The 144,179-nt window shown below is 41.8% G+C and overlaps 2 protein-coding genes and 1 long non-coding RNA gene across 5 annotated transcripts in view; 1 reads left to right on the top strand and 2 right to left on the bottom strand.

Moving 5' to 3' along the window:
* Positions 1 to 45,763, bottom strand: part of LOC110503971 (roundabout homolog 2) — a 59,622-nt gene extending 13,859 nt beyond the window's left edge. For both annotated transcript variants that reach the window (XM_021582664.2, XM_036961462.1), the window contains exons 1-11: positions 45,264 to 45,763; positions 24,016 to 24,342; positions 15,675 to 15,832; positions 15,155 to 15,275; positions 14,899 to 15,037; positions 11,195 to 11,322; positions 9,203 to 9,327; positions 7,891 to 8,062; positions 7,458 to 7,663; positions 5,895 to 5,976; positions 5,459 to 5,633 (exon numbers count right to left, since the gene is read on the bottom strand). In XM_021582664.2, coding sequence (XP_021438339.2) covers positions 5,459 to 5,633; positions 5,895 to 5,976; positions 7,458 to 7,663; positions 7,891 to 8,062; positions 9,203 to 9,327; positions 11,195 to 11,322; positions 14,899 to 15,037; positions 15,155 to 15,275; positions 15,675 to 15,832; positions 24,016 to 24,342; positions 45,264 to 45,342 — 1,712 coding nt within the window. In that variant the 5' untranslated portion in view covers positions 45,343 to 45,763. The remainder of the gene's footprint in view (positions 1 to 5,458; positions 5,634 to 5,894; positions 5,977 to 7,457; positions 7,664 to 7,890; positions 8,063 to 9,202; positions 9,328 to 11,194; positions 11,323 to 14,898; positions 15,038 to 15,154; positions 15,276 to 15,674; positions 15,833 to 24,015; positions 24,343 to 45,263) is intronic.
* Positions 45,764 to 71,002: 25,239 nt separating this feature from the next.
* On the top strand, positions 71,003 to 139,886 carry LOC110503970 (endothelial cell-selective adhesion molecule). Of its 2 annotated transcripts, none has more exons than XM_021582660.2 (7): positions 71,003 to 71,488; positions 128,226 to 128,371; positions 131,279 to 131,480; positions 131,846 to 132,001; positions 138,020 to 138,142; positions 138,239 to 138,368; positions 138,537 to 139,886. In XM_021582660.2, the coding sequence occupies exons 1-7, from the start codon at positions 71,434 to 71,436 to the stop codon at positions 139,414 to 139,416; spliced, it is 1,692 nt and encodes a 563-aa protein (XP_021438335.2). In that variant the 5' UTR covers positions 71,003 to 71,433; the 3' UTR covers positions 139,417 to 139,886. The 2 variants fall into 2 exon arrangements, with proteins under 2 accessions (XP_021438335.2, XP_021438336.2); XM_021582661.2 differs by lacking the exon at positions 71,003 to 71,488 and adding an exon at positions 122,014 to 126,418.
* A 1,390-nt stretch (positions 139,887 to 141,276) lies between these two features.
* The window catches only part of LOC110503364, an 8,611-nt gene continuing 5,708 nt past the window's right edge, over positions 141,277 to 144,179 (bottom strand). The window contains exons 5-6 of the long non-coding RNA XR_005039424.1: positions 142,621 to 142,723; positions 141,277 to 142,465 (exon numbers count right to left, since the gene is read on the bottom strand). This is a non-coding gene — a long non-coding RNA (uncharacterized LOC110503364). The remainder of the gene's footprint in view (positions 142,466 to 142,620; positions 142,724 to 144,179) is intronic.

Here is a 144,179-nt window from a genome sequence, read left to right as displayed (position 1 = left end):
TGTCAATTACGCACCGGGTGGCAAGTGCATATCACCCAGAGTCTCAGGGTGCGCTTGAAAGATGGCATCAGACACTGAAGTCTATGCTAAGTAAATATTGTTTGGAATCTGAGAAAGATTGGGATGAGGGTTTTCCTCTAGTTTTGTTTGCTGCTCGTGAAACTGTACAGGAGTCCCTAGGGTTCAGCCCGGCTGAACTAGAGTTTGGTCACACAGTGAGAAGACCAATGAAAGCCTTTAAAGAACAGCTCTTGTCCCAAGAGTTGTGTACAGGAGATGATGTGTTGGACTATGTTAGTTGCTTTTGTGAGCGACGACACCAAGCCTGTGCTCTCGCAAAGGAAGCTCTGTCTTCCTCACAGAGGAGCATGAAAAGACACTATAATAAACAGGCTGTTTCTCGTCCACTACAGTCAGGTGACCAAGTACTGGTGTACTCAAGTACTGGCTTTCTCTGGTCCTTATTTCATTGAAAATAAATGAAGTGAAACTGATTATGTGCTTCAAACACCTGATAGAAAACGCCAATCTCGTGTCTGCCACATTAACATGTTGAAGATATACCACACCCGACCCATCACCCAGGTAGATAGTTCAAAAACAGCGGCAGGCACTACTGTCTCCTCTGCTTCTACTGCTATGATAGTGGACTGTCATATTGATGATGTTGATGGATTGGAGCTGCGCAATACTCAGCAGCAGTGCGTTAGATTGCCCAACTCAGAAATGCTGCTGTCTATCCAATCAGGTCTGGTTCATTTAACGGACGGACAGGCCGACGATATTGTGAGGCTACTACACAGTTTTCCATGTCTCTTTAATGACGTTCCTACTCGCACAAACGTGTTGGAACATGACATCAATGTTGGAAATGCTGCCCCTATCAAGCAACACCCATATTGTATCAATGCTTCTAAGAGGAAGAAATGAGGGATGAAGTGAAATATTTGTTGGAGAATGACCTGGCTATGCCAAGTTCCAGCCCTTGGAGTTATCCTTGCATTCTGGTTCCTAAACCTGATGGTACGTCCAGGTTATGTACAGATTATCGAAAGGTAAATTCTGTCACAATGCCAGATTCGTACCTTTTACCCAGACTGGACGACTGTATCGACACTATTGGTGCTGCTAATTATGTAACTAAGTTGGACCTCAAAAGGTTACTGGCAGGTTCCGTTAACCTCACGTGCTTCTGAGATTTCTGCCTTTGTGACCCCAGACAACTTCCTACAGTACTCAGTCATGGCTTTTGGGATGCGGAATGCACCAGCCACTTTCCAACGACAGGTTAACTCTGTATTAGCTGGTGTTCCCAATTGTAGTGCATATCTTGATGATCTAGTGATTTATTCGTCTGAGTGGTCAGATCATGTTGACTCTCTAAGGGTAGTATGTGAACATTTGGCAGCTGCTTCTCTAACCCTGAACTTGGCAAAGTGCGAGTTTGGGAAGGCTACTGCTCAGTCTGGCAAGATAATTTATTGTAAGATAGCTTTTGATCCTGCGAAAGCACTCTTATGCAATACCCCTGTTGTTGCTGCTCCAAATTTTGAACAACCGTTAACTTGAGGTAGATGCTAGTTCCAGAGGTGCTGGTGCTGTTCTACTGCAGTAGGACAAGAGTGGAGTGGATCATCCTATTTGTTATTTTTCACAAAAGTTTAACAAATGTCAGGCAAACTGTGCAACTATTGAACAAGAGGCTCTTGCTTTGTTGTTATGTCTGCAATACTTTGAGGTGTATATTGGTTCCAGTGCCCTACCAGTAATCGTATATACTGACCATAACCCGTTAGTGTTTCTCCACCGGATGTACAACCACAACCAGCGCCTTATGCTTTGGGCGCTGATTGTACAAAATTATAAATTTGGAGATCCGCCACAAAAAGGGTTGTGAAAATGTGTTGGCAGATGCTTTGTCTCGTGTATAAATATGATGATTTTTGGTATGTGTTGTAAATGTTGTGGTCGCAATCCCCATGGGTTGCTCTTTTAAGGGTGGGGGTGTTACGGATACAGGTATTCTGTGTGTGTATCCTGTGTGTGTGTGTGTGTATTTCTTTTCTCTCCTTCTCCCCTTCTCACAGGTGGAAATCATCATTCCCCAATCAGTCGCTAATCAGAAGACACACCTCCTCCTGTTTCCATTACCCAATCACATCCCCTTTCCCTTGGTTTAAAAACCCATTCAGTTGTTTCCTCTGAAGCTCAATCTCGCTGTCATACAATCTCTCGGTAGTTCTCGTTTGTTTTAGCACCTCCAGATCACTTTGTCCCCACCTGTGAGTATTGTTTGTGTTATGGTGTTTGATGGTGGAAAAAGGGGGAACCAAGACAAGTTGCCCATGGGCATACACTACCCGTAGGACTACTTTGTCTAAGAACACTAGGTAGAACTGGGCGGACCCCCCCCCACTGTATTTTTGGTTAGTTAGTTAGCTGTATAGTAGTAGGCAAGTCTAGCTTAGGGGTGTTTTTGGATATTTGTTTCTTTCCTTGGGTCCAGCTCAGCCCCTTTTCCTGCCCCCCCTTTACCGTGTGTTTTCAAATAAACCCTGAGTGTTTGACGGTAATTAAGTTGTCTGTGGTTTTTCGTTCTCACTTTTACTTTGTCACTATTATAATTTGCATGAGTTATGTTACGGGTCTCGTTACCATCCCCCCTAGACTGCCGGGCCAAAAAGGGATTCGTAACAGATGTCAACCGTCTTTTGAAACTTGAATGAGGATTCTACTATAAAGGAGGGGCTCATGAGACCTCTGAGTCAGTGGTCTGGCAGAGAGCCTTGGTCTCATGACGAGCGCTCCCGACAGTTACCTCGTGTTCCAGTGCTTTTTCTGAAGACAAAGGAATTCTCCGGTTGGAACATTATTGATGCTTTATGTTAACATCCGAACGATTGATTCCATACATGTTTCTAAAGGAGTAACTTTTCGAGTTTTTGTCTGGATGAAATGCATGAAGATGGACATAAATTATGGAACTTTATGGAACAAATCCGTCATTTATTGTCGAACTGGGATTCCTGGGAGTTCCTTTTGATGAAGATCAAAGGTAAGTGAATATTTATGGTGTTGCTTCTAACTTTGTTTTTTCCAAAATGGCGGACATTCCTCTGGCTCTTTTGGGCTCTGAGTGCCTTTCCCAGATTATGCTTTTTCCGTTAAGTTTCTTTGAAACCTGACACAGCGGTTGCATTAAGGAGAAGTCTATCTTTAATTCTGTGAATAACACTAGTATCTTTCATCAATGTTTATTATGAGTATTTCTGCAAAATCACCGGATGTTTTGGAATCAAAATATTACTGCACGTAACGCGCCAATGTAAACTGAGATTTTTGGACATAAATATGCACATTATCGAACAAAACATACATGTATTGTGTAATATGATGTCCTATGAGTGTCATTTGATGAAGATCAAAGATTAGTGATTCATTTAATCTATTCTTCTTTTTGTGACTCCTATCTTTGGCTGGAAAAATTGCTTTTTTTTCAACTTGGCGGTGATCTAACAATCATATGTTGTGCTTTAGCTGTAAAGCATTTCTGAAATCGGACACGATGGGTAGATTAACAAGATGTTTCTTTCATTTGCTGTATTGGACTTGTTAATGTGTGAAAGTTACATATTTCCAAAAAAATATTTTATTTTAATATTTTTTTATTTTGCGCGCTGCCTTTTCAACGGAATGTTGTCGAGTAGAAAGGTTAATGCAACCGCTGTGTCAGATTTAAAAAAAACATTACGGAGAAAGTAAACCATGCAATAACGGCGCTAAGAAAATTTTAAAAAATGATCCACCATGGAGTCATCAGAAATCACATTATAAATATTCCCTTACCTTTGACCTTCATCAGAATGCACTCCCAGGAATCCTAGTTCCACAAATGTTTGATTTCTTCGATAATGTCCATTATTTATGTCCAATTAGATACTTTTGTTAGGGCGTTTAGTACACAAATCGAAACGCTCATGCAGGTCCAGCCGAACGTTGGACGAACTTCAAAAAGTTAAATTACAGGTCGTAGAAATATTTAAAACTAATTACAGAATCAATCTTTAGGATGTTTTTATCAAATCTTCAATAACGTTCCAACCTGAGAATTCCATTGTCTGTAGAAAAGCCATGGAACGCAGGTCGCTATCATGTGAAATGCGTGTGACCAGGCCCTGGCTCTCTGCCTGACAACCGACTCAAAGAGCTCCCATCTGGCCCCACATCACAGTAGAAGCCTCATTCAAGTTTCTAAAGACACTTGACATCTAGTGGAAGCCTTAGGAAGTGCAACAACCAATATCCCACTGTGTATTCAACAGGAGATGGGTTGAAAATCGACCAACCTCAGATTTCCCACTTCCTATTTGGATTTCTTCTCAGGTTTTTGCCTGCCATATTAGTTCTGTTATACTCATAGACATCATTCAAACAGTTTTTAGAAACTTCAGAGTGTTTTCTATCCAATAATAATATGCCTATATTAGCAACTGGGACTGAGGAGCAGGCCGTTTACTCTGGGCACCTTTCATCCAAGCTACTCAATACTGCCCCTGCAGCCATAAGAAGTTAACTACAGTAGGTGTCAGATAAGGGGCGGCAGGTAAGGAGCGGCAGGCGTTGGACTAGTAACCGAAAGTTTGCAAGATCGAACCCCCGAGCTGACAAGGTAAATAAAACTGTCGTTCTGCAGTTAACCCACTGTTCCTGTCATTGAATATAAGAATTTGTTCATAGTTAAATAAAGGTAAAAATAAGACCTGAGTAACAATCTGCCCTCTGCTATCCTCCAACCATCCCTCTTCTTCCATTAAGCCCTGTTCTCTAGCCCTAGGAGGGTTAGTGGAGGAATAATAGGAGACGTCCCCATCCAGCAGCTAGCTCTATTTAAAGACTGTGCTCTGTTAGCTACTTTCCTCAAACTTCATCTAACAGCTACCCATGGGAATGTCTTGTCTCAAACTGTGCTGTCAGTCTCAGTGCCAGGCAGCTTATTGGCCTGTATGTGTGTCTGGCTCTGCCTGCCCAGAGCCTCTGCCCTCTCTGCCTCTGTGATAAGAGCTCTCTGGCTAGTCTCTCCTTCCATAGCCCCAGGTCAGTGCCGTCCAGGACCACAGGGAAAATGATGCTTTTTTCTTCATGCAACTGATTCTATGTTCTCTGCTCCAGAATGCTTTATGATTTGATTTCCTCTGCCATGGCTCGTTTTCCTTTCACGTCATTATTTCCTGCCACTGTTGCACATGTATGTTAAACCAAATGGAGAATCCCTGTATGTGAATACAAATCAAGGACACAACTGATATAGCAACAGACCTAGAAATACACCAGTACCCAGCATTGAAATAGAAATCCCCTATTTATATATTACCCTGCAGAGCCATGTATTAAGAGAGGTTGGACAATGCGGTTTCTAAATATGGTCTCTGGTACCCAGTCTTTGCATGTCATACTGTACCTGAAGGCCTCGATGATGTAGGAGGTGACAGCGGCCCCACCCTCGTGGGGGTTGGACTGCCAGGTGAGGGTGACTGTATTCCTGGTCACATCCGTCACCACAGGCTTCTGGGGCGGCCCTGGCAGCTGGATGGACTCTGACACTCGGGGAACTGATGACCCAGGGGCTCCGTCCTCTGGGACACAAACAGGGATACGCCATTAGATAACATGAGACAGTGGTGGTGTGTGATAATGGTAACTTGGTGTACCGGGATATAGTCTGAGTTTGACTGTTTATTTTTCAATTCTATTTATCTACACACAGTAGTGATGAATACTGTAGCTAAAGCAGGAAAGTAGGTTTCCATAAAGTATAATGTACATTTACTGTATCATTTGAAACCAATGGGGTTTGTATGGTTTTGTGAGGCGCCAAGGTGAGTGTGTGTGTTTACCTCTTATGGTGAGTGTCCCGCTCCAGCTCGACTCGCCCGTGGCGCTGGACACCACACAAGTGTACATTCCCGAATCCTTATCCTAGCAACAGAAAGTTGCATTTTAGCTCCCTTTCATGAGGAGAGGGGACCCAAAACATTGGAACCACAGTGCTTTAGATACTTTCTGTGTTTGTTAATCCGAGTGGAGCAAATCTCAGCGGATCTCATCTTTTTACTTATTAATTGCTTCCTTGTTCACTGCTCTGCCGCTGTCCTGAGACTCACTTTTAGAAGTGTAAAGTTAAAATATTTTATGAAATGCCACTTTGCCACAAAGCAGACATCACTCAGCCACAGTAGTAGAAGGAGTCATACGTGCTGAACACTCCTGAGAGAACAGCAGTCGAAATGTGATTCATCTCCCCATGTGCATGGTCAACCTCACAGGTGTCTAACTCATTCCACGGAGGGCCGATTGTCTACCGGTTTTCGCTCCTCACTTGTACTTGATTAATGAATGAAGCTCACTTATTAGTAAGTCACTCCACTTACCTGACTGTCTAGGTCTGAATTGAAAGGAAAAACCAAAAACCAGCTGACACTAGGCCCTCCATGGAATGAGTTTGACACCCCTGGTCTACCTGCTCTCCCTTTCCACAGTACTGTATTATATACATTATATATATATATATATATATATGCAGTGAACAAAGAAGCAATATGTTCTCCACTGTCCTAATGGTGTTACTAACACTGGGCTGGCAGAGTGCCAGTCTACTGTAACCAACAAATTCATGTTAGATCATTCACCACAGCATCGACCTCTGGTTTATGGATTGGTAGTATGTGGACAGATGAACTCTTTGTGAGTTTAACCACTGCTGAAATATTGAAGACTAGGAGGGGGCATCGCTAGGCTAAATATTTTTAGCCCCTCTTTCTCCCGCAACATCTCGTCCTCTCCATTCCCCTCCCTCCCTCTCTCTCTCCATGCCAAGCTAATGCATCTCTTCTGTTCCATTGAGCGCAGTGACATGGCAGATTTCCCCTGCCTCAATGATGCATTGGACCTTGTGTTAATGCTCCAAGTTTGCTGAGCACCACTGCTGAGAGAGAGAGTTGTGCCAGAGATGTAATTAAAGGCTTTGAAATCGTTAATCATGCGTGACCACAGTCAATTAGCACAAACCAGGCTGCTCTCCCCGCTCTGCACGCTCACCTCCAGGTGAGGCCACAGCACAAAAGGGCCATGGACTGCTCTTTCATCAAAGCAGAACACATTTACAAACAAGCCCCTTCATTAACATTACAATTACACACTGCATAGGCAGGTAATCGCGCCAGAGAGGTCGGTTTGAAATTCAGTTTCACCTTGATTTCAGAGTGGTACAGAGTGGCACTTATAATGGAGGAGAACATAAAAACATTTGTTGGTTGCCCTCTGGTTTTGGAAAAAGTACAAATGTAACAATGATGGATGGCAGGCATTTCTGTACAGCCGTGCGATACTAATTTATTAATGAGGATCAAAAGACAACCAGATCACAGCCACATTTTTATTCCATGACATCATACACGTACCTCAACATTAGTGATCTGCAGTGTCCCGTTCTCCATCAGGGTCATGCGGGGGTCATCCCCCACAATCCTCTCCCCGTCCTTTTCCCACATGATCCTTAGTGAGGGTCCACCAATCGCATGACACTGCAACTGGGCAATGGACCCCAGACCCAACGTCTGATTGGCTGGGCCTTGACGGATGATTGGTGGAACACGGTCTGAAGGACCTATGGGTGAGAGGGAAGAACAGACAGGATATTATGTCAGTGGGTCCTGTCACACACACTAATGTCCACTTTATTTGACAGTGTTTATGTAGAGCTGTCAAAGGCTATCTTCCCATCCATATACAGGTATGTGTGTTGTAATATCAATATATTTTTGCTGGGCTCTTCTCCCAGTACCATATGCCCTTCCTCATCCCAAAGTAACCCCCTCCATCCCTCAAACTCACCCCCTTCCACCTCCAGCAGGGCTTTGGTCAGGACACTTCCTGCTACACTGATGGCCTGGCAGATATAATACCCAGAATCCTCCAGGTGCACGTCGGTGATGGACAGCTCACCACTCATGGAAACAGAGTAGCGACCGGACTGGGAGAGGGGCTGGCCAGGAAACAACAGCATCTACACACACACACACACAGAGAGAAACTTCATCTTAGCTAGTGATGAATCAGAGAGATGGTGTATCCAGTCATTATATGGCCATCACTTTTCCAACACAATACAGAATAGCAGGAGAACTACAGACTTTTGGTTTGGTCTGTTGGCTTGATGTGAGCTGACAGATGCTTTACACACGGCCAGAGTGATGAGAGGGGGAGATGGGCATGAATAGGGGGAAGGGACAGCCTTCCATTTCATTCCTCTAAGAGGCTTAGACTGAGTGAGAGGACCAGGGCTATAAGGTCACAAGATAATCCCAAAAGTACAGCAAACCGCTTCACAAACAGGGGACCAGGCACATCAACTATCAAATAGACTGGAACACATTTAAACTTATTCAGAGAACCTCATACCAACTTCCCCCTGCCTGGCGGATCTGAGTGTTAACTCCTCTATGTTCTCTACTAGAACCATCTAGACTAAGTGATCTTGATTGTTCCCCCGCTGTTATCAGAATGTTATCATTAGGTATTTATAGTAAGTAATAATGATAGAAGGTTTTAAACAGTGTTTCTGTGCCTATTTCCCAAGGAGGCAGCTCCTCTCCCAGATGATGTAGCTCATCTGAGTCACTCCCCTCATCTACCCTTCCTCCCCCTCTCTTCATCTGTCTGCAGGTAACAGTGACTTCCTCGCCAACGCATTTCCTGTGATTCCTTCCAACACCTATTGGTTGTCGCCTCTCACAGCCAAATACAAACGAGCTCCCTCCCTCATTTCACCTCGGCCAACGTCTCTTTAAGAGCACGGGCAATCAAAAAAAATGTGTGAAAAGCATTGTTAAATCGAACAATTCCCCGGCTTGTTTCAAGCTGAGAGAAATCAAATGAGTCCCCACCAAACCAACATGGTGAGAAAACTATTTGTATGCTGCTGATTAAAATAAGGCTAAAACAAATCAAAACCCTACTTAAATGTGACATAACATCATTACTTTGTTGATCAGTTTAAAGTGCCATTTATCTATGACAACGTATGTTGTAGTTTCTACAGTACATAGTTGGAATTTTATTAGTCATTTTTAAAAATGTTTTATTTAGGAAGTAGTCTTTCTTGACCACTCACTTCCTGTTCGTCAGGAAGTGCCATCATTTTTACCTGGCTTCCTTCTTTCTTCCAGAAGATGGCAGGTGAGGGGTTTCCTCTGGTGCCACAGCGGAAGGTGACACTGCACCCCTGAGCGGAGATCTGGTCCTGGGGTTTAATGGTGATCTGTGGGGGCACTGGAGAGTAGAGCAGAGACACTCGGTTAGAAGATTCAGATTTTAGGCTTTAAATTATAGCGTTTAAATTCACAGTTTTCTCCTGCCTCCCCTGCATAATCAATACCTACTATGTGATTCCAGAACAGTATTTATTCAACATTTAGCATATAGAACTACACTTTTTACTCCATGATTTGACTGCTGTCTTTAACTCTCTTAACTCTCTTTAACCCTCTGCCAGTTGATATGGTTTCCCTTTCTGATGAATCTGCCTTCTCATTTTCACATTATCGAGTGAAGACATTGATGCCTATCTTTTATACTGAGACGAGTCATAATCTAATTCCAATCTTAAACTATTGTGATGGTATTTGTGGGTTTACTTTGGAGTGATATCAGTGGAAATGAACTGGTAGTCAGGTTGTGTGTTGTGGCCACAGCTTGCTTCTGATCCCACCACATCCTGTCTTCCTATAGACTTCGACTGCACAATGACAGCATTGACTCCAATTCCATAGATTCTGAGCTCTCCTGCTGTTTGCTCTCCTCAGCAGGCTTCTTCCCTGTCTTCATACACACAACACACACACACACGGGATCAGGCTAAATCCTCAAGGGAACTGAGTCATCTGTGTCGTGCCTTGATTTTCACTCTGAGGGAGAACACAGCAGATCTTCCCACATCAGAGATGGAGCACGCACACACAGCCACAGAGAGAGACTGACTTCACTACACTAACATCACTAACCAGCCAGCAGGGGGGATGTAACTATGACAGGGAACCGTGTAGAGAAACCATGTTACTAAACAGTAATGTGGTTTAAGTTCACTTCAAATAGAGTCATGATCAGAGTGAACCTGTATTGGCAGTTCTGTTACCTTTTAATATTTAGATTTTTTTTTTTTTACAATATAAATGAATAGTGGTATTTTTCCATTGGAATAATTTCGCATTCAGCAATCATGGGTTTCTGTGGTAACAAACGAAGTGAATGTCTGAACTTTGTGACCTCATATCTCAACACACTTCTTTAACAAGAGTACAGCAGATGTGTTTGTTTGATACCAATCCTTAATCTGGTACACATTAGGTCACTGTGTCAGAGTACAAGCTTACTTACTGCACTGCCTGAGTGCTGCAACAGGCCAGTAGACTAGAATCCTGACCATGCATTAAGTCATGTTTACAGGCTCTTTTAAACCATTAGGTGCTGATGATACTGAATGCATTAAATATTATAACCCCTCTAGCTTTTAAAATGTATTTGAAAAAATCTACAAACAAAGTCAGAATGGTGTGGGGGAAATACAACGGAATGAGATGGCTGACTACAGTAAAATGAAAACATGACATCTACTACATAGTCAATGAAACACGGAACAGAAGGAAGGGAAGGCATTGTTTGAAGAGGTAGGGTTTAGATTTCATCAGGACTGACAAAAGCAATGGAGGATGAAGTCAACCCTGCTGCCCACTCAGCCAACACACACACACACACACACACACACACACACACACACACACACACACACACACACACACACACACACACACACACACTTCTTATTAATAGTGGTTCTGCTTTTTGGCAGTGTGTTAAAGTACACCATCTCCCAAACAGCTGTCAGAGGGAGTAATCCATACGGTTTAGCATAAGCTTCTGTCAGTGGAGTTGAAGAGAAGAAAGCCCACCACAAATACATTGATATGCCAACACGTATTCCAACACACACGGATGGATGGGCAGAGCTTTGACAACTCTAAATGACCACTGTCAAATGAAGTGGACATAACAGTGTGTGACCGTACTGTACAGTATGAGAAGGGTGAGAACACATATCAGTGTGTGTGATTGAGTGAGAGAGAGAATCTTTGTTTCTTACCATGGACCTCTAGCGTGGCTGAAGCCTCTGTCTTGCCCACGCTGTTCTCAGACATACAGGTGTAAGTTCCCCCGTCCTCCCCTCTCACCTTAGTCAGACGTAGGCTGTTGTCACTGTGGATCTCAAACCTGGAACAGAGACACACAGAGTATTTTCACAAATCTAACCATCGAGACAGAAAGACCAGGCCCATGTCAGAATACCCATACTTCCGTTCCAAATAGTATGAATTTTAAATATGCGAAAATAGAACGTTTTATACTATGTGAAATTTCGAGACTCAAGTAAGCTTTAGAATGCCAGGACGTTATACTCATTTTGGGTTTTCCTCTAGTAGAATTCAATGCACACTTTTAAAGAAGAGAATCGTCATTCCAGACTCACGTGTGATAATCAGTTAATAATGAGATAAGGAACGCACTGTACTCAAATGAATGAATGGAGGGACTCATCGCAATTGTGCATTAGACGACACATTCTCAGTAGGATGAGCCCAGTAAGATGATATTTGTTGCTTACTGCATTTGTTTTGTATGTTCTAAATGGTATGTAGTACGATTAGTACACAGTATGTAGTTTTAGTAAGTAGTAGGCAAGACAGATTTTGGAGACGGACCAGGTGTGAGAAGCACTGCCTTGAACTATGTAAAAGTGACCTTGAATGTACCTGACCCTCTGACCCATCAAAATGTAACTGTATGAAGTAATCTAAAACTGTAGATAAAAAAAACAATTAAATACAGAAAGGATGAGTCAACCCTATAACTTAATAGATCTGCAGAGAGAGATTTACAAGTCAACTGTGTTAGGGTCAAATGGCCAATCAGAATGGGCAGAGTGAGTCAACTCCGCCACCATGAGACCACCTTAGAGTAATTAAAGTATTTTTATTTTCTTACCCACCCACCGCCCCTCCCCATAGTTACAGCATAATCATAATAATATAAATATGTATATTTTGTCCCCCAGATGATCTTTCAACTGCATAGTCAAGTCGTAGCGTCCCATGTTAACTAATGAATCCTCACTGGCCTTCAATTCATGCATTTGTATTGGCTGAGGGAAGGGAAGGCATGAATAAATGAGTAATTACTGTAGCTGTGCTTTCTTGGTCACATACTTTAATCCCATATGTATCCCTGGTGAATGAGCTTCCCTAATTCTGTCAGTCTGTCTGTACCTCCAGCACTGCATCAATCAATATGTCATATACTTTAAACCCATATGCATCCCCAGGGCCATGCACAGACCTTTCAGAGGACATGTGCTCAAAATGACCCACCACTTAAAAAAACAATTCATATCTTGAAATTATACCGAATGCCTCTGTAGCAAAAAAATAAGCATAGCCCTATTTATTTCTGCAACACACTTGCTCATCACAAATTGTATGCAAGCTAGTTACAGTGCTTTCTAAACACATGATTTACATTGTCCCTCTCCAAAATCCACCAAGGAATGTGCTTTGTCGACACAGACTGTCTTCCCGCCGAAACTCGATTTGATTTTGATTTGATTTCTCTAACACGTCCTAAAAGTGAATACTGGAACATATTTCTAATGTAAGAATGTGGGGAATGGTCAGTGGTGATCTAAAGAATAATCATGTCATATGGGTTGTTATTTTGTAATGCTGTTAAAAAGGTTTTAAAGGAAATACTGTAACTTGAAAAGTATACACATTACAGGTATGAAGTCTCCATCCTTAACGTTGTATATGAAATATGGAAAATGATTTTTTTGTCAAGATAGGAATGTGATTTTAGGAGCCATAGGATAATCTATCTCCTATAAACTGTGCATGGTAGGTAGCTACGCCCAAAGAGAGGTCAAAGAGCGTGTCAGCCTGACGGGGCCAGAGTGCATAAAATAATTGGTGGAGAAAATAATTGGTGGAGAAATTAACATTAGACCAGAAATGCGTGGAGCGGTAGCTACACATTTGAATTGGTTGGAACCTTGAACCTCAGCACGAGGTGGAGAAAATAAACTCACCTCCCAGACCAGAGAGGCGTGTAGAGCTGCAGCTCACGTCCAGAGTGGTTTGAACCTTGAATATCAACATGGCGAAGTGGCGAGAAGCTCACCTTCCAGACAATCACTGGTACGGCTAATTAGCTGTTCAACGTCAAATATCTAGAAAAGTGAATTTAAGTGGGACCACCCTACTACTCTTCTCAAATCACCATATTCTACTACTCTCATCACCAATGGGAACCGTCGACACGGCTGGCTAGCCACCTTCCAAGGAGCATCTTCCAGAGTGAACAACAGTAGAAGATGGGAAAGGGAAGACCCCTTTCGGACAATCAGAACCATACAAGCGTGCCGCTGAAAGGCCAGTGAATACATTCATGATTTCTTACTTCAAACGGGTAGAGGTTTGTGTGCAAAGTATATGAGTACTGTGAGAAATATTTCAAAAATGTATCAACGATAAGTGTCTCTTTCTTTTTTTCTCCCTCTCTCTCTCTCTCTCCTTGTTGTTGTGTAAAAAGCCACCATATTGTGTCAGTCCGCTAGGGACCTTTTCCTCATGCATTAAGTGGGTATGTTTATTCTGTGTTATTATTTAGTTAGCTAGTAAATAAATAATTAAACCAATTTGTATAGTAAGTAAGGCTGGGGTTTTTGCAGATGCATGAGGTTACGACTGTTCAGAATGATGATATGATAAGAGGTTATGATTTAATACGTTGACTGTTTTATGGATGTGATAGGTAAAGACCTTTAGAGTTAATTCGTGAGATGGTAACTCTTTAAACAACCACTCACATGATGCCCCAAACTCCTAATGAGTGCATTGTTACATGATTCATTTAAATCAGGTAACAATTAAACATAGTTAGTTGATTCGATAAATAACAGTCATCAGATTAATGAAGGTAAAGTCACGACAGCATCGAAAAAGAGGATGGGCTATCAATTGATCATTGATATTGATGATTGATGGAAATCTGCTAGTGACCTAGAGCGATTTCTTTTACTGATTATGATTTATATTCAAAGCTCATATCAAATAATAACAATAACTTAATTATATAATATTAATAATATTCTAACTCATGATATATGGCTGGCTGTCAGTTGCTTGTGTTGATATTTTAGTATGTGGTGGTTAGCTAGAGTCTGGACTTCCTGTGTTGCTGCTGCCCTGACATACATGTGCAACTCCCGACTGAAGAACAGGTGGAGTTGGGTCAGAGGGTCGTTGATGCAGCCTCTCATCTCTACATCTTTCTGCCTCTCTCTGCTATGTGTATCAGCCAACCAGAGCGAATATTATTGATGGAGGCTAAATCAAGTGTTATCAAGTGTTATCAAGTGTTAATCAAATGTTGAAATTTAAACTAGGGGGGTGGCAAACTTGATGACGCCACAACGGATTGTGGGTAGTGGGCTCCGAACAACAATGACACAATATTTATACAACAAATTCATTTTGCGGAAGATTATACCACCACCAAAAAGGGCACTTCGGAGACTGGAAGAGGAAAAGGGCATGAGCTCTGCACAGGTATCTGTATCTGTGCACATGCCTGTGCATTCCTGGTGAATGGGCTTTCCTCATTCTGTCAGTCTGTACCTCTAGCACTCCATCAATCAATGTGTCACTGAGTGTTTTGTCTATCTCTTCAGATGTCAATCAATCAATCAGTTTATTTTCTATTAGTGAGTGGACCTGTCCGTCAATGTGTCCTCACCTCCCGCGGGGGAGCTCCCCCTCCTCTCGACGCCAGCGTATTGTGGGGGCGGGGTCTCCATGTACCTCACACAGGAAATCAACAGTTTCTTCCTCCATCACCACCTGGTTCACCGGCCTCCGTATCAGCACAGGACGCTCTACATAGAGAGACCCAGAGTTACACACATGAAGACAGCGTAATGCGCACACACACATACAAACAAGCACACGCACACATGCACACGCACACACACACACAGGTGTGAGAGACTCACCATACACCACCAATTCAGCAGGGTCACTGTCCCTCTCTCCCACCATGTTGGTGCCCACACACACATACATGCCAGCATCACTCTTCCTGGTGTAGGAGATCATCAGCTTGCCCCCACGCATCTGAAAAACAAGACAGTGATGACAGGTCATCATATCACTCCATGTATTAGCCTTTGGGCTTTTCAGAGAGGAGGCAGTACTTCCACCATCTGACATCAGCACTTCAAATGGATGTATAATTTATGATTCCACCTTCATCAGCATGTATCATTAAGGATTCCACCATCATCAGCATGCATCATTAATTACATTAATGGCCTTTGAGACAGTTTGGGTTGACTTGGGACTTAACTGCACTGAGCTCAGTGAGGTTTGGTTGGAACTTTAGTGGGTTGGAACTCTAGTGTATGCAAACTCTAAAGGGTTTTACTTCTAACTCTAATGAGCTTGATGCTGAAACTATGGGTCATAGTTCAGGGGTCATACAGTGCCGTGAAAAACTGTATAGGTGAGACTCACAGAGATGCGGTCATCCTTGCTGCTGACGCGGGCATTGTTCCTCTTCCAGGAGACGGTGGGCTCAGGGTGACCGCGGGGGGGAACACACTCCAGGACCGCTGGCTCACCGGCTGCCACCACCACATCACTGGGGGCCTGCCGGAAGTCATCCCTCAGGACTGGGAAGAGGAGAGCATAGACATGGTTTAGTCTATCTATTCATATTACTGTACATTTATTTGACCTGGTAGGTAAACACATTTGGAAAAATACACAGTCAAACTATATAGCAGATTGTTTTTATCTATTAATTTAGTACCTTTATACGTCCATTAAAATAACATCAAATTGATCAGAAACACAGTGTAGAAATTGTTAATATTGTAAATGACTATTGTAGCTGGAAACGGCTGATTTTTAATGGAATATCTACATAGGCGTGCAGGGGCCCATTATCAGCAACCAATCACTCCTGTGTTCCAATGGCACGTTGTGTTAGCTAATCCAAGTTTATCACTTTAAAAGGCTAATTGATCATTAGAAAACACTTTTGAAATTATGTTAGCACAGCTGAAAACTGTTGTTCTGATTAAAGAAGCCAGTTTGCGCTGTTCTGTGAAGTAGTACACAGTGTTGTATGAGATCTTCAGTTTCATGGCAATTTCTCAAATGGAATAGCCTTAATATTTCAGAACAAGAATAGACTGATGAGTTTCAGAAGAAAGTTATTAGTTTCTGGCCATTTTGAGCCTGTAATCAAACCCACAAATGTTGATGCTCCAGATACACAACAAGTCTAAAGAAGGCCAGTTGTATTGCTTCTTTAATCAGAACAACAGCTTTCAGCTGTGCTAACATAATTTCAAAAGGGTTTTCTAATAATTAGCCTTTTAAAATTATAAACTTGGATTAGCTAACACAACGTGCCATTGGAAGACAGGAGGGATGGTTGCTGATAATGTGCCTCTGCACGCCTATGTAGATATTCCATTGAAAATCAGCCGTTTCCAGCTACAATAGTCATTTACAATATTAACAATGTCTACACTGTATTTCTGATCAATTTGATGTTATTTTAAATGGACAAAAAATGTGCTTTTCTTTCAAAAACAAGGACATTTCTAAGTGACCCTAAACTTTTGAATGGTAGTGTATGTTATTGAGAATATGTTGTCTTTCAAATGCAAACTATATGAGATATCAGTACACATCCTTCTCCGATGCGGTATTCTGTCAATGTCATCACAAGAGTAATCTCAAATATTGTCCTTGTAATCAATTTGAGCATATTTTATATGTAGAGTTTCTGTTTGAAGGTTAGACGAGAGGAAAACAAGCTGATTGGGTGAAAGCAGTACATTGTGTTTTGTGCTTGTACATGACTGTTCAAATCCCTGGCAACTTCCTTGTTGTGCAGTGTTTTGATGTTTCCTGTGCCGCATCCTAGTCTGCAGTCTCTACTGTCAGAGTGGATGAATAATGCACATCTCTCAGTCCAACACAGAGTAAACAAATACAAACACATTAATAATTTAACCTGTCAGAGGGAAAAATGGCATCACACATTAATGCAATGCTTCTGCCTCACACTGGAAACTATGCTAACTCACATCTCCGCACTACAAATCTGACAGTGACAACGACGACAGAACTAAAAAAGGGGACATGATCTTTATGTCACTGTCACACAGTGAGTTTAGCAGCCTTTTCTCTGCAAAGGAAGTCCGGATGAGAGGGTTGACTTGGCAGCAACCTTTGTCATTAAATCCCAGCAATGATTGACAGAGGAAAGAAACTGTATGTGCAGCACTACTATTTCAGTGTTGAAAATGCACACACACAATCTGAGGGTCTGCAGGTGACCCTCCCTATGTACCCTTTCCTCCTTGACCAACACACACTACTCCAGAATAACATATCTTCTTATACCTTTATAAATATCTTAGGTTGGCATTTTACAAAGTAAACAATCAGACCAAGACCATCTACCTGCCTGTCAAACTATCCATCTGTTAGCACAGTAATGCATCAACACCCAATCAAATAAATTAGGACTGCAAATATGCTGCGAATTAGTCCAATCTCAAACATCAGTTAATCTATACTAAACACATTAGTGAACTCATCACCTGTCTGTCAACTGGACGTCTCTCCAGCTAAACCACACTACCCCCATCACTTATCCCCTGACATGTGTTTGACAGATCCCTCATCAACACAGCAGCTACCTGTGTCTTTTAAAATGGCATTTATATTCACAACTACAGTGACTGACTGACTACCATCTCATTTAGTTTATCACAGCCATCTAGAGCATAGAGACTTTCTCTCCTCTATCTTGAGTTGTAAAGGCTGCAATTATCTTGGGAAACGTGTTGCTATGAATATTCCAATCTCTGAGAAGCAGACAAATGGTGGCTGAGCCGTCGCTGAGCCGGCTGCGTTTCAGATCCGCTGTCATGATTGAAGTGGTCATCTGTCGATCTGTCTGCTCAACCTCCCCCCTCTCGCCAGCCCCCCAATATGAGACAATCTGTCTCACACTCTCTGGCTGCCTGAAGTCGCTGCCTGTTCAAATGCAGCAGCATCTCTACTTTTGATCATTTGGAGGCATTTTTTCTGTATTATAATGAAGCACATTTAATTCCTCAGCTGAGACTGGACTTTGTCATTGACGTGACATTTAAACTTAGAAAAGTCGATTTCTGTCATTTGTTTCAAAAGTAAAGGCTTGTTCAGAACATTAAAAAGCTTGTCAGAATTCCTCATCACATCCAACTGGAGTTTTTTCTGTCTCAGATTGTAATATATCCACCTCATCTGAATCTAAGATACACAAGGCCTATCAGCTCATCCAAATAGTAGCAGTTGCACCCCTAAAGTCTGGGGTGAGTTAAGTACATAGGCAGGGGGGCAGTTTAAGGGAACATTTACAGGCACGCGCTGCCTGAACATCTGTCCCTTCAGGGGTATAACGGAACCCCCTGAGCTCCCGTCCCACCCGCCCCCAAAATCCATCAAAAGGAGACGCCAACACAATTAAAGAACCCCCTTTAGACAATTGATGGATGAGCTATTACCTGACAAAGCACACACCCTTCCCCTCCCAAAAGTCTGTTCAGTAGTCCCCACTCAGCTGGCTGCTTGTTTGAAAAGCTTCAGAGAGCTGAGGGCTAATTGAAAGTGGTGAATTATTTTTAGAGATCCGTCTGTAAAGGGCCGGTGTGGAGACGAGACAAGGAGCACAGACACCGTCACTACCCAGCCATGTCGAGGGAACTGAAGAGAAGACATGGTTATAGAGCCAATGAGCTAATCCACACACACAAATACTTCTCCACTCTCATCCACACATTCAACCACAGAAGTCCCAGAATGTGGGCCATTTGAGGGCTTGAAACAAGTGTCAGAGAGCGGAAAGTAGCCTCAGATAATTTCCCCCCAACTCTGTGCAGTGCGAGCAGCCAAGAGCATCTCTTTGAAGCTGTTGGAAGTTAATACGATCCCTCCTGCACCCAGGCTTTAAAGGCTGACATGCTAAAAGTCGTTTCACAGAATTCACACACTGTTATATTTTTATGAAATGATGATGGCACCACAGGAACCTCTGATATTCTCACACAGACAGATGGCCAGGGGACTTCCTGAAGTAACGTCCAAAGCACAGTCTTTGTACCAGACGTGACTCACACTGTGATTCCCAATGGTGGTGAGTAAGTACCAGGACATCCTGAATCTGAACTATCCCAACCTCACCTTACTGTGACAGGAGTGGAGAAGAGGGCACTTAAGGTCCTGGCCTGGGGATAAATAAAGCCCATATTCATCTAACTCCTGCTATTTCTTTAGCTCAGCTTAAACAATGTTGTTAAATGATTATGCTCTATGGTTACTACCATAATAATTGTTACATTTACATTTTAAACATTTAGCAGACACTTATCCAGAGCAAACTACATTGAGTGCATACATTTTCATACTTTACTGTTACTGCTACTATTCTGGGACAGTGCCATTTATTTTCATAATTGTAATGCTTCAGGGATATACAGATTAAGAGATTAAGAATATCCTCAGAATATAGCACTGTATTTTTAAGTGACATTAATCTCAATATTTAGCATTTAGCAAGAGTGCAGCTTTAGTGCAGTCGTAGTGGCCATCTGTTAATGTTTTGAAGTGGGGAGATGGGAGAGTAGTCATGGCAATAGGCTGCTTTGCATCGTGTGGCCCTTGTCAGTCAGTTCACTAGACTAAACATCAGTCAGTGATCAGATTCACTGAACATTCTCTTTTTTTTTCTTTTTTTTTCTCCCCAATTTCGTGGTGTCCAGTTGTTGTAGTAGCTACTGTCTTGTCTCATTGCTACAACTCCCGTATGGGCTCGGGAGAGACGAAGGTTGAAAGTCATGCGTCCTCCGATACACAACCCAATCTAGCCGCACTGCTTCTTAACACAGCGCGCATCCAACCCGGAAGCCAGCCGCACCAATGTGCCAGAGGAAACACAGTGGCAACCTTGGCTAGCGCGCACTGCGCCCGGCCCGCTACAGGAGTCGCTGGTGCGCGATGAGACAAGGACATCCCTACCGACCAAGCCCTCCCTAACCCGGACGACGCTAGGCCAATTGTGCGTCGCCCCATGGACCTCCCGGTCGCGGCCGGTTACGACAGAGCCTGGGCGCGAACCCAGAGTTTCTGATGGCACAGCTGGCGCTGCAGTACAGCGCCCTTAACCACTGCGCCACCCGGGAGGCCCCACTGAACATTCTCAAGGCAGGATGGAGTAGGGTTGACAGGATTGGGTGAGGAGTGTAGGGAGAAGGTGAGGATGGAGGGGGCACTCTAAAGGTGACGTGGGGGACAGGGTTGAGAGGTTGGGCCGAGTTGTTGGAGGGACAGGTTGACTTCAATTGGGATGAATCTTGCCCTTGAGACAGAACTGAGAGATATCCGCTAGATGAGCCAGCTGCAAAGTCAAAATTTTTGTTCTTAATTTATTAGAGTTAGGAATTAGATGTGGTGTGGTTAAGGTTAAAATATGATTTTATGACTTTGTGGCTGTGCCAGCTACTGACCACTCTGCAGAACAAGATTTATGACGAAAAACCACTAACCAGAGGACATAGTGACAAGCTGTGTACAGCAGCGCAAGTGGGTGGGGTTATATCCTTCCTGTTTGGCCCTGTCCGGGGGTGTCCTCGGATGGGTTCACAGTGTCTCCTGACCCCTCCTGTCTCAGCCTCCAGTATTTATGCTGCAGTAGTTTATGTGTCGGGAGGCTAGGGTCAGTTTGTTATATCTGGAGTACTTCTCCTGTCCTATTCGGTGTCCTGTGTGAATTTAAGTATGCTCTCTCTAATTCTCTCTTTCTCTCTTTCTTTCTCTCTCTCTCGGAGGACCTGAGCCCTAGGACCATGCCTCAGGACTACCTGACATGATGACTCCTTGCTGTCCCCAGTCCACCTGGCCGTGCTGCTGCTCCAGTTTCAACTGTTCTGCCTTATTATTATTGGACCATGCTGGTCATTTATGAACATTTGAACATCTTGGCCATGTTCTGTTATATCTCCACCCGGCACAGCCAGAAGAGGACTGGCCACCCCACGTAGCCTGGTTCCTCTCTAGGTTTCTTCCTAGGTTTTGGCCTTTCTAGGAAGTTTTTCCTACCCACCGTGCTTCTACACCTGCATTGCTTGCCGTTTGGGGTTTTAGGCTGGGTTTCTGTACAGCACTTTGAGATATCAGCTGATGTACGAAGGGCTATATAAATACATTTGATTTGATTTGATTTGAGCTCCCGCTCAGCCCAGTCAGAGCTCTTCTCTGTCCTGGCACCCTCCACCCCTTTCCTACTAGCACTGACTTTGCTAATAACATATTTATTGAGGGAAAATGTATTTGCTACGATTGTGATATGTAGTCGTCTTACCTAGCCCTCTTGAGATAAACACACAAATTGTAAGTCGCTCTGGATAAGAGCGTCTGCTAATTTACTAAAATGTCAATGTAGATGGAGATGTGTATGGGATGGGAGCATGGCAGGAAAGTGAAAGTGTTCTAGCTGAGAGCAGGTCCTAGAGTAAAGTGACCTGATGGTCAGTCAGTCATTGTTCTTTTGTGTCAGTACAGTAGGAGTACACCCATTAGAGGTGGTCTAATCCTATCTCTCTGCTACTGCCGTGTCATGGCTAATAGAGCCAGTGGGCGCCTGTCGAGAGGAGGGATTGATTTAATCCAGCCATTGTCTGTGTTTACTGAGGATAAAGAGGGACTCAGGCAGTGCCAGGTCTCCTGAGCCTGTTGTGTTTCAATGGTTGGACTAGTGGTCAACTCATGCCTACAAATTCACCCTTAGGCACTTGTTAAAGCCAACTTGATTATTCAAAATCTCTAATCCTTTATGTAAATGATTATGACAAGAAAAAATTAGTAACGTATTGTAGTAACAATAAAGAGAGTTTAAATGAACAATTTGGCCACTGCGATATCTGTCCATACAGAAAACATCTCTCCTGTATTTCTTCTTCAGGGTTTAAAGAAGAGACCAGTGGCAGAGTTGTAGTGTAGAAGAGGCCAAGAAACAAGCGGCAGTCCAAAATGTCAGTCCTTCATAATCCTCCCATCAGGAGAAAGAGAGACATCTGGCCCTAAAGCCTTTCAAGCAAGTTAAATTTTTTATTTGTCCTACTTTATTTTAATCCAGCTCAAAGAACGCGGCTGTTTGCTCCCTCAGACAGACATTCACATTCATGGCTTTGAAATAGATACCGCTTTCCTCTTCTTCTTACATAAAGGCTAACCGACAGAGCAGAACACTGCTATTTCTGGGAGGAATATGTGAATGGATTCATCCACAATATCTCATTATCTAGGCGCTTCAACAGCCCTGCTATTCAGCTGGTCGCTTACTGCTTATTCATGCCAACAACAAGAACACAGCCAGCAATAATTGACTGTTTAGTATTTCCATACCCGACATGAAAGTTATTCTGAGGAAGTCAAATTAAGCAACAGTGTCTAGTTATACTGAAGCCTGAGTTGTGGACCCCGAAGGCGAAAAACATTTAAGCATGAAATACATGTCACTTCCAATACATTTGTGCAGTGAAGGGACTGATTGTGTGGAAGGAATGAACTGTGTAGAAATCTAAATTCGACAACCCTGTTGAGGTAATACTCTACTGTAGCCAATCCCCATGACAGTCAGGGCAGGGTGGGGTGTCATGGTTCAGAGGTCAGTTCTAGGCATGCCTACATGCCACAGCAATTCAATGTATCTTTCCTCTGAGCTACTCCCAAGCCAGGAGTTGCATTGATCTCAGTGTGATTTCACTATCGTTACCATGGTAGCAATTCAGTACTAATAAATCATAATCAACTTATTCACCAGCTACCCAGAGGCACCAGACCTAGGACAATAGTCATTACTGCAGTTAGTCACCGTTAGAGTGCTTGCATCTAGGTGATGCATAGCCTTACTGGTAGGACTGTCATCTCCGACTACATCTCCACTGGCTGAGGAGAATTCATCATCAAAAACAGCAATATAACTGTGGTGCTTAAATGTTTTCCTCTGGAAGCTGTTCTGCTCTAATATTTTTCGTTTTTCTCTAATATTTCATGTTCTGCCGCTTATGAGTGTGGATATATCACTCAGTGTGGAAGCTGAACTAAAGCTTGCCCTATTTTTGAACATGAGCTGTGGAAGTCAGTGAGCCATGAGCAGTTAGAGGCTGAGGCTGAGGAGGCCTGGCTGGCTCTGTGCTCTGGTGGAAGATAAGATGCAGGCAAATTGCTGTTTTGTGTTTTTAAACGAGGAGACATTCCCTCATCTGTTACGCTCCTTTTCCTAATCAGCACACTCCGCTAATCCATTTCCTAACGGCAGAAAGGACCTGCATCCAGCCCAGGGTCACGCCACACTGCCACAATTACAAGGAGAAAGAGAGAAAGTGGCAAGTGATGCAGTTGTCACTAGTTACCACAGATACAAAGTCATAATTTGTTATATTTAAAAAATAAAATAATAATAATGTTATTTTTGGTCTTATTTTATGGTTAAGCAAAAGGTTACAGTGTGGTTAAGGTTAGGGTTAAAATCAGATAAAAAAATAGATAAATTGTAGAAATAGGCAGGGTTTATGACTGTGACAACTAGTGATGACCACGTGAGCCTAAGGGCCACAATAATAGACAAGTCTCTCCAAATGGTCATATTTTCAGAAGTTCAAGATAGCAGATGAAAGCCTGTCCTCTTCACCTGTTGTGCTTTGAGAGAGACAAAGAGACAGAGAGAGAGACATAGAGAGAGACAGGTCATGGGGTGACATTGACAGCAAGTAAAATGACAAAGACTTACTGGCTACTTCCAGTGAAGCGTTTCGACTGACAGCCTCTCCAAGGTAGTTACGTGCCACACAGGTGTAGACGCCCTCATCTGGTTTGGAGCGTCGTCCGTGGACGATACGCAGGAAGAAGAGGGAGCCGCTGGGAAGGAGCATTCGGTGAGATCGAGGGTCATCCCGGTCCGTTTCCACCCGCTCCCCGTCCTTGTACCACTCCACAGTGGGGTTAGGCCGCCCCTCTGCCTTGCAGTTGAGGGTTGCGGGTTCCCCCTTGGACACGATCAAGTCAGAGGGGTCTTCCAAGATCCGAGGTGAGCTGTCCTCAAAACGTGCACGGGACCCTGTAAGGTGAAAGAAGTTTACTATCCATGCAGCTGTCTATCATACTGAACCGCAAACCTGCAATCTCTGAAAGAAAACATCACAACACAATGTAATCCCATTGAGAAAAAAGGCAGTAGAAAAGCTCTGTGGCAGGCTAACCCAAATCCATCTCCACTGACATGGACGTATAGATGCATGAAGTCTGAGGGAGAGACAGATGGGTTGGACAATAATAGAGAAATGTCTGTCACTCACCACTGAGATCTGATGCACCATGATAGTAAAGCTGACAACAAGGATCAGAACTTTGGTACTGAAGAGCTCATGTTGTTGTTGTTGTTGTTTCTTCCCACTCGGTAGAGATAAATCACATCTTTATTTTACCTTCTGGGCCTGTTATTCTAGTGTTTAACAAAACACCTTATCAGACATTCCCTTGAGCATAGGTAAGTAAGTATCCTGCTTGTATACTCTTCACACTGTAATGACTTCTAGCCTTTTAACCAACTTTGTTCGTCCATTGAAATGTCATTTGTCAGTAATGGTTGGTAGCCTGCTGAAGAAGACAGGTTTTATTCTGATGGGGTATTTTCAAAGGAGGAAGAAGCCACAGGAGATGGTAATGGCCAATCTCAATGTCAGTCAGGATTTCAGCATAGAAGACATGAAGGCCAGTGACATGCTAACTAAAACAAGACGGAAAGAGAAAGCCAATAGAGAGTGAAGTGGGTAGAATATCAGAGAGAAAGAGAGGGAGAATGAGAGAGGAGAGAGAAAAAGCTCTCCTATAGCCCTCCCTCTTGGGATCCATTACTGTTACCCTCTTCTGTATGGGAAAAGAGTACTTCTCCAAGCCAAGGGCTTTAGCTAAGCTTTTAGAGTAGATGGCTCAAACAATGTGTACTACAGTTTTGGGTCTGGAATATGTATAATTCAAATTAAGAAAAAAAGCCAATGTGCAGTGAATGACCAGATGTATTTTTTACAATCAAAAGTCATTCTCTATGGATCTCCTTTGTTTAATTCTATTCTTATGTTTTTCTGTCCATCTGTTGTATTTTGCTTACTTGTTTGCCTGTTCTTTTTAAACTACTTCAACCGAATAGCCCAGGAAATGCAACAGTTAAGATTTTCTGAATTTGAATGTTCACCATGCCATTGAATATCGTGTTAGAGTTATTTTTACTGCCGTCAGTCTATAAATCTCCATTGAAGTGAAAATCTTAAATTACCAGAAGTGTATGGTGGGGAGGAGCATACAGCAACCAATTCACATACAATGTGCTCCAAAAGTATTGGGACAGTACATTTTTTGTTGTTATTTTGGCTCAGTACTCCAGCACTTTGGATTTTAAATGATACACTGACGAGGAGGTTAAAGTGCAGACTGTCAGCTTTAATTTGAGGGTATTTTTATCCATATGAGGTGAACCATTAACAAATTACATATATTTTTTAAATAGTCCCCCCATTTTAAGGGACCAAAAGTATTGGAAAAGAATTAACTTCATATGTGTATTAAACTAGTCGAAAAGTTACGCATTTGGTCCCATATTCACAGCATGCAATACCTACATCAAGTTTATGACTCTACACATTTGTTGGATGCATTTGCCATTCGTATTGGTTGTGTTTTAGATTATTTTGTTCCCAATAAAAAAGATAGCACGAACTGCAAAAGTGTTGCTAATGCTCTCCACTTTCTGGAGGACTGAGTTTTGAAATCATTGGAATGCCAGTGGAAGCAGAGTATGATAGCTAAGGAAATTGAGAAAATTCAGGCATTTGGTTGCAACTATGCGGAGGGAGTCAAAAAGAGAATACAAAGAAGGCTGTTGTATAAAACACCTGCCTCCGGATTACATTTTCAAACCAAGGGCAACAATGGCATCTGTAACAGAGAGGGAGAAGCGTTCAACCATGTAAGACAGTCTAGCTAGCTACATTTTCAGATATGATACGTTTCTAATTTTGTGATGAAGTCATTTTCAGTTAAAGTGTATTGTTAGCTAGCTAGCTAACATTAACTGGCTGACTCGCTAGCTAACATTCCGTGTATGATCTGTGTAGTAATATTGGTATCTCAGAGCCATTTGCATTGCTAGTTTTAGCCTAATGTTATCTGACTAACCTACATTGAAAGTAGTTGGTAAGCTTTAGCTAACTATAGAGTCATGTAGGGTAGTAATGTTATGAGTTGGAATTATGGTTCATTGTTTAGCTAGCTAGATGCCTAAACAAAAAAAGACTCTACCATCCAAGTAACCATTTCACGGTACCGTTTACACCTTCTGTATTGGTGCATGTGACGAATACACATTTATTTGATTAGATATAGTGTGCGTTTACCAGAGACGGTAATGTGAAGAACATATATACCATTAATTTCTATTAGGAACAAAATAATCTGAAACATAACGAAAACAAACAGCAAAAGAATCCAACACATTTGTAGAGTCACAAGCTTAATTCTTTTAACTAGGGGGCAGTATTTTAATTTTTGGAAAAATAACGTTCCCAGAGTAAACGGGCTATTTTGTCAGGACAAGATGCTAGAATATGCATATAATTGACAGCTTAGGATAGAAAACACTCAAAAGTTTCCAAAACTGTAAAAATATTGTCTGTGAGTATAACAGAACTGATATTGCAGGTGAAAGCCTGAGAAAAATCCAATCCGGAAGTGACTCATGTTTTGAAAGCTCTGCGTTTCGATGCGTCCCTATTGAGCAGTGAATGGGCTATCAACCAGATTCCCTTTTCTATGGCTTCCCTAATGTGTCCAGTGTCACAATACATAGTTTCAGGCTTTTATTTTGAAAAATGAGCCTGAAAGTCAAAATTGCGTCAGTGGTCAGCTGAAGTCTCTCAGAGTGTTTTGTGCGTAAAACAGAGAGGTAGCCATTTTTCCTCCCGGTCCTAGTGAAAAGCCAACTGTCCCGGTTGATATATTATCGAATAGATATTTGAAAAACACCTTGAGGATTGATTATAAACAACGTTTGCCATGTTTCTGTCGATATTATGGAGCTAATTTGGAATATTTTTCGGCGTTGTAGTGACCGCATTTTTCAGTCGATTTCTCAGCCAAATGTGAAGAACAAACGGAGCTATTTCGCCTACAAAAATAATATTTTTGGAAAAAAGGAACATTTGCTATCTAACTGGGAGTCTCGTGAGTGAAAACATCCGAAGCTCATCAAAGGTAAACGATTTAATTTGATTGCTTTTCTGATTTTCGTGACCAGGTTGCCTGCTGCTAGCTAGTCATAATGCTATGCTAGGCTATCGATAAATTTACACAAATGCTTGTCTTGCTTTGGCTGTAAAGCTTATTTTCAAAATCTGAGATGACAGGGTGATTAACAAGGCTAAGCTGTGTTTCAATATATAATATTTATGTCCGTTGCGTTATGCTAATTAGTGTCAGTTGATGATTACGCTCCCGGACCCGGGATGGGTAGTATCAAGAAATAAGTGCTGTTGTAATAAATATATAAGACACATTTTTCATTCACAAAACCAACTTACACCGAGAGGAAAGTTTTTCTGGAACATGCTTATTCCTGACATTGTTTTGAAAAATGCATGGTTAAGACCTTACAAATACTGTATACCAAACAAAGTTAAGGAAGTGCACTTCAGCATTTTGCATAAGATATATCCATGTAATTCTATGATGTTCAAATTTGTGGCTATTGATGATATCTGCATTTTCTGTGAAAAAGAAGGTGAGAATCTGTCTCACTTGTTCTTTGAATGTAAATTTGTGTCCGAATTTTGGGAAAACCTTGCAAAGTACTTATTTACCATTATGAACACTGCCTATAATTTTAACATAAAATATATAATATGCTACTGTTGCAATGATAACAAAACCACTGAAATTATTTTTTTTAATTCTATACCAAAATGACACATTTTTCTGATTGAATTTAATTATCTTATTAAAACACTAACCTTAGTGATAACATCTTCATGAATCATTATAATAAGATATTTTCAGAGTGAATATAATTGCACTTAAATTGTTTCTTTTTTGTATTTTATTGATATTTGTTGTATGTTTGAGCATTGTTAATACCTGTGTTTGGTTTGCTAGACATGTTTGATGTAGCAATGTAAGTAGATTTTTGTATTATGAATAATAAAAAATAATAAAAAAATAAATACAAAATAAGTGCATTTTTTATTTTTTTTATTTAATTTCTACCTTCATTTAAAAACAGGGAGTCACCATTGAAACCAGAGAGTCTCTTTCGCAAGGGAGACCTGTACATACAATTAATAGAACAATCAAATCAAAATCAGATTAACAAAACTAAAATACAGCACAACAATCAAGAAAAACAGGCACATTCCTCAGACAATAGTTTCACAATCAATATTTTAAATTGCCCAAGCGGCATCAGAGCGTCCAATTGCAGTGTATTTTACAGTTGGTTCCAGCAATGAGATGCATTAAAACTAAAAGCGGATTTACCTACAGTAATTCGGTGGAGACACGAGGAACCTCAAGAGTTAACCAACCCTGTGAACGGGTTTGATAGCTAATGTTTTTTTTATATACTTTAACAACGAAGTCAGGTAAGTTGGAAGCGTGTGTAATAATGAAGTGCTCTACTGGACTTCAATGATGCCCGGGCCAACCTCATTGCATGCTAGGAAAATGGGACCAAATAGTAAAAACTTTTGACTATTTTATTACACAAATAAGTGAATTTGTCCCAATACTTTTGGTACCTTAAAATGGGGGGGGACTATGTAAAGAAAGTGCTATAATTTCTAAACGGTTAACCCGATACGGATGTCATTACACTCAAATTAAAGCCGACAGTCTACACTTAAACCTCAATCATTTTATAATTTCACTTTTGGAGCTCACTGTACATGCTGGCTTCTACACTATAGTCGTTACATCTGAAAAGTGTGTATAAATCCAAGCTTTTAGCTGTAACCAGATTTGTTTTTTTATGACCTCATTTGATGCACATCAGAAACACTGACCAACATGCCATGAATCTGAGGAAAACACCCAAACAACAATCCCACCACGGTAGCTGTACCAGCTAAAACCCACCGGTTACACACGAGGGCAGCTAATACTAATGCAGGATGCGGATGAATGCTTGAATAGCGCCACATAAAATCAGTTCTTTGCCTGATTCTGTATTTTCTTTCTCCAAAATTCCATTTTGTTATTCCAGGTTTCCATTTTGTTTCTCCTATCAAATTCACATGATATTTTATTTTCTTTTTATAGAAGAACAACAATATTGCATGTTCTAAGTCCACAACAATGTTTAAACCACACAAGGAGACCATTTTTTAAAGTCTGACAAATGTTACCCTTAAATGCAAGTGTGCACCAGAAAGAAACCTGTGTTTGGTTAATAGGTGTTGCTGTAGCGCTCATGTGAATGCAGAGTTTGCAAAACAAATGGCCACTGGATTGACACAAATAGTCATGATATCATTCTGCCTGGTAGGCATAGGCTACTTTGTAGTTAACATTTAAGTGAGAAGATTTTTGGGAAAGCCTTTCCATCTCTAACAGAAGAAGGTTATCATTAGCATCATCGCTAAAGGCTATACAAAGTGTAGACATATGCACGCACAACACACAAACAGACAGGGGCATTCCTGTGCCGTTTCAGAAAGTTGCAGGAAAATATGAATCACTGATGCATTTTGTTCATGTCTTATGATTCACTTCATTTCACTGCATTTCCTAATAAGTTCAATAAAACATTTTAATATTGTTTAATTCCGTTTTAATGTCTGGATTCCATCTGCAACTAAAAATGTATAGGGCCCTAATATCCGAGGAGTTGTAGCACGTTTAATGCTCATTGAATTTCTCAATTCAATATTATCCCTAACAATTCCACAAATTTAAATACTATTCCCTCGGGCTGAACATTTCACTGTTCAGACAGCCAAGCAAAAATGATTTAAAACAAATCCTATCGTACATTTTTGATACTAAGTTCTTTAATTTCTGGGAAATAACTGGGAAATGCATAAATATTCAAATCCAATACAATTCCAAATATTAAAAGGTTTTCACAATTCCAATTCAAACAGTCTAATTCAAATTCAATCATTTGAATTCAACGTCAATTCAGGAATTCCAATTTTTAAATAAATTGGAATTGACCCCAACCCTGGTACTTACATCATAGCAGAAGCAACAGGCCAGGCCATAAAGCTTTTGTGTTTTACAATTTTGTTGTGGAAAAGCACACAACTCAGGCATAGCTGAAAGGCTATGTGACAAACAGAAGCAGCAAACTGCTGTGACAAGTGTACTGTATAATCAGTGCAAACTCTGTGGCACCAAGGGCACCTGTGAAGCTTCTTTGATGAATGAATCAGGCTTGAGGTTTGATTTACACTGAACAAAATTATAAACTCAACATGTAAAGTGTTGGTACCATGTTTCATAAGCTGAAATAAAACATCCCAGATAGTTTCCATTCTCACAAAAAGCTCACTTCTCTCAAATTTTGTACAAATTTGTTTACATCCCTGGTAGTGAGACTTTTTCCTTTGCTAAAATAATCCATACACCTGACAGGGGTGGCATATCAACAAGCGGATTAAACGGCACGGTCATTACATAGGTGCACCTTGTGCTGGGGGACAATAAACAGACACTCTAAAATGTGCAGTTCTGTCACACAGCACAATGCCACAGATGTCTCAAGTTGAGGGAGCATGCAATTGGCGTGCTGATTGCAGGAATGTCCACCAGAGCTGTTGCTAGAGAATGGAATGTTCATTTATCTACCATAAGCCGCCGCTGTCATTTTAGAGAATTTGGCAGTACATCCAACCGGCCTCACAACTGCAGACCACATGTAAGCACGCCAGCCCAGGACCTTCACATCCGGCCTCATCACCTGCAGGATCGTCTGAGACCAGCCACCCGGAATTTCTGCACACACTGTCAGAAACCGTCTCAGAGAGGCTCATCTGCATGCTTGACCTGACTGCAGTTCGGAATCCGTAATGGAGGAATCCCTGCCTTTCTTTAAGGTATCTGTGACCAACAGATGCAACTGTACAGGGCAGATGGCAGACAGCGTTGTGTGGACGAGCGGTTTGTTGATGTCAACGTGTGAACAGTGCCAGTATGGTGGTGGTGGGGTTATGGTATGGGCAGACATAAGCTATGGACAATGAACACAATTGCATTTTATCGATGGCAGTTTGAATACACAGAAATACCATGAAGAGATCCAGAGGCTCATTGTCTTGCAATTCATCTGCCGCCATCACCTCATGTTTCAGCATAATGCACGGCCCCATGTCACAAGGTCCTGTACACAATTACTGGAAGCTGAAAACACTCATTGAGCATGTTTGGGATGCTCTGGATCGACGTGTACGACAGCGTGTTCCAGTTCCCGACAATATCCAGCAACTTCGCACAGCCATTGAAGAGGAGTGGGACAACATTCCTCAGGTCACAATCAACAGCCTGATCAACTCTATGCAAAAGAGATGTGTCGTGCTGCATGAGGCAAATGGTGGTCACACCAAATACTGACTGGTTTTCTGATCCACACCCCTACCTTTTTTAAAGGTATTTGTGACCAATAGATGCAAATCTGTATTCCCAGTCATATGAAATCCATAGATTAGGGGTTCATTTATTTATTTAAAATTGACGGATTTCCTTATAATGAACTGTAACTCAGTAAAATCCTTGAAAATGTTGCATGTTGCATTTATATTTTTGTTCGGAAGAAGATTGTGGGGCGGAAGTTGAGTGCACCTTTTAAAGACAAAATCAGAGGCAATCAACCAAGCTTGCTGTTTGTTACGAAGAGAAAAACATGTCCCTGAGAATAACGGAGGCTTCTAAAGCAGTAAAACATTTGATTCTCCTTTGTTTCATTTTCATCTTATGTTTTTCTTGTCCATCTTATTTTTTGTTTACTGGTTTGCCTGTTGTTTTTAAACTGCTTCAACCGAATAGCCAGCCCCACAATGCAACAGTTAAGACTTTCTGAATCCAAATCTGAATGTTGTGTTATTTTTTACTGCGGTCCGTCTATAATCTCCTGTGGAATGAAAACCTTCATGACCAGAAGTGTATGGTGGGGAGGAGCATACCGCAACCTATTGACATACATGCTTGCTGCTACACTATAGTAGTTACATCTGAGGCGTGTGGACGAATCCAAGCTTTTAGCTGTAAGCAGATTTGTTTTTATTTATGACAGGCAATTCCAAGGTAAAGGAATTACGCTGAAACTCAGATTTGTTACTTTTAAAATGTATACCAAACAAAAATTGATTGAGAAGTTGAACAAACCATATGGTTTGCTGTTTGTGCTGTCATTCTGTTACCAAACTTTGCATCTGCACTGTTCTTCAAGTAAATGTGTTTTTGTCACATTTTTGGTGGAAGTCCTTGTGTATAGGATTATGTTGTTTGGCATACATTTTAAAGTGAGAAGAAAAAAAATTGGAATCTCAGCATAATTCTGTTACTGTGGAATTACTCTGAACTCAGAAACACTGACCAACATGCCATGAACCTGAGGAAAACACCCAAACAACAATCCCACCACGGTAGCTGTACCAGCTAAAACCCACAGGTTACACACGAGGGCAGCTAATACTAATGCAGGATGCGGATGAGTGTTTGTAATATCAGATGAGCTGTAGCACCTTCAATCTCTCTCATTGCTTTCATAATGACAAAAAGCAAGGCAACAGAAAAAAACGAACATTTGAAAATATTATTGCACAGTTTAAACTATTCCCCTCTCGACTCTCGAATCTCTCTGCAGCCTTCACCATGACACATTCCATCGCTCTTTCCCTTTTTCAACTCTAATACAATTCCAGCTGAGTTGTTGTTATGACCAGTCTCATCTCCCCTATGGTTCACAGATGCTGGGACTTGATCTGCATATTTGGCTGAGTTCCCCCACAAGAAGTTAAATCAGACAATAGAGGAGAGTCTCTGCTGCTTTCCCATAATGCCATTCTCTGGGATTACTGAGAGCTAATGGGTACTTACATCATAGCAGGAGCAACAGGCCAGGCCATAAAGCTTATGTGTTTTATAATTTTGTTGGGGAATAGCAGACAGCACAGCCATAGTTGAAAGGCAAACACCTTGATCTGGCTGTGTGACAACCAAAAGCAGCACAATCCTGTGACAAAATCAAACTCCTGTGACAAGTGTATGATCCATGCAAACTCTGTGGCACCAAGGGCATCACAACACCTGTTCTCTCAGAAGATGCTTTGACGTACACTGAACAAAAATATAAAATGCAACATGTAAAGTGCCGGTCCCGTGTTTCATGAGCTGAAATAAAAGATCCCAGAAATGTTCCATACATCACCTTTGGAAATATAATCCATCCACCTGACAGGTGTGGCATATCAAGAAGCTAATTAAACAGCATGATCAGGTGCACCTTGTGCTGGGGACAATAAAAGGCCATTAAAATGTGTAGTTGTGTCACACAACACAATGCCACAGATGTCTCAAGTTGAGGGAGCGTGCAATTGGCATGCTGACTGCAGGAATGTCCACCAGAGCTGTTGACAGAGAACTGAATTTATCTACCATAAGCCGCCTCCAACGTCATTTAAGAGAATTTGGCAGTACGTCCAACCGGCCTCACAACCGCAGACCACGTGTAACCACGCCAGCACAGGACCTCCACATCTGGCTACTTCACCTGCGGGATAGTTTGAGACCAGCCACCAGGACTGCTGATGAAACTGTGGGCTTTGCACAACCAAAGAATTTCTGCACAAACTGTCAGAAACCGTCAGAAGCTCATCTGCGTAACTGTCGTCATCACCAGGGTCTTGACCTGACTGCAGTTCGGCGTCGTAACCGACTTCAGTGGGCAAATGCTCACCTTCCATGGCCACCGGCATGCTGTAGAAGTGTGCTCTTCACGGATGAATACCGGTTTCAACGGTACTGAGCAGATGGCAGACCGCATATATGGCGTCGTGTGGGCAAGCGGTTTGCTGATCTCAACGTTGTGAACAGAGTGCCCCATGGTGGCAGTGGGGTTATGGTATCAGCAGGCATAAGCTACAGACAATGAACACAATTGTATTTTATCGATGGCAATTTGAATGCACAGAGATACCGTGATGAGATCTCGAGGCCCATTGCCATGCAATTCATCTGCTGCCATCACTTCATGTTTCAGCATGATAATGCGAAGCCCCATGCTGCAAGAATCTGTCCACAATTCCTGGAAGCTGAAAATGTCCCAGTTCTTCCATGGCCTGCTTACTCACCAGACATGTCATCCATTGAGCAAGTTTGGGAAGCTCTAAATTGACAGCGTGTTCCAGTTCCTGCCAATATCCAGCAGCTTCCCACAGGAGTGGGATAACATTCCTCAGGCCACAATTAACAGCATGATCAAATCTAAGGAAATTTGTTGCATTGCATGAGGCAAATGGTGGTCACACCAAATACTGACTGATTTTCTGAACCTTTTTTTAAGGTATCTGTGACCAACAGATGCATATCTGTATTCCCAGTCATGTGAAATCGATAATTTAGGGCCTAATGAATTTATTTCAATTGACTCATTTCCTTATATGAACTGTAACTCAGTAACATTTTTTAAATTGTTGCATGTTGCGTTTATATTTCTTTTCAGTGTATAATCAGAATATCAACAGTACATATAAAAAGCATGAATGTATAACATACGATCATAGATACAATTAGGCTACATCATATAGGCCTACAAAACATAATATAATTTACAATGTATAGCAAAATTCACAGGAATGGCTTCAGATCAAACTCTACGTTGAGACCGAAGGGATCGATGGTCTTTAAATTAAAGATCCAGGTCGGCCTCTCATTTTAACAATAGATTGTAAAAGGCCCCCCTTCTCCTAGGGAGTGTGATGTGTTCTATGCCGATATAACGAAGGGACAAAATCGGGTGGTTTGCTTCCAAAAAGTGGGCAGCAACTGAGTACGTCGAGTTTTTGCACCTAATGGTGCTACGATGCTCAGAGATTCTTACTTTTAGTTCACATGATTTTTACCAGAAGGACAAATAAGATAAATAACTGCCTTAGTGGAGCATGTAATAACACCTTTGATTGGGATCTGTTTCCCTGTTTGGGAGTGTTTGAAGGATCTACATTTGTAAGTGCCATTTCATTGAACACTTGAGATGTTGTGCGGACGTATTTTGGTGTGGTAAATCAGAGTTTATCAATTGATCTCTGAGATTTCTGCCCCGCGAGAATAAAACCAAGGGAGGTTTCGAAAACACATTACCGATATGGTCATCAGATCTTATCATGTGTCAATGTTTGTGAACGATTTCCTTAATTTGTTCAGAGCACTTAGTGTGTAGTGAGAACGCAAGAATGGTTATTTTTGCAAAACTGTCCTTGAAAGAGATCTTGTCTCGATTTGTTTTGGATTTCCTCAATGGCAGTATTGATCTGACCATTTCTGTACCCCCTTTCATAGAAATGTCTTTGCATCGCAACCATGTTACTGTCGAAGTGTGATTATTTTTTGCTAATTCTTTTGATTCGACAGAACTGGCTGTAGGGCAAACTGTTTTTCAAGGGATGAGGGCGACAGCTATCAGCCTTCAACAAACTGATACAGCCTGTGGGTTTCTTGTAAAAATCTGTGTATAGAACATTAACCTCACAAATAATCAAAAGATCAAGGAAACTGATTTGATGTGTTAGATTGTAAAGTAAATCGCAGGTTGTCAGAACCAGCGTTCAGAAAAGCATGGAATGCCTAAATCTGTTCTGCATCACACCTCCATAGAACTAAAATATCATCAATGTACAGTGTCCAAATCATTTCTGAGAGGATTGAGAATTGACTGTTTCTCCATGTAACGCACATACATATTTGCATAGTTAGGAGCCATCGGGGATCCCATAGCAGTACCCTTCATCTGGATAAAGAAATCCTTTTGAAACATGACATAGTTGTATGAGTACTATTTCAGTCAATGTTATAAAGTATTTCCATTTTTTTATTGAACCCTTATTTTACCAGGTAAGTTGACTGAGAACACATTATCATTCACAGCAACAACCTGGGGAATTGTTACAGGGGAGAGGAGGGGGATGAATGAGCCAATTGGAAGCTGGGGATGATTAGGTGGCCATGATGGTATGAGGGCCAGATTGGGAATTTAGCCAGGACACCAGGGTTAACACCCCTACTCTTACGATAAGTGCCATGGGATCTTTCAGTGAAGACAGGGAGTCATGCACTGGAGGGTAGTTAATTTGGGTCACGTTGTAAGGCTGCTTTGATGTGTAATCAGGCTATGTTTGGTTTATGACAAGAAGATTGTGGGTGGCAGTTGAGTGCACCTTTCAAAGAGAGAAACATGAGCAACCAACCATGTTTGTGACAGAGAAAAACACGTATTTGACGATATTGGAGGCTTTTATAAAGCGGTACAAACATTCAGCTAATACTCATGGCCCATTTGGCCTGGATAGCATTCAACCACATGAAATAAATAGCATGGTGGGTCCTCAGAGGGTTAAATGTGCATATGGAATTCTTAAAAATGCTTTGGTGTGACTTGATTTGCCCCAAATTATAATTCTAGGTCAATCCTTGTTTCCAAATGAACTAACAAAATAAAACACACTAAGGGTGAACAGCTAAGGGAAGGGCATGTTCCTGAATCCAAATGTCCACATAAATGAATAAACACAGAACAGAGCTAAATCTTAAATCTGTGCTATGTCACAAAATGCTCCCATCTGTGTTGATCCAATAAGTAGTTATATAAGGTTTGTGTCATTATTGTAATACTACACACTGGAGAAATAATGTACATACACCCACTTCACAATCAGACTATTCCTTCACTCAACACACGCCACACAGAAGAAGCTTCCAGCGCTATCAAATGCCAGAGCAGGAGTCTGGATTGTCCATAAGACTGAATTGTGGGCAACCTTGAAGTGTCTTCCAGAGGGAGGGGCCTATTGAATGAGAGGCTGTTGGCCTCAAACAAGGTGATCACTCTCTACCAGCCTATCAAGGATATCTCCACGCAGCAGTGAAGGTTGTGTACAGAGTAACAGAGAATCTGTCTGGAGCACTGTAAAGTTTCCTGTTTCTCTGGTAGGAAAGAAACGTAAAGCAAATAGCTAGCTCCTGTTATGGCCATACCTCATGAGATAGATGTTGTGCAGATTTCCAGAATGAAGCTGACATTCTCTCCCCTCGTTAGGTTAATAAAGCACTAACCTTGATGTAGTAACACAACTACAATACCATTTACATCTACAACTCGCATACTGTGAGACGGAGTCCAAAGAGCTAATCATTTTATAGATAATGTTTAACTCATTACGCAAGGATGATGAGTCTAAATAACATCCATCATCATACACTGTAGATTTATTAAGATAGTAAAAGCTATTCATGGAGAACATGAAACATCCACAGCAGAGCAAGCAACCAAGCCCTGTCAGAGAGTGACAGCAAAATAGGCCAAGCACTATCTGATAGACAAGCTATTGAATTGGCCCTAATTGCAACTTCAGACACCCACCCACATATTGGCTCATGGCTTCTCATACACTTCTGTCTTACTAAGCAGGCAGAGTTAGCAGGAGAATAGCTTAGGGGAAGATCAAGCCCCATCTTTACAGCCCTGTTGATCAAGGCTATATTTGGCCTATGGCTGCTAGCTATGACATTACGTAATTGGGCTTCTTTCATTAATTAATATTTACAAATATTAAGCATGCGTCAGTGTCTTTCTTCCCCAAGGGCAAAAGTGTACCCCCGTCATGCTAACATGGTGTGAAAACAACAAAACCAGAGGGAGAACTACGTCCTGCTTCACTTCAAATCCTGTTGTTGTCCAGGGTAAGAGTACCCCTCTAGGTCGGCGCTGGGAACACAACACTCCTCAAAACAGAGATGCTACACCCCAGACCCTGTTTCCTATATTTTTCGCAGTATACAAAAATCAGGAGAGACAGAGTGTACCTGTTGGGTAATAATGTAGCTGGCAAACAAGGATACATTTGGCCACCACCACACAAATTTGTAGGGGCTGCTTACCTTGGGGGCTGGTTGCTATCCACTGAGATTTATTCATTAAGATTTCACTTCTTGTATCATTTACATAATGCAATGGACCCAAAAGCCCTTGAGAAGCATTCGAGAGTCATAAGGAAAAAAGTTTGGTTACTCTTGGCACGATGTCAAATGGTCTTTGAAGGGCAGACTCAAGTAATGTTCTCAGTCTTAAACTTGTAGTGTTCCATTGACTCGTATGTTACAGTGCATTCGGAAAGTATTCAGACGCTCTTGACTTTGTCCACATTTTGCTACTTTACAGCCTAATTCTAAATGTCTTTTTTTTGTATCCATCTACACACAACACCCCATAATGACAAAGCAAAAATCAGGTTTTTAGAAATTTTGCAAATGTATTACAAATAAAAAAAACTTTAATATTATATTTACATAAGTATTTAGACCCTTTACTCAGTACTTTGCTGAAGCACCGTAGGCAGTGATTACAGCCTCGTTTCTTCTTGTGTTTGACGCTACAAGCTTGGCACACCTGTATTTGGGGAGTTTATCCCGTTACTCTCTGCAGATCCTTTAAAGTTCTGTCAGGTTGGATGGGGAATGTCACTGCACAGCTATTTTCAGGTCTCTCCAGAGATGTTCGATCAGGTTCAAGTCTGGGCTCTGGCTGGGCCACTCAAGGACATTTAGAAACTTGTCCCGAAGCCACTCCTGCGTTGTCTTGGCTGTGTGCTTCGCCTCAGTCTGAGTTCCTGAACGCTCTGGAGCAAGTTTTCATCAAGGATCTCTCTGTACTTTGCTCCCTTCACCCATCGCTCGAGCCTGACTAGTGTCCCAGTCCCTGCCGCTGAAAAACATCCCCACAGCATGATGCTGCCACCACCATGCTTCACTGTAGGGATGGTGCCAGGATGCACCTGAGTCTAATAGCAAAGGGTCTGATTACTTATGTAAATAAGGGATTTCTGTTTTATTTTTTAAAATAAATGTGCAAAAAAATATATAAACTTATCTTTGCTTTGTCATGGGGGGGTGGGGGGGGGGTGTATTTAATCAATTTTAGAACAAGGTTGTAATGTAACAAAATGTGGAAAAAGTCAAGTGGTCTGTGTGTGTGCTACAGTCTCATATAGTTCCCATCTAAGATAGGGCAACTGCCAGGCAGTTGCCCTTACTGCCCATGACTCATCTCAGTGATGTCATCAGCATGTCCCAGAAGCAGAACATTATTCAGTGATATGACTCAAGCCAGGCTGTGTACTACAGTAGTAGGCTGTGAGCAGACACTGTTCTTGTGGTTTCATCATCCAGACCAGAGACCATTTTCATTAAGTGCAGCTCTGAGAGGCTTTGGGTGAACCTGCAGCCATGATGTTTCACTAGCTAAGTAACCAGGCGGAGGAGGATTTGGACAGATATCTCTGTTGGCTATTTCATTAACTGTCGCCTTCAGAAAGGTGTTTAGCATTGGATTAGTATAACTCCAAGCACAACAAGTGCTCTGAATTTATTCAACTTAACTTCATTGAAATAGCAGTGATTTGTCGATACATGGAGTAAAACAATTTAATTCCAACCTGAATCAGATTGATCAGTCTGTGCGTGTGAAACACTCTGGTGAGGCAAGTTAAGTGCTGAGACTGCAATCAATATGTTAAGTTGTTAGCTCTGGCAACTCTGTCTTGCTCAATCTGCCTTCAATCGAATGCAATTTGTGGAGGATCCCTCTTTTTCACGCAATCAAACAGAGACTTAGGAGGACACATGCAACACTCAAGTTCAAAAACAATTTAGGAAAGTATTGGCGTGTTGATGGACACCAGAGAGAGAATGGAGACCATGCATTAACAGCCCTGTTCTCACAATAAAGTAAGGTAGTACTGTTTTCAGAGACTGACTCTAAAAGTGGAGACCAAAGTCAACCAAGACCACTGCTGCTAACATGATGATGCATCATTGTCTTACATGCACCCCTGTAGTACACAAGTGTCTATCATTTGTGTCTTTAAAGTAAAAGCTTGTTTAAAAAAAACATGACTGTGGTTTCAATTGTACCCGAGTAGTTCATGTTTTTGACATCAATCATCCTGTCTCAGGGTCATTATTTTCCAATATTATAGTACTTATCCTTTCATCATAGGACTGCCAGTCTCTCAAAGGATCATAGGAATTCGTGAGGTCATACAGTAGCCTATGACATAGATGCTCACAGTGACTCAGGCAGCTGCATTGATGTCCTATGAGGCTGATGTGAGTCCCTGTCAGTGTCAACACAATACTTCTGGTGGAAACATGCATAATAAAACTCAAGATGTGTGAAGCCTCTCACTCAATACACTTCATACCATATGGCACCAGTGTGATCTGACAGCGACTTAAAAAGAGTTTGTTGGGAGGGGTGTCTGGGGGATAGAATGTCAATTACACACAGGCACGCACAAATGCATGAAAGCATGCACACACACACACGCCTATTGCATCACATTTGATTAAAGAAAGAATTGTAAGTGATTTTTCATGAGTCACAAAACTTTGGGATTTTTAAATGAAAATAAATAAATATAGTGTTCAAAAAGTATTGAGGAAACAAATATTGTAAACAAAAATGAATCAAAAGTATTGAAAGCCTAAAACAAACTACAATACCGGTCAAAAGTTTTAGAACACCTACTCATTCAAGGATTTTTCTTACATTTTAATATTTTATACATTGTAGAATAATAGTGAAGACATCAAAACTATGAAATAACACATATGGAAACATGTAGTAACCAAAAAAGTGTTAAACAAATCAAAATATATTTTACATTTGAGATTCTTCAAATAGTCACCCTTTACCTTGATGACAGCTTTGCACACTCTTTGCACACGCATTCTATCAACCAGCTTCACCTTGAATGCTTTTCCAACAGTCTTGAAGGAGTTCCCACATATGCTGAGCACTTGTTGGCTGCTTTTCCTTAAGTCTGCGGTCCGACTCATCCCAAACTATCTTGATTTGGTTGAGGTCAGGGGATTATGGATGAAAGGTCATCTGATGCAGCACTCCATCACTCTCCTTCTTGGTCAAATAGCCCTTACACAGCACAGCCTGGAGGTGTGTTGAGTCATTGTCATGTTGAAAAACAAATGATAGTCCCACTAAGCCCAAACCAGATGGGATGGCGTATCGCTGCAGAACGCTGTGGTAGCCATGCTAGTTAAGTGTGCCTTGAATTCTAAATAAATCAGACAAAGTCACCAGCAAAGCACCCCCACACCATAACACCTCCTCCTCCATGCTTTACAGTGGGAAATACACATGTGGAGATAATCTGTTCACCCACATTGTGTCTCTCAAAGACAAGGCGGTTGGAACCAAAAATCTCAAATTTGGACTCTAGACCAGGGCTATCCTCTAGAATAGGGCTATCTTCTGTATACCGCCCTACCTTGTAACAACACTGAAATGCATTAAGGAGGAAATATATTCCACAAATGAACTTTTAAGAAGGCACACCTGCTAATTGAAATGCATTCCAGGTGACTACCTCATGAAGCTGGTTGAGAGAATGCCAAGAGTGTGCAAAGCTGTCATCAAGGCAAAGGGATAATTCACTTGTAAAATTGATCACCATGTATTTCACTGTAACATGCCAATTATTTAGCTAACGTTTCTGCTCACAGGAAGCACGTCGAGACAGTATGAATGACCAGTGCACTGGTGATGCATCGAGGTGCTTCCCACTGGGCAGCTGTATGGTCTTCTTCTATGAGGTTTAACGGCGGTTGGCATCCAATTTGTTACATTACCGCCACCTACTAGACTGGAGTACAACTCCCTTATACTTTGCTTGAAAAATAAAAACATTTACTAAATTAATACCCTACCATCTAACACTACACTCACTAATTTCAAAATTATATAAAATAAAATGAACACCACCCTACTCCACTTTTTAAATGTATTTATTCCTACCTCATGCCATCACCACTTAACACACCCTGTAACTCTTCTGATGTCAAGTCTCGCACACCTAAATACCTCTCTGCAGCTGCCATCTCAACCTCAATTTTCTGCGACTTCCGTTCCATCCCTGCAGTACAGTTGATAACCATTGCTATAAATCCAATCTTAATTAAACATATATCACTTTTTGGCCTATCCCCCTGTACTGGTATATCACTACTACTCTCACCACTCCTCCCCTTAACCCATCTTCACTGCCTCTGTATATGACAACTTCTGCACTACTCAAACACTGGAAACCTAAACCTGCCTCTCTCGCACGGGACATTTCTGATCCCCAGCTCCATGGGCACCCCTACAATTAACACATTCCATTACTTTCCCCAATACTACACATTCTTTTGTCTCATGCCCTTCTGCACACTTCTCACACCTTGGACCCGCCCTCCTACACTCTGCTCAGCTGTATGGTCACATGTCACCTGCAGTAGCTATGGCCAATTTGTTCCATCCCACTTGATTTTATTTTGAGCAGGATGGCAGCCTACATGAGAAATAGCTTGTAATATTAGTAGTGACCATCTGGATGCTACAGTGATACATAGAGTCTAGTGCTCAATGGGGGGGGGGGGGGGGTATTGGAGCAACTGGGAACACACAAAAAACTAGGTAAAATCAAGACATCAGTGATCTTCAGGTTGGAAAGTCAGAGTTTACAACCTCGAATTCTGAGTTGAAAACATTATTTATTTTTATTCCCAGTTGTCTTAAACACGACATATGCTCTGCAAGCCGACAGTACGACACCTGGGCAGTGTCTTTCACTCCCGCTTGCGGAGCACTACTGTTCCGCAGTACTGCAAGTGATGTAGCTTGGTAGAGGATGACAGCGTTGATGATGCGTTCTGTGGGAGTGGTTGCTGAACTCTCACTCCAAAATGTATTGACCAACAGTAACCAATTTAGTTCGCTCCCTTCTAAACCCAACAGAGAAATTAAAAAATTAAAGCGCTGGGGAAAGAAATATTGTAACCTTAGAAATGTGATTTGAAGAGCTTGAGAAATGCAAGCATGGGTGAGGAAAAGTTGCAAACAAAGCAGAGAAGATTGCTTGTAGGTAACCAGGTTTCCATCCAACCTTTTTATGTGAGTAAAGTACATGTCGGACCAAAATAATTACTACAAGCCTGAGTGGGCTACCGGGTGGCACAGCGGTCTAAGGCACTGCATCTAAGTGCTAGAGGCGTCACTACAGACCCTGGTTTGATTCCAGGCTGTATCACAACCGGCCGTGATTGAGAGTCCCATAGGGCGGCGCACAATTGGCCCAGTGTCGTTAGGGTTTGGCCGGGGTAGGACGTCATTCTAAATAAGAATTTGTTCTTAACTGACTTGCCTGGTTAAAAAAAATTAAATACCGCATTTACTTTGATGCAGCCTCCGCAGAAGTCAGAGCATTCATACTTCTTGTACTTTGCTGAGCTGTTGTCAAGGAAGTGAGTTTGTGTTATACAGGACCTCCCGTCCCCACCTACCGTCACCCAATCATGTCAATGTGTAGCTAGCTATACGTTGTTACAAAATTTGGATAGAAATGGCGATGCGGAACGGAGCTCAATTTGGTCGCCACAAGCCTTCGGAGGATGCATATTACAAGAGCAAGGATAAATTAGCTTTAAAGCGCATGTGCCAAAACCTGATGGAGACCCATCTAACTTATTTGTTATTCTGTACATGGGAATTTAACGGCAAAATGTATTTTTATGTGCACTACGTCATCACACACAGCCTTTTATCTGCAACAAGTCAATTTGATGGAAACATCTCTGCTGGGAAAATGTGCCATTGTTTTTATGCATATTTTAAAATATTCACATGAACATCTGTCTCCAATTGAATGGAAACCTAGCTAGTGCCATGAACATATTCAATTGCAAAGAAAAATAATTTTTCTGTTTCCTTTTTTATCATTGATATAATTTATTTTTGGCTTGCAATAACTTTAGATTAGTTTTAGTTTACAACTTTAACATTTTGTCTAATTACTGTTTTCCTCTCAATATGTTTAGGACTTTACAATATATTGAATGTTCCATTTAAAAATTAAAAAGTATTTTGACTCATGAAAAATAACTCACAATAATGTTTTAAAATCAAATGTGATTCCATACACTCCACACTACAGAGCTATGTTTTGGATAAAAGCAGTGTAATACAGTGATTTGCATAACCTTGTGATGCATATCCTTGTGATATAGCCTTTTAAAATGATAAATATAATGTAAAACAAAAATAAAGACAAATCAACAGCTTGCATTACTTTTCATTGAATATTAATCCCAATCAAAACATTGTTCCTTAGCCTAGCCTACAGGTAACTGCCAAAATAAAGGAAACATCAACATAGTGTCTTAATAGGGTGCTGGGACATCACAAGCCGCCAGAACAATGCGCCTTGGCATAGATTCTACAAGTGTCTAGAACTCTATTGGAAGGATGCAAAAACATTCAGCCACAATAAATTCCATAATTTGGTGTTTTGTTGATGATGTTGGAAAACACTGCCTCAAGGGCCACTCCAGAATCTTCCATAAGTGTTCAATTGGGTTGAGATCTGGTCACACACACACTAAACCCCCCTATGCTCCTTTGAGAACCTGTTTCAGATCTCTTCTAGCCATGGTAGACAAAATAATGGGCAACTGGCATTTTAATACACGACCCTAAGCATGCTGGGATGTTAATTGCTTAATTAACTCAAGAACCAAACCTGTGTGGAAGCACCTACTTTCAATGTATCTTGTAAACCTAGTTTACGCAAGTGTTTCCTTTATTTTGGCAGTTACATGTACTTGATGCATCGGCTACACGTAAAAGTTGAAAAGATGGAATAGTTCATATTGTAGTTTCTCTCTTACCCAAGGCGGTACAGATGATTGATACCGCCAATAGCAAGACATGCGTGGTATGTGTCTCCATATTCTTGTAGTTGGTCATTTTTGCCTTGTGACAGGTCGGTCTATGTCCAAACTGGTTTTCAACCCTCAGTCACATTCAGTATCCAAATGTATCAAAGGTAAACAATTACAGTGCTTACTACAAGCTCAGCTGATGTTTTTTCTAACGGTTAAAATGTCCACACAGAACTTATTTGAAAACAGCTCTCCGGACCCCGTGGCAATTTTGCCCGAAGAAATACATCGCCGCATCACTTCGCCCCGCACATTATGCACGCAAAATCATAATAAAATCATATTGTAGCGAAACGTCCTCAGCAAAACAAGAAATCGATACGTAAATATATTGTTCTATAAAATATAAACAAGACAGCTTCGTCGGAGAAGTTGCGCTCCCGCTCGAATCTCTGTATGTGTGCCTGGAATAACAGACCACCACTTTACGAATGGCACATGCTGAATCAACTGCGTACACAGCTCTCAGCTACAAATGCGAGGATGTATTCTTAAAGAGACAGGAGCGACATCTGTGCAGGCTCTGACCTTGCCACTTCAAATCCCTCTGCTGCGCTACGCATGGCTAGATGACCGTGAGATGATTCACAACCTAAAGGTCTGTGTTTCGGCCATGTCAATCTTTACAGTAATTGCAGGTGTCAGTTTCCCCAACTCATATGGGCCTAACATCGTATGGCAAAGCAATTATAGGTAATTCAATAAACATAATCCTAGCCTGTCAATTGGCTGAAATGATTAATGTAATGTGTTGCCTTTAAGTAGGCTAACACAAATTGATGAAAACTACATCACAGAGGGCATATGTTGTTATTGACCAACAGAACTGTAATCAAGGGGATAATGATGAGGATTATTATGGTTGTGACTTTAATAATTTACTAAGTTATCTCTGCTTCTCCTCCTGTTGAAGAAAATTCTAATCATAATGATGATGATAAAGGATAATGATATTCTGCTGCTGCTACAGTACTGCTGATGATGATGAAGATAGCCTTCCACTGTGATCCACAGTCCAGAGCAGCTCAGCCCTTTAACCCTGTCTGCCACCGAGCCTCCACAGACCCCAGATTCCATAGTGATTTATTAAACAGATGCCGGTTCACACCCACTCCTCCTCTCTCTCATTGATCTGCAATCTGCCTCTCACACAGCCTCTGGTGCCTGTACTCTCTGGGGAGAAGGACACCCTGCTCCCCAGGGCAGGCTCCATTTCTCTGCCTCCACCCCAGCCTCTGTGTGCCCCTGCCCCCTGCCCTCTCAATGCATTGTCTCCATGTCTCTTACTGAGAGCCCAACATGATGGAGAGTGCTCATGGACTACCAGGCGCCTACTCTCCCTTTGTCCCCCTGAATTGGGCTGGAAATTGGGCAACAGAAGTGGTCCAGACACCTGTCCCGGCCACAACAGCATTAACCCCCAGCTCCAATGGAAGCGTGGACCTTATCAAAGTCTACAAAGCTAAACAGAGCAAATGGAAACATCTCATCAGGAATCTTAGTGGCATCATTGGGTGTCAGTCAATATTTAAACAACAACAAATGGCAATAGTGGACACTGTCTCTTCAGGTGTTGGAGGTTATCCATGCACTCATGCCCAATTCTTAGGGATTTCACTCATGATGCAGTCAAAATAAACACATTACTTTTTGTGCCTTTGTATATAATGTATATCATGTATATAAATGTTTATATTTATGTATTTTTACCTGAGAGCAGTTGTTGTTTTCATGAAATTCAGCCATGTGCATTTAGGTAAGGACATTGATGTATTTTCGATTTATGATAAAATAATGTTGTTAATTGTAATATCCAATGGTCCCAAGCTATGTTTAAAGTCAATTGATCCCTCTGCATGGGGTGGAGTATGTGGATGGTGGGGAAAGTGTGGCGGGGTACAGATGGTGGGACATGCTAGTGAGTTTGACTCCGGTAAAGAATGTGAGATTCAGCTGTCCACCCTGAGCCCTGATCTCACGTCTCTCAGATCATCGTCTGGCTCCATACCATAACCTGGAAACCCAATCCAGAGACAAGACTCTACAGACAACTACATTTTCCCTTTTACACAAACTCTTCAGTATATCCCCCCAAAAAAGATGGCCGCCTCGCTTCAAGTCCTTACGAAACTATGCAGTAATTCGCTTTTTAATGTATTATTTCTTACATTGTTAGCCCAGAAAATCTCAAGTGTTATTACATACAGCCAGGAAGAACTATTTGATATAAGAGCTACATCAACTTAAGAACATTACGACCAGGAATACGACTTTCCCGAAGCGGATCCTTTGTTCGGACCTCCACCCTGGACTTTGGATCTTATCCCAGAGGCCGACCCAAAACAACGTTGTCGCCACAGGAGAGGCAGACAGAGCGGCCTCCTGGTCCGACTTAGAAGGCGAGCACACCATCCACCGCTTCTTAGTATATTAGTCGCTATTGTCCAGTCTCTAGACAACACGGTGGACGAAATTAGGGCACAAGTTGCCTTCCAGAGAAACATCAGAGATTGTAATATTCTCTGTTTCACGGAAACATGGCTCACTCGGGATATGTTGTCAGAGTCGGTACATACACCGGATTTCTTCATGTGTCGCACCAACAGAAATAAACATCTCTCTGGTAAGAAGAAGGGCGGGGGTGTATGCCTCATGATTAACGACTCATGGTGTAATCATAACAACTTACAGGAACTCAAGTCCTTTCGTTCACCTGACCTAGAATTCCTTACAATCAAATGCTGACCTCATTCCTTACAATCAAATGCTGACCTCATTACCTCCCAAGAGAATTCTCTTTGATTATAGTCACAGCCGTGCATATCCCCCCCAAGCAGATCCCTCGACGGCCCTGAAAGAACTTCACTGGACTCTATGTAAACTGAAAACCATATATCCTGAGGCTGCATTTATTGTAGCTGGAGATTTTAACAAAGCTAATTTGAGAACAAGGCTACCTAAATTCTACAAGCACATTGATTGTAGTACCCACTCAAACAAAGAACTAGACCACTGCTACTCTAACTTCCGTGATGCATACAAGGCCCTCCCCCGCCCTCCCTTCGGAAAATCTGACCATGCCTCTATCTTATTGCTCCTCTCCTATAGGCAGAAATTAAAACAGGAAGCGCCAGTGCTTAGGTCTATCCAATGCTGGTCTGACCAATCAGATACCACGCTTCAAGATTGCTTTGATCACATGGACTGGGATATGTTCCGGGTAGCCTCAGACAACAACATTGACGTATGCGCTGACTAGGTGAGTGAGTTTTTTAGGAAGTGCATTGGAGATGTTGGACCCACTGTGACCATTAAAACCTTCCCTAACCAGAAACCGTAGATTGATTGTTTAGCAAAACTGAAACTGAAAACACGAACCACCGCATTTAATCATGGCAAGGCGACTGGAAACATGACCGAATCCAAAAAGTGTAGTTATTCCCTCCGCAAGGCAATCAAACAAGCAAGCGTCAGTATAGAGACAAAGTAGAGTCGCAATTGAACGACTCAAACATGAGACGTATGTGGCAGGTTCTTCAGACAATCACAGATTACAAAAAGAAAACCAGCCCCGTTGCGGACATCGATGTCTTGCTCCCAGACAAATTAAACAACTTCTTTGCTTCTTTCCGCCCTGTGCAACTGGGTCTGAACTTTCTGACGGGCCGCCCCCAGGTGGTGAAGGTAGGAAACAACATCTCCACCCCGCTGATCCTCAACACTGGGGCTCCACAAAGGTGCTTTCTCAGCCGTCTCCTGTACTCCCTGTTCACCCATGACTGCGTGGCCATGCACGCCTCCAACTCAATCATCAAGTTTGCAGACGACACTACAGTGGTAGGCTTGATTAACAACAACGGCCTACATGGAAGAGGTGAGGGCCCTTGGAGTGTGGTGTCAGGAAAATAATCTCCTACTCAAAGTCAACAAAACAAAGGAGATGATTGTGGACTTCAGGAAACAGCAGAGGGAGCACCCCCTATCCACATCGACGGGAGAGTAGTGGAGAAGGTAGAAAGTTTTATGCTCTTCGGCGTACACATCACTGACAAACTAAAAGGGTCCACCCACACAGACTGCGTGGTGAAGAAGGTATAACAGCGCCTCTTCAACCTCAAGAGGCTGAAGAAATTTGGCTTGTCATCTAAAACACTCACAAACTTTTACAGATGCACAATTGAGAGCATCCTGTCGGGCTGTATCACTGCCTGGTACAGCAACTGCCCTGCCTTCAACCGCAAGGCTCTCCAGAGGGTAGTATGGTTTGCACAACATATCACTGGGGGCAAATTACCTGCCCTCCAGGACACCTACAGCACCCGATGTCACATGAAGGGCAAAAAGATCATCAAGGACAACAACCAGCCGAGCCACTGCCTGTTCACCCCGCTATCATCCAGAAGGCAAGGTCAGTATAGGTGCATCAAAGCTGGGACCGAGAGACTGAAAAACAGCTTCTATCTCAAGGCCATCAGACTGTTCAACAGCCATCAATAACATAGAGAGGCACGGCCATCGCACATCCATATATTTATATTCTTATTCCATCCCCTTACATTGTGTGTATAAGGTAGTCGTTGTGAATTTGTTAGATTACTTGTTAGATATTACTGCACTGTCGGAACTAGAAGCACAAGCATTTCGCTACACTCGCATTAACATCTGCTAACCATGTGTATGTGACCAATACAATTTGATTTGATCCAGAAATGTACAACTCTAATGATAAATTAAACACTACTCTCAACCGCACTACAACTCTAAATGTGGGCCTCTGATCATTGTTGGTTGTTCCCTGTACAGTGTAGAAAGCTCCTTTAGGGATCCTAGTTTCTCTCTACCTGCCTCTCCTGGGCTCACCTCGTCACATACAGTACCTCCCTGTTTTTCTCCTCTCCCACAGAGAGGGTCCTTAGCTGTCAACCTCTGTGGTAACTGATCAGCCAGTCTCATTAGTCATTGGTGTAGACCCTTTGTCTTCCCCTGCCTGCCTGCCTGCCTGGCTGTGTGAGGGACCTTCAGTCAGCCTGGAGGACTCAGGCTACATCCCAAATGGCACCCTATGCTCTTTGTAGTGTCCTACTTTTGACCAGGACCCATGGGTCACTGATCAAATGTAGTGCGCTACTGTATATAGGTAACAGGGTGACATTTGGGACACAGCCTCAGCCTGGGGTTTATTTATAGACCTGGTGTCACTGCCATGCAGGGCCCTACGGCAGGCCATTTACATCCAATACAGTACAGTGCTAAGGTAAGCAACTAACAATACAGCTGCATTTGGCGGCCAGCCCATCTTTTCTCATTTCAGGCCTTTCAATATTGACAACATGAACGTACACCCTCTTATCATGCCCTCAAACATCAGTAGCAAATTGTAGGTGAGTTGTACGTGTATTGAGCCACCCCGGAGGGAATGAGGTGGTTTGTATTACTAATTATTCTTTCTCATCAGTCTACCTGACCAGGAGTGCTGACTGCTATTGGATCTCCTCCACTAAGTGTTCATGAGCCAAGGAAAACACTTACTTGCTCTTTCTCTGGCACAACTGACTGCAAGTCTTTCTCTGCTATATAGAGTGCCTTAAGAAAGTATTCACAACCCTTGACTTCCTCCACAAGTGGGATTGAAATGGATTTAATTTATGTTTTCTGTCAATGAACTACACAAAATACCCTAATGTCAATTTTTTTAATATATTAATGGAAAATAAAACACTATCTTTAATAAGTATTCAGCCCCCTGAATCAATACATGTTATAATCACTTTTGGCAGCGATTACAGCTGTGAGTCTCCAAGTGCTTTGCACACCTAGATTGTACAATATTTGCCCATTATTCTTAAAAAAAATATTCAAGCTGTCAAGTTGGTCGTTGATCATTGCTAGACAGCCATTTTCAAGTCTTGCCATAGATTTTCAAGCCAATTTAAATCAAAACTGTAACTATGCCACTCAGGAACATTCAATGCCGTCTTGGTAAGCAACTCCAGTGTATATTTGGCCTTGTGTTTTCGGTAATTGTCCTGCTGAAAGGTGAAAGAAGTTTTACTCTAGGATTTTTCTTGAGCTTAACTCTATTCCATTTCTTTTATCCTAAAAACTCCATAGTTCCTGCTAATGACAAGCATACCCATAACGTGATGCAGCCACCACCATGCTTGAAAATATGAAGAGCGGTACTCAGTCATGTGTTGTGTTAGATTTTCCTCATGCAAATGTGTATTCAGGACAAAAAGTTTATTTGCCAAATTTTTGGCAGTATTACTTTGCCTTATTGCAAAGAGTATGCATGTTTTGGAATATGTCTATTCTATACAAGCTTTCTTATTTTAAATCTGTCATGTATGTTAGCATTGTGGAGTAAATACAATGTTGTTGATCCATCTTCAGTTATCTCCTGTCGAAGCCATTAAACTCTGTAACTGTTTTAATATCACAATTGGCCTCATGGTCAGTCGTGGAAAAAGTACCCAATTGCCATACTTGAGTAAAAGTAAAGATATCTTAATGGAAAACGACTCAAATAAAAGTGAAAGTCACCCAGTAAAATACTACTTGAGTAAAAGTCTAAAAAGTAAAATAAATGTAATTACTAAAATATAGAAAATCAAAAGTAAATGTCAAAACTATCAAAACTATCAAAAGTAAATGTATCAACACTTTCTAATTTATTTTATTAAGCAAACCATATGGTACCATTTTCTTGTCTTTTTATTTATTTAGGACAGCCAGGGGCATGCTCCAACACTCACACTGTTTAGTGAGTCCACCAGATCAGAGGCAGTAGGGATGATCTCTTGATAAGCGTTCAAAATGCAACGAGTACTTTTGGGTGTCAGGGAAAATGTATGGAGTAAAAAGTACACTATTTTCTTTAGTAATGTAGTGAAGTAAAAGGAAAAGTTGTCAAAAATATAAATCATAAAGTACAGATGCCCCCCAAAAACGACTTAAGTAGTACTTTCAAGTATTTTTACTTAAGTACTTTACACCACTGCTCATGGTGAAATCCCTGAGCGGTTTCCTTCCTCTCCAGCAAATGAGTTAGGAAGGGCGTCTGTATCTTTGTAGTGATTGGGTGTATTGATACAAGTGAAATTATTAACACCACCATACTCAAAGGGATATTCAATATCTGTTTTAAAAAATGTTTTTTTTACACTTCCACCAATTTCTGCCCTTCTTCGCGAACCATTGGAAAACCCTCTGGTCTTTGTGGTTAAATCTGTGCTTGAAATTCACTGCTTGACTGAGGGACGTTACAGATAATTGTATGTGTGGGGTACAGAGATTGGATAGTCATTTAAAAGGCATGTTAAACCCTTATCGCACACAGAGTCCATGCAACTTATTATGTGACTTGTTAAGTACATTTTTACTCCTGAACTTATTTATCTTTGCTATTGCAAAGGGGTTGAATACTTAGTGACTCAAGACATTTCAGCTTTTCATTTTTAATACATTTGTAAACATTTCTAGAAACATAAATCCACTTTGACATTATGGGTATTGTTTGTAGATCAGTGACACAAAATCTCAATTTAATACATTTTAAATTCAGGCTGTAACACAACAAAATGTGAAAAAGTCAAGGGGTGTGAATACTTTCTGAAGGCACTGTAGTTGTTCCAGCTTTGGGAGTCTAAGTCTAAGTCTCGCTTGTATTAAAGATGCACTTTCAAACTTTTGTATAATTTCAGCCACTAGTTTTGAAAGTGGTGTTCAGGAGCCAAAACGGGTCCCCATATTTGTGTACTACGTCATCAAATTGTGTACTACATCATCTAATTGTGTACTACATCATCCATTTTGTGTGATATGTTTTACAATATGTATGATGTGTGATTTTTGCAATTAATGTGATATGTTACGAATCCAACTTGTGCAATATGATACGAATTTGTTGTGCTTAAGATCCCGGAGTGTATTTTTAAGCAAGTGCATACACTCAGGTGTGATTGAATTGCAGCCTCAAACATGAGGGCTGTACTTGATTTTGCAGCCACAGTGCTGCAGGCAAGGCAGCTGAGGTTGTATAAGATTTATTTTTTTTTGTCACATACACCACTTAGGTGCAGTGAAATGTGTAGTACAGTGCCTCTGGAGCTAATTATGGTTAAGTGCCTTGCTCAAGGGCACATTAACAGATTTTTCACCTTGTTGGCTTGGGTGTTCAAACCAGTGACCTTTCGGTTACTGGCCCAATGCTCTAACCGCTAGACTGCCTGCTGCCCCTAGAGAGAGAGATTGGATACATGGGGTTATAGTCGGTTATAGTCATTGTCATCATGTCCTTTCACACTGCTCAGATAGATGGATATATGTGCAACACGTCATACCATACAATGCCATATGGTGCTAGTCAGGCCCAAACATATTACAACAGTTTAGAAAGATGTAGAACAGGATAGGGAGCAGGAGGGAGGGAGAAGGAGGCAGGACACAGAGAGTAGTGGAGGGGGAATAAATCACTAGGATAACTCTCAAAGGATTTCTCTCACGAAGTATATATGGCTCATAGTGCCATCTACTGGCCACTCTGCCCACAGGCAGTCCTCTCATGGTAAATTCAACACATTGCCTTGTCATGAAATGTGAATAAGTTTCATATTATATTGAATGGTCCTAAAACAGTGTATATGGTAGCTTAATAAATGTACTTTATATTGCAGTTTCCCTTATCACTGTGTAATTATAATTACATTAACAAGTTTTGTAATTACCCATTGTTGCGCTGTACTTCCATTGTATTTAGGGTTAGGTTTAGGGCTAAGGTTATGGCTAGGATAATGGTTGTGGTTGATGCTAGGGTTATGGTTGAACCAGGATGTGGACATAAAGCTAGGGTTAGGGTTAGGGTTGTGGTTGAAGCTAAGGGGTTAGGGTTGAACCAGGATGTGGACATGAAGTCAGGGTTAGGGATGTTGTAACAATGGGTAACCCCACTAGTAATTGTCTAACCAGAACAGAGAGAGTTATTTTTTCAGTGCTTTTTTATGAGCCATCAGCGAGATCAACTCACCTGCATTATTCCAGTCTACCACTAGAGATCACAATAACACAATGTTTGGGAACCTTTCCACTAAGGGTTATCATCACCAGATAGATCAATGTTATAAAGGCTTGGTATAATGTTTCCATTGTATGAATAAAAAATATATATTATGTCATACATAAGTGGCAAAACAAAAACTGTAAACAGTCATGGACCTCAGTGCTGCATGCAACAAATATCTCAGACTTTAGAGGCCTGAGATGCACAGGAGGTTGGGGGCACCTCAATTGGAGAGGACGGGCTCATGGTAATAGCTGGAGCGAAATAGTTGGCATGGTATCCAATGTATCAAACGGTTTCCATGTGTTTCATGCCATTCCATGTTCTAGCCATTATTATGAGTCGTCCTACCCTCAGCAGCCTCCACTGCTGAGATGATAGGATTATTTAAAATAATATACACTACTGGTCAAAAGTTTTAGAAATTCAAGTTTTTTTAATTTTTTTTACTATTATCTACATTGTAGAATAATAGTGAATACATCAAAACTATGAAATAACACACATGGAATCATCTAGTAAGCAAAAAAGTGTTATAGGAATCTAAATATATTTGAGATTTTAGATTTTTAAATAGCCACCCTTTGCCTTGATGACAGCTTTGCACACTCTTGGCATTCTCTCAACTATCTTCGTGAGGTAGTCACCTGGAATGCACTTCAATTAACAGGTGTGCCTTCTTAAAAGTGAATTTATGGAATTTCTTTCCTTAATGCGTTTGAGCCAATCAGTTGTGTTGTGACAAGGTAGGGGTGGTATACAGAAGACAGCCCTATTTGGTAAAAGACCAAGTCCGTATTATGGCAAGAACAGCTCAAATAAGCAAAGAGAAACAACAGTCCATCATTACTTTAAGACATGACAGTCAGTCAACATGGAACATTTCAAGAACTTTGAATGTTTCTTCAAGTGCAGTCGCAAAAACCATCAAGAGCTATGATGAAACTGGCTCTCATGAGGATCGCCATAGGAATGGAAGACCCAGAATTACCTCTGCTGCAGAGGATACGTTCATTAGAGTTACCAGCCTCAGAAATTGCAGCCCAAATAAATGCTTCACAGAGTTCAAGTAACAGACACATCTCAACATCAACCGTTTAGAGGAGACTGTGTGAATTAGGCCTTCATGGTCGAATTACTGCAAGGAAACCACTACTAAAGGACACCAATAATAAGAAGAGACTTGCTTGGACCAAGAAACACGATCAATGGACATTAGACTGGTGGAAATCTGTCCTTTGGTCTGGAGTCCAGATAATATAATGAATATAATGAATAATTACAATTTAGCAGATTAACACTGGAGTGATAAATGATCAGATGGTCATGTGCAGGAAGATATACTGGTGTGCAAAAGAGTAGAAAAGTAAATAAATATAAACAGTATGGGGATGAGGTAGGTAAATTGGGTGGGCTATTTACTGATAGACTATGTACAGCTGCAGCGATCGGTTAGCTGGTCAGATAGCAGATGTTTAAAGTTGGGAGATAAAAGTCTCCAACTTCAGCGATTTTTGCAATTCGTTCCAGTCACAGGCAGCAGAGAACGGGAAGGAAAGGCGGCCAAATGAGGTGTTGGCTTTAGGGATGATCAGTGAGATACACCTTCTGGAGCGCGTGCTACGGGTGGGTGTTGCCATCGTGACCAGTGAACTGAGATAAGGCGGAGCTTTACCTAGCATGGACTTGTAGATGACCTGGAGCCAGTGGGTCTTGCGACGAATATGTAGCGAGGACCAGCCGACTAGAGCATACAGGTCGCAGGGGTGGGTGGTATAGGGTGCTTTAGTAACAAAACGGATGGCACTGTGATAGACGGCATCCAGTTTGCTGAGTAGAGTATTGGAAGCTATTTTGTAGATGACATTGCCGAAGTCGAGGATCGGTAGGATAGTCAGTTTTACTAGGGTAAGTTTGGCGGTGTGAGTGAAGGAGGCTTTGTTGCGGAATAGAAAGCCGACTCTAGATTTGATTTTAGATTGGAGATGTTTGATATGAGTCTGGAAGGAGAGTTTACAGTCTAGCCAGACACCTAGGTACCGTAATTCCCGGACTATAAGCCGCTACTTTTTTCCCACGCTTTGAACCTGGCGGTTTATACAATGACGCGGCTAATTTATGGATTTTTCCCGCTTTCACAAGATTCATGCCGCCAAAAAACTGAGCACCGTCACATAATGTGTAAATCGAGCGCGCTCAAACTTCCCATCATTCTGATTACAGTAGTCATTTTGTCACCCTCATCATGGCAAAGACACGGAGAAATGCATATGATGCAGCTTTCAAGTTGAAGGCGATCGATCTGGCTGTTGGAAAAGGAAATAGAGCTGCTGCACGGGAGCTTGGCCTTAATGAGTCGATGATAAGACGTTGGAAACAGCAGCGTGAGGAACTGATGTGTTCAGTGGGAGGCTTGGATGACAAGTGGGGAGAAATCCTTCACTAAAACGGGCCACATGCGAAGAGCAACTTATGGTCAAGTCTGCCAGTGGGTCCTGACAGCGTGGAGCATTGTCAAAAAATCCACTATCATCAACGGGTTTCGAAAGGCTGGACTGCTGCATGTTGAAGAGGGCAGCATGAGCTCAGCGGGGAATTTGCCTCAGGATGAAAGTGACGAGAGTGACAATGAAAACGATCCAACATTGGATGAAGCAATTCTGAGGCTAACTCCGACACCGAAGGAGATGACTTCAGTGGTTTCAGTGCACAGGAGGAGGAAGATAGTGACCAATGACTTTCTTGGTAGGCTACTGTTTACTGCTATTTTTTTAAAATTTTTGTTACAAGCCGTGTTTAGTTAAAGCCTATTTATTTTTGTTACAAGCCGTGTTTAGTTTAAAAGCCTATTTATTTTTGTTACAAGCCGTGTTTAGTTTAAAAGCCTATTTATTTTGTTACAAGCCGTGTTTCGTTTAAAAGCCTATTTATTGTTGTTACAAGCCGTGTTTAGTTAAAGCCTATTTATTTTTGTTACAAGCCGTGTTTCGTTTAAAGGCTGTGTAAAGTTAATTTGTTTCAATGTACCGATAGGCACCTGCGGCTTATAGACATGTGCGGCTTATTTATGTACAAAATACATATTTGTTTTTAAATTCAGTGGGTGCGGCTTATATTCAGGTGCGCTTAATAGTCCAGAAATTACGGTACTTCTAGATGTCCACATATTCTAGGTCGGAACCATCCAGGGTGGTGATGCTAGTCGGGCATGTGGGTGCAGGCAGCAAACGGTTGAAAAGCATGCATTTGGTTTTACTAGCGTTTAAGAGCAGTTGGAGGCCACGGAAGGAGTGTTGTATGGCATTGAAGCTCGTTTGGAGGTTAGATAGCACAGTGTCCAAGGAAGGGCCAGAAGTATACAGAATGGTGTCGTCTGTGTAGAGGTGAATCAGGGAATCGCCCGCAGCAAGAGCAACATCATTGATATATACAGACAAAAGAGTTTAACCCTGTGGCACCCCCATGGAGACCTTGGCCAGGTCGATGAAGACGGCTTCACAGTACTGTCTTTTATCGATGGCGGTTATGATATCGTTTAGTACCTTGAGCGTGGCTGAGGTGCACCCGTGACCGGCTCGGAAACCAGATTGCACACCGGAGAAGGTACGGTGGGATTCGAGATGGTCAGTGATCTGTTTGTTGACCAGGCTTTCGAAGACCTTCGATAGGCAGGGCAGGATGGATATAGGTCTGTAACAGTTTGGGTCCAGGGTGTCTCCCCCTTTGAAGAGGGGGATGACTGCGGCAGCTTTCCAATCCCTGGGGATCTCAGACGATATGAAAGAGAGGTTGAACAGGCTGGTAATATGGGTTGCGACAATAGCGGCGGATAATTTCAGAAATAGAGGGTCATACAATACAACTTATTTTATGAAAGACAGAAATCCATTTAGTTTTTCTCTCTATCATCTCCCTCCCCTTGAGAATAAGTGCATTAACTTTCCAACCCAGTCCCATCCTAACTGACCTGTTGCTCACTCGAGATCAAGAGACCTTGTCGGTTACAGTAATTCAACACACTGAATCTGACTAGAATACTGGAGAGGTAAATGTTTGCTCTGCTTCTTCCATGCACTCTTTATCTGTCTTTAAAGCAGACCATATTGGATTATAGTAGTATTATTCCGATTGGAGACAGTAATCAAGACCGACTTACATTTCAAGGTAGGCTACTGTGCATTCAATGCACACCATTTTTTAAATAATTGACAACATTCAATACCACTCTTAGAAATAGATGCCACTGTTTTGAGTTTTGTTAGCTGTTAACACATTATATTTGTCAGCCATGATCATGGAACCTGTTTAACCTGTTTTAATACCTTGTAAAGTTAGATAAAAAAAAAGATTATACGTTGAGAACCTCACCATTGAAGATTGTAGCATTTTCCAGATTCAGAGAGGATATGTTCAGGGACAAGACTGATGTCTCAGATGTAGGTCGGGACATATTAGTATAGTTGCTGTAGTTGCTGCTCTAAGGGTCAGCATAGAAGTTAATCTGCAGCAGAGTCCGGGATAAAATGGAGAAGCATTTTTTTGAGTGGAAAAGTGACAGTCCAGCTGTCCTCTCCGATATCCTTCTTGTCCTGATCCTTTAGGCTGTGTTCTGCATATCAAAGTTTCCTATGAATTTAAAAGTGAACTCCAAAATGACAAAGAAACATCAAAACGTCTTCTAAAAGCACTATGCCTTCCAAATTCCTATGTAAAAAAATAAATGTTCTGGTCTTGTTCCTTCTCTCTCCTTCTTTCTGTCTTAATTAACCCTTTTCTGATACTTTGTCTCATGCCCTCTTCTTGTCATCTATTTCCAATTCTCTCTCTCTGTTTCACTTGCTCCACCCCTTCCTCCTCAGTCATTTTGGAATTGTGATCGGGGTCCCTCGAGTCTATGGAGTGAGAGGGCATGTGTCGTCAGAGATAAATGCATAAACAGTTGAATTGTAACTATCCCTAGGATTGAGTGGGAAAGTAAAAAACACACAGTATTTAAGTATTTAGGCATACAGCATGTATTTACATACCACATATACCCTCCAAATTTCAAAATTTCTCTGTAGAACTAGTAGTCCAGCAGGGGCAATAATTAGTCATAGTACACCCCACCATTCTGTTGAAAGCGCCCTTTACTGCCACCCATGTCATTCCACCAGCAACTGGGGCACCAAGGTCCAGTGGGGGTAATTTCACTGACGCAATCTCACTTCTGCCCAGTTGTCAACTTAATCTATAGGCTGGCATTGACAAATAGTTGTATTAATGAATAGCGCCAGGCTAAACAATATTGATAAAATGTTTTGTTTTTTTAAGAAAAAAAGAAAAAAAAGACACATCAAGATTAAGGAACATTATGCCAATTCCACAATGGAACTCAAACTAATTAACACAAGTATTTGAAGGAGAAGGTCAATCTTGGGTTCTTCTCATTCTAACCAACCCTGCCTTATAGTATGAATTGACCCATCTGGCCAAGTATGGAGCTCCGTTACTGATGAGCAGCTGAAACAAAGACAATAGGCCAGGTGATGAGGTACTGATTACACACTGAATAATGGAATCTCTCCTGCTCCCATTGAAGCCAGGGGCAGAGGAATAATTACCAAAATACAGATTGCCCCTGGATGTTAGCTATATCTTGTGTTTTTAACTAGGCAAGTCAGTTAAGAACAAATTCTTATTTACAAGGACAACCTAGGAACAGTGGGTTAACTGCCTTGTTCAGTGGCAGAACAACAGATTTTTACCTTGTCAGCTCAGGGATTCGATCCACCAACCTTTCGGTTACTGGTCCAACACTCTAACCACTAGGCTATCTCCCACCACTTATTGATTTGGTTTGGTAAATGCAACATACAGATCCAGTGCCTGATTGGTTATAGACCATAAAGGAATTTTTGAGCTCAGTGACACAAATCAAATACATTTTCATTTGTCACATGTGCCGAATACAACAGTGAAATGCTTATTTACAAGCCCTTAACCAACAATGCAGTTTTAAGAAAAATACCTATAAAAAATAAGATATAAAAGTAACAAATAAATTAAACAGCATCAGTAAGATAACAATAGCGAGGCTATATACAGGGGGTACCAGTACAGAGTCAATGTGTGGGGGCACCGGTTAGTCGAGGTAATTGAGGTAATATGTACATTAAAATGACTATGCATAGATAATAACAGAGAGTAGCAGCAGCGTAAAAGAGAGGACGCAAATAGTCTGGGTAGCCATTTGATTTGATGTTCAGGAGTCTTATGGCTTGGGGGTAGAAGCTGTTTAGAAGCCTCTTGGACCTAAACTTGGCGTGTGGTAGCAGAGAGAACAGTCTATGACTAGCGTGGCTGAAGTCTTTGACATTTTTTAGGGCCTTCCTCTGACACTGCCTGGTATAGAGGTCTTGGATGGCAGGAAGCTTAGCCCCAGTGATGTACTGGGCTGTTCGCACCACCCTCTGTAGTGCCTTGCGGTCGGAGGGATGTAAGTGGACGACTCCCTATTAGATGTCATCCTCTCCTGTATGGAGTGTTTCTAAACATCTAAACTACATACAGTGCATTCGGAAAGAATTGAGACCCCTTGACTTTTTCCACATTTTGTTACGTTACAGCCTTATTCTAAAATGGATAAAACACATTTTTTCCCTCATCAATCTACTCACAATACCCCAAATTGACAAAGCAAAAACAGGTTTTTAGGTGTGGCGTATCAAGAAGTCAATTAAACAGCATGGTCATTACACAAGTGCACCTTCTGCTGCAAACAATAAAAGGCCACTCTAACATGTGCAGTTTTGTCACACAACGATATGCCACATATGTCTCAAGTTTTGAGGGAGTGTGCCATTGGCATGCTGACTGTAGGAATGTCCAGCAGAGATTTTGCCAGAGAATTTAATGTTGTTTTATCTACCATAAGCTGCCTCCAATGTCATTTTAGAGAATTTGGCAGTATGTCTTACCGGCCTCACAACCGCCGAAAATGGGTAACCACGCCAGCCCAGGACCTCCACATCTGGCTTCTTCACCTGCGGGACCGTCTGAGACCAGCCACCTGGACAGCTGATGAAACTGTGGGTTTGCACAACTGAAGAATTTCTGCACAAACTGTCAGAAACAGTCTCAGGGAAGCTCATCTGCGTGCTCGTCATCCTCACCAGGGTCTTGACCTGACTGCAGTTCGACATTGTAACCAACTTTAGTGGGCAAATGCTCACCTTCGATGGCCACTGACATGCTAGAGAAGTGTGCTCTTCATGGATGAAAACCGGTTTCAACAGGGGCGATGGCAGACCGTGTGTATGGCGTCATGTGGGCAAGCGGTTTGCTGATCTCAACATTATGAACAGAGTGCCACATGGTGGCGGTGGGGTTATGGTATGAGCAGGCATAAGCTACGGACAATGAACACAATTGTATTTTATCGATGGTAATTTGAATGCACAGAGATACCGTGATGAGATCTTGAGGCCGATTGTCGTGCCATTCATCCGCTGCCATCACATGTTTCAGCATGACAATGCACAGCCCTATGTCGCAAGGATCTGTACACAATTCTGTACACAATTCCAGTTCTTCCATGGCCTGCTTATTCACCAGACATGTCACCCATTGAGCATGTTTGGGATGCTCTAGATCGACGTGTACGACACGGCGTTCCAGTTCCCGTCAATATCCAGCAACTTCTCACAGCCATTGAAGAGGAGTGAGACAACATTCCACAGGCCACAATCAACAGCTTGATCAACTCTATGCGAAGGAGATGTATCGCGCTGCATGAGGCAAATGGTGGTCACACCAGATACTGACTGATTTTCTGATCCACATCCCTACATTTTTTAAGGTACAGTATCTGTGACCAACAGATGCATATCTGTATTCCAAGTCATGTGAAATCCATAGCTAAGGCCTAATGAATTTATTTCAAACAACTGATTTCCTTATATGAACTATAACTCAGTTAAAATCTTTGCAATTCTTGCATGTAGCGTTTTTATATTTTTTCAGTGTAGCACAGCAACTGGACACACACACACACACACACACACACACACACACACACACACATGAACACACACACGGATGAGCATGCACGCATGCACACACGCCTAAACTAAAACAGAATAGTTGTGCTTTATACAGTCCACACTAATTAGGGTCCCACAGGAAACACTGACCAAAACTGAGGTTCCAACCCTGTCACAATTGGCTTGTTCGGCATTGCAGCTGACAGTGCCAACTGACTAATCTACAAATCCCTTTCCATCATAAATAACTACCCACAAGTAAAAACACAACCTTATGGAATAATTATTGGATAGCTTTTCTGAATTCCTTCGATAAATTGGCCCACATGGAAAAATAAAGGCATAGAACCCGTAAATGACTTGGTAATAGGAAATACATTTATTTCCTTGACAGAGATAAAAAGTAATTTTGTACTGATCAATGTACATAGTTTCAAATACATGCAACTTAAAAGTTACATATCACACAATTTTGATTTGAAATCTTTTGGATTTGAGTCAGAAAAGGATGCTCATATGATAGGGAAGATCTGCAAAACCTTGTAGAAAGCATATCCAAGTGAAAATCTCTTAGAAAATATTATAAACTATTGGAACCAATACTTAACTCATAATTGATATTGGCATAAGATGGAGGGAAAGTTGGAGCATTACTAATACATTTACAGTTAACTAAAATGTACGCTCATTCCAGTATAAACTAGAATTAATTATACAAGATACGCAATTCACAAGTTCTACAGCACGGCAGAGTCATGTCTCAAGTGTAAAACTTAAAATGACTCAATAATCCATTCTTTCGGGGAATGCTATAAAGTTTGGTAGTTGTGGGCAAAGCTATAAAAGTTGTCAGAAGTACTACAATGTAAAAGTACTTTTAATCAATCTCTCTGCATATTTCAAAACATGACATATTGGGGTGTAGTGAGATACCCAATGGGCGGAACTATTCTTTACTCATTTTGAAAAAGCGTATACTAAAAATGTGGAAGTCAATCAAGCCGCCATCATTGACACAATGGAAAAATCAAATTATGTATTATTTAAATATTGAAATAGGATGGGCAACCAAGAAAAACAAATTGGTACAATTTAATATCAATTGGAAAACAATAATGCAGGCAATAGTGATGGATGTGTGAGCATGCGGGTCTGGGCAGATGATGTTACGCTCGTCGTTGTTAGGATGGTCGGACCAAGATGCAGCGTGGATGCAGCGTCATTTTTATTAGTGATAACCAGAAACAAAACAAGAAAGCGTAACCAATGAAACATACAGCCTAGTAGGGCTAAACAGGACAGTACCAAAAACAAGATCCCACAAACTACAGGTGGAAAAAAGGCTGCCTAAGTATGATCCCCAATCAGAGAAAATGATAGACAGCTGCCTCTGATTGGGAACCATACCCAGCCAACAAAGAAATATAAAACATAGATTGCCCACCCTAGTCACACCCTGACCTAACCAAATAGAGAATTAAAAGGATCTCTAAGGTCAAGGCGTGACAGAGGAGATGTAGTCATTGTTTTTATTTGTCCTTAAGTTGTTGTTCGTATGTATACAGTACATTTGTTTTTGTTTTTGGAATGTAAAAAAAAGAAAAGGAAAAATAACTACTCAGTCACAACGTACCCATGATACTCTACAGTTTGATCCTCTCGAACACGACCATTATCTCTCCTCTGGTGATTGCTCACAAACAGGGAGGCTACAGTCGTCAAGAACAGTAGTACTGTATATGTACAAGTGGGGGAGATATTGTATACATTTAAAGCACAGGGGAACAAGTGGATTGATGACAGAGAGATAGTCAGAGATGTGAACATTGCGTTTTTCCCCTCTGTCCGACCTGTTGGAATGAGGGCGGGCAAAAGTGATGGTGGAAGGGAGAACAAAGATGCACATATTTAGAAGGCTGTGCATTGATATGTATTGGAGACATAGAACCAGCCCATCCACTCTCCTGATAATCATGGTGTCTCATTCATTGTCAAATCATTCACATAGTCCCCTTTAGGGAATCAAGCACAGGAGGCTTTTGAGGGGAGGATGGCTCATAATAATGACCGGAACATGGAAACCATGTGTTCGATGTATTTGATACCATTCCACCTATTCCGCTCCAGCCATTACCACGAGCCCGTCCTCCCCAATTAAGGTGCAACCAACCTCCTGTGGATTCAAGTATTGTGACCCTTTTTATACAGACTATGAGATCTGTATATTACGGTATTAAAGTTCTGTCTGTGACTGTGATGCTGTACACTAATACATAATGAGGGTGCAGTACTCTAAAGTGGTTAAATGCATCACCCTAATAAGTACCACAGATGATGCGAGATGTGGATATGATGCATTAAAATAGGCTACAATTCTAGTATGTCTAAAATCAACAGATTATTTTTATGTAATCACAGAATCCTGAACCAAATCCCACGTGTGCTGGACATGATAGTCTGATACGAAAGGCTGGTATTTACCTCTTTGGCATCTGTCTGTGTGAATAAAATACATTTTTCAGTGAAGAGATACTTTTCAGAGAAAAATGTTGAGACTGAGGGTTCACACAATGAGATGATTGGAGGATATCCTCCTTGTAGATTATGTTTCTAGATTGAAGTCACCTCTCAATTTTACATTTAAATTAAAATACTGCAGACTATCGTCTGGTTGTGAAAACGAATGCTCTTCACCTCTTGACCACTAGATGACACTAATCAACCATTCATTAATAACAATCTAATTGGTGATATATTCTCTGCTGCATTTGAGTTCCACTTGTTTAGAAAATGAGAAAGTAAACTGAGGAACAAGGCACAAAGAGTTGAATTGAGTCATTAATCGTGCCGGACCAGACACACGATCAAAGCATGGACACCACAGTTGAGGACAGAGAGGCCCATATTCCACCTGGAATTGAGATTAGGGGTTCTTCTCACATGAACATGTTTAACAAAGACCTTCTTCAGGAAGTCAACTGCAGCTCAAAGTGAAAAGATACCAAATAATCAAATAATTAGGGAGTACATGCCATTGAAATAAGCTATTATAGAGAATGGATGGACAACAAGGAAGTACTTATTTAACCACCTACAGGATCCCCCCCCCCCCCCCCCCCCCCCCCCCCCCCCCCCCCCCCGCAGGATGGATGAGCTAACGTACAGTAGTCTAATGTGATTAGCATGAGATTGTAAGTAACAAGAACAATTTCCCAGGACATAGACATATCTGATATATGCAGAAAGCTTAAATTCTTGATAATCTAACTGAGCTGTCCAATTTACAGTAGCTATTACAGTGAAAGAATACCATGCTATTGTTTGAGGAGAGTGTACAGTTATGAACTTGAAAATGCATTAATAAACCAATTAGGCACATTTGGGCAGTCTTGATACAACATTTTGAACAGAAATGCAATGGTTCATTGGATCATTCTAAAACTTTGCACATATACTGCTGCCATCTAGTGGTCAAATTCTAAACTGTGCATAGATTCCTAAATCATAATTTGGCCTGTTTTTCTTTTACCAGATCTAATGGGTTATATTCTCCTACAATAATTTCACATTTCCTCCAAAGGTCATAGTTTTTCCTTTCAAATGGTATCAAGAATATGCATATCCTTGCTTTAGGTCCTGAGCTACTGCAGTTAGATTTGGGTATGTCATTTTAGGTGAAAACTGAAAAGGACCAGTGCAGTCAAAAACATGATTTCCTGTGTTTTATATATATTTCCACTCTACGTGGTTGGAATAATCAAATCAAATCAAATGTATTTATATAGCCCTTCGTACATCAGCTGATATCTCAAAGTGCTGTACAGAAACCCAGCCTAAAACCCCAAACAGCAAGCAATGCAGGTGTAGCAGCACGGAGGCTAGGAAAAACTCCCTAGGAAGGCCAAAACCTAGGAAGAAACCTAGAGAGGAACCAGGCTATGTGGGGTGGCCAATCCTCTTCTGGTTGTGCCGGGTGGAGATTATAACAGAACATGGCCAAGATGTTCAAATGTTCATAAATGACCAGCATGGTCAAATAATAATAATCACAGGCAGACCAGTTGAAACTGGAGCAGCAGCACGGCCAGGTGGACTGGGGACAGCAAGGAGTCATCATGTCAGGTAGTCCTGAGGCATGGTCCTAGGGCTCAGGTCCTCCAAGAGAGAGAAAGAAAGAGAGAGAAAATTAGAGAGAGCATACTTAAATTCACACAGGACACCGGATAGGACAGGAGAAGTACTCCAGATATAACAAACTGACCCTAGCCCCCCGACACATAAACTACTGCAGCATAAATACTGGAGGCTGAGACAGGAGGGGTCAGGAGACACTGTGGCCCCTTCCGATGACATCCCCCGGACAGGGCCAAACAGGAAGGATATAACCCCACCCACTTTGCCAAAGCACAGCCCCCACACCACTAGAGGGATATCTTCAACCACCAATTTACCATCCTGAGACAAGGCCGAGTATAGCCCACAAAGATCTCCGCCACGGCACAACCCAAGGGGGGGCGCCAACCCTAAATAATATTGTTTAATTGTGCACATGATGATAATGCCCTTTTAGTGTAAGAGCTGTTTGAAAGCGCCTGAAAGTTCTGCCTGTTTTGGTGGGATGGAGTTTAAGCCTTCTATGGGGACATCATCCTGAGATAAATTAGTTAACACATTAATAAGAATGACAGTTCCAAACCTCTCTGCCAATAACAGCTAGTTTTCAGTTTTCCCCTCCCCACTCAGACCCCTCCCACACAGTCCTAGCTAATTTCTTGCTTAAGAAACTGCCCTTTGCTAAGATGCTATTTTAGTTTTTTGTATTTTACCCCCTTTTTTGTGATATCCAATTGCGATTCAGTCTCAGCGCTGAGCCAAGTAAAGCCCCCCCCCTTTGCCAAACCCTCCCCTAACCCAGACAACGCTGGGCCAATTGTGCACCACCCTATAGGACTAACGGTCACAGCCAGTGGTGACACTGCCTGGGATTGAACCAGGGTCTGTAGTGATGCCTCAAGCACAGTGATGCAGTGCCTTAGACCGCTGCGCCACTTGGGAGGCATTTTTGTTTCTTTTTGACCATTTTAATTGACAACATTCACAGTAAGGTACTTAATTGTTACCCAGTAAAGATCAGAGATAAAAACGGCTGCATCGGACTTTTAATTATGTTCACACAAAATACATTTTAAGACAATTCAATTTCACAAATCGCAGTTGATCTCACGTGGGATATAGTGTACATGGTTCCTTAAACAAAGTAACAGTGACATAGAGCCCTACTCTATAATTAAAACAATTTGAAAATCTGTTCTGGGAATATATGTGGAGTGAAAAATAGTGCAGCCTTAGAATGTTCCCACGGTGCAGTTTGAGATTAGTGCCTCTCTCCATATACCCACCATTAATTATCAATAATTTACACTAGCCATCAGCATCAAGTTTTCTTGGTATGTTAGTGTGAATAAGCTGGGGGGGGGGTTCAAATACTAGCTATATCTTTTCAGTAGGCTTTTCAGATATCTTTGGTTTTTGTTCCAATCTGGTGAGAGTAAAACATGAGCATCAATTACATAGACAGGTCATTGTGAGGTCATGTCAGGGTCTCTCTCATTTACCTATACCTGTCTACTGGAAGACGATGCTCAGAGCCTCAGACAGTCACATTTCACCTTCATTCAGATGAGCTAGTGACTCTGTCTGGTGTAACATAACAACTCATGTTATTAATTGAAGCTCTATTTTATAGCCAGTGAAAATATTATTCGTAAGCTATGACCTCTGTCAAATTGGCTGGCAATGTTAAAAAGCAGGAAAAGCAGGACCGAAAATATGAGGCCATGAAAAATGCAAGAGTCTGCCAGTCAATTATTAACTCTAGGTTCTGGAACACACAGGTCTGATGTGATGAGGTAGTGGATTGAGGTTAGCAGTGGTGGCAGTCATGGTCGTTGTATATTTCACTGCAGGTTGAGGTGAGGACAGATCAGTCTAAAAGATGCTGGATTTGATATCATGTAATAAATCCATTACATCCAACAACTAAAACAACACATGGGCCACGCAGATATTAAGATTTCACCTGACAACCCATTTATGAGCTGAGGCAGGACCTCAGACTTACACTACAACTTAAAAGCATAGCTCGTGCTCCTATCTGTCCTCTCACACAACTATCTGTTAATGTTTTACATGCGAAAGAAATGTGTCCTATATGTAAACTTTTAAATGAGACTCAGGTAATGCACTTTAACTGATTTCACATCTTTATAGACTTTATCTGGAATAAATTTCAGTATGAACTAAATCCCTGAAACGGTTTATCTATGGCATTGACCTGAATATACATTTCATTACAAATCAGGACTAATCTTCTCCATGCTCATTCACAGCATTATTCCATACACCCTATCCCTTCAGAAGACAGGCCACTGCCATGCTTATCTTCTTAGATCTTTGACAAGCCTGTAGGCCAATGCTTGTATCCCCTTAGCACTTGACCTTAAAGGTCCAATGCAGCCATTTTTATTTCAATATGAAATCATTTTTTGGGCAACAATTAAGTACCTTACTGTGATTGTTTTCAATTAAAATGGTCAAAAAGAAACAAAAACAGCTTCGTAGCAATGAGCAATTTATAAATAAATAATTTTGCTAGGACTCTCTGGGAGTGGTCTGAGTGAGGAGGGGAAAACTAGCTGTTATTGGCAGAGGTTTGAAACTCTTTCTTATTGGTCTATTAACTAATTTACCACCCGGTGATGTCTGGTGATCCAGGTTGAAATGTCAGCCTGTCTTTTCAAACAGTTCTTACACTAAAAGGGCATTATCATCAATTTCACAATTTCACACCTACTAATTCAAGGGTTTTTCTTAATTTTTTACAATTTTCTACATTGTAGAATAATAGTGAAGACATCAAAACTATGAAATAACTCACATGGAATCATGTAGTAACCAAAAAAGTGTTAAACAAATCTAAATATATTTGATATTTGAGATTCTTCAAAGTAGCCACCCTTTGCCTTGATGACAGCTTTGCACACTCTTGACATTCTCTCAACCACATTCATGAGGTAGTCACCTGGAATGCAGGTGACTACATTGTTAAAAGTGAATTTGTGGAATTTCTTTCCTTCTTAATGTGTTCGAGCCAATCAGTTGTGTTGTGACAATGTAGGAGTGATAAACAGAAGATAGCCCTATTTGGTAAAAGACCAAGTCCATATTATGTCAGAAACAGCTCAAATAAGCAAAGAGAAACGACAGTCCATCATTACTTGAAGACATGAAGGTCAATCAATCCGTAAAATGTCAAGAAGTTTCCTCAAGTGAGGTTGCAAAAACCCTCAAGCGCTATGATGAAACTGGCTCTCATGAGGACCACCACAGGAAAGGAAGACCCAGAGTTACCTCTGCTGCAGAGGATACGTTCATTAGAGTTAACTGCACCTCAGATTGCAGCCCAAATAAATGCATCACAGAGTTCAAGTAACAGACACATCTCAACATCAACTGTTTAGAGGAGACTGCGTGAATCAGGCCTTCATGGTTGAATTGCTGCAAGGAAACCACTACTAAAGGACACCAATAAGAAGAAGAGAATTGCTTGGGCCAAGAAATACGAGCAATGGACATTAGACCGGTGCAAATCTGTCCTTTGGTCTGATCAATCTAAATTCGAGATTTTTGGTTCCAACCGCTGTGTATTTGTGAGATGCAGAGTAGGTGAACGGATGACCTCCACATGTGTGGTTCCCACCGTGAAACATGGAGGAGGAGGTTTGATAGTGTGGGGGTGCTTTGCTGGTGACACTGTCAATTATTTCTTTAGAATTCAAGGCACACTTAACCAGCAAGGCTAACACAGCATTCTGCAACGAAACGCCATCCCATCCGGTTTGCACTTAGTGGGACTATCATTTGTTTTTCAACAGGAAAATGACCCAAAACACACCTCCAGGCTGTGTAAGGGCTATTTGACCAAGAAGGAGAGTGATGGAGTGCTGCATCAGATGACCTGGCCTCCACAATCACTGACCTCAACCCAAATGAGATGTTTTGTTATGAGTTGGACCGCAGAGTGAAATGCAGCCAACAAGTGCTCCGCATATGTGGGAACGCTTTCAAGACTGTTGGAAAATCATTCCTAATGAAGCTGGTTGAGAGAATGCCAAGAGTGTGCAAAGCTGTCGTCAAGGCAAAGGGCGGCTACTTTGATCAATTTTAAATATATATTTGTTTAACACTATTTTGTTTACTACATGATTCCATATGTGTTATTTCATAGTTTTGACGTCTTCACTATTATTCTACAATGTAGAAAATAGTAAAAATAAAGAAAAACCCTTGAATGAGTAGGTGTGTCCAAAACTTTGACTGGGAAAAAAAACACAGGCAAATCACTTTTTTTGAACGCACTGGGCCTTTAATAACTTTTTTCCACAGTTAATAAGGCTTCATTACAAGCCTTAGTTCATACTAATTCGTCCTATAGATTATTAATCTTGTGTATAGATGTTACAGAGTAGAAAGTATAAAAACAACCAGTGCAAAATTGAACATGTCCATAATGATAGGGGGCGGGGCGTTTCATGTGCGCACAGGTGCAGGCGGGCAGGTGACCCGTTATAACTGTCCACTTCGAGGTTAAGGAGGGGAGACTACTGTCTACATTTCAACTCTGGAGAGAGATGGAAAGCAGCACACATGTAAGGTTTTCAGGAGTAAAGTCAAGGGAAACAGAGCGTCGATTTCTCGACAAATGGTTTCTTATTTGACCGTGTACGGTGGAAGTGTACCAGCGCCAGTTCTCTGTAATGTTTGCTCGGCGGACGGGAAAGCTGAAATAATTCATAAACTATTACCTTTCTATACTGTCTAAGTTCTGCTTCCCGCGTTCACTTTGGCCAGAAGTGGAGCGGATGAGAGCCCACTGAACAGGAGACGAACTTCAAAAAGACAACAGACGCCCACTCCCTTTGTAGACAAGTTTGCTATTTGTCTTGCACAGGGCACGTGCGGTTCATGTTGGGCAATGGCGATGTCTGGGAGAGTCCGAGCGCTCCTGTTATTGTTGTGGATTTTTCAAGGTAAGATCATTTTGTGCCGCAACTATTCTATTTACCCTTTTGTTTTTTTGGATTATATTAACAAATGACACATTTTCTACTATTTCAATCATTATTGTCGTTCCAGCTCTATGCGTCATTTATTTACACATACAGACTGTTAGGGCACGGTCTTGTGGTATACCGTTATTTTTCACATTTAGTGGTTCTGTGTAGCTTTCAGAAGATGTGGCATTGGAAAATTCCTCAGGCAATTTCACAAATTGTTTATAAGATGTCGAACTGCTATGGCTGTAAGGTAGGCTACCACCTGTTTTATAAATATGATGTAGCCAATGAATACCTAAATCATGTGTGAAGACCTCGCTCTTTAGTGTAGTGTTCTAGCATGACGAAAAGTAGATCTTGGCTCCAAATCTACAGTATTTGATATCAATAAATATATATTGATTAGACATGTGAGATCCACTGTTTGGCCCAAACGCATGTGCATGGTGTTACAATAGTGTTGTAATGTAGTTTGTAGAAATTGCCTCCTGAGATTTCGCCCCTGAAGTGAAAATGTATCTAGTACAGGGAGTAATAAGATATCTACACGTTTTTTAGGTGGCTGTTGTTTTTCAAAGCACAATTGAACCAGGTGTTGGTTTCTTCAATAGTGGAGGGGAGAAAGGTGCGTGTCACTGGCTACGACATGCATCCTTTCACGTGTCAGGACAGTTCAAACTATCAAATTGCATTGTTATTCTGATGGTATTCTGATGGTTTTTAATCAGCTAGATTAAGCCGCAGGCCGATTTGTTTTCTTGAGCGGATGGTTAGGAGACCTGAACATAATTACAAATAATTTGTAGAGTGCAAATTGACTGCAATAACCTCAAACGGATAATATTTTATTAAAAAAATCACTTCAAACCTTGCTAACATTTTGTGTACAATCACACACATCTGTGTGGGAATACTTTGGAAAATATTTCCCAAATAAAAATTGCTTGGTGCTGATTTGCTGGTGTACAGTTATTTTGTTTCTCAAACTTGGGGGGCCAAGTAAAATCACCCGCATGCCACCAGTTGGGGAACAATATAAGCATGTTTTATATTGTAACTTATTTTGTGTTGAGGAAACCCCCATACTAGATTGACTACCAGCAGCAGCACAGTGAGATGAGCATTGTGGTTGTTGCTAAGCTGCCAAGCCCACGCTGCTGAAGTCAAAGGAGGTTGTAATCCTCTGATTTGCCCTGGCGTTTTAACAAGGCGAGGACAAGGTACAGATTCACCGGCCGGCCCGGGTGGCGGTCTTGGTTGATGAGATTAAAACGCGAGTGATGACGACAGACTGGCTAAGGGACTGGTTTCACGTCAGGCTGGGATTAAAATGGCAAACATGGAGTTGGAGTGTGTTCATCATGACACTATCCATTCAGCCTAGGGTAAACCCTGTGTTGTAGGATAGGCCATGGCCAACATGAACTCATCAACTCACAGCATTATTTTACTTCCATCTGTCCTACTTACATAGGATGTCAGGGGATTGACAGCAACCATTGGCTCCTCCAGTCAGAGGATTTATCATCTATGCCGTAGGACAGGACACCTGGGTGGAGTTTGATAAATTAGGATAACAGTATATAAGGGTGGACAACTGAACTGCGTGAGCCAGAAAAGGCATTTCCCGTTTGTTAGTATTAAATACATCCCTCAAATTTAATTCTGGACCTTGAAGTCAGTTCCACTGCTTTGTTCATTCATTTTCCATTCTGCCCCTCTAATCATCGACTGATGTAGACCTTGGACACTAGGTGGGAGCAATTCATTATCAGGTAAAACAGAGAACTAGCAGTACTCCAGACCTCTAAGGGTAAGATTTGAGTACTCCAAATCAGTCCTTGATTAGAGGGGAAGAATGGGGGGGGAGGGAGGAAGAGAGAAACAGGTTTAGAGGTCAGATATGAATTTGAGGGCTCTAGGTGAGGGATTTTAAAACCTCTCCTCTGGGACCCCCAGCCGTTCCATGTATTTGAACTATTCCACAGCTAGCAAACCTGATTCAACTTGTCAACTAATCAAGTCCTTGATTAGGTAAGTTCAGGGCTACAACACAGTTGTGAGACGTTTGGTGGTCGCAGAGGATAGGTTTGAAAACCACTGCTCTGGGCTATCAGTTATAACTGTTCAACTCGGCCCCCATAACGTTCTGCAGATGTCAGACCCTGATACTACAGTTTGCTGCTAGATAAGGAAGGTGATTACACTGTTGCTAGTTTATGAGTGTGTATGGGTATATCTCTGTGTGCTTAATGCGAGCACATGATGGGGCCTATTAAATGCTCACCCAGCTGAAGTTGTTGCCTCCTAACATTAACCTAGTCTACTGTCAATGGAGAGCTTCCATTTACAAAACAAAATGTCATTAAAGTTTTCATTCGCTTTTTTCATGTTTTTATCACCATTGCTATGCTCAGATTAGGACCGAATGATCTGTGGAATTGTATTTCATACCCAAGCTATTTAGAGGGAGAAATAAAAAATTCCTGTTTCTTTGTATTATGTTGCTACTCTGTGTTAGCCATTAGTGTCTCCTGCCACTGTATCTGTACCTTGTGGAGGAGCAGGCGTTAATGTGATCTATAAGCTTTGTTTTTCCTCGCTGGGGAGGAAAAGCAGTAAAATTAGGCTAGGGGGCTATTGGATTCAGGAAGCCTCTTGTCAATAAACACACTGACAGGGTTGACAGCTAGTGCAAATGTCACACTTAAACTGGCCAATTAGGCCTGACAGAAGAAATATGATAATAACATTGCTATGTGACAGTTTTCTTTGTTTGAGACAGCTGATTCCACAAACATTATCTCTATGTAAATACACTGTTAATGATCGGTTAGAGAACAACCTCAATGAACAATTCAGAACGTGAAGCATTATATTTGTCTTGGTAAAATGTATTTTATAACATAAGGAAGTGAAATTTCATCACCAATGTGCATTTTCACCCACTCTTGGCAGACCCACTTCTTCCTGTCAAACCATAACAGGAGATATCCTGAAATATGTGAATTTGTTGGGTCCATGTGATCAATTAATCACTAAGTAGTGCTTTATGGTAGGCAAAACTCTTTGGTATTAAAGTTGATCTAACAGTAGTACTGTCCCCACCCCCAGAGGTTTTTACTTGTGTTCACTATTGTCTAAATGTGAATTTAGCAAAATCACATGTGTTCCATAGTAACAGTGGTGGCGGATGGCCAGTACCTCGGAGTTGGCTCCTCTCTCAGCAGAGATCATTAGCAAGGCTAGTGCCAAGCTAGCTGTGGCAATTTATTATTATTGTTATTTTATATATCTATAACCCCCACAATGCAGCCAGGATGTGTAGCACCTACAGTCAATATTTCACCTCATTAATTCCTACTACTGACAGTGAATGGGCGAATATGTTACTGAGTTTTAATATTTGAAAATCTATTGTAATATAGACTCCTGTGTTTCTTTCCATTCTGTTTGTTGTTTGAGCTCCCTTCAGAATAGCATACAGTAACCTTTTATACACTGTCAATCTGCTGATGGGTCTGACCTGAATTAGCAGCAAGACAAAAGTAGCCTACAATGGTTGTTTAATGGGTTGAAAATGGGTCTGTCTTCGTGGCACAATAATACTCAAACATACAAACATAAATCACTGTACTGTATTTTACTACGGTACAGTGTGACTCTGGGGAAGGAAACAGAGCGGTTCTGATGATGAAGCTGAGTGTGGCAGTGAAGCGAGCTGAGGCACACAGACTGCAGTTAAGGTGGCGGTGTGTGTGTTGCCACAGCTGCAGCTTGACAGGAGCACTTCACCACCAACACATCTCCATCTAGATCCTGTTCTCATGTGACTAATGATGCAGGGGTGGGAAGGTGGAGGAGGGCAGGCATCAGGCGGGGGAGGTCTGGTATGGGAGGGAAGGGAGTAGGAAGGCAGGGGAAGGTAGGTGGGGGGAACGGAAGGCTTAGGTGGCCAGTGAGAGGAGTTGGAATACAGGCCAGTGAGGCCACACCACTATCACCCCACTCTGCCAATTACTGATGGAGACAGTGGAGGCTCCTCAGTGAATTTCATAAAAATTGGAAAACATTTAAAGTTACCATTTTTAGATAAAGCTATATATTCTAATCAAATGTATTTATACAGCCCTTCGTACATCAGCTGATATCTCAAAGTGCTGTACAGAAACCCAGCCTAAAACCCCAAACAGCAAACAATGCAGGTGTAGCAGCACGGTGGCTAGGAAAAACTCCTTAGAAAGGCCGAAACCTAGAGAGGAACCAGGCTATGAGGGGTGGCCAGTCCTCTTCTGGCTGTGCCGGGTGGAGATTATAACAGAACATAGCCAAGATGTTTATAAATTACCAGCAATAATCACAGTAGTTGTCGAGGGTGCAGCAAGTCAGCGCCTCGGGAGTAAATGTCAGTTGGCTTTTCATAGCCGCTCATTAGGAGTATCTCTACCGCTCCTGCTGTCTCTAGAGAGTTGAAAGCAGCAGGTCTGGGACAGGTTGCACGTCCGGTGAACAGGTCAGGGTTCCATAGCCGCAGGCAGAACAGTTGAAACTGGAGCAGCAGCATGGCCAGGTGGACTGGGGACCGCAAGGGGTCCTCATGCCAGGTAGTCCTGAAGCATGGTCCTAGGGCTCAGGTCCTCAGAGAGAAAGGAAGAGAATTACAGAGAGCATACTAAAAATTCACACAGGAGACGACTGTACAACCATTAAGATTAATTGTCAGATTCAACAGAAGATCTCTTTGTTTCTTGGGACCTAGAACAACCATCTCTGTTTTGTCCGAGTTTAAAAGTAGAAAGTTTGCAGCCATTCACTTCCGTATGTCTGAAATACAGACTTCTAGCGAGGGCAATTTTGTGGCTTCTCCATGTTTCATTGAAATGTACAGCTGTGTGTCATCCGCATAGCAGTGAAAGTTAACATTATGTTTTCGAATGACATCCCCAAGAGGTAAAATATATAGTGAAAACAATAGTGGTCTTAAAACGGAACCTTGAGGAACACCGACATTTACAGTTGATTTGTCAGAGGACAAACCATTCAGAGACAAACTGATATCTTTCCGACAGATAAGATCTAAACCAGGCCAGAACTTGTCCGTGTAAACCAATTTAGGTTTCCAATCTCTCCAAGAATGTGGTGATTGATGGTATCAAAAGCAGCACTAAGGTCTAGGAGCACGAGGACAGATGCAGAGCCTCGGTCTGATGCCATTAAAAGGTCATTTACCACCTTCACAAGTGCAGTCTCAGTGCTATGATGGGGTCTAAAACCAGACTGAAGCATTTTGTATACATTGTTTGTCTTCAGGAAGGCAGTGAGTTGCTGCACAACAGCCTTGTCTAAAATTTTGAGAGGAGTGAAAGATTCTATATAGGCTGAAAGTTTTTTTTAAAATATTTTCTCGGTCAAGGTTTGGCTTTTTCAAGAGGCTTTATTACTGCCACTTTTAGTGAGTTTGGGACACATCCGGAGGTGTGTCGTCAAACAATTAATTAAAACACTGTTTTGTAATGAAGGTCTACAGTATCCTCAACAGCACTCTAGGGTAGCACCATGGTGTAGCCGGAGGACAGCTAGTTTCTGTTCTCTGGGTACATTTGACTTAAATACAAAACCTATGAGGCTCATGGTTCTCACCCCCTTACACAGAAATGACAACTTCCGGAGGACGTCCTCAAACATATCAGAGCTCTTGCAGCATTGACTGGCATGTTGTCCACCCAATCAAAGGATCAGATAATTTAATCTATCACTGAAACCATAAGCTTCAGCTAACACTGCAGTGCAAAAAATGTGGTGAGTAGTTGACTCCAAGAGAAAGACAATAGTTTAACATTTTCGAACAAATTAATTTATTCAAAAATGAAGGCGAAGCAAGAGTGGTGGAGAGATTTAATAAGTTTTGCCTATTTAGCCCTGGCTCAAACAGAGGGATGCTATGTTAGCTAGTTGGCTATATCCAACAGAACACTGGTACTCTTCCAAGTCAAGGTAAGCTTTTGGTTTTTACAAATGTATTGCAACCGGGGCACGCTGGTGTAACTGCGTACTGACTATACACTGTAACATTACTGCATAATTGTAGCGGCTTTACTAACGCCTTAGTTCTATTAACTATGTTGCCTATGACATTACTTTAACTAATATGGTGACGACAGTGTAGGCTGTGTGTAGTGGTTATGATATGGTTTGGCTTGGAAAGGTTTTTTCACCTGGTCACATACAGCTGAGATATTGTGCATTGAAGTTCACAAACAAAGGTGAGAGGAAGAGTGTATAGACGGGAGAAGGGATACAATGTGGCTGCTGTGAGAGTGAACTATGTGTGTTCAAGGGTTTTCATTCTGCCGATTCTGTTAAAATGTTTCTTAAGCAGAAGCAAAAGGGATAAACATACCTGAATTTGTCCAATAGAAACTCTTGTTTGCAAATGTTAGACTAATGATTACACTAGATGCAGGCAAGGGTGTGCAAGGCGTTATTGAATGTGTCACTGTCTGTAACATCAAATTTTTATCTCGACCTGTGTGCATCTACTTTGTAAACTTTAATTCATAGGCTAGGTTGTAGCAACCTCATAATGGGTATATGGAAAATTGGAAAATCATTTACAGTAGTAGCCTAAACCTATCAATGTTAAATTGAACTGGGTGAATAAAATATGAATGACAGTCATCCAATCATCCAATGCTCATAAAAAAATAAAGCCCTCCTTGATTTGGCCTCAATTGTTTCGGTTCACTTACTCACATTTTTTAGTATTGACTTTTATGTCGTTTGGCTCAATTTCACTTATCATACAATGCATGTCAGTTGGAGTACTTGATGTCCAGGGGTTAACGGTATCACGGTGTCCAATCATAAATGGCAGATCTCTGAGCAAGCAACGTGCCATTTGCTCCCTGGCTTCGGGTGGTGATTTAGGCCAGGTGCATCCTGGGAAAATAACATGCACTAATGGGGTAGAATCTCCTTTCGATCAAACAGACAAACTGACAGCAGTGTGTGGGCTTCAGGGATCAAAACAATCAATGGAAGATCAAACACATTTTTATGAATCATCCCTGTTAGTGTATACTACCATACATGCCATGAATCAGAACAAATCCACATTCTGCACAGTGTTGCATTTTCTTTTGCAGTTCATCACAATCAGGTTGAGCCTAGTGAGGTGGGAGGCTGTGGTGGTCTAGTCTCAGCTGTAAAACTGTTATTCCCCCTAATGTACCAACACAAACAGCCCTCTGTTAAAACCGAAATCTCTAAAAGCATCTTTCATTGACATTTTAAAATGTCTTGCCATTGATTTCCGAGGCAGGGTATAAAGGCGTGGAAAGTGGTGGTGTGTCCGTAAAACCTGCGTTTATTCTGTCGACTTTGTTGTGCGAGTAGGAGACGGGTTACCGGGTCGAAGTGAAGAGTTTTGTAGTGAGCGAGTGGAAGATTACTTGTTTGTGTGTAATTGTAGAGCGACGTGATCCGGGGGTGTAATAGCAGAGGATGGGTCTGTGGTAGAGAGCTGTTGGAGATTGGTTTGCTCTGTAATGATGGATGATGGGCTTGCTGAGTAAAGCTAGATGGGTTTGTCAGTGGAAAAGGGTAGAAGATGGCTATGTTGGAACAGCGGAGGGAGATTGATGGTTTTGGCTGTGGGGAGATGAGAGATTAGTATTCATTGAGGAGTGCGGGCGAGGCATGCTTTATCCTCTCTGCCGGCTGCAGGCCTCGGGCCAGGTGGATGGGGTAAATCAGGAGGGGTGTGACCTGGTCTTAGAAGGTGCCGTCAGGCTTTAGACCTTACATGACAGGTTTTGTGAGGCTAAGGACCTTCTAAGGAAGCTACTGCAGGGGATTGATCAGCACAGGGGTATGGCTGTTGTCCAACACCGATTACAGCCAGCTAAGTATGCTTCTCTCTCATAAGTGAGACTTTGTGGAAAACTGTTATTCTGGGGTCAAAATTGACTACAACATGTAAATAGGATAATTTTTGTCAAAGTCAGTCTATGCTTAAACTGAGTTTGGAACAGTCGTGCGTCACAATGGGTAACTGAAGGTTGGGTTTTGATTTAACGATGTTCATTTGCCAACTAACATGCGGTGAACAGCTACAATGATTGCACTCTGTCCAATAGCATAGACAGTGAGAGACCTGCTCAGCAGCTCTGAATTTGTTTACATAAGACAACACGTCTTACTTGAGAAATACTGCACCAAACACCTTCACCTGTGAAATTGTGCAACTAAAACATACTCTGCAAAAATCATCAACTCAAGAAATCTGTAATTCACTTTTATCTTAGATTCAATCTGGGGATTTTGAGAAAGGGAAATAGGCTTCTATAGTGCCTCGTGGGTGAAAAACATAAATAACCAAACGCACAATCGGTCAGGAAATATAGCTCCGACTGAAATCTTGTTTTTCTAATAATCAACAGAAAAACACATGCCAATCGGTGTGTTCAGTTTTAAGTGGGATGCAGCTTTCTTCCACAATAGGCTTTTCATTAGTCGTCTGCAGTTTCAATTTACCTCTTAATAAAGACCCCTTACTTCCTAGTTGGACTGACTCCCTCCCTGACAATGTTATCTAAGTCAATAAGGAATTACAGAATATGAACATGTTAGATCTCCGATCAGGGAATTGGATACAACTTGCTCTTCAATTATCCTGTCTCCAGTGGTACGCAATCATGGAAATCAGACCAATAGATTTACAAGTGTCATTCCAGACAAACTGCTTTGCAAATTACCATTGGCTATTGGAATTATCAAGTGTGAAGTCCCCCTGAGTCAAGACATTTGACAATGCTAAGAGCCTTGGAAGTCCTGGTAGATTATATTACTTTTATGGACGTGCAACACAACCTTATTGACTGAATGGAGAATGTCTAATCAAACCAAATACATTTATTTGTGCTGTCATTGGCTTCTAGGAATGTTTCATCAGAGTGATATAATATATATTTGACAACATGAGAAATTAGGTTACATATCGGGGGAAAATAAACAGAATGATTTTTCTTGGATTTTTCTTGGGAGTGAAACTTTTGAGCTTCTCATTTCTATTTCAAGCCCTGCGGTCGCCTGGTTGGCTCTCTAAATTGATGCGCGCAGGGCTGCTTTTCAGAAACCTGCTTCGACCTGATAAGCCCAGTAACCATTGGCATTTTCAGAGGTCTTGCTCAGGCTCCCTTAAAGTATTTTCCAGTTCAGGTGCTAAGATGAAGTCCTAGTATGCACTCCATTCACGTGGTTTGGCATCTACCATACCTCAGGTCCATAAAATATGGAATTAATTCTGAAAATATAGGGACATATTTGTTTGTTAGTTTCAAATCTGAAACTGATGCCATTTTTCTGTTCGGTTGTCTCAAATCATTCTGTTATTGAACAGGCTGTAATTATTCTAAATGGCTTTACTTCTAAAATAATTAACTCAGTGGGTATTCTGCTCTCTGATGCTATTTCTAATGCAGCACTACTATTAGTCCATGTTTTCAATACAGAATGAGGCATCGTACTCAGAGTAGCAGACGTCTCCTTTGTCAGACATGGATCACCAAATGTACGTTTTGGGGTTTTATGATTCAGATGCATACAGAAAGGGTTGTTGGGAATTGATTTACTGGTTCTGAATGTCTGTGGCCAGATCTTTAGGTTCTGTATCATAGTCGTTGGCACTTTCAGACAGGCAGGTTCAGGCCACATACTGTAAAACCAGTGCCACGTTCAGTTGCCAAACATTGCAGATAGAAAGGCCGTGAACAAAGCCGACATGATTCCTTGTTCTGCATGTTGGAAAAAGATGTTTGTTCTACATAACATATTTCCATCTGAACGTTCCAAAACAGTGTGTCCTGCTAAACATGCCCCAGGTCTAGAGGCTTGGGATCTGCATTAACATGAGTCCACCTCTGTGACAGGTGATTGAAGCCCCCCTGTATTCTTTCAAGGGTGCAGTCACACAAACAATTGCACTCACCGAGCATGTCAGTATTTATTGCAGTTTTCATCCACCATATAAATGGAGCAATTGTCTGAAAGCAGATACAGATTGTGGCTAGGCATTCATAGAATTTCTCATACTTTAGTGGAGATCACTACCATATTCATCAGTGCAGCCATGTGCACTGCTATACTAGGATGTCTGGACCTATTGGAAAGGACTGAATCGGTCTCAAGCCACAGACAGCTGGTCAGAATTCTCTGCAGCACTTTACCAGCAATGGATTCTGAAAATTGTATATAAGGTTGTCACTTTCTGTCTCCTAACTTTCAACCAGTTTATTCTCACTCTTCGAGAACTCTTCACATTGTAATTTTTAAAGGTTAATCAAATTCTTTGTTCTAATTTCACACCTGGAGTACCTATCCACAGCAGAAAGTCTTCAAGTAACTTCCATCTCAACCCTTCCATGTCCGAGGCAGCCCGCAATCCTAGATAACCATTCCCTTCGTTGTAATCCATTGAAGCTATTCCAGTGACTTTTTTGGTCTTGTCTCCTTCGCTTATTCTGTTCTGTGTACACCTTCCTACACATACACCAAACCTCTCCTCCTCCTGCCACTCAAAACGACAAAGATGTTCTGTGTACACCTTCCTACACATACACCAAACCTCTCCTCCTCTTGCCACTCAAAACAACAAAGATGAAAGTTAACTTCTTTCTGACACTGTTTTAACTCTTGTTTGCATTTGAGGTTTTGTCAAATTATAATCGGTCATTTGGACTGACATTGAGACTATTTCTCTGTAATAGAGGAGAACTTAAAGGAGAGCATTGTCATATATTTTTGCATTGTAATTTCACAATCTCCATATATCAGCAGTAATAGTGGAATGTTCTCACACCAAAAATATTTTGGGCCCATATAAACATCACATTCTGAAAATGCAGCCTTTCTATTTGACAATTTTATTGGTCCATCTTCTGTTGTCAAATGGGAAAGCTGCACCCTCCCTCTCTTCCATCAGCGTCACTGCGGCGTGGACACCTCCTTGAGCAGAAATAGTGATGTGACGTTTGGCTAATTTGACTGACTGATCATTTTGACTCGTTCAGTCAATAATTCTTTCAACTAATTTTAGTTCGAGTCAGTAATGCCCAGAGCACGCAGGACCCCCTACCGGAGAACCATCAACTGAAAACTTAAGTCATGATTCAACTAGCTTCGTTCACCGTACACTGACTAATAATAATTAATTGATTGCACAGCCTTTTTTTGGTTGGCCCAAACTTAGCTCCAACTTGACTGAATTTGTGCCTACGTTTTTTTTTAACTTAAAATGTTTGCTCAACTTGACGCATATGGTCATTCAACTAGAAAAGGGAAGCTAGTTACAGTGCTTCTGCATAAATAAAATTCAACTTACATATTTGACACATTGACAGATTACATTGTGCATGTTCATTTCCTACAGTAATTAATGTGCTCACCTGGGATTTGAACTCGCACAGGCTCTTGCGTCATGGCATTCAGATCTTCTTGCTACACCAGTGTCTGTCAATTATCAGTTCATCTATTCTCTTTTGATTGACCTATTTCAGCAATTTTAGGTTTTTCTGTATTATCTGATTTTGGTGGGGCATATTACTGTTTTAATGTTACTCCATAATCGCAATGATAAATACAATAGTTTAGTTTTTCTTTAGTTATTTTATAAGATCTGAGATTACTTTTGAAGTGCGAAGTTTAGCCATACAGGTGAAATCCGTTATTGACACATGTTGAATATTAATTACTGTATAAATGAACATGCAGAATGTAATCATGTGTCAAACATGAGTTAAAAGCACTATGCAACCTGGCAGTGTGGTAGCAGGAAAACAAACTGTTTATTTGTCATTTACAGGTGTAGACCTACCGTGACATGCTTACTTACAGGCCCTAACCAACAGTGTCATTTACAGGTGTAGACCTACAGTGACATGCTTACTTACAGGCCCTAACCAACAGTGTCATTTACAGGTGTAGACCTACAGTGACATGCTTACTTACAGGCCCTAACCAACAGTGTCATTTACAGGTGTAGACCTACAGTGACATGCTTACTTACAGGCCCTAACCAACAGTGTCATTTACAGGTGTAGACCTACAGTGACATGCTTACTTACAGGCCCTAACCAACAGTGTCATTTTTAATAAAAAATAAGTATTTGTTGAACAATAGATAAGTGAAGAAAAATAAGAACATAACCGTAGCAAGGTTATATATACAGTGCCTTGGAAAGTATTCGGCCCCCTTGAACTTTGCGACCTTTTGCCACATTTCAGGCTTCAAACATAAAGATATAAAACTGTATTTTTTTGTGAAGAATCAACAACAAGTGGGACACAATTATGAAGTGGAACGACATTTATTGGATATTTCAAACTTTTTTAACAAATCAAAAACTGAAAAATTGGGCCGCCTTAAGTTAATAATTTGTAGCGCCACCTTTTGCTGCGATTACAGCTGTAAGTCGCTTGGGGTATGTCTCTATTAGTTTTGCACATCGAGAGACTGACATTTTTTCCCATTCCTCCTTGCAAAACAGCTCGCGCTCAGTGAGTTTGGATGGAGAGCATTTGTGAACAGCAGTTTTCAGTTCTTTCCACAGATTCTCGATTGGATTCAGGTCTGGACTTTGACTTGGCCATTCTAACACCTGGATATGTTTATTTTTGAACCATTCCATTGTAGATTTTGCTTTATGTTTTGGATCATTGTCTTGTTGGAAGACAAATCTCCGTCCCAGTCTCAGGTCTTTTGCAGACTCCATCAGGTATTCTTCCAGAATGGTCCTGTATTTGGCTCCATCCATCTTCCCATCAATTTTAACCATCTTCCCTGTCCCTGCTGAAGAAAAGCAGGCCCAAACCATGATGCTGCCACCACCATGTTTGACAGTGGGGATGGTGTGTTCAGCTGTGTTGCTTTTACGCCAAACATAACGTTTTGCATTGTTGCCAAAAAGTTCAATTTTGGTTTCATCTGACCAGAGCACCTTCTTCCACATGTTTGGTGTGTCTCCCAGGTGGCTTGTGGCAAACTTTAAACAACAATTTTTATGGATATCTTTAAGAAATGGCTTTCTTCTTGCCACTCTTCCATAAAGGCCAGATTTGTGCAATATACGACTGATTGTTGTCCTATGGACAGAGTCTCCCACCTCAGCTGTAGATCTCTGCAGTTCATCCAGAGTGATCATGGGCCTCTTGGCTGCATCTCTGATCAGTCTTCTCCTTGTATGAGCTGAAAGTTTAGAGGGACGGCCAGGTCTTGGTAGATTTGCAGTGGTCTGATACTCCTTCCATTTCAATATTATCGCTTGCACAGTGCTCCTTGGGATGTTTAAAGCTTGGGAAATCTTTTTGTATCCAAATCCGGCTTTAAACTTCTTCACAACAGTATCTCGGACCTGCCTGGTGTGTTCCTTGTTCTTCATGATGCTCTCTGCGCTTTTAACGGACCTCTGAGACTATCACAGTGCAGGTGCATTTATACGGAGACTTGATTACACACAGGTGGATTGTATTTATCATCATTAGTCATTTAGGTCAACATTGGATCATTCAGAGATCCTCACTGAACTTTTGGAGAGAGTTTGCTGCACTGAAAGTAAAGGGGCTGAATAATTTTGCACGCCCAATTTTTCAGTTTTGATTTGTTAAAAAAGTTTGAAATATCCAATAAATGTCGTTCCACTTCATGATTGTGTCCCACTTGTTGATTCTTCACAAAAAAATACAGTTATAAATCTTTGTTTGAAGCCTGAAATGTGGCAAAGGGTCGCAAAGTTCAAGGGGGCCGAATACTTTCGCAAGGCACTGTAGGTGTGGTTAAAGTGACTATGCATATATGATAAAGAGAGTAGCAGCGTAAAAGAGGGGTTGGGGGGGGACAATGCAAATAGTCTGGGTAGCTATTTGATTACCTGTTCAGGAGTCTTATGGCTTGTGTGGTAAAAGCTGTTGAGAAGCTTTTAGGTCTTGGTGCTCCGGTACCGCTTGCCATGCAGTAGTAGAGAACAGTCTGGCTGGGGTCTTTGACAGTTTTTAGGGCCTTCCTCTGACACCGCCTGGTATAGTGGTCCTGGATGGCAGGCAGCTTAGCCCCAGTGATATACTGGGTCATACGCACTACCCTCTGTAGTGCCTTGCGGTCGGAGGCCAAGCAGTTGCCTTACCAGGCTGTGACGCAATAAGTCAGGATGCTCTCGATGTTGCAGCTGTAGAACCTTTTGAGGACCCATGCCAAATCTTTTTAGTTCCCTAAGTAATATTGATGGTAACTGCAGCTTTCCCACGTCGCCTTTTGCGTATCCTTACGAGGCACCCCACTGTGTCCTCTGTACCTGCGCCTTTCTCTTGACAATAACGGGGATGTTAACGATATGTCCTGCTTGTTGAAGAAAAAATCTTTGTCTAATCCAAGGTGAGTGATCGCTGTCCGGATACGGTGGCAGAAACATTATGTACAAAATAAATTACAAATAACGCAAAAAAATACTAGCACAATTGGTTAGGTGCCTGTAAAACTGCTGCCATTTCTTCCTTCACACACTTTTAAAGTGTGGCGCCATTTTTAAAATATCATTGATGGGGCTCTAGTGGAGCAGGTCGAGAGCTTCGAGTTCCTCTGCGTTAACATGGTCCACACACACAGTTGTAAAGACGGGCACGTCAGCACCTCTTCCCCCTCAGGAGGCTGAAAATATTTGGCATGGGCCCTTAGATCCTCAGTTCTAAAGCATCAACTGCGAGGCACCTGACCGCACTGGGGCTGTGCTCCCTGCCATCCAGGACCTCTATACCAGGCACTGTCAGGAAGGCCCAAAAAATTGTCAGACTACAGCTACCCTAATCCTAGACTGTTCTCTCTGCTACCACACGGTCAGTGGTACCAGTGCACCAAGTCTGGAACCAACAGGACCCTGAACAGCTTCTACCCCACTACATGTTGGAACATTGCTGCGGGGACTTGCTTCCATTCAGCCACAAGCATTCGTGAGGAAAGGTGCCAGGTTTCCTCCAGACGTGATGCTTGGCATTCAGGTCAACGAGTTCAATCTTGGGTTCATCAGAACAGAGAAGCTTGTTTTTCATGGTCTGAGAGCCCTTTAGGTGCCTTTTTGCAAACTCCACGTGAGCTGTCATGTGCCTTTTACTGCGGAGCGGCTTCCGTCTGGCCACTCTAACATAAAGGCCTGATTTGGTGGAGTGCTGCAGAGATGGTTGTCCTTCTGGAAGGTTCTCCCATCTCCACAGAGGTGCTCTAGAGCTCAACCCGGCCGCCGCCCACCACAAAGCAGGTAAACTTTCCTTTTGGTTGGTGGAGTATTATCAACGGTTTATTCCCCAGTTTGCCACAACTGCTGCCCCTCTCCATGACATGACCAGACGATGCCTGCCTCACCACGTCACTCGGACCAGGTTTTCTCGACTCTGCAGCAGGCTCTGTGTGTGGAACTGGTACTCGCCACCCCCAACTTTCAGGAGCCCTTTGTGGTCCGTACCCATGCCTCAGAGGCGGGCCTTGGCGCCGTGCGGTCTCAGATTAAAGGGGCAAGGAGCATCCCGTGACATACATCAGCCAGCCAGCCAGCGTAAGTTACTCAAACATGAGAAACTATTCGATCCTAGAAAAATTGTCTGGCTATAAAATGGCCCTTAATGAATCTCAAGTACTATGTACTGGGGAGGAAATTTACCTTAATGCAGATCATGCCCACCTCAAATGGATGGCCACGGCCAAAGATGGTAATGCCTGCGTCACTAGATGGTTTTTGGAGTTGCAAGCCTTTTCACTTTATCGCGGAGCACAGGTCTGGGAAATCGCATTGGAATGCCGATGCCCTGTCCAGGAGGGATTCAATGGGCCACACTTGTTCCTGTTCCCAAGAAAGCTAAGGTAACTGAGCTAAACGACTATCGCCCCGTAGCACTCACTTCTGTCATCCCAAAGTGCTTTGAGAGACTAGTCAAGGATCGTATCACCTCCACCCTAGACCCACTCCAATTTGCTTACCGCCCCAAAAGGTCCACAGATGACGCAATCACACTGCCCTATCCCATCTGGACAAGACGAATACCGATGTAAGAATGCTGTTCATCGACTACAGCTCAGCATTTAACGCCGTAGTACCCTCAGCTCGAGACCCTGGCTCCCGACCAGCACCCTGTGCAACTGGGTCCTGGACTTTCTGATAGGCCACCCCCAGGTGTAGAGGGTAGGAAACATCACCCCGCTGATCCTCAACACTGGGGCTCCACAAAGGTGCTTTCTCAGCCGTCTCCTGTACTCCCTGTTCACCCATGACTGCGTGGCCATGCACGCCTCCAACTCAATCATCAAGTTTGCAGACGACACTACAGTGGTAGGCTTGATTAACAACAACGGCCTACATGGAAGAGGTGAGGGCCCTTGGAGTGTGGTGTCAGGAAAATAATCTCCTACTCAAAGTCAACAAAACACAGGATGATTGTGGCCTTCAGGAAACAGCAGAGGGAGCACCGTCCCTCCTCGTCCACATTGACGGGACAATAGTGGAGAAGTTTTAAGCTCCTCGGTGTACATGTCATGGACAAACTGAAATGGTCCACCCACACAGACATCGTGGTGAAGGCACAACAGCGCCTCTTCAACCCCAGGAGGCTGAAGAAATTTGGCTTGTCACCGAAAACCCTCACAATAGTTTACGGATGCACAATTTGAGAGTACCTTGTCGGGCTGTATCACTGCCTGGTACGGCAACTGCTCCGCCCACAACCATAAGGCTCTCCAGAGGGTAGTGCGGTCTGCACAACACAACCTGCCCTCCAGGACACCTACGTCACAGGAAGTCCAAAAAGATCAAGGACAACCACCCAAGCCACTGCCTGTTCACCCCGCTATCATCCAGAAGGTGAGGTCAGTATAGGTGCATCAAAGCTGGGACCGAGAGACAAAGGCTGTTTTTCAATCTCAAGGCCATCACTGTTAAACAGCCATCAATAACATTGAGTGGCTGCTGCCAACAAAGACTGTAATAAATGTGTCACTTTAAACAATGCCACTTTATATAATGTTTACGTAATATGTATATACTGTACTCTATACCATCTTGCCTATGCCGCACGGCCATCGCTCATCCATATATTTATATGTACATATTCTTATTCATCCCTTTACATTTGTGTATAAGGTAGTTGTTGTGAAATTGTTGAAATTACTGCACTGTCGGAACTAGAAGCACAAGCATTTCGCTACACTCGCATTAACATCTGCTAACCATGTGTATGTGACCAATAATTTGATTTAAGTTGATCGATAACCTTCTGGTGGGCTATGAGCTTGAGGTGTGTGTGGCAACCCGGGGGCCAGCAGGGAGCTCCAAAGGAAGGAGAATGACCTTGGTCAGCTCCAGAGTGCTAGAGGCCAAGGGGAGTCGACACTATGGACAGCTCTACAGGCACCAACTGGGGCTGGTGTCAACACCAACACTGCCCAGTCCAGGTGCTGCAATCAATTGACACTCAATTGGTCTCACCTGTCCCCCGTTACTCCAAATGTGTATACGTAGAGGTGCAGTTACTCTGGCACTTACAGAGGGTAAGCTTAGACTTCAGAAGAACCGGAGTGCGTATGATGGGCACCTCGATCAGACGCCAAAGAAGATACTAGGCAATATTTGACCCATCTGTCTCTTGCTCTCCCTTTTCTTTGGGCCAAAGGAAGAGGACCCATTCCCAGGCAGTACGCCCCTGGTGTAAGTATTGAAACCCCAGACTCATCACTCTCTGTTTTGTTCATTAACACCGGTGGTCCAAGGAGCCGCCACGCCAGACAGTGACTCACCTGTTATCTGAGGCCTTTCAGTTGTATTTCTCACCAACCTTTTATTAAAGAGAAACTTGTTTGAGCATCACAAAACGGTCTCCTGCTGTCTTATTTAATTGGGAGTTTCACCTCGTGACTCCCCTGCGCTGCCACAATACATTAAGTAACATAATAAGACTATTCCTTAAAGGTGTGGGGTCAGTGCAACATCAGACCAAACAATTACAAGGGCTTGAGTCAGGACTAACTGGTGTATTTGGAAAAACCTTGCATCCCCAGCCATCCCACAATTACTGTTTACTCAAGCCAAAAAAAGCAGTTAATTTATAGATCGCAATCTGGGTCAGGTGGGCATGATTTGAAAGCTTGTGCTATTGTCAACATGACTAGCTAAGTTATAAAATACAATCTTAATGTTAGGCAATTGAGAGAAACGCATTGTATTTTTGGTGCGCATAGAATGGAATCATGAGTGTAGTCAGATGCGTGCAGTCACTGGTGTTTGGCTTTTATTATATAATCCTCAGTCATCTTTAAATACATTTCGTTTTTTTACAGCATTCCCCTTACTCAGACAAAACATTAGCAAAAGTTGCCCAATTACCAGGAAAGATGGGGCCAACTTATTGCGCATGGTGCTTAAGTTCAGCATGGCTGTCAGTCAAACCCATACAGAGCTGTGAAGTGCAGAATCGGAGCTCTGATATGTGTAAGCATGTTACAGTACAGGCATTATGTTCTAATTTAGACGCTTCTATTAGGGCCATTTTCAAACCGTATACCATACCCTTATGTCTCCACTCTCAAAATTGATGGAGAGCAGACCCTACTAAAGTGGGAGTATCAATTCTGCCAAATGTATTCTCAATTTCTGTCGTACATGGCAGCATTTTAGCCACAGAATGTTATGTGCCGGCTTTAAAAATACATTTATATATTGGCAACCTGTTCTCATTCTAAGAAATAAACATTGTTGTACAGTAGACCACTTCAAGCATCTTAACACATTGGACAGGCTAGTTTGCTGTTCAAACAGTTGAAGACTGACAGGAAGGTTTTCATCAGTTCTACTTTGTTAGCTTGCAAATAGTTGGCTAGACTTGAAATCTAAAGATTAGCTGGCTACGTAAAATCTTGAGAGCTTGTTTGAGACCTGTGTTCATTTTCTATGCCTGCTATTGGTCATTATTAGTGGATGTGTGTGGTTAATTTATTTTACAAAAAGGCCTTTTTTTAATAGACTTTAAAGCCAGATGTGTGATTTATTGTTTAAAAAAGCAGCTTAGCTTCCTGGGTGGCGCAGTGGTTTAAGGCAGTGCTAGCTGTGCCACTAGTGACTCTGGGTTCAAGCCCAGGCTTTGTCGCAGCCGGCAGCGACCGGGAGGTCCATGGGGTGACACACAATTGGCCTAGCTTCGTCCGGGTTAGGGAGGGTTTGGCCGGTAAGGATATCCTTGGCTCATCACGCACTAGCGACTCCTGTGGTGGGCCGCTAGGTGTAAGGTGTTTCCTCCGACACATTGGTGCGGCTGGCTTCCGGGTTGGATGCGTGCCTTGTTGCGTTGTTTTTTGGCAGACACATGGCTCTTGTCCTTTGTCTCTCCCAAGCCCGTACGGGAGTTGTGGCGATGAGACACGACAGTCACTACTAACAATTGGATACCACGAAATTGGGGGTAAAAAAAAGCAGCAGCAACTATTTTGATGAAATGGTGAACGAGAATGGCGCCGGAGGAGATGGCTGCCATTTTACAGACCTATTGTGTTTTTTTGCATTATTTGTATTTTGTAAATAATATTTCTGTCAAGGTCTCTTATAACTGAAAAGAGCTTCTGAATTTCAGGACAGCGATTCTCACATTCTCACAGGATTTACTTCAGACACCTGACAAGGCCCAAATCCCCGTCATTTGCAGACCGAGATATCGGGGATGTTGGTCGTGGTGCCTTGTAAGGACCCGGCGGCGAGTGAGTAATCCTCCTCTACCATCAGTCCTATTAGCCAACGTGCTATCATTGAATAACAAAATGGATGAGCTCCGATCAAGAAGGAGCGGGACACTAACCCAGACACTTGTAAGAAATCCTGCTATGCCCTCCAACGAACCATCAAACAGGCAAAGCATCAATACAGGACTAAGATTGAATCGTACTACACTGGCTCCGACGCTCGATGGATGTGGCAGGGCTTGCAAAAGATTTACAGACTACAAAGGGAAGCACAGCCGAGAGCTGCCCAGTGACATGAGCCTACCAGATGCGCTAAATCACTTCTATGCTTGCTTCGAGGCAAATAACACTGAATGAGAGCATCAGCTGTTGTGGATGACTGTGAGATCACCGTAGCTGACGTGAGTAAGACCTTTAAACAGGTCAACATTCACAAGGCAGCAGGGCCAGACGAATTACCAGGACGTGTACTCCGAGCATGCGCTGTGACCAACTGGAAAGTGTCTTCACTGACATTTTCAACCTGTCAAACTGAGTCTGTAGTACCAACATGTTTCAAGCAGACCACCATAGTTCCTGTGCCCAAGAACACTAAGGCAACCTGCCTAAATGACTACCGACCCATCGCACTCATGTCTGTAGCCATGAAGAACTTTGAAAGGCTGGTAATGGCTCACATCAACACCATCATCCCAGAAACCCTACACCCACTCCAGATCCACAGATAATGCAATCTCTATTGCACTCCACACTGCCCTTTCCCACCTGGACAAAAGGAACACCTACATGAGAATGCTAGTCATTGACTACAGCTCAGTTCACCATAGTACCCTCAAAGCTCATCACTAAGCTAAGGACCTAAGCTAAGGAGCTAAACACCACCCTTGGCAACTGGATCCTATACTTTACTTCTGCTATGCTGATCCTCAACACAGGGGCCCCTCAGGGGTGTTTTGCTCAGTCCCCTCCTGTACTCCGTTAACCCATGACTGCATGGCCAAGCACAACTCCAACGCCATCATTAAGTTTGCTGACGACATAACAGCGGTAGGCCTGATCACCGACAATGACGAGACAGCCTATAGGGAGGAGGTCAGAGACCTGGCACTGTTATCCCAGGATATATGCAACCTCAACATGATTGAGATGATTGTGTACTACAGGAAAAGGAGGACTGAACACGCCCCCATTCTCATCGACGGGGCTGTAGTGGAGCAGGTTGAGAGCTTCAAGTTCCTTGGTGTCCACATCACCAACAAACTTTCATGGTCCAAACACACAAAGACAGTTGTGAAGCGGGCACGACAATGCCTATTCCCCCTCCAGGAGACTTAAAAGATTTGGGAAGGGGTCCTCATATCCTCAAAGTTATACAGCTGCAACATCGAGACCAGCTGACTGGTTGCATCACTGCCTGGTATGGCAACTGCTCGGCCTCCGACCGCAAGGCACTACAGAGGGTAGTGCATACGACCCAGTACATCATTGAGGCCAAGCTTCCTGCCATCCAGGCAGGAAAATACCTTGTGAATATGCTGGAGGAAACCGGTACAAAAGTATCTATAGCCACAGTAAAATGAGTTCTATATCGACATAACCTGAAAGGCTGCTCAGCAAGGAAGAAGCCACTGCTCCAAAACCGCATAAAAAAATGGACAATGACCCCAAGTATACTTCCAAAATGTGGCAAAATAGCTTAAGGACAACAAAGTCAAGGTATTGGAGTGCCCATCACAAAGCCCTGACCTCAATCCCATAGAATTTTTTTTGGCAGAACTGAAAGTGCATGTGAGCAAGGAGGCCTACAAACCTGACTCGGTTACACCAGCTCTGTCAGGAGGAATGGGCCGGAATGGGCCAAAATTCACTTAACTTATTGTGGGAAGCTTGTGGAACTAGCTAACATTGCGTGACGTGTGTACAACACCCGTTGAATATGGCTGGTGCCAGTAAACTTTTGCAAAACAGCGTAATGAAATTGTTGCCAGCGGAGCTGGTTAAGCTGTTTTCATGTTATCCAGAGTTTAAACAAATAATCGTCCAGAGCGTCAAGTGTGCGCCTCGAGAGCCACACGAGATGGTGAGGCTAAAGCTTAGGGTGAAGGTGTGAACAATGCCGAATGGGTGTAGGTAGACAAAGAAGAGCTCTTCACTAGATAGGCAAGGCAATTTCCTCAAAATTGAGTTTACAAATGTATCAACTTTCAAAGCAGAATTACTTTCCCATTGTTCTTCAAATACAGTGTATGATATACCATTTTGTAGCTGTTCTGAGTCTCTCCTTTTATATAAATGTAAAAAACACCATTTCAAATGTTGCTTCATAAGACCGAATCCAGGTGGTGAGTCATCCAAATTCAGCAAAAAAAGAAACAACCCTTTTTCAGGACCCTGTCTTTCAACGATAATTCTTAAAAATCCAAATAACTTCACAGATCTTCATTGTAAAGGGTTTAAACACCGTTTCCCATACTTGTTCAATGAACCATAAACATTGAACATGCACCTGTGGAACAGTCGATAAGACACTACCATCTTACAGACGGTAGGCAATTAAGATCACAGTTATGAAAACTTAGGACACTAAAGAGGCCTTTCTACTGACCCTGGAAAAACACCAAAAGAAAGATGCCCAGGGTCCCTGCTAATCTGCGTGAATGTGCCTTAGGCATGCTGCAAGGAGGCATAAGGACTGCAGATGTGGCCAGGACAATAAATTGCAATGTCTGTACTGTGAGATGCCTGAGGCAGGACGGACAGCTGATCGTCCTCGCAGTGGCAGACCATGTGTAACACCTGCACAGGGTCGGTACATCCGAACATCCCACCTGCGGGACAGTTGGAGGATGGCAACAACAACTGCCCGAGTTACACCAGGAACACACAATACCTCAATCAGTGCTCAGACCTTCTGTAACTGAGCTAAACGACTACCGCCCCGTAGCACTCACTTCCGTCATCATGAAGTGCTTTGAGAGACTAGTCAAGGACCATATCACCTCCACCCTACCTGACACCCTAGACCCACTCCAATTTGCTTACCGCCCAAATAGGTCCACAGACGATGCAATCTCAACCACACTGCACACTGCCCTAACCCATCTGGACAAGAGGAATACCTATGTGAGAATGCTGTTCATTGACTACAGCTCGGCATTCAACACCATAGTACCCTCCAAGCTCGTCATCAAGCTCGAGACCCTGGGTCTCGACCCCGCCCTGTGCAACTGGGTACTGGACTTCCTGACGGGCCGCCCCCAGGTGGTGAGGGTAGGCAACAACATCTCCTCCCCGCTGATCCTCAACACTGGGGCCCCACAAGGGTGCGTTCTGAGCCCTCTCCTGTACTCCCTGTTCACCCACGACTGTGGCCACGCACGCCTCCAACTCAATCATCAAGTTTGCGGACGACACAACAGTGGTAGGCTTGATTACCAACAGCGACGAGACGGCCTACAGGGAGGAGGTGAGGGCCCTCGGCGTGTGGTGTCAGGAAAATAACCTCACACTCAACGTCAACAAAACTAAGGATGATTGTGGACTTCAGGAAACAGCAGAGGGAACACCCCCCTATCCACATCGATGGAACAGTAGTGGAGAGGGTAGCAAGTTTTAAGTTCCTCGGCATACACATCACAGACAAACTGAATTGGTCCACTCACACAGACAGCATTGTGAAGAAGGCGCAGCAGCGCCTCTTCAACCTCAGGAGGCTGAAGAAATTCGGCTTGTCACCAAAAGCACTCACAAACTTCTACAGATGCACAATCGAGAGCATCCTGGCGGGCTGTATCACCGCCTGGTACGGCAACTGCTCCGCCCTCAACCGTAAGGCTCTCCAGAGGGTAGTGAGGTCTGCACAACGCATCACCGGGGGCAAACTACCTGCCCTCCAGGACACCTACACCACCCGATGTCACAGGAAGGCCATAAAGATCATCAAGGACATCAACCACCCGAGCCACTGCCTGTTCACCCCGCTATCATCCAGAAGGCGAGGTCAGTACAGGTGCATCAAAGCTGGGACCGAGAGACTGAAAAACAGCTTCTATCTCAAGACCATCAGACTGTTAAACAGCCACCACTAACATTGAGTGGCTGCTGCCAACACACTGACACTGACTCAACTCCAGCCACTTTAATAATGGGAATTGATGGGAAATTATGTAAATATCATTAGCCACTTTAAACAATGCTACCTTGAATAATGTAGGGTAAGTAACATATCTCATATGCATACGTATATACTGTACTCTATATCATCGACTGTATCCTTATGTAATACATGTATCACTAGCCACTTTAACTATGCCACTTTGTTTACATACTCATCTCATATGTGTATATACTGTACTCGATACCATCTACTGTATCTTGCCTATGCTGCTCTGTACCATCACTCATTCATATATCCTTATGTACATATTCTTTATCCCCTTACACTGTGTACAAGACAGTAGTTTTGGAATTGTTAGTTAGATTACTTGTTGGTTATCACTGCATTGTCGGAACTAGAAGCACAAGCATTTCGCTACACATCTGCTAACCATGTGTATGTGACAAATAAAATTTGATTTGATTTGTAATAGACTGAGAGGCTGGACTGAGGGCTTGTAGGCCTGTTGTAAAGGCAGGTCCTCACCAGACATCACTGGCAACAACGTCGCCTATGGGCACAAACCAACCGTCGCTGGACCAGACAGGACTGGTAAAAAGTGCTCTTCACTGACGAGTCGCGGTTTTGTCTCACCAGGGGTGATGGTTAGATTCACGATTATCGTCGAAGGAATGAGCGTTACACCGAGGCCTGTACTCTGGAGCGGGATCGAGGTGGAGCGGTCCGTCATGGGGTGGTGTGTCACAGCATCATCGGACTGAGCTTGTTTTCATTGCCTCCAATCTCAATGCTGTGCGTTACAGGGAAGACATCCTCTCTCATGTGGTACTCTTCCTGCAGGCTCATCCTGACAGGACCGTCCAGCATGACAATGCCACCAGCCATACTGCTCGTTCTGTGCATGGTTTGGAATGTCAGTGTTCTGCCATGGCCAGCGAAGAGCCCGGATCTCAATCCCATTGCGCATGCCTGGGAACCACCCCCCCCCCCCAGAAAATCTGGTGCAGTCCATGAGGAGGAGATGCACTGCAGTACTTAATGCAGCTGGTGGCCACACCAGATACTGACTGTTACTTCTGATTTTAACCCTCCACCCTTTGTTCAGGGACACAGTATTCAATTTCTGTTAGTCACGTGTGTGGAACTTGTTCCGTTTGTCTCAGTTGTGTAAATATTTGCATGAAAATAAGATTGAACATGTTAAGTTTGCTGAAAATAAACAGTTGACAGGACTTTTCTTTTTTTGCTGCGTTTATATCGTGAATTGGATCGATATGTTTGTTACGCCATATTGCCCAGCCCCAATTTAGAGACAGTAAAACATTGGTTGTTTTGGAGACATGGATATAACTCTACCATTGCTACAAGGGATTGATAGACAGGCAGGTTTAATCAAGTTAGTAATGGCACAAGGTACACTGTGCGTGTACACACTACGCCTTGGAAGGTGATCACATGATCTGTTTGCATTTCCCACTAATACTATATATTTGGATTGTCTCCCAACCAAATCAAATTGTCTTTTTGGACTACAATAGTTAATTTTGTATGAACTTGAATACATTTGGACTTGAAGGTTCCATGCTGATGTGTTATTTTAATGGGGGCTGCTTTCTCCAAGGTAAACCATGAATAGTGGAGATTACATGAAGTAAAACATTGTTAATAGCTTATGAAAAGGGTATCCACCCACCCACGCAGCCAGCCAGGTCCCGTTGCCTAATGCAACTGTTGGGATTCAATGCGCAGCGCAGTGGCCAGATTAAGACGTGTTCTCTGTACAGTTGGGATCAGCCTGTCCCAAGCTCCCTGCCTCTCCCTTAAAGCCAGTTTGGCCTGAAAATAAGATTAGAGTGTGGAGAGACAGCTTAGCGACCTGGACTAAGATACATCAGCCATCCCTCATCTCTGAGTGGCACAGGATCAAGCAGACTGGCTGGGGATGGGTTGGCTCAGAGATGGACCTGGGGTTAAGAACAGTAAACCCCTCTACTCAGCCTTTACATACAAGCAAATGAGAATGTAGGCTTGGGCGATATACTGTACTGTATACTGGGGTATTTGGAAATAGACACTGTGTGTGTGTATGTGTGTGTGTGTGTGTATATATATATATATATATATATACTTTAAACATTTTAAGTATGCTATACAAAAATATAAACACAATGTAATGTCTTGGTCCCATGTTTCATGACCTCAGAATAAAAGATTGTCATCTTGTGCACAAAATTGTTTACATCCCTGTTAGTGAGCATTTCTCCTTTTCCATGACAGGTGTGGAATATCAAGAAGCATGATCATTACACAGGTGCACTTTCTGCTTGGGACAATAAAAGGCCACTCTAAAACATGCAGTTTTATCACGCAACACAATACCACAGATATTTTGAGGGAGCGCTCAATTGGAATGCTGACTAGGAATGTCCACCAGAGCTGTTGCCAGATGGAGAAATGAACTTTCCATTATCATAAGCCGCCGCCAACATTGTTTTAGAATCTGGCAGTACGTCCAACCGACCTCACAACCGCAGACCACGTTCATGGCGTTGTGTGGGCAAGCGGTTTACTGATGTCCATGTTGTGAACGGAATGCCCCATGGTGGGGCTATGGTATGGGCAGGCACAAGCTACAGACAACAAACATAATTGCATTTTATTGATGGCAATTGGAATGCACAGAGATACCGTGGCGAGATCCTGAGGCCCATTTTTCTTTCAAAGTTATGTGACCAACAGATGCATATCTGTTCGTCATGTGAAATCCATAGATTAGGGCCTAATGAATTTATTTTAATTGGCTGATTTGCTCATATGAACTGTAACTCAGTAAAATCTTTGAAATTGTTGTATTTTTGTTCAGTATAAATACCGGCAGTCAACTTGTGCAATAGGAGATGAAGCGTTTTTCATTCATGGCCCGTGTTGAGCTCGGTGTGGGCTAGCCCGTGCTGGGCTAGACTGTATTGATCTGATGTGGGATTGCTGTGGTATAGTCCCTGCCTACTTACCCACCAAATACGGTTTCCACTAGATGGCACAGCCACAAAGTCAAAATGGTCTATATCGTAAACATTAGCTTTTTGATCTTAATTTAGGGCTAGGCATAAGGTTAGCAGTGTGGTTAAAGGGAAATTTCACTGCTGCTCTTTCACTATATACACCATCTTTTTATTTAACTAGGCAAGACAGTTTAGAACAAATTCTTATTTACAATTACGGCCTACCAAAAGGCCTCCTGCGGGGATGGGGGCTGGGATTAAAAAGAAAGAAAAAGAAATATAGGACACAACACGACGAGACAATACTATCATCAGGGTTCGTCAACTAGGTTTGGCCTCAGGCCACTTTTTTGAGCTGATAGTCAGCAGGCCAGAACATAATTGGTATATAATATTAGTACACTTTAATTGACCTACAATACAAATAAAACATTTTTAACACGTACGATTAGTACATAAGAAATTCAGTGACCATAACACAATGCTTTCGATCTGGTTACTCTCATAAAATCGCCATGTCTCTTCAAATAATTGTTTCTATTTCTCTGCATTGATTAGTGAGAAACGGGTCTACATGGTCTACTGTAGGCTACACTACTTTTTCATAATGTCAACATTTATTCAGAACAATTATCTTGATGGCAAGAGAATGTCGCTCTCAAAGTATCTAAAGAAAGGTGGATAATGAAAATATAAGTTTCAGGGAAGAATGTACAGATGCTTTCATCTTATATTTTCCCAATGTCAAGCCACTTATTTGCATTGAATTATTTGCAAAAAGTGATATTTTCAATCTAAGCATAGAACTTTCAAAGTTGCCTTCCCGCCCCACCCAAAGGCCAGACGCAGAAACATTTAAGTGTTAACCTCTAATCCTTAACGCAACCGTCCTATACCGGGACGTGCACTAATGTGATTAGCATGACAGTTGTAAGTAACAGCAAACTTTCCAGGAAATGGACGTGTCTTATATGGGCAGAAAGCTTAAATTCTTGTTAAATGGCACTGTCCAATTTACAGTGGTATTTTTTCAGAGTGCACAACGACAACGTGGCACTGCAACTGGTTTGATACATTCACCTCTGAAGGTAAATAATGTACTTACATTCAGTAATCTTGCTCTGATTTGTCATCCTGAGGGTTCTAGAGATAAAATGTAGCATAGTTTTAAAATCCATTTTTATATTCAAATGTAGGTACTGGGTTCTACAGTTTGAACCCCTGCGGCCTCTGACTCCACACCCACTCCACCAGGCCATCTAGATGTGTGAAAGTTAGTGTATAAGCTAATCCATCATGTATGACATTCCTGGGAGTGTAAACTTTAAAAATATATAGATTACCATATCGTTTTTGTGTTCTCTATAGTTATGTACTTGAAAATGTATCAATTTACCAATTTGGCACAAAGATAATACAAACAAAAAACATGCGTTTTCACATTTCACATTTCCACAAACTTCAGTGTTTCCTTTCAAATGGAATCAAGAATATGCATGTCTTTGCTTCAGGTCCTGAGCTCCAGGCAGTTAGATTTGGGTATGTCATTTTAGGCAAAAATTGAAGGGGAAAAAAGAATACGATCCTTAAGATGTTGTAACTGCAAGCTACACATACAGCTTTTTTGGCTGACATTCTGTCACTTAAACGGGTTAAATCTCCAGTTCTAAGGAATCGGGAAAACAGTCCTGGACATGGAGAACACTTGGGGCCTTTACTAGAATGCTTGAGTTGTTAGATTTGGACTTCTGAAAGGCTACTGCACTTCAGCACACTGAAGAAACGACAGGCAAATTGTAAGTAGGCCTAAAAATTGCACGCTCCCTCAAAACCGTAGTGTCTCATGTTTTGAGGGAGCGTGCAATTGGCATGCTGATTGCAGGAATGTCCACCAGAGAATTTAATGTTAATTTCTCTACCATAAGCTGCCTTCCACATCATTTAAGAGAATCTGGCAGTACGTCCAACCGGCCTCACAACCACAGACCGCGAGCGGTTTGGCATTGTGTTTTGTGACAAAACGGCATATTTTTAGATTGGCCTTTTTATTGTGTCAGCACAACGTGCACCTGTGTAATTTTGTTTGTTTAACCTTTATTTAACTAGGCAAGTCAGTTAAGAACAAATTCTTATTTTCAATGACGGCCTAGTTCTGTGGGTTAACTGCCTGTTCAAGGGCAGAACTAATAATTTTGCACGCCCAATTTTTCAGTTTTTGATTTGTTAAAAAAGTTTGAAATATCCAATAAATGTCGTTCCACTTCATGATTGTGTCCCACTTGTTGTTGATTCTTCACAAAAAAATACAGTTTTATATCTTTATGTTTGAAGCCTGAAATGTGGCAAAAGGTCGCAAAGTTCAAGGGGGCCGAATACTTTCGCAAGGCACTGTAGTTATCGGGGATGTGCAACTAGTTTTATTTCACAGAAAATACATTAGTGCATCACATTCGGCAGACGATTGCTTAATTGTCATCAGATGACAACCGAAGTGAAACACTATTTGGCTGTCAGCCACAAGTAAATGCGCTTACACTGAAAAGGCCATGCATCTTTTTTGCAAAAAAGACATATTTCTAATGTTTATCATAGAAAGAATGTAACCAGCTACATTTCCTAATGTTTTGCTTAAAGTTAATCTTGCATTTTACCAGAAAAAAGTAGGCTGGACACAATGAAGTGTAGCTTTTCTCCAGGTACTTCAGTCATAGTGCTGTGTCTTGCTTGCCCGTTCGTGAATTCTCATCCAAGTGGAGAGGTGCAACTGAAGCACAATTTGTTTGCTGACCCGAAATTACAATAAGTAGCATTTTAGATCTGTGTTTACTTTTACAGCAAGGTATTTCTTGTATGTTTTTTGTTTTAGTTTTCTTGCTTGGGGAAAACAGAATTTCTGTTAGGGCAACCCCTGAGTTTAACTTACTAGTTATCTAAGTAAGTGACTGAATTAGTACGGTCATGGGGCATCATTTTGTGTTAACTTTCTTCTGTGAGAAGTCATAACACTTTTTGATGAGTTATCTGTACAACTGCAACTGCAGCTTGATTTCCTTGTTTTTTTCTCCTCTCCATTCTGGGCCCATCTGCTCCTTCTCCAAGCAGAGCAGGCAGACCTGTTTCCCTAGCAACTCCCAGACTCCACACAGACCGTGTGTACACAGTACTGTTTTTTTTTTACTTCAGACAAGCATGTCAAAACTTTGTTCGTTTGCACAATGTCGCTCGTTCACACTTGCTTGTATATGTACAAACTCCCCAGAAATGACATTCGGTAGCTCCAAGGCATTCAGTTGTACAACTGACTAGGTTGTTGGTCTTTGCAATTTGTTTATTTTCGTTTGTTCTCGTTAGCATATTTAGTGACGCCTCCATTGAAATTGGTTATTACTTGTGCTCATTTTGTTAGCGGTCCCCCATTTTTACAATGCTACTGTTTATTATCCATGCGTAGTCACTTTACTGCTACCTATATGGGCATACCTCAATTGCCTCGACTAACCTGTGCCCCCTCACATTGTACCAGTACCCCCTGACTCTGTACCAGTACCCCCTGTATATAGCGTCGCTACTGTTACTTTATTTGTGCTCCTTACTTATTTATTTGACTTTATCTGCTTTATTTTTTTACTTCAGTTTATTTTAGCAAATACTTGACCAACAAGTGTTAGGGGCTTGTAAGTATGCATTTCACTGTAAGGTCTACCTGACGCATGTGACAAATACAATTTTATTTGATTTAAATAGACACCCAATGGGAATTTTCCCCCCCCTTGTGTACTAAGCCGGTAATGCCGTAAATCCTGGTGTGAGAGAAGGACGATAATGAGGATATGAAAATCTGGATACCGCCCAACCAAACCATATGTAAACACACTGTATGGACGCGTGTGTTTAGGTGCACAGCATAGACTTCTTCAGACACCTCACACAAACTTTGTCCCACATACCCACAGATTATATGCATTCACACACTTGACACACACAAACACTCCCACTAATATCTCTGAATTATCACACACAGTGAATTTACCCCCAACACGACAGGTTTCAAACTTATCTGCCCTGTTAAACTGTGGGAGAATTAAAGACTTAACCCCTCTACTGCCAACTGTCAGACTGTTGTCACACAAGCTGTCAGTAATGGGATGTTTTTAATACATTTCATCAGCAAGCTTTATCGAGACAGTAAATTAGTGTTTACAGTAAACAAGTAAACTATACTGTAACTCGTATGTTTGGTTATGCCAGGTGCATGCATGTTCACTTTGGCAGCTGCATATACAGCTGAAGTCAGAAGTTTACATAAACTTAGGTTGGAGTCAATAAAAATAATTTTGCAACCACTTCACAAATTTCCTGTTAACAAACTATAGTTTTGGCAAGTCGGTTAGGACATCTACTTTGTGCGTGACAAATACTTTTCCCAACAATTGTTTAGACAGATTATTTCAGTTATATATCACTATCACAATTCCAGTGGGTCAGAAGTTTACATACACTAAGTTGACTGTGCCTTTTAAACAGCTTGGAAATTCCAGAAAATGGCTTTAGAAGCTTCTGATAGGCTAATGGATGTCAATTGGATGTGTATCTGTGGCTGTATTTCAAGGCCTAATTTTGCACGCCCAATTTTTCAGTTTTTGATCTGTTAAAAAAGTTTGAAATATCCAATAAATGTCGTTCCACTTCATGATTGTGTCCCACTTGTTGTTGATTCTTCACAAAAAAATACAGTTTTATATCTTTATGTTTGAAGCCTGAAATGTGGCAAAAGGTCGCAAAGTTCAAGGGGGCCGAATACTTTCGCAAGGCACTGTAAAAGCTGAAATAAATCATTCTCTCTACTATTATTCTGACATTTCACATTCTTAAAATAGTGGCGATCCTAACTGACCTAAGACAGGGAATTTTTACTGGGATTAAATGTCAGGAATTGTGAAACTGACTCAGTGTAGTTGGCTAAGGTGTATGTAAACTTCTGACTTCAACTGTATATGCATACACAAAGTCCCCTCTGAGTAGTAAGGGATAGTGAAACTACAGCACACTGTACAGTAGCTTTTGTTTTATGTACGTGTGCACTCTGCTGTAACGTTACCCTCATATGACCCTGGGTCAAGTGATTGATTGTATTCCAGGTGTGTGTGGGGTCTGTCCATCACACCGGTTTAAAAAAAGCTTCTAACCATCAGGCAGCTGAATAGCCACCTCTTGGCAGCTATCTGCTCCCCTGCCCCCTGGAATTCCTACCCCCACCCCCAATGGACATTTTATCATTGTTACTGTCGCAAATATGTATTTATTATTTTTGTTTCATTCACTTCTCGTTTTGACCTGCACTGTTGTAGCACAGCAATTAAGAATGTCACTGTACTCTGCAATTACATCTGTGACCCTGTTTATGTAACTAATGAACTCCTCTCTCCTCAGTGGTGGCCTATTGACCTGTAAATCCCATGTGCCCGTGTCTCTACAGCTCTGGAGTTGGATGGACAGATGGCTGAGCGTCAATGGCTGCCTACCCAGTACACCTGCAGCATATTCAGTGCCAATTGCAGAGTTATATTAGCTGTTTGAACACATGTTATGATAATATCCTCTTATAGTCTATAGATAATATGTTCTATATCAGATAGGTAGGCAATGCTGTTGCTTTATTCTTCTCGGTTGTTGGTCTTGTCGACAACTTGCAATCTTGTCTCTAAATGTAAAATATGAGCATAGTCGAAGTTCTTTGATTCTTACATCCCGAGGATGTTTGCTTTTCTGTGTACATTTTTTGTTGTTGTGCAAAGTACATGTTTCAAAAAATGATATATACATATCTATATGGTAATTTATAGCTTGTCAGCATGCATATGAATGCGAACATTAATTTGTTTCTTGGGTGGCTGCATCTCATCTCCTGACAGAACTGAGTTTTGTCTCCAATCCTTGGCTGACACTGTTATAGCACAGTCTGTTGATCGATTAAACCACTGCTAGATGTGGCACTTTCCCCTTCTGGTATCATAATGTTAAAGTTTTGTGGTCCTACCTATCTGTACCCGCCTTTACAGAAATGCCTCATGATTTCACATTTGGAAAATGACACAATGTCACATGTGTTTTTGGGACACTTTGCATGTGGCCAGGTTTTCAAAAGTATAGTTTCATGTCATCACATTAACTTCACATAAGAGCACGTGAACAGAATAAAGTGTTTTTGGAGGGCACAGCTGCCATCTTCTGCAGTTTGTAGAGAAAGATACAAAAATACTCAACAATTTTCACTTTGTCATTTACTACTACAGTGGTGAAATGGAATGTGTTGCACGCATTTGAAATAGTTTAGACTAGTGAAGCAATTTCCAAACGGAAACTTTGAATCAAGAGTCGGACAGGCCCCGATCCACATGATTCGATGGAGAAGGAAACTGAGTGAGGCAAAAGATCAGGGTGCCTTGTGAGGACCAGGCAACGAGTGGCTAATCTGCCCTTGCCCTCCGTTCTACAATCTAACGTTAAATCGCTAGAAAATAAATGGGACGAACTGAAAACGGGACATTAAAAACTGTAATATTTTATGCTTCACCGAGTTGTGGAAGAATGACGAAATTAAGAACATAGTGTATAACCCACCAGCTCTATCAGCAAGACAACAGCAGCCTGTATGGCCTACCAGTGTACTCATACCTACTGATGAGCCTGGGCTTTTTTTATTTTTAAGGAGTGGATTGTTTCTTCCATCAATGTAATTTGTCTGCATCATTTCCAATCCCCCTTATTTTTTGGACACACTTTCTTTAGAATACACCTTTATTCCCCGCAAACCCTCCCCCAATTGGAGTAAACTAAACAATAACACTTAGGCTTCTACCTTCAGTTCATACATATTAAACACATTTTACAGACACAATCTATTTTACAATAGTTATATTTTGTTTGTTTTTAGTCCTTCCTCTATTTCTGATGTCCATCCAGTTTGATTTGTATTTGTAACTGCTATTTCACAAAAGTTCTGAACCTATATACATTTTACAGACCCGTATCTTTTACATTGGTTATCTTGTTAGTCCCACCCTTCAGCTCCATTCAACCCCTTCCATCGATCTCTTAAAGCCATCCATTTTGGATTTATTTGCCATATATTTTTCAACTGTGCTGTGATGCTTCACAAAAGTACTGAACCTTTATATTCTCATAGCTTCTACAGATTGTAAATTAAAGGAACATTTTTGCTAAAATGATTTGTTATTGATTGATTGACCAGGACTTTTCAAATCACCCAGTAATTGCTATCTGCAGTGTTATTTTTCAGGTAAATGTTGCAATTCCTCAGCCATTTCCTGGACCTTTGACCAAAAATGATCTACAGATGGACAGTACCAAAATAAATTATCTAATGACTGCCTCCTCTCAGCAAAATCTGCAGAGCTGGGAAGATTGATTTTTATATACAGTGGGGCAAAAAAGTATTTAGTCAGCCACCAATTGTGCAAGTTCTCCCACTTAAAAAGATGAGAGGCCTATAATTTTGATCATAGGTACACTTCAACTATCTATGACAGAAAAAATGAAGGAGTGGCTTCGTAAGAAGCATTTCAAGGTCCTGGAGTGGTCTAGCCAGTCTCCAGATCTCAACCCCATAAAAAATCTTTGGAGGGAGTTGAAAGTCCGTGTTGCCCAGCAACAGCCCCAAAACATCACTGCTCTAGAGGAGATCTGCATGGAGGAATGGGCCAAAATACCAGCAACAGTGTGTGAAAACCTTGTGAAGATTTACAGAAAACGTTTGACCTCTGTCATTGCCAACAAAGGGTATATAACAAAGTAATGAGAAACTTTTGTTATTGACCAAATACTTATTTTCCACCATAATTTGCAAATAAATTCATAAAAAATCGTACAATGTGATTTTCTGGATTTTTTTTCTCATTTTGTCTGTCATAGTTGAAGTGTACCTATGATGAGAAATACAGGTCTCATCTTTTTAAGTGGGAGAACTTGCACAATTGGTGGCTGACTAAATATTTTTTTGCCCCACTGTGTATAAAAATGGGACACATTCTATTGGTTACAATAATTTTGTATAATTTAAATTGAAAAATGTGAAGTTTTGAATCCGGTGTTTTGCGTGTCAATTCATAAACAATGTGCCATGGAATGGGTACATCGAACATCTCTTCCCAACTATTTTGCAATTTATATGGCACAGCTGCCAATTTTTTTTTGGTCCTTAAATGTAGTTGGTATATTTTAATTTATCATAATTTTCTTTAACAATTTATGGTCTTTTTATTTAGGGCCGACAGACAAGTTGCTTACTTTTTCCCCTTTCTACTTGCCTCTTCCAATTTTGTGGTAATGCTGCAATTAGTTGGTTGTAATTTTGGGTAGAGCAGACATTTCCACATGTCTGTGTTAGCTGCAGTATGTCCACATCCCTGTCAGACCATTTTATTGGTAAACTACACGGTAATGTAGAAGTTGCCCCCACCTGTGGACGTCGGGCCCTCATACCACCCTCATGGAGTCTGTTTCTGACCGTTTGAGCAGGCACATGCACATTTGTGGCCTGCTGGAGGTCATTTTGCAGGGTTCTGGCAGTGCTCCTCCTGATCTTCCTTGCACAAAGGCGGAGGTAGCGGTCCTGCTGCTGGGTTGTTGCCCTCCTACGGCCTCCTCCACGTCACCTGATGTACTGGCCTGTCTCCTGGTAGCGCCTCCATGCTTTGGACACTACGCTGACAGACACAGCAAACCTTCTTGCCACAGCTCGCATTGATGTGCCATCCTGGATGAGCTGCACTACCTGAGCCACTTGTGTGGGTTGTAGACTCTGTCTCATGCTACCACTAGAGTGAAAGCACCGGCAGCATTCAAAAGTGACCAAAACATCAGCCAGGAAGCATAGGAACTGAGAAGTGGTCTGTAGTCACCACTTGCCGAACCACTCCTTTATTGGGAGGCTAATTGCCTATAATTTCCACCTGTTTTCTATTCCATTTGCACAACAGCATGTGCAATTTATTGTCAATCAGTGTTGCTTCCTAAGTGGACAGTTTGATTTCACAGAAGTGTGATTGACTTGGAGTTACATTGTGTTGTTTAAGTTCCCTTAATTTTTTTGAGCAGTGTATTTTACCCCCACCTTCTCGTTTAGCCAGGTACTAATTGTCTTTCCTTATTATCTGCTAAGCAATTACAATTATAACTGGCTATACTTATTTCACCACTTAACATAATGAGACAAGTTTTTTTTATTCTATTTATCAAAATATATGTTTGTAAACGTACCATTAAAAAGTAAGATGATGATTGAGTGTCTGTGGCTGTACCATGATATTTGCATTGCTACTAAGTAAACCTCCAATTGGACCCATTCCTCGAAAAGAGCACACAGCGCCACCCACAGAACAGAAGCAGATCAACATTTCCATCGCCCTCACCTCGATTTGTAATATAGATATTTTAATGGCTATATATCTTTTTCCGTAATTAGCTATTCATATTTGTAGTAATATATGCATAGGATTTTTACCTCTCGCCATTACCAAAAATACATTATGGCAAGCAATTATTATATTAGCAAACAATTATTGTGAATCATCCTATATTGTCCTTAACATCTTCTACTCCAACAGTTGTGGGACACACACACTCATACACACTCAACCCCTTTCCCCCACAACAACCATAGATTCTCTACAGTTGCACCATCCCAGATCCCAACTCAAGAAAGGTCTTGATTTACAAATGAAAATACAGTTGCAACTGTATGAGAAGGCCTGCAAAATGGAGCAAAAAAATGTGGAGATTTGATTAACCATTGTCACGTCCTAGATGATGATCTTTCCCCTGAAACAACCACAACATGGTCCCCCATATTGACCATATTCCCAAGCATCTCTGTGCAGTCAGACCTTTGATTTTGTTAACCTAGCCCCAGTTAAAGACAGTGCGAGACCCCAGAGGCTTTAAAAGCCTGTCTCTGTTCATCTATTGTGACAGGGTGTGGTACCAAAACATTTGAATCCATTTAGGCTGTGACATAATCTATACAGATTACACTCCTCTCACCACAACGATTTACAGCCCCTCCCTAAATTTAGTTTGAAAGGCTATTGGGGATTATTATTTGCCGTCTCGTTTGTTTACCTCCTTGATTTAACTGATAATGTGCAGTCATGGGCTGTGCCTATGTGCATACAACATACTGTGACTTTATCATGCACCTTTGGAAAATAGTATGCTAATTTATTATATCAAACATCAAGTGCAGGATTAGACCTCGCTTCAATCTTTGATATTGAATTATCCCCAGTGCCATTTAAATGAAAGTGGCCCCTATGGATTCTTGGGTGAGCGCTGGTCTCTCCAATAAAATGTAGAATCAGTGAGTGACAGTCCTTGGTGATGTCCCTCCTTACCAACCCCATTGATTATCCCTCCTCCACAGTACGTTCCTAGAGATTGACAGACCGAGCAAAGGTCCTCTTAAATCTTTTGATTTAACGTTCTTATCACATATTCCATTGATCTATAATTAGGACCTCGCCATGTTTGTTTATTTCAATATTAAACACTACAAAACAAATACAAAACTGTGCTTTGAAAATTGCCTGGGAACAGAGTAGCAGCAGCAGTCTGGGGTTCTGAGGCTGCAGGGCTCAGGTGGGGCCCATGACTGACAAAGAATTTCCAGTGTATTCTAAGTACTAGGCTAAGCGCTGTGTTATGTCTCTCAGCGCATGGACACACATATTTGGTTGTGTTTGTCTACTGGATTTGAGTTCTGGCTTGGCATTGATCTCGCTGTGTGTGTGTGTGTGTGTGCGCGCGTGCATGTGCGTACGCTGGCTTGGCACTGACCATGGTGCAGGGCCACCTGAGCCCTGGTCCTAGGGTTTTGCTGCATCCTAGATAACAATTCTAGGGAGAGAGAATGTTTTTGATGTTTACGTGTTCAGTTTTCCATTAGAATCTTCCCCTAGCTATCAATGTTGGCAAAAAACATTTGAGAGCCTTTTTAGCATATGTTGGTGATGAAGGTAGAACATTCCCTTCATGTCAAGCAGAACTAATCTTGAAGGTGGTTGCCATGTTCTCAGAATATACAATATTAATGTTCTAGAAGTGATTTATGGGACTTTGCAGGAACATTCATGTGTCCAGTTTTCTGAGGGATAGGAGAATATTCCATCAACGTCACATCAACCATACACAGAACATGGTTGCCATGTTCTTGGAATATACAATATTAATGTTCTAGACACGTTATATGGGAAGGTTGCAAGAACATTTCTGTGTATCAGTTGTCAAGAAGTCACCTGATGATCCCATAGAAATGTTCTCCCACCCAAAAAATGTCTTTACACCTTGTTACTGTTGCCAAACCCATCAAGACCTTGCTTGGTGAACCACACATCCATTCACAGCTCTTTTTGTCTGTTGGCAATGTTAGGGATATTCAGACACAGTGCTTCTAGCATAGTGTTTTCAACTGACATATTTGACATACCGGATTACATTATGCATGTTAATTTATACAGTCATTTTTATTCACCATGTCCTCACCTGGGATTTGAACTCACAACCTCTTAGCTCACACCATTCAGATATTCCTGCTATGCCACCATGTCTGTCAGGTATCAGTTAATTTGACTATTCTCTCATTGATTTAATTGAGTTATTTAAACAATTTAAGGGCTTTCTTTATAGTTGTATAATGTTGGTGGGGCATATTAACGTATTTTAGTAATACTCTGGAATCACTATGATCAATATTAAGAAAATTACAGTAAAAACTGTTAAATCCCCTTGGATTGTTGAGGAATGGAAAAATTGTATGGTTGAGAGGAATGAGGCAAAAGGTATGGCATATAAGTCTGGCAGCCCAACTGATTAGCAAACATACTGCAAATTTAAGAAATCATGTTACTAAACTAAAGAAAAATAAACTATACTATGAAACAAAAATAAATTATAGAAAGAATGATAGTAAAAACCTTTTGGAGCACCTTAAATTACATTTTGGGATAAAAGGTTAACTCGGCTCCATCATTCATTGAATCAGATGGCTCATTCATCACAAAACGCACTGATTTTGCCAACTACTTTAATTACTTTTTCAATGGCAAAATAAGCAAACTTAGGTATGACATGCCAACAACAAATACTGACACTACACTTACAAGTATATCTGACCAAATTATGAAAGACAATTGTACTTTTGAGTTCTGTAAAGTCAGTGTGGAAGAGGTGGAACAATTATTGTTGTCTATCAACAATGACAAGCCACCGGGTTCTGACAATCTGGATCGAAATTTTACTGAGGATAGTTGCAATATCGTCTGCTATATCTTCAATTTAAGCCTACTAGAAAGTGTGAGCCCTCAGGCCTGGAGGGAAGCTAAAGTCTTTCTGCTATCCAAGAATAGTAAAGCCCCCTTTACTGGCTCAAATAGCCGACCAATCAGCCTGTTACCAACCCTTTGTAAACTTCTGGAAAAAATTGTGTTTGACCAGATACAATGTTATTTCACAGTAAACAAATTGACAACAGACTTTCAGCACACTTATAGGGAAGAACACTCAACAAGCACAGCACTTAGCCAATCGTCAGTCACTTGTGTGAGAGAAATTGATACAATTATTGTGGGGGCTGTCTTGTTAAACTTAAGTGCAGCTTTTGACATTTTGGATCATAGTCTGCTGCTGGAAAAACCTATGTGTTATTGCTTGTCTAACAGAACAAAGAGGGTGTTCTTTAATGGAAGCCTCTCAAACAAAATCCAGGTAGAATCAGGAATTCCCCAGGGTACCTGTTTAGGTCCCTTACTTTTTTCAATCTTTAATAATATCACATGCCACTGGCATTGAGTAAAGCCAGTGTGTCTATGTCTGTGGATGACTCAACACTATACACGTCAGCTACTACAACAACTGAAATGACTGCAGCACTTAACAAAGAGCTGCAGTTAGTTTCAGGAATGGGTAGAAAGGAATAAGTTAGTCCTAAGTATTTCCAAAACTAAAAGCAAGCACTGTATTTGGGACAAATCATTCACTAAACCCTAAACCTCAACTAAATCTCGTAATGTGGAAATTGAGCAAGTTGAGGTGACTAAACTTCTTGGAGCAGCCCTGGATTGTAAACTGTCATGGTCAAAACACATTGATACAACAGTAGCTAAGATGGGAAGATGGGGAGAAATCTGTCCATAATAAAGCACTGTTCTGCCTTAACAACACTATCAACAAGGCAAGTCCTACAGGCCCTAGTTTTGTCACACCTAGACTACTGTTCAGTAGTGTGGTAAGGTGGCACAAAGAGGGATATAGTAAAATTGCAGTTGGCTCAGAACAGAGCAGCACGGCTGGCCCTTAAAAGTACATGGAGCTAACATTTAATGATATGCATGTCAATCTCTCATGGTTCAAAGTGGAAGAGATTGACTTCATCACTACTTGTTTTTGTAAGAGGTGTTGACAAGCTGAATGTACCAAGCTGTCTGTTTGTGAATGTTGACCTGTTTACTCACGTCGGCTGTGGTGAGCGTGATCACAGTCTTCTGGAACAGCTGGTCCTCTCATACATGTTTCCGTGTTATTCGCTGTTTTGATGGTTCATCGGAGGGCATAGGGGGAAGCTTCCGAGTTAGAGTCCCACCCCTTGAAAGTGGCAGCTCTAGCTTTTAGCTCAGTGCGGATGTTGCCTGTAATCCATGGCTTCTGGTTGGGGTATGTGAGGATGACGTCATCGATATACTTATTGGTGAAGCCAATGACTGATGTGGTGTACTCCTCAATGCCATCGGAGGAATCCTGGAACATGTTCCAGTCTGTGATAGCAAAACAGTCCTGTAGTTTAGCATCTGCTTCATCTGACCACTTTTTTTATTTATCGAGTCACTGGTGCATCCTGCTTTAATTTTTGCTTGTAAGCAGGAGTCAGGAGAATAGAGTTATGGTCAGATTTGCCAAATGGAGGGCGAGGGAGAGTGTTGTATGCATCTCTGTGTGTTGAGTAAAGGTGGTCCAGAGTTTTTCTTTTTTTTTTCTTTTTCTGGTTGCATATTTAACATGTTGATAGAAATTAGGTAAAACTGATTTGAGTCCCCGGCTAAAGTCCCCGGCTACTAGGAGCGCTGCCTTTGGGAGAGCGTTTTTCTGTTTGCTAATAGCGGAATACAGCTCATTCAGTGCGGTCTTAGTGCCAGCATCAGTCTGTGGTGGTATGTAGACAGCTACAAAAACACAGATGAAAATTCTCTAGGTAGACAGTGTGGTCTACAGCTTATCATTAGATACTCTATATCAGGCGAGCAAAAGACTTCCTTAGATATCGTGCACCAGCTGTTATTTACAAAATACATAGTCCATCGCCCCTTGTCTTACCAGACGCCTCTGTCCTGCCGATAGTGTTTATCCAGCCAGCTGTATGTTGGTAATGTCGTCGTTCAGCCACAACTCAGTGAAGCATAAGATATTACAGTTTTGAATGTCCCTTTGGTAGATTAATCTTCCACATAGGTCATTGATTTTATTTGACAAAGATTGCACGTTTGCTAGCAGAATGGAAGGAAGTGGGGGTTTATTCGATCGCCTACGAATTCTCAGATGGCAGCCCGCCCTCTTGCCACTTTTTCTCTGCCTTCACGCAAATGATGGAGATCTGGGCCTGTTCCCGGGGAAGCAATATATCATTCGTCGGGCTCGTCGGACTTGTTAATGGAAAAAAAGGATTCCGTGGTGAGTAATCTGATAACCAGAAGTTATTTCAAATCAAGGTTTATTTGTTACGTGCGCCAAATACAACAGGTGTAGACCATACAGTGAAATGCTTATTTACAGGCTCTAACCAATAGTGCAAAAAATATATTAGGTGAACAATTGGTAAGTAAAGAAATAAAAACATCAGTAAAAAGACAGTGAAAAACAGTAGCGAGGCTATATACAGTAGAGGCTATAACAGTAGCGAGGCTACATTCAGACACCAGTTAGGCTGATTGAGGTAGTATGTACTTGTAGATATGGTTAAAGTGATTGCGCATATATGATGAACAGAGAGTAGCAGTGGCGTAAAGAGGGGTTGGTGGGTGGTGGATCACAATGCAGATAGCCCGGTTAGCCAATGTGCGGGAGCACTGGTTGGTCGGGCTAATTCAGGTAGTATGTACATATGTACATGAATGTATAGTTAAAGTGTCTGTGCATATATGATAAACAGAGTAGCAGCATTGTAAAAGAGGGGTTGGGGGGGGTGGTACACAATGAAAATATTCCGGGTAGCCATTTGATTACCTGTTCAGGAGTCTTATGGCTTGGGGGTAAAAACTGTTGAGAAGCATTTTTGTCCTTGACTTGGCACTCCGGTACCGCTTGCCATGCGGCAGTAGAGAGAGCAGTCTATGACTGGGGTGACTGGGGTCGTTGACAATTTTTAGGGCCTTCCTCACACCGCCTGGTGTAGAGGTCCTGGATAGCAGGCAGCTTAGCCCCAGTGATGTACTGGGCCGTATTTTCAATCATAAGAGACTGTAGCAGCAACGTTATGTACAAAATAAGTTACAAACAACACAAAGAAATGAACAAAAAAACAATTGGTTAGGAATACGTAAAACGATAGCCTTGTTCTCCGGCGCCATCTTATTTAGGAATCAAGTTTCGATGTTTCTACAAGGATGATCAATGGAAACAGGATGCACCTGAGCTCAATTTCAAGTATCATAGTAAAGGGTCTGAATACTTATGTAATTCAAGTATTTGTTATTTTATATTTTATCTGAAAAAATTGCTCTGTCATTATTGGGGTATTGTGTGTAGATTTGATAGATTTAATTTGATCAATTTTAGAATAAGGCTGTAACGTAACAAAATGTGGAAAAAGTCAAGGGGTCTGAATACTTTCCATACGCACTGTATATATTGTTTTTAAAGCCTTGTCTCATGCTAACAGAATTCATGCTGTAGGCTATCGTTTCCAATAGGCCATTGTAACGACGAAACTCAAAGAAAAATATCAGCCATGTTATTACCCCGCTTAACATTTTCCTTGTGGAAATACTTCAAGTATTTTTTTGTTAATCGAGGAGAAAGAACATTTTAGTCAAATGCAAACTCTGCAATGGCAGCATTGAGTTCTTCGTCCAGAAACACCACATCAAACCTGAAAAAGCATCTGAAGGTCAGGCACAAAAGCCCAAAGCTAGTAGCCAAAGTTCCAGAAATGTGTGAACGAGGAGAGATCTATACACATTATGATGATAAACAAAGATTCATAAATAATATTTGCAAGTGTCCTAACCATATAATCAATCAAAATGTCTGAAATGCAATTCAAAACAGTAATAGTGACAGTTATATATATTTCTTAGAACGAAATTGTAGGGTGACTACTCTAGCGGATCTTGAACCCAGGCCACCAACACCAAATGCCCTAACCACTGTCCCAATAAGGGTTATCTCTAGGGCAGGGCTCTCCAACCCTGTTCCTGGAGAACTACGGTCCTGTAGGTTTTCGCTCAAACCCTAATCTAGCGCACCTGATTCTAATAATTAGCTGGTCGACAAACTGAATCAGGTTACTTATATCTTGTGTTGGAGTGAAAATCTACACGAGGGTAGATCTCCAGGAACATGGTTGGAGAGCCCTGCTCTAGGGCATGTGGTTATTGGGCCAGTATAGTTAGGCCCTGTCCAGGAGAATCCCTAAACCCTTCTCCCTAGGCACTTGTGTAGATCTGAAACAACTTGATAGGGGTGAGCAATAGGGTGAATGCACTTTGAAGTAAATACTGCATCAGCTCTGTTAAAAGTACACTTAATAAAATATTTGATTGATCATAGTGATTCAAGAAAGTCATTAAGACAGGTTAATATGCCCAACCAATATTAGACAACTATACAAAAAGCCTTTCCTTCAATTGCTGTAATAAGTACCTAAATTCAATGATAAGTCAGATTAATTTGATTTACTTATTTAAGGATTTTCTGTTTTAATTTTACTCAATCACTATGATGAATAAAATATTTGAGTGTACTTTTAACAGAGCTGAGATTTCGGAAATCAGTCACTGACACTGACATAGTGGCGTAGCAGGAAAATTTGAGTACTGTGAACCAATAAGGCGTGAGATCAAGTCCCAGGTAAGGACATGTTGAATAATCATTACTGTGTAAATGAACATGCACAATGAAGTCAAGTATGTACAATGCCTTCAGAAAGTATTCATACCCCTTGACTTATTCCACGTTTTGTTGTATTTCAGCCTGAATTCAAAATGGGTGAGAGAACATATATATTTAATCCATCTACACACAATACCCCATAAAGACAAAGTGAAAGCATGTTTTTGCTCATTTATTTAAAATGAAAAACAGATCACATTTACATACATATTCACACCCCTGAGTCAATACTTTGTAGAAGCATCTTTGGCAGTGATTACAACTTTAAGTTGCCTTGTAAATGTCTGTATCACCTTTGCACATCTGGATTTGGGGATATCCTTCCTTGCAGATTTTCTCAAGCTCTCGTAAGTTCGATGGGGAGCACTGGTGAACAGCAATCTTCAAATCTTTACACAGATTTTCAATGCGAGTCAAGTCTTGGCTTTGGCTGGGCCACTCAAGGACTTTCACATTCTTGTTCTGAAGCTTTTCCAGAGTTGCTTGGGGTCATGGTCCTGGTGGAACGTAAATCTTCACCCCAGTCTAAGGTAGTTTGCACTCTGTAGCAGGTTCTCTTCAACAATTTGCATGTATTTGGCTCCCTTCAATGTTCCCTCTATCCTTACCAGTCTTCCAGTTCCTCCCGCTGAAAGCATCTCCATAGCATGATGCTGCCACCACCACCATGCTTCACGGTAGGATGGTGTTAGACGGGTAATGAGCTGTGCTTGGTTTTCTCCAGACATGGCGCTTTGCATTCAGACCAAAGAGTTAGATTTTTGTCTCGTCAAACCACAGAATATTTTGAATTATGCTCTGAGTCTTTCAAGTGCCTTTTTGCAAACTCAAGGCATGTTGTCATGTGCCTTTTTCTCAGGAGCAGCTTCCGTCTGGCCACTATCTCATTAAGCCCAGATTGATGAAATGCTGTAGGTTCTGGCAGGTTCTTCCATCTCAGCCAAGGAACTCTGTAGTTTTGTCAGTGGTAATTGGGTTATTGTTCACCTCCCTGACCAAGGTCCTTCTTGCCCGGTTGCTCAGTTTGGTTGGATGGCCAGCTCTCGTCCATATTTTTTTTCAATTTCCCAATGAACACTCAAGAAATTATTTTATACCCTTCCCCAGATACATATGCCTCATCACAATTCTAACTCAAAGATCTAGGGACAGTTCCTTGAAATTCATGGTATAGTTTCTGCTCTGACATGCACTGTCAACTGTGGGACCTTATAAAGACAGGTGTGTTTCTTTCTAAATCATTACCAAATAATTGAATTGGCCACAGGTGGACTCCAATTTTTTGTGACATCTCACGGATTACCAAAGAAAATTGGATGCACCTGAGCTCAATTTTGAGTGTCATAGCAAAGGGGTGTGAATACTTATGTAAATTAGATATTTTGTATTTCATTTTCAATACTCTAAAAACATGTTTTCACTTTGTCATTAGGGGGTATTGTGTGTAATGGGTGAGAATTCATTTTGAAATCCATTTTGAATTCAGGTTGTAACAAAACAAAATGTGGAATAAGTCAAGGGGTGTGAATACTTTCTGAAGGCAATGTAAGTTGAAAACACTATGTCAAAAGCACTGTGTTTGTGTATCCCTAACCTTGTCAAAGAGCTATGAATGGATCAGTGGTTCACCAATCAAGACCTTGATGGGCTCGGCTACAGTAAAAATATGTGATGTGTAATTGATTATTTGGACACTTGTTATTGCAACCTTCCCATGAAACGAGCCTAGAACATTAATATCTTATATTCTGAGAACATGGCAACCATGCTCTGTTTTTTTTTTGTTTTTTTTGGTGGGACATTGATGGAATATTCTCCTAACCCACAGAACTTGACACATGAATGTTCTTGCACCATTCCCATGAAACGTGTGTAGAACATTCATATTTTAAGTTCTAAGAACTTGGTAACCACATTCTGGGTAAGTTCTATTTGACATTAATGGAACAGTCTCCTGGAAACATTCCTTGCACATCACAGGAACATTCTTATGAAAACGTTAAGTTAATGACCAAATGAGACTCTTTAAAGTTGTGGGAACGATTGTTGTTAGCTGGGATGCCTGTCTCTTCAGGACTTTCATCACAGTCTTTTAAAGATTTTTTCTAGATAGCATTAAATCATCATCTCTTACCATGATTCACATACACTCAAACCACTCCTCAAACCACTCCTCAAACCATTCCTCAACCCACACTCTATCTATCCTCACTCAAACGCCACCACAATTATGGTCTTTATCTCTATCGGTGATGTGAGATGTTTACCATGTATCTAATGAGGACTGCCTTGTTCGACTTGTTTAAACCTCAAAACAATTGAGACATGGACTGTGTATGTGTGCCATTCAGAGGGTGAAAGGGCAAGACACAAGATTGAAGTGCCTTTGAATGGCATGTGGTAGTAGGTGCTGGGTTTTTCACACTCAACAGTTTCCTGTGTGTATCAAGAATGGTCCTCCACCCAAAGGACGTCCAGCCGATTTGACACAACTGTGGAGTGAATGTGGGCCAGAATCCTTGTGGAACGCTTTTGAACCTTGTAGAGTCCATGCCCCGATTTAATTGACTGTTCTGAGTGCAAAAGGGGGAGGGGGGGGGGGGGGGGGGGGGGGGGGGGTCGGTCCAACTCAATATTAGGTGTTCCTAATGTTTGGTATACTCTGTGTATAATCCCTAGTTTTCACAGTACAGTGTTAATTCTTTATGACCTAATTTCTGTGGACTGGAGACATGGAGTCTTGAACATGACTTGAGCTGCAGGGAACATGTATTCTTGTCAAACTGACACTGTCCTGAATTCTGATAGTAGCTTGTGCCCACATAGCCAATAGTAGTCCCTTACAGTAAACATATTGACCGTAGAGGCCTACTGTATTTGCGCAAAATACTGGAATATTTAGGTTAGAATTCCAAACAGAAGATCTGATACACACAGTTGGTGAAATGCCATCATATGGACAGGATTAACCATTAATACAAATCTATATGAATGTCTTTGTGGATTTAGCGTGTAGGTGGAACTCGGGACAAGATTCCTGTGTTTAGATTTGCCATCCAACCCTCTCTAGGTTAGACTCATAAGCAAAGTAGATATTTGTCCTGCTGCCATAGGTCATGTTCTTGAGGTTCTGAAAGGCCACTCTATTGTATTCAAGGGCTGAAGGTACACAGACCTCCCCATCTGGGGCAACATAGTCATCCAGAGGAAGCCATAACTCGATGGAGGCAGCTGCCTGGCTGTTGGCCTTTTATTCCTGCTCCTACCTCCTGACCGTCTCCTCTCCTGCTGGTTTCCTGACCCACCCTGCCTGAACAATGGAGATGAAGCTAACGCTTACCGTCACTGAGGGGAAAGGTTGTTCCCTGGCAGATTCTAAGACATTGTGGTGGGGTTTTGCTTCCCCATCAGCACACAAACCCCTTCAAAGGCAACATCTCTTTCATCTTCAAAATTTCTGTAATGTTGTAAAACATTGTGACATGCATGCAAATATCTAATGTTTTCTATGCTTGAGGCTTTCGAGTATTGCATGATGGGCCCTGTAATTCCTCTCAGATAAGAGCTCAGCGGAAATCTGAAATCAGATCACATCTTCTTAATTACAGGCCTGCATTAACCTGTGCTGTGCTCATCAGGGCTCCACGGTGCGATAGGCACGGACTCCCCCAGCCAGCACTGACTCTATCTGTCACTAGTCAGCCTGTCAGCGCGGCCCTCTCTCTTGGATATAAAAGGGCCAACCCGTGCCTTCCCTATCCCCCCCCCCCCGGCTACACTAATGACTTATAAATATCTCCTTCAGAGCCCAAGATGGTGGGCTGCCTGCTGCTCTGGTGGTGTAACAGTGCAGACCAGAGCCATTTAGGTCCACAGCCTTCCTTTCATGCCCTGCCATCATTCCTGCCAGAGAGAGCCAGTCCCAGGCCAGTGTGGGCTGTTAGATGATTGACAGCTGTTCTGATGAGGCCACTGATATGAGACAAGACTGCTGGGCGGTATACCGTATTTTATGATATACCGGTATTGATGCACGGACCGGTTTGGGTTTTTACTTTACCTTCTATAACGATATTTGAATGTTTGGTTTGTTAAATGTGATACACCGTGTTTAACGTCCATTTGTATAGTTTACTTCGCTACTTGAGTCATCTCTCCCTGCTATCTCTCTGCGCTTTCCATACAGACCTAGCCCAGCCCACTCAAGGAGCGCATTTGTTGTTCCTCGACCACGAGACACTTGCGTTCGATCTGTATGGTCAATGCAGCACATGCAACAATGTTGATAACGATGCTGTTTTCACATTGCTTCTTAATATAAATCCACTTCCGTTCTATAATTACACTATCAGTTTGTGTTTCTTATATCTGCAAACAGCTAGTTTGTCTTTTCCTAGCAAGTGAGTCCCAAATCTTGTTAGCTGCTAATGCTAATCGCTAGCTAGAGAATAAATGTACTGAGTCAGCACAAACGTAATTAGCTATACAGCCTGATAATACAAGTTATGGTGTGGACATAAATCAGCATGTTGTTTTTGCAACAGTATCGTCTAAATCAAAGAGGAATATGCAAAGGAAGAATATGTTATCTACATAAAGTCCCTAAGAGAGAACATGTAATGTAGCCAAAGATTCTAGTTCCCCCAGGAAACACTAAACACTTTGGTTCCTACCCTGTCACAATAACTCCTCCCTGGCATTTTAATTAATTGTCATGTCAAACAACACTATATCCAGTGCCCACTATTATATTCTAACTATAGAATAATCATTCTATTTCCATGATTGCAAAAGTTCACCCAAGTATTTTGCTCCAAATCACAAGTCAAATTTCAATTGCAACATTTGATTAAAAATAAGGCCCATATTGTGCAGCCCTACATGGCAATGTGAAAATGATCTCAAATGAGTGCAGAAAATGCCTGAAATTGCTGAAAATGCTGAAAATTATTTTTGATTTTACGGTATAAAACAATCAGAATGGAGAAAGACCCATTGGAATCACTTAGAATGTTGCCCCCAAGGGTCACACAATACTCATAATGCAAATGTATAACTTTTATTACATAAAAACATCAAATACCACCCAATTTTAAAAAAATATAGTAATATGGTATTTTGGCCATATCGCCCCACTTCCATTAAAATAGTAGTCTTGACTTGCACACTATGGTGTTAAACAGCTGCACATGTTTTTGTTTACACACATTAAAGGATTTACACACACACACACGATGCAACAGTTTTCAGCTGTGTTAACATAATTGCAAAAGGGTTTTCTAATGATCAATTAGCCTTTTAAAATGATAAACTTGGATTAGCTAACACAACGTGCCATTGGAACACAGGAGTGATGGTTGCTGATAATGGGCCTCTACGCCTATGTAGATATTCCATAAAAAGTCTGCTGTTTCCAGCTACAATAGTCATTTACAACATGAACAATGTCTACACTGTATTTCTGATCAATTTGATGTTATTTTAATGGACAAAAAAAACAATTATTTCAAAAACAAGGACATTTCTAAGTGACCCCAAACTTTTTAAATGTAGTGTACACTGATCAAAGCTTCCATATATCCATCCTTTTCCACCTCTGTGCTCAGTGTGTGCCTCCCTTTCCTCAGTCTTTCTCAGCTGGGAGAGTGTGGTAAATGTTCCATGTTAGTTGTCAAAGCTTCCAAGACTGTATGACAGTCCATTCAGCAATGCACACACACAAAGGCATGCAGGCAGTCTGTTTCCAAGCAGAAATATTCATGTAAACAAAGATGAAAAGACAAGGCACTGAGCAAACAGGAGCAGCATCGTGCAAAGATTAGACACCCATGAACTGCACTGGGCCCTAGTCCAAACACAGTTCTGACTGTTGGACAGCCTCAGTAACTGTAGAGTGGAACAGACAAGTTACCCTCCAAAAGGCACCATAGTATAATACCATCAATCAAAACTGACCTCTGTCTTCAGCCTACAGGATCTCTCTTGATATGTGAAGGATTACTGTCTACTGTTATTAATTACTGTCATAATTCAAGCCCTATCCACTATGTTCTACAACTCACTCTCTCTTTATCAGTGTAAGTAGGTCATGGCTTATGGTTTATGACAGTGATCAATGGAGATATGAATATTAACTATAGTAGTGGTCATGATCTGGTCGTTAATGATGATGTAACGGTCAGGAGGTAATGGTCATTAGTGATCGAGGGGAAGCTCCTTTCCTTCACGTTGACTGGGCCTAACACTCTCTTATTTGGATTAGCCAAAATGCATTATTCAAGTCCAATCCATCGGCCTGCCTGTGTGTGTGTGTGTGTGTGTGTGGGGGGGGGGGGGGGGGGGGGGGGACTGTCCTAGTGCCACAGGCAGTGAGGCGATTTGGAGTGTTCGTTTTTCAGTCCAGTTTAGTGTTTAAAAGGACTGCTCTGATTGATGGCCCTCTATATAGAATAGCCCAATGTGGTTTCATAGCTTCGTAGAGTCTCTGAAGACATAGAGGACTATTTCGACATCAATCATACATCTCCCCACATGGGCCAGCGGAATAATGTGTCCACTTTGGGGTGGCAAAGGTTTAATAGTCTTATCTTATTCGCCCCATTCTCATGAACAAATTGATATGATACCCACTCCAAAAAAAGTCGCTTTCTATGTTTTTCACACCTGTATATGTATGGGAGTCTATGATATGCTAAGTGACTGAAATACACCAGTTCTGTGTCTGTAGAGAAGATCTGTTAGCTTCTACCATTCAAAAGTTAGAGCCAGATTTGTAGAATGAAAACAAAAACCATTGAATATTTGTCACACCATCGCAGCAGCTCAAAAGATTCAGGGTAGACCCAAAAGCCAGGTCCTGGTGAATCTCTGTAATGCTGTATTCCATTACCTTTTCCTCTCGTACAACCTCAATGCCTGTATCCAACCTCGCCAATGTACACGGTTAAAGACATGAAAAATTGTGATCTAAAATCAGCTAAGCTGGTCAAATATGTTTTTCTCTCTGAAGTGCTCTTCCTTAAGGTTTTTTTCCATTGATTAATTTATAATGTGATGAGAGAGTGAGAGAGAGAGACAGACCATACCAGTAATGTATGTGGTGGGAGTTAGAGCCCATGTTTGCATACAGAATCAATTTGAACACAGTCAAAACTTTAGAGGAATTAAAGCTCCTGTGTTGCGATGGCATACTCAAAATGGTTTAAAATAGCTTCAGAGATTACGCTAATGTAATCCAATTTAAAGGAGCCGCCTCCAAATATTTATTATTTAAGCACCATCTGTTTGAAGCCCCAGGGGTCAGCCACAAACAGTATATGCACAAAGTCTTCCACAAAGAGGGCTATCTCATTGTCCTACATCACTAACTGCCTCTGCACCATCCAGAACCCAACTCACTCCTCATATATCCTCACTTTACCTTAATCCTCTTTTTACATAGCCAAACACAGGCTTAGCTTTGTGGACTGGGTACTGTGTCAGGACACGTTTTGTAACGAAGCCTCATATTTTCCCATCATTGAATGCCTCTCAGTCTGAGATGTACATCGGTCACGGCCCATTTGTAAACTGTAGCCCCCCCTGCCACTCACTGTGCTGTCAGACAGTCTTTCCTAGTCATTGCCCTGTGAATCCTTCCCTCTCTCCTGTGAAGACCTTCAGCCCCTCCGGAGCGTGCTACTGCAACTTTCACCAGCAGCTTCAGATTAGTGGTTCATTTGAAGGCTGACTCAGTCAGCACAGGAGGGATAGTGGGGGCTGTGCTGCAGCTTGAACACAGGACCCTCAGGAGATAAAGACTACGGTGAAACGAGAGATTATAGTGAAAGATAAGTGGTTCTGTTTAATGAGAGTTGGTTTATCTTCTGCCCGCGGCTGGAGGGTGGGCATGGTTGTGTGTTTCAACTGGGGACTGGAATCATTTGATTGTCTTATAAGCAGTTTGTATTTTTCAAGGAGCCTATGTTGTACTGGTGGTGTTTAAAACATAGGGAATATCCATTTGTTGTTTTTCATTGGATTTCAGATGTTAAGCCTATATTTGAACATACTTGCATTGATATCATTTAATTATTATCATGGATTATTATTGGGTAATTGATCATCTAAAAATGGAGGCATTAAACATTTTGCCTGGCTACCCATCCACGTCGCTCCGGCCAAATGCCACGCCCACTAACGTTTCTTCTCCACGATGAGTCTGGATTTGATCTCCTCCCCGAAAACTTCTCAAATGCCAACACATTCAAACTGTTTTGATTGATCCCTGAAACCTATGGGTTGGGCCAGAGCCTGAACACACATAGGTAGAGCTTCGTTTTGGAAGTAGTCATTGGCTTTGGTACTCTAATTGATTAGACGATCCAATCGCTGATGACTTGTTTTGTACAACTCCCCCTCATTTTGACTTCAGCAGAAAATGACTTCTATCATTGCAGTCTAGCGATAGGTGGAGCATTGGACTTAAATTCAGTATGAGTCATCAGGCTACTAAACATTGGCATTTGATTTTAAATGACTCCACTACATCCATGTGATTCTAGTCTGTTGCTTAGTTGGTGATTATCATAAAGATTTGCTGCCCCCTCTAGGCTGCTCATGGTAAGTGACATATTCTCAGTGGGCTCTATTTTGAGCACCATCTTGGTAGCCTCATTCGACCATCCTGATGGATCCTGACAGTTTTTGCTGAGATATTTTTTCCATAGATTTTAGAACTCTCCAAAAAGGCTCTCTATACTAATGTCTATCATACATTTTTGGGGAACAATGAGTTTAGTTGTATTTCAAAGGCAGAGATGCATCTTTTTGTATTATTTTTAAACACCCATATTATTCATGTAAAAACATGGTAGTTATTAAACAATCCAATTGACAGTGATGCCCCGCCTACATTGTGTTCTACAGTGGCAGCTTTTCAAGGGTTTATCTGTTGATGGATGTAGATTAATGATACCCATATCCACACTTTCCAGTGTGTCTCATCTGTCTGCAGCAAGACACAACCCAGATGGAGAGTGGAGACAGGGATTAGGGAAGATTTTCCTTCATTTAATAAACAATTGAATGGCACAGTTCGGAGGATAAACCTAGCCCAAGAAAAAGCAGTAAGAATAGTCACGGGAATATAGAGCATTAAGGCGCAGTGTATCATTTAAAAGAACCATTCCCATTCATCATCATTCTAATCTACAACACAGTCCAATACTCCTCCGCATTAGGACACACTGTATTGTTATGCCCAAAAGTCTGGAGGGCTTAGATTTAGCTGCACATACTTGTATAGAATTTTTCCCGTAGGTATGTATCACTCTAAATGACTTTTTTCAAAGTGACGCAATCCATCCTAATCCAGTCACATCCTACATCCGTTTTCCCATAGTAGGAAGAGCAGTTATATATTCCTCATCTGCATCTATATACTCTTAGAAATGTTTTGGGGTTCCATGTAGAGTCCTCTGTGGAAATGGTTCTACATATAACACAAAAGGGTTCTACATGGAACCAAAAATGGTTATTCAGAGTTCTCCTATGGAGACAGCCAAATAACCATTTTAGGTTCTAGATAGCCCCTTTTTTTTCTAAGAGTGTAGCACTGCTCTTTTCAAACACACAAGATGATGCCCACATTGACTTCCAACTAATGGAATAGCCCACCCCCTCACCTTTAAATCTGCCATCTCAAGCAGAAAAATTAGTTTCTATCCCTAACAGGATTAGCGAGACAAAGTGCAAGCCAAATCAGAAAAAACAATCCAGGGTCTATTATGTTGTGGAATAACAGAATGGCTAATACAATGATGATGCTATTAAATCCACTTCAGTCAGTCTGACAGCATCAGCTGTGATTAGTGTTTTGGCAAGTTGGACTTTCATTGGCACAAGAGTAGATGTTGCATTTTCCATTGGCGCATTGGTTCTCATTCGCCTTAGGAATTTCTGTGGAACAACAATCTCGAATAAACTTGTAAGTTCAATGCAAGTTCAAGTTCAGGACATGAATCAAGTAGTTTTATTTAGGCCTATCCGTTTCTGTTAGTATATGTTTTGAAAACCTAAGCAGGCAAAGAAAAGTGATTGAGCTACAAATATGAGAATCCAGTCATACCAACAGTCAGCACAGAGACAGTTGTCAAAGTGACCATGTGTTAGCCTACCTCCTCTGTGTCCAGCCGAGCTGCTGTACTTGGGTCACGTGAAGCAAGAGTCAGGGTTGAAGGATTGAGCCAGGGATTGTTTAGGGATTAGTCAATAGGAGCTTCACGGCAGAAATTAAACAAGGGACACCATAGCAATGGGGTCACATGATACCAGGGGCAATAAGAAAGCATAGAGTCACTGCGACTATAATCCAAGAACAACATGCCAGCCCTGACGCCAGACAGATGCCCAGTTGCTCTCGCTCTCTCGTTCTCTCGCTCTCACTCCCACTCAATCACTCTCGCTCTCGTTCTCTCTCTAATTCACCCAGCTGAATACAGTTTCATTCCAGAAAGAACGTAACCGGTGTGCTGTCACACAGCAGCTGTTGAGCAGCCCCTGGCCTAGCTAAATGTATGTGTGTGTACGGACTTGACCGTCTTGCTGAATGTGTGTGTGTTTTATGTTTGTGTTTATTGTGACTGGGGGTTAAGACCCTCCTCTTATAGGGCTAGTGTTTTTGCGGACTAGGGATTTGAGACCCTCATCACGTCACTCTGAGGGGGTTGTCTGTGTGTGTGTGTGGAGAGGGGTTATTCTGTGTGTGTGCGTGGGACCTAGCTCCAAGCTGGCGGAGGGCGAGGACTACGATTGCTGGGATCAGATGATCCATCTTCAGCTGACCAGCTCAGGGGACTGGCCGGCACCCTGTGAGTGAGCCTGCCCACCACCATACTCTAGTTCAATTTCTCCTCTTTTTCTCCTTCTCTTATCTCTCTCATTTCATTCTCATCCATTCATTGGATTCTCATCATCCGATCTCTCTCATTCCAACTTTCATGCTCCTCTACACATTCATTTTATATTCTGCCTCTTCTTCCTCAACCTCTTTTCGATGCTTTGGTTGTAGGCTGCTGGATGATACTTTAGGTTTTATTGCTCTGCCTTATGTCTTTATGATTATCCTAAGTGTAGTTATATGGGTTATTTCTTGGCATATAGTCTTGATATTTTGTAGGAGGAGATATGGGTTAGACCTGATCATTAAATGTGAACTAGTAAGCACGTAAGTCCTCAGACAGTTCAATCAACTAAATGCTTGAGATTATTTTATGCATATCCAGATATTCCAATCATTTCTAATGCTTAACATTAGTGAATGTCTTTTTAGAAAGTTCAATTCATTCAAATGTTTGATTTTACCTTCTGTTTTTTATGGATATTCCAAATGGCTCAAACGCTCAAGGTAAGCTTTTGAATGTATTTTTTCTGAAAAGTGTCATTTTGTTTGAGGTTGTTGGCTAAATCATCAATACAACTGTTACAGTTCAAGTTTACTGCAAACAATTCAGGGTTGTCTGACCACATACAGTAGGAACAAACAGAACTCTGGTAACCAAGTACAACATCCCAAATGTGGGTAAATTATTGATTTGTGAGATCTGTTATCTCCATTTTGGTCGGTCAGAAACTTTGTGGAGCCGAGTCCCGCTGAATGTTGCCCAGGTTACGTAAAAGCTCTCTCAAACAGCTGTGGGGGATGACAGATCTTTATCCTATATTAATCAAGGCACTGTCATTATTCTGCTTTTGATCTCATTTTTCTAATGTGCTCCGTCTTCCCCTTCCATTGATCTCATCTGGGCTTTGCAGGTTTACATCTGGCCAGTGTTTGTAGTGTTAGGGGGATTACCAGTATCGGTGTTGAATTATGATGGGTGAATAGAATACAAACAGATTGCAAGAGAGGGCTATGCAGATGTCAAGGAAGACCTGAATGGGCTTCAAGGCTTGGCCATTATGTGAAGCACGCTGTGACAAGTAGGGCTGGCATAATTACCGTATAACCGTGTAACCAACGGTTATGGATGAAGACCATCATGAAAATAAAATGTATTTTTATTGTGGAATGAACAGCTGACTGAAGACGAGACGGCCAGGCATTCATGTGGTTGAGTCTGTCTCTGTTTTAACGTGGACTCTACAACGTGATGAAACGTTTGTTGCACCTTGCTGAAAACAAGCACGGTGTTGTAAGCAAACAAGTCATCAGTTGTCGAAGCAACGCCCTCCTCCTTGCAGCAGTAGCTCCTGCAGTCAGAAGCATAGGAAAGAACAAAATGTGCGTCTTAAGTTTTTATTTTTTCAAACTGTTAGTATGGTGACCACAGTTATTTGGCTGACCAATAGCCATCATCCAAAATTCCATGACCGTCACAGCCCTAGTGGCAATTCACATCATACTATATATAAAACTGAACTGATTAGATTGGAAGAGTTTTGTTGACTGCAATTCGCTCCCTACCCCTTCCTGTAACCCTTCAATGTTGGCAGATCTGTGGAAGCAATATGGCGGAAGCTTCACAACTAAATTGCTTATACCTATCCAGAGCCTTCACATCTGCAAACACTGAAGGGTTAGCACGAAGGGGGTAGGGAGTGTATTGGAACCGGCTGTGCATTGGTGCTGTGTCAGGTGAGTTTTAGTGACTGTGTCTCTGTGTTTGCTGTGTCAAGGTGACTCCCAGCGGGTGGAGATGCCCAGGAGAGAGATGGAGGTGGTGAAGGGTCAGATGGTGGTCCTGCAGGCTTGGTACAGCCCCACATCTGATATCGGCAGGAACAGTGTCATCTGGAACTTCATGGCCAACGACTCCAAGCAGGTATGTAAGCCGAGATCTTCCTCCTTTCCACTAGAGGTCGACTGATGAATCAGCATGGCCGATTTTCAAGTTTTCATAACAATCGGTAATTGGCCTTTTTGGACGCTGATTACATTGCAATCCACGAGGAAACTGTGTGGCAGGCTGACACGAGTGCAGCATCAAAAGGACCTTGTTGCTGCAAGAAGCCAAGGTAAGTCGCTAGCTAGCATTAAACTTATAAAAAAACAATCAATCTTCACATAATCACTAGTTAACTACACATGGTTGAAATTGTCCTGCTTTGCATATAATCAATGCGTTGCCTGTTAATTTATCATTGAATCACATCCTACACATCCTACCCAAATGGGTGGTGATTTAACAAAAGCGCATTCGTGAAAAAAGCTGAATTGTTGCACAAATGACCTAACAATAAACATCAATGCTTTTATTAAAATCAATACACAGAAGTATTTTTTTTTTACCTGCATATTTAGTTAAAAGAAATTTATGTTAGCAGGCAATATTAACTAGGGAAATTGTATCACTTCTCTTGAGTTCAGTGCAAGCAGAGTCAGGGTATATGCAACAGTTTGGGCCGCATGGCTCGTTGCGAACTGTGTGAAGACCGTAATTAATATGCCAGAATTTTACATAATTATGACTTAACATTGAAGGTTGTGCCATGTAACAGCAATATTTAGACTTAGGGATGCCACCCGTTCGATAAAATACAGAACGGTTCCAAATTTCACTGAAAGAACAAAGTTTTGTTTTCGAAATTATGGTTTCGGGATTTTTCCATATTAATGACCAAAGGCTCATATTTCTGTGTTTATTATAATTAAGTCTGATTTGATATTTGATAGAGCAGTCTGACTGAGTGGTGGTAGGCAGAAGCAGGCTTGTAAGCATTCATTCAAACAGCACTTTACTGCATTTGCCAGCAGCTCTTAGTAATGCTTGAAGCACAGCTCTGTTTATGACTTCAAGCCTATCAACTCCTGAGATTAAGTTGGTAATACTAAAGTGCCTATAAGAACATCCAATAGTCAAAGGTATATGAAATACAAATAGTTGACGCGTCATAATTCCTATAATAACTACAACTTAAAACGTCTTAACTGGGAATATTGAAGAACTAGGAATATTGAACCACCAGCTTTCATATGTTCTCATGTTCTGAGCAAGGAACTTAAATGTTAGCTTTTTTACATGGCACATATTGCACTTTTACTTTCTTCTCCTACACCTTGTTTTGCATTTTTTAAACCAAATTGAACATGTTTCATTATTTATTTAACATTCTGACATTTCAGAGTCTTAAAATAAAGTGGTGATCCTAACTAACTTAAAACAGGGAATTTTTACTAGGATTAAATGTCAGGAATTGTGAAACTGAGTTTAAATGTATTTGACTAAGGTGTATGTAAACTTCCGACTTCAACTGTATATATATCGGTATCGGCATTGAAAAATCATAATCAGTCGACCTCTAGTTTCCACAGAAACCACTGTTGCTGTATCTTTTCTCATTAACTTTTCCCTGAAGTGTTATGTCCCTCTAGTTGGTGATTAGTTGGTGTGCGGTCTGAAGGAACAGACTTATGTTGAAGAAGCTGTTTGATTATTTCAGGGCTGGGAGCGGCTCTGCTCAGGTTTCAGACAGTTTTACAGTTTTATTCTCAGTAATCCAATCTCCTTCTAGTAATCCCAGATCTGGCCACATCTCACAGGCATTTCAGCCATGCGGCAGGTAGCCTAGTGGTTAGAGGGGTGAGCCAGCAACCTGAGGGATGCAAGTTCAAATCCTGTGTCCAACTGGAAAAAGCTGGTGGGAAGTGAGCTGGCAACTACAGGGTTGCTGATATCAAATCCTGGATGCCATTGCCTGCCGTTGTGCCCTGAGCAAAGCATTTAACCCCCTACAACAACAGGTGCCCAGTGTGGCAGCCCCCTGCACCTCTCAAAAACCGGTATGTCTGTCTTTTGGAGGACAATAAAGTAACCTTAATCTTAATGGCATGTACAGTGCCTATAGAAATTCTACACCGCCTTGAACTTTTTTTCACATTTTGCTGCCTTAAAATGAAATCTAAAAAGGGATTCAATTAGATTTCTTTCCTATACATCCAGACAACCTACTCTATTTTCAAAGTGAAAGAAAGTTATAGAACATTTTCCAAATTAAGAAAAAAAAAAGAACTGAAGTATCATAATTGGATAAGTCTCCACCCCCCTAAGTTAATGCTTGGTGTAAGCTCCTTTGGCAGCCATTACAGCTGTGAATCATTTTCATTAAGATTCTACTAACTTTGTAACCATATGTCACTAACGGTGTGGTTGTGTTGCATGTATCTCCTGTATGTTTAGAAAACCTCTGGATGTGTGTGTGCGTGGCTTCTTCACTGATTACGATAATCTCAGTAGTTTCACTGGCCATGGCCTGTGAGCTTATCTCTAACAGAAAATCAGTCTAAAAATTCTAACTCCCATCTGCACATACATATCAGGATTATCTGAAGGACATTGACTTCTGTTATACGGTAAAATTGTGTGGCTATAGATGGCACCGGAAATCGTATTTCAGCTCAATATCAGTATTGTATATTTAGAGAACCGGTATTTCTCTAGTTACTTGCATTAGTTTTCATTACAACAAATCCTTTCATGCAGTGTTGCAAAAATGCTAGTCTCTCTCCTCGACAAGCAACACAAATGCTGGCTTGAAAAAGGCTAACAATATGTCGGGTTTATATACAGTATGCTGGCGCAAATAGAGGGCTTCTATGGAATGGAGTGCTCATCCGGATAAAATCCTATCATTTCTGACAGTACATTTGGTTCCTGAACTGCGAAAAGGAACACAATCTACCGTAGCGTTCCCTATTGTGAAGTATTTCCCTTGTCTGTCTGTATGTGCAGGTCATCTCCTACAGTAACGGTGAGCCAGGGATCGGTAGTCCTGAGTTCAGGAAGCGTGTTGGGTTCAGCCTGTCCATGCCCTCGGCCAATCTCTCCATCTACATCAACAACACCCAGGAGTCAGACTCAGGACGATACCTCTGCAATGTCATCATCCCTGGAGCCGCCGGACTCTCTGGAGAAATGCGCCTTAATGTCAAAGGTACCATCCGGACCGGATGCCTTGTTTCTGGCACTTTCCAAAAATACTTGACTGTTTTTTGGGCCAACACTCAGAGATGGAATCACAAAAGTGTAAACTGTACTGCAGTTTGTACATATACACTGGGCTGTGTCTATAATATTTTCCTTCAGCTTCAACAGATGGAGAGAGTGTGTTGGCACATTTCCATTACCTTGCGCAGTGTGGCCAGCATTCTTGGAAATACAGTACCCTGTTCAATTGAAATGGATTAATACGATGCTTCAGGAGGTCAATTGGGGGTCAATTGTAGTAGGCCAAATCCTTTAATTTGTTTCTCTCATAGCTCTTCTGTTGTTTCTAACTATCTGTTCTCTCTCACTCAGTCCCTCCCTCGCCTCCAGTGTGCTTGATGACTGGGTCATCTGTGCTGAACGGCAACGTGACACTGAGCTGTAAGTCCAGCTCGGGCAAACCCATCCCTCAGTACAAGTGGACCAAGAATGCACCCATGTCAGAGGTCTTCTTTTCCCCCATGCAGAGTGAGTACTCCTTTATATCTGTACCAATAATGTTAGCCAATCACATTAGCTCTCTGCCTCAGTTAAGTTTTATCATAATTACGAGTAGTCCCCATCAGAATGGATTGAATCCTTATTGAATATACACAGAGTACAAAACATTAAACACCTTCCTAATATTGAGTTGCACCCCTATTTGCCATCAGAATAGCCTCAATTCGTCGGGGCATAGACTCTACAAGGTGTCGAAAGCATTCCACAGGGACGCTGGCCCATGTTGACTCCAATGCTTCCCACAGTTGTGTCAAGTTGGCTGGATGTCCTTTGGGTGGTGGACCATTTTTGATACACACGGGAAACGGTTGAGCATGTAAAATCCAGCAGCGTTGCAGTTCTTGACACACTCAAACCAGTGCGTCTGGCACCTACTACCATAACTCTTTCAAAGGCAATTCAATATTTTTTCTTACCCATTCACCCTCTGAATGGTACACATACACAATTCATGTTTCAATCATCTCAATTGTCTCAGGTGACAACAATAAGGGATCATAGCTTTCACCTGGATTCACCTGGTCAGTATATGTCATGGAAAGAGTTCCTAATGTTTTGTACACTCAGTGCATGTAATGTACTGTATGATATAAGGATTACAAAGGATAGCTCACCTCCATCCATCGCCGATGTATAGCACACCAACCATGTGATGCAGAGTAACCACTACTAACCAGCACTGAAAACACCTGCCACTACTATGGATGGGTGCAATATAATTTTTGTCAATGCAAACTGTCATTGTCCTCTTCACAGCAGCTTTATATGGGTTATTGTAGTAAGAAACCCTGCCTCTCACTAAGATTGTCAAATGAGAGCTAAAATAGATACATTGATAGACTCTAAGTAATACCTAGCTTCTAAATAGCCATTGACATAAGATGGAGATGATTCCAAATTAATTACAAATATATAGTTTCAGAGAGAGCCTATAATTCGGATATTTCTTTTCCACTAATTGGTCTTTTGACCAATCAGATTTTTGCCAATAGAAATATAATTGGGCTGACTGTGAACACAGCCATAGCATCTCCCATGTTTTTACTGGTATATCTGCTCCGAAAACCCATTCAGGGTGCATTCTCCCATATGGTGTAATCTCTCCTAACCTTCTCCACTGGAATGTATTGCCAGGGGTTCGCTTGTTAACTCTGTGAGTCGGGCTAAATGTTGAGGACAAATGTGTGCTGTGTTGGCGATGGGATTGCAGATCCTAATTTCTCTCTCTTTTTTTTCTCTCTGGTGACTGAGTTTTTTCTTTGAAATGCCACAACATGCACCACTTAATCCTCTTTAAAGAATGGGAAACATTCACGACGTACACACTGCATGCTCATGTCAGACTTGCAGAGTGAGAGAAAAATATTAAATCAAGGTTTATTTTTCTTACTTTACTGCACATATGCCTTTTATATTGTATTATTTTGTGAAGAGTTGTGAAAATACAGTGGAAACAATTATTGTGAAAGCACCAGCTGTTTCTGAGCAACAATGAGGCTTACACTGATTGACCAAGTACTAGAATAGCTCCTCCTCTGATCTCTGATCCCCTCGCTTCTTCTATAGATTACCCAACAAATAATACACTTAATCTGTTTCACTGCCTTATTGACTCAATGTCCAGGACTGTGGGTTTGAATGCACCAACAAACACACACCGACAAACCTGCAAAATCTCTAGAACACTCTGATCCTCTGTATTTTTCTCTTTGACCTGGCACATGCTCTCTGTGACATTGAGCCTCCACCCCTGTGTTCTACCGGCATTCTACTTTCGACTGAGCGTAAGGGCTTGGTATTATCAAACTCAAGTGTTAATTTTTATTGTTTTGGTCCAGCAGCAGCAGTAGGCAAATTATTTTCTGCTACTGAAAAATTTGGCAAGTTTCAGTTGTTTATGGTAGTAACTTTGTCAGTGGTGGCACATTGCTTAGCCTAAATTGCCCATATGGAACAAGAGATGTGATTTACAACACCATTTGACCTGATCCTACCTACTATAGAAACATTGATGTTGTTATTATAAGATTAGTCTTTAGTTTTTATTTTATTATATTAAAAACCAAGCTTATGTAAATGATTCTCTTTTGTAATGCTATACCAATCTAACTTAAACTGTAATCTTGCTTATTTAACATTTGACATGTCCATACATGGCTCGCACATGATGCAACACAATTTAGCCCGTGTAAGGTATTTTCTACTTATGAAAGTGCTGTGTAAGATAATTCCATATTGAAGCCAATTACCTACTTACAATGTAGACTGCATACAGTTTTAAAAACATATTTAGCAAAAAACTAGATACATTTTTGTTATTGCTATTATGGCCTATTAGGTCTCCACAAATCACAATAAACTAAGACGAACATTCATGCCCTCCCGCTGAATTGGAGTGCATGACAACACACAACATCAAAAACCATGCATGACTTGAAGCCACCACATATTAGCTATTGATTGGTCAAGCCCTTGCCACACATACAACTTCTTAAGTCACCAAAAGCCAGCACTTTTACGACACCTCCAGGTATTTCATCCTGAAGTGAAAATGGCAACAATATTTTCTGACACACCCCATGAGCTATTTTAATTTGTCAATATAGCGAGCTACCCTCAAATAATCAGCATGTCTCTCTCGCTTCATTCTAAGATGCTGTGTTTCTATTGTTCCCGATCTCTACTTCTCTCCTGCCTTTGTCTCATCACTCTTTTCTTGCAAACTTTTGCAGCTATCAACACCTTACAGCTAGCTCCCTTCTAAGGGTTAGGGGTTGATGTCTGTCTTCCCTAATCACTCTCTTCACCAGCCCTTCTTCTCTCAGTCACTATCTCTGCCACTTTTCTCTCCTGCATGACCACAGAATGGAGAGCCTGCCCCTCGACCTTGCTTGTTCTAGGGTTCATGGGTAAGGGTTTCACACATACATCCTCAACCCACCTAGGACTCAGAAGCCTGTAAAGCCCCACAGCCTATATAATGTTAGATCTCGCTGGCTTGTTGTCCTAAAAAACAGAAATGAGTCACCTCTGGTTTGTTCAGCCATTCCTATAGGGGAATTAATGAGGAAGGAATGGGGTTTGGGGATAAATGCCAAAAATAAGGTCTGAGGTTAACACAGGCTTAGGAGATATTATACCTTTTGTTCTGAGATATCAGTCAGTTAACATGGCCTTTATTAATTATGAAGCCTTTATGTGCATTAAGTGCTTGTTTTTGATTAAATATGTGCTTCAACATTCACAATAGTGGCATTAGCTGACAAAGTTTCTCATAGAACAAACTGTATAAAATATCCTGAGCCTGTGTTTACCATAGACCTTATTTTGGGGCGTTCATCCAAAAACCCACAAAAAAACATTCATCCCTCCATAGGCATTGGCCAATGATCCATGGCGGAGTTTGTGCCTACAAAAAGATGCTATTGCTCTCTATAATCTTGCTGGTGTCACCCCAACCCCCCATCCTCAGGTAAACTCCCCTGACCCACCATTGGACAGACACGGATATAAAGTTGAACCTTTAGAAGAATTGTATATGTTATTCATCCAAAGGCATGTCTTCATTAATCCTCGCCAATGACTTTTCCTTGAATACATCTGCATTGCCCTTTATAAACTCAGTCGATCTGAGATTACATGTCTTTGACTTGCGTGATAGAAGATGTTTCCTTTGGTATGGACCAACTGATACGAGCCCTTGGCCCTTAGACATCTGGCCTGAAGATGAAACCACTTCATAACATAGCAACCACTATACTGTAGGTTAACCTCTTCATAACATGCTCAGATAACACCATATAAAAGTATGAAAGTCCACAGTAATCAATATGCTAATATAAAATAAATGGTAAATGACTGTGAAGTCAAGTAGTGAATGTAAAGGCTACATATCAAGGCCATAGAGAAAGAGAAAGCATGGACTTTCTCACAATGGCTGTCATTGGTCCATTCATCAAATGACAGACATTCAACGATTCAATCACAACTATGATTGCAAGGTCCACTCTGCTGCATTTGCTGAGGTCATTGAGTTTGAATTTAATCCAGAATAAGTGTTTTGTTTTTGTCTTGTACGTAGACTAAGATTGTGTCTTAACATTCTGAATATGTATGAAACATGAAGGTGCACAAATAACAGTTGGCACAAATATTGTGAGTTTGTTTGTGTGTTCTTGCGTTCTTAGATCTTTCCAGTAGAAATGTTTGTGATAGTAGCAAGTGACTGTAGATGGTACTGTAGTTAGTTATTTCATGGTTTGATTTCAGTGTATTTTAATCAGTACAATACTTTCTTGGTATATAGAGATTGGTGATGTCTTTGGATCTTGATTGCAGTGCAATTTAGAACATCTGCCAAATTTAAGAATGGGCTGATCTGTTGTTAACCTGTAGCAATTCTGTCTGGCTCCTCTGGGTTACTAATGGCAGGTGCCTATTGTACACACCTATAGGCACGTCCATCCGCAAATTATATCTTCTCCAAGAGGTTTTGTTTATTATGAAATTTAAAGTATGAGTTAGCAGTAGCACCGTTGCGTTGTGTAGTCTGTGTGCTTTGTGTGCCTTATGATTTGCCCCCACCCTCCCAGAGAGAACAGCAGATGGTGCATGCTGAGGTTATCAAACAAGAATTCCAGCCAGCAGTTCATTCCTAGACTTTGGGACAGGGACAAACAGCTGTTTGTCACAATGAAAATTTAGGACAGAGGACATTATTCGCCATAGTTTATTTATAGGATTTTGTAGTCTGGTTATTAGTAAAGGTACTGACATCATATTGTGAACTTTAGCTTCTCTACTTGAGTTGAGCTGGTTGAGTCACTGGGTTGTTTTGATTCTCCATTTATGAAATGCCTCAGAATATATGATGAAGAAATATGTATTTGTTTTCCCCCTTGATCCTTTATATTGGTATATATGGGTAGACCCCCAGCCATCCAAGTCATAGACTGTTCTCTCTGCCACCGCACAGCAAGCGGTACCGATGCACCAAGTCTGGAACCAACAGGACCCTGAACAGCTTCTAGCCATAAGACTGCTAAATAGTTAACTTAATTTGACTCATCACATATTCTGCTGCTACTGCTTATTATCTATCCTGTTGCCTAGTCACTTTGCCCCTACCCATATGTACATATCTACCTCAATGACCTCGTACCCCTGCACATCGACTCGGTACTGTATAAAGTTATCGTTACTCATTATGTATTTATTCCTTGTGTTATCTTTATATTAATCAATCTTTCTCTCTGCATTGTTGGAAAGGGCCCGTAAGTAAGCATTTCACTGTTAGTCTACACCTGTTGTTTATGACGCATGTGACAAATAAAATGTGATTTAATTTGAAAACACATCTGATGAAAATATTCTCTTGTGACGTTTCCAATCGGATTTTGAGAGGATTTGCTTGATAAGAGCTGCCCCACATGTTTATTATTATACATACTTACAATAGAACATCCCCACGCCAGCTATGACAAGTGGACCACAGCAACTAAGATTATGCCAACTGATGAAGTCCAGCTGTGAAAAGCCACAGGTTCTGATTCATCATTGTGGAGACTCCTTGTCTGGTGTTTAACCATTTGCTAGTGAGGTCTCTACATATAACCTAATTTATGCCCGGGACAGAAAGGAGTGATATCATCGAAGAGGATCCATACTTGTATAAAGAAAACCAACAGCTCATCCCACTGGGAAAACACTGGTTGAATCAACGTTGTTTCCACGTCTGTGCCCAGTGGGATTTGACTCCCTAGGACCAGGATACCCCTCAATACTTATAGCTTCGGAACCAAGAGAGTATTGTACTTGGTAGAGTGTGTAGTCTAATTATGTTTGTATACATACTGTAGCTACCCTTGTGTTACTGTCAGTATTACTGTAGATGGAGATTGTGTATAACGTTCTGTGCACTGTACAGTACATGAATGTGTTCATGATGTAGAGGCAAGAGTGTGTAACACTGTCTCTCTCTTTCAGATGAGAGGCAAGGCACCCTCAGGCTGAGTAACCTCACTAAGAGCATGTCAGGGAAATATGTGTGCCGAGCTAGCAACACTGCCGGCTCTGACACTTGCTCTATCAACCTGGAGGTCTTCACCTGTATGTATAGGAAGTAAACACATAATCTCATACTAGTATATACAGACTGCTCTTGTTTCCTGTTCTAATCCTCTCTGTTGGTGTCCTCTTCCACAGCCTCTAATGCTGGAGCGATTGTTGCTGCTACTCTGGGGTCCATCGTGGCACTGGTAGCCATCGTACTCTTCCTCATCTTCATACTGAGGAGGAGAGACCATGAAGAGGAGGAGCTAGCCAATGATATCAAGTGAGATTTTGTCATTGGAAAAACAGGTACAGTTGTTAAACGTCACAGGATGTACAACTACTAGTACTCCACCATGGACAGTGTTCTAATTCTGCAGGTTGGTGATTGGAGGATGTGTGTGATATGATCTTAGTTTGTGTTTTCTCATTGGCTGCTTATCTATTACAGGGAGGATGCCCAGGCACCCAAGCGTGTTTCCTGGGCAAAGAGCGGCACAGGCTCAGACCTCCTCTCCAAAAATGGCACGCTGTCCTCCATAGCCACGACCCCGCATCTACGAGACCCCCAGCAGCCCAACAACTTCCGCTACCCCTACCCCACTGCTCCGGCCTCTGACACAGGCTCTGTGTTCAATGCCTACCGCCTTCAGCCTGGAGAGCCCAACCCCTTGCAGGGCCTCCCAGGGTACATCAGTGGCACACCTCCACCCAGGCACACCAGACCCCTCTGTGTTGCAAACAACATTGATGCCACCTCTCCACACAGGCACAGTCGACCCCCCAGTTCTAACCACATCAGTGGGACTCTACCCCCTGGCCACACCCGGCCCCTCAGCACTAGTATCATTGTTGACACCCCTCCCCATGGGTTCAGTCAACCCCCCAGTCCTAACCATGTTGGTGTCACCTCTCCACATGGGCACGGCAGACCCCCTAGCTCTAACAACATTGGTACCCCCTCCCCACATGGGAACAGTCAACCCCCAAGTTCTAACAATATCGGTGCCCCCTCTCCACATGGGCACAGCAGACCACCAAGCTCGAACCACATTGGCGGTAGCGCTCTACACAGGCACAGTCGACCTCCCAGTTCCAACCACAGCCGACCTCCCAGCATCAGTAGCATTCCTCACTATGGACACAGCAGAACCTCCAGTTCCAACGGTGCCCCACCCCATTCCCCACCTGGCCACATGGTCACAGACCCCGACAAAACTGAGGGCGCCCAGCCCCAGGTGCCACACCCTCTCACCTCGCCAATCAGCTCCACCACCCTGGCCCGTATAGGTGCTGTGCCCGCTCAGAGCCAGGCTGGATCACTGGTATAGCCCACTGGAATGTCTCACATTTTACTTTTGAACACAAACTGAAGCAAATGGATAAAGACTTCCTCAAAGTAAGACTGTATAGAGGAGAGAAGGATTTGCTACAAATTAAAATCACTTTTTATTGCAGTTGTTCAAAGTAGAATGAAGAACTCATGCTAAAGAAGACAAATGAGAAATTATGACACTTGTGGAATCGACTGTATTCAAGTCTGCACAAGTTCAAAGACTTGTTTTAGCTGTTTTCAAATACCATTATCAGAGTCTTTAAGGTTAAAACAAGGCCTATTCTCTAAAACATTGTTTGTGAATCCATATTTTTGACTTAGTCATGGCCAAAAGTTTTGAGAATGACACATGAATTTCCTGCTACAGTGTCTTTAGATATTTTTGTCGGATGTTACTATGGAATACTGAAGTATAATTACAAGCATTTCATAAGTGTCAAAGGCTTTTATTGACAATTACAGGAAGTTGATGCAAAGAGTCAATATTTTCAGTGTTGACCCTTCTTTTTTAAGACCTCTGCAATCCACCCTGGCATGCTGTCAATTAACTTCTGGGCCACATCCTGACTGATGGCAGCCTATTCTGCAATAATCAATGCTTGGAGTTTGTCAGAATTTGTGGGTTTTTGTTTGTCCACACGCCTCTTGAGGATTGACCACAAGTTCTCAATGGGATTAAGGTCTGGGGAGTTTCTAATCAAATGTATTTATATAGCCCTTCGTACATCAGCTCATATCTGAAAGTGCTGTACAGAAACCCAGCCTTGTGAACATATTTAAATACAGTATAAAATACATGTTTTTGGAAAAAGGTTTTGTATTTCAATTTCAATCAGGACATTTATTTTTTACACTTGGTTGAAAAACTGTGTTTTTGTATCTGAATAAAAACTGGCCATGGACCCAAAATATCGATGTTTTGTTCCCTGAGCCACGTAGTTATCACTTTTTCCTTATGGCAAGGTGCTCCCTCATGCTGGAAAAGGCATTGTTCGTCACCAAACTGTTCCTGGATGGTTGGGAGAAGTTGCTCTCAAAGGATGTGTTGGTACTATTCTTTATTCATGGCTGAATTGTGAGTGAGCCCACTCCCTTGGCTGAGAAGCAACCCCACACATGAATGGTCTCAGGATGCTTTACTGTTGGCATGAAACAGGACTGATGGTAGCGCTCACCTTGTCTTGTCCGGACAAGCTTTTTTCCGGATGCCCCAAACTATCGGATAGGGGATTCATCAGAGAAAATGACTTTACCCCAGTCCTCAGCAGTCCAATCCCTGTACCTTTTGCAGAATATCAGTCTGTCCCTGATGTTTTTCCTGGAGAGAAGTGGCTTCTTTGCTGCCCTTCTTGACACCAGGCCATCCTCCAAAAGTCTTTGCCTCACTGTGCATGCAGATGCACTCACACCTGCCTGCTGCCATTCCTGAGCAAGCTCTGTACTGGTGGTGCCCCGATCACACAGCTGAATCAACTTTAGGAGACGGTCCTGGCGCTTGCTAGACTTTCTTGGGTGCCCTGAAGCCTTCTTCACAACAATTGACCCGCTCTCCTTGAAGTTCTTGATGATCCGATAAATGGTTGATTTAGGTGCAATCTTACTGGCAGCAATATCCTTGCCTGTGAAGCCCTTTTTGTGCAAAGCAATGATGACGGCACGTGTTTCCTTGCAGGTAACCAATGGATGACAGAGGAAGAACAATGATTCCAAGCACAACACTCCTTTTGAAGCTTCCAGTCTGTTATTCGAACTCAATCAGCATGACAGAGTGATCTCCATCTCCATGATGTCAGCTGGTCCTTTTGTTGCAGGGCTGAAATGCAGTGGAAATGTTTTTTGGGGGATTCAGTTCATTTGCATAGCAAAGAGGGACTTTGCAATTAATCTGATCACCCTTCATAACATTCTGGAGTATATGCAAATTGCCATCATACAAACTCAGGCAGCAGACTTTGTGAAAATGTATATTTGTGTCATTCTCAACTTTTGGCCACGACTGTATATACATGTTTTATATGCCAGTTACAACAATTGATGAGGGTTTGCCTGGAGAGAATGTATGCTCATCAACTCACACCATCATGTTGACACTAAGCACATTACTGCTCATAGAGATGTAAAGCGTTCTTCTCACGCCAACCGTTCATGTGGAGTTGTGATCACCCCAGTAGAACAGACAAGAAAGTGTCAACCCATACTTGTATCTAATAAGAATATTTGTGGTTTTATTACATTTATGTACACAGAGAATATATTACTAATCTCAATTAGGTAGCTGGAATGTATAATTCATCAATGACAGAGATCATCAATGACAGAGATCATAAATATTCTTCCCTTAATGGCAAAAGGTCTCGTGCAGTCAATCGTGATTTCCTGTGTTTTGAGGTTGGAATACTGTGAAATTATAATGGCCATTTAGTGTAAGAGCTGCTTGAGAAATTGGTCATTGTTTCCAATAGAAAATGTAGCAACATCATTGTTATCCAGAAATGATTTGATAGAGAAACAGCTGCATTGGACCTTTAAAACATGGTTCATGCAGTACCAAATATTATAGAAAATCTCAGTCATCCAACCCATCTAGATGATACATTTAATTGTGTTTTATGATTAAACTGAATCATGAGAACCAAACTTGCTCATGTTTCAAATGTTGCCGCCATAACTGAATGTGCAGGAGAGGTTGTGATGTCATCGAACGAATCATCTGGTATAGATAACCAAAAACCTTCTCCACAAAACACAGCATGGAGAAATATGACATATCTAATATGGTTCCACTTCCATATCCCTCAATGAGCAGCTGTTATTTAATTCCACACAAACAGGAAAGGACCTAATTACAGCTTTAGCCTATAGTATTCCCCCTTTAAAAGGGGGGAGTTCAAGACACTTGAGGGATACAGTCAAACAACAAGAAGCCTGCCACCACACCATCCCTTCAACACAGGAGAAAATCCCTTTTTGGCCAGCCCATGGCATATTTATCCAGACTGACAGTAAACTTCTGGCAATTATCATCTGCATCATTTCATTTGTTCCTGAAAGAGAAAATATAAAAGGGTAAATCGGTAATTTGTCAATGCAACAGTGGTAGTGATCACAAGTTTATAAAGATGTGTGCATTGTCATTAAAATACTGAACCATTATGTTATAAAGCACAGCTTTGTCATAGTAAGAGCGGTGTATACATACCCTCCGGTATCTGGTGGACTCTGATGTCCCGGACAAACTGCTGAACAGCGTAGTCTTTGAGGTAACCTTATCCACCATGCATCTGGAGTGCCTGGTTACAGATCTATTGAGAGAAGGCAGAGATACCGATGTGTGTGAGAGATGTGCAGCTACATCTGATAACTAGACTTCTACATCATTACACCACTTACTGTAAAATGTTGAGTCTCCAACATGCACTGGTCCTTTTTTAATGGTTGGGCATCGTTTCACATTTTAGCAAAGAAACAATGGCCTACAATACACTCTGGGTCTCCAAAAAAAGTGTCATTCTGCTGCAGTGGAATTCCACTGCACCTTTACCCTGTGTTGAACGACTGATCCCTGCATGTCAAAACGAAAGTCTGCTGCAGTTGAAACAAATACACTTCCAGGCTAATAGCTAGCTCATGGAAGTTTTACTGTAAATACTCAAATAACACAGTATCCCTACGAACCATTTTGCCTAACGAATTGACTCAAGTTGAAGCATTCGTCAGTGACAAAGAGTTTGGCCATGGAGCAGAGGGACACAGCTTCAGACCCTCCTGCATTGCCAGGGCAGCCTCACACACCAACAGACGCGACGCCACTAGCTTGGTGGCCATCTCTGCCAACTTAAACTGCAGGAACTACAGTAGAAACCCAGAGGGAAACCGTCAAACACAGTATCACTAAAGGTCTTTCCCAATTCAAAGCACACAAATATGTATACACACATATATAGACATATACGTATATATACACACACATATATATATAAATATACACACACATATGTATATACACTGCTCAAAAAAATAAAGGGAACACTAAAATAACACATCCTAGATATGAATGAAATATTCTTATTAAATACTTTTTTCTTTACATAGTTGAATGTGCTGACAACAAAATCACACAAAAATTATCAATGGAAATCAAATGTATCAACCCATGGAGGTCTGGATTTGGAGTCACATTCAAAATCAAAGTGGAAAACACACTACAGGCTGATCCAACCTTGATGTAATGTCCTTAAAACAAGTCAAAATTAGGGTCAGTAGTGTGTGTGGCCTCCACGTGCCTGTATGACCTCTCTACATCGCCTGGGCCTAGGAGGAACCCAGGGCCAACCACACCAGCATATGGTCTCACAAGGGGTCTGAGGATCTCATCTCGGTACCTAATGGTAGTCAGGCTACCTCTGGCAAGCACATGGAGGGCTGTGCGGCCCCCCAAAGAAATGCCACCCCGCACCATGACTGACCCACCGCCAAACCGGTCATGCTGGAGGATGTTGAAGGCATCAGAACATTCTCCATGGCGTCTCCAGACTGTCACGTCTGTCGCATGTGCTCAGTGTGAACCTGCTTTCATATGTGAAGAGCACAGGGCGCCAGTGGCGAATTTGCCAATCTTGGTGTTCTCTGGCAAATGCCAAACGTCCTGCACGGTGTTAGGCTGTAAGCACAACCCCCACCTGTGGACGTCGGACACTCATACCACCCTCATGGAGTCTGTTTCTGACCGTTTGAGCAGACACATGCACCTTTGTGGCC

This window comes from Oncorhynchus mykiss, chromosome 24 (assembly GCF_013265735.2).
Source record: "Oncorhynchus mykiss isolate Arlee chromosome 24, USDA_OmykA_1.1, whole genome shotgun sequence".
Taxonomy (NCBI): Eukaryota; Metazoa; Chordata; class Actinopteri; order Salmoniformes; family Salmonidae; genus Oncorhynchus; species Oncorhynchus mykiss.
Note: the sequence above shows the minus strand (reverse complement) of the source record. Positions and strands in the feature narration are given on the sequence as shown.

Bases quoted from the DNA above. Each gene is read 5' to 3' on its own strand.
- LOC110503970 (XM_021582660.2), top strand. From the start codon at position 71,434: ATGGCGATGTCTGGGAGAGTCCGAGCGCTCCTGTTATTGTTGTGGATT. The intron at 131,481-131,845 runs GTACCATCCGGA...TCTCTCACTCAG, and splicing joins AATGCGCCTTAATGTCAAAG to TCCCTCCCTCGCCTCCAGTG. The intron at 138,369-138,536 runs GTGAGATTTTGT...TATCTATTACAG, and splicing joins GAGCTAGCCAATGATATCAA to GGAGGATGCCCAGGCACCCA.